General features: G+C 38.2%; 1 protein-coding gene across 6 annotated transcripts; it reads left to right on the top strand.

The window, feature by feature from the left end:
• The first annotated feature begins 60,843 nt into the window (after positions 1-60,843).
• Positions 60,844-131,527, top strand: HEPH (hephaestin). 6 transcript variants are annotated; one of them, XM_088028998.1, is made up of 21 exons: positions 60,844-60,869; positions 61,014-61,193; positions 63,046-63,290; positions 64,857-65,069; positions 65,756-65,938; positions 67,058-67,312; positions 69,325-69,493; positions 71,398-71,534; positions 82,600-82,731; positions 88,383-88,594; positions 89,555-89,705; positions 92,071-92,283; positions 97,586-97,799; positions 99,743-99,882; positions 100,785-100,916; positions 120,393-120,499; positions 121,461-121,686; positions 124,475-124,614; positions 125,506-125,668; positions 128,683-128,727; positions 131,098-131,527. In XM_088028998.1, the coding sequence occupies exons 1-21, from the start codon at positions 60,844-60,846 to the stop codon at positions 131,328-131,330; spliced, it is 3,516 nt and encodes a 1,171-aa protein (XP_087885124.1). In that variant the 3' UTR covers positions 131,331-131,527. The 6 variants fall into 6 exon arrangements, with proteins under 6 accessions (XP_087885124.1, XP_027982386.2, XP_027982387.2 ...); XM_028126585.2 differs by lacking the exon at positions 60,844-60,869 and having other exon boundaries at positions 61,027-61,193; positions 82,606-82,731; XM_028126586.2 differs by lacking the exons at positions 60,844-60,869; positions 92,071-92,283 and having other exon boundaries at positions 61,027-61,193.
• Positions 131,528-144,179: the final 12,652 nt, after the last annotated feature.

The raw sequence follows: 144,179 nt of genomic DNA, 5'->3' as shown, positions 1-144,179 counted from the left end.
TTTTTTAAGTTTTAAGTTAGATTTGTAAGTCAATTATGCACCACCATTACCAAATTACTATAGAATCTAACTTGATTATGTATTTACCATTACTGGTGAGTTTTACACTACTTTTTAATGTTTTTATTATGTTAATTAGTGCACCTTTACTTCCACTCACAGAACTCCCTTTAACACTTCTTACAAGGCAGGTGTAATTGTAATGAACTCCCTCTGATTTTGTTTGTTTGGTAAAGTCCTTATTCCTTCATTTTTGAAGGACAACTTCACTGGTATAGTATTCCTGGTTGATAGTTGATTTTTTCTTTTAATATATTGAAATGTCACCCCATTTTCTCTGGCCTACACTTTTTCTGTTGAGGAATCCACTCGTAGTCCTGTAGGAGTTCCCTTTTTGTAATTCTTTTTTTTTCTTCTATGACCGGGTAATTTCTAGTGACCTAAACTTCAGGTAGCTGATTATTTTGTATGGTCAAGTCTTCTTTTGTAACTCTATTGAATTCTTCAGTTCAGTTATTGTATTTTTCAATTCTAAGATTTCTGTTTGTATTTTGTCATTGTTTCTATTGCTTTATCAAACTTCTCATTTTGTTCATGCATTGTTTTCCTAATTTTATTGTTAACTGTTTCTGTGTCTTTGTAGTTTGTTAATCTTTAGGATGATGATTCTGAATTCTTCGACAATTTATATATCTCCATTTCTTGAAGATCAGTTATTAGAGCTTTATTAGTTTCCTTTGCTGGTATCATATTTACATGGTTTTTTCCATGATCTTTAATTCCTTACATTGGTATGTATTTGGTATTTTTTCCATGACCTTTAATTCCCCCATTTAAGTAATCAGGTTTGTCTTCCAGACTTTAGAGATTTTCTTTGGAAGATTTAGATCTTCACCAGTCAGCTCAGTTTAGGTTTCTGTGGATGCCTGTTAATAATGTGCACATGAAGCCTGCTATTATGGTTTATTTCTGGGTGAGGTGACTGTTCTAGCTCTGAGGTAGGGGTGGATAGATGTGCCACTGGCTGAGAACATTTGGATTAGGACTACTGCCTTGCTTCCCTTTGCATGTGAACTGGTATGATGAGCCCCATAGTTGTCTGCATTTTCTGGTCAAGCTTATTAGATGGTTGGGACTGGGTACTACATTCAGTAATTGATGGTGTTATGAATTAGAGTTTCTGTCCTGGCAATACAGCAGTGTGGGACCCAGGCCCTGTAAAACTTCTTGTTTGGGGACCCAAACCTGTCTAGAATATGTGCTAAATATCCTGATCAGGTGAAGCCTACCAGTTTTGCTTTGTAGATAAGGAAAGACACAGGATGTGGTCTGAGTTCAAGTGCCACTGTAAGCAGGGTTGTTGGATAGCAACACAGCTTCCAGTGTGCTCTGGCTAGGTTCCCTGGTTGGGCATGCTGGAGGCTAAATTCAGTAATGAAGAAGCTATAAATTAGTTTCCCTGCCCGGGTGCAGTGGGGGAAGTAGCTTTAAAGCCAGTAGAGCTCTTTTTTTGGTCTTAAGTCAACCCATGCCCCAAATTCCCTTGTCAAACAGGTCTACTGTCTTTGCTCTGCAAATAATATTATCTGCTTGTCTTTTTCTTAATTCTAGCACTGCTGGACTGTGCAACTTCCAGATGTTATCACCAGTGCTTCTGGGTAGATGAAGTCAGGAGCCACAACAATAGGGCTGAGACACAGGGTGGGGAGGCATCACTCCAGACAACTCTCAACTCTCTGGTTTGGAGGGGCCAGAAACTACCCTCAACCTTGGCTATGAATTGACCCCTTATTTGTGTGTGCACAGAGTGTGCACAGAAACATTCCATGATCAGTACTGGCTTTGCTGTGGGATCAATCAGCTCAGCCTGAACCGATCTCTTTTTTGGAGGACCACTGGGCCACACAGCTTCCAGGTGTTCTGATCATCCCTTCAGGTCAGATGGGACTGGGAGCCATAACCACTGGGACTATGTCTCAGCTCCTTTGCATAGATGGGAAGGGGATTGGTCACTCAAAACAACTCTCAATTTTCCAGACAGGCTCTCACCTTTGGAAAGAGCAAAGAGTTACCCTCAATCCTGGCTATTAATTAATTCCTCTGTTTATTTTTTAAAGATTTTATTTATTTATTTGAGAGAGAATGAGAGATAGAGAGCACGAGAGGGAAGAGGGTCAGAGGGAGAAGCAGACTCCCTGCTGAGCAGGGAGCCCGATGTGGGACTCGATCCCGGGACTCCAGGATCATGACCAGAGCCGAAGGCAGTCGCTTAACCAACTGAGCCACCCAGGTGCCCAATTCCTCTGTTTATGAATAACAGAGTAACTTTCCACACCCTGCAGTGCCTTTGCTCTGGGGATGATGAGTTTTGCCCACCCACCTCTTAGCTTGATTGGACTACACAACATCCAGCTATTCCTACTAGCCCTTCTGGTCAGATGCATTTGGGAGACACTCCCCAAAGCACATGGAACTGTGACTCAGCTCATTTTCTGGGTGTGGGTAAACCAGGATCTAGGGCTAGAAAAAAATCTTTATTTGAGGATCTGAATCAGGCAGATCCACACCTGTTATGCTCTCTGCTCAGTGTGTCCCAACTTGATATTGTAGATGAGCAAAGCTGCTGGTTGTGATTACTACTTGGGCACTGCAGGTATGAACTCAGTTTGCTAAGATCCATGTGCTGGTTGTTGCAAGGCCCCCCCTTTTCTATCACAGATTTCCAGTGTTTGAGCCCCACAGATTCCCCTTCAATCCCTGTGGCATGAGATAAAGCAACCCACAATGCTGGAGAGTGCTGCTTATCCCCCCAGGTTTTCTTTTCCCACTGGAGGGACCAGAAACTCAGGAAATTTCTCCACTTGGTGTTCCACTGACCTAGAGGAGCAGCAATGTGGTCAGCATGTGGCTGCTTCTCTTATCTTCTAATGCAATTTGTCTTTGTCTCAGTGATGCATGGGGGTGCTTCAGCCATCCCCATGATCTAGGATTGTCAGTTGTGTCCTGTTCTTGAACATTTGTTAGTTCTTCTTTTATAAAAAATATTTTATTTATTTATTTGAGAGAGTGAGAGAGAGAGTACAAGCTGTGGGGAAGGGTAGAGAGAGAGGGAGAAGTAGGGTCCCCACTGAGGAGGGAGCCTGACACAAGACTCGATCCCAGGACCCCAGGATCATGACCTGAGCTGAAGGCAGCCACTTAACTGACTGAGCCACCCAGACGCCCCAACAGTTGTTAGTTCTTCTTATGAGAAGAAGCAGTCAGGAGTCACCTATGTTGCCATCTTGATGGGAGACCACAAAGAGTGGTCTTTACTCAAGCTGACTTGCTCCCCAAGTTCCCGGCCAAATGATGCCACTGGATTTGCTCTGCAGATTATCAACTCTGCCTGCCATATTTTTGCTCAGACATTGCTGGGCTACACAGCTTGCAGATGTTCTGGCCAGATTTCTTGGTCTGGTGGGGCTGGCAGCTACACTCAGCTGTGGGATGGGTTATGACTCAGCTATCCTACTTGCGTGTGTGGTGGGGGCAAGCCAAGGTCCAGGGTGGCAATGCTTCTTGTTTGAGGACCCAAATTAAGTAGCCCTGCACTTCACTGAGATCCCTGGTCAGACACCTTCTTGAATCTGCAGATGAGCAAAACTTTTGGCTGGGACTACTACTTGGACTCTGCAGTTAAGAACTTGGTCGGCTGAGATCTGAGCACTGGTTGTTGTGAACCCTTCCCCCTTTATCTATCACAATCAAATTCCCAGAGTAGTCAAGCCCTGCAAATTCCTTACAATCCCTGTGAGGTGAGACCAAAGTGAGGACTTCCCAAAAGTGATTCACAATACTGGGGAGCTGTATGTCCACCCTGGGCTCTCTTTTCCCACTGGAGGAACGATAACCTCAGGAGAGACCTTTCATTCTGGTGTTTCACTGATTCAGGGGAGGTTCAATTCACTCACGTAGCTGCTCCTCTTACCCTTCTAATGTGGTCTATCTTGGTTCTTGTGATGTAAGAGGGTGCATCAGCCTCACTCCCATGTTCTAGGATTTCCTCAGTGGTTTCTTACCCGTGTATAGTTGCTAGTTTTTTTTTTTTCTTGTGATGGGGGTGAAGTTGGGAATGACCTATGCCACCATCTTGGTGATGTCCCTCTCTTTGTGTGATTATCTTGTATACTATTACCTTGCTGAACACTTTCATTATTTGTAAGTGTGTGTGTGTGTGTTTTAATGTGTGAATTTTTTATGTAGACAATGTCAACTTCAAATAAAAATGGCTTTATTTCTTCTCTTTAAACATGTATTAGTTTTACTTATTTTTCTTGCCTAATGCTGACTCTAGAACACCTGGTCTTAGGTTGAATATGAATAATGACAGCAGGTGTCCATTCCTTGCTTCTGATCTCAGTCTTTCACTGTTAAGTCTGATGTTAGCTGTAGGCTTTTTAAAGAGATTGTTTGTCAAGTTGAGGCACTTACTCTGAAAATTTTCCTATTTCACTGAGAGTTGTTATCACAAATGGAGGTTGGATTTTGTTAAATATGTTTTTAATGTCAATCAGGATAATTGTATGATTTTTATTTTTAACCTGTTGACACGGTGAATAACACTGATTTTTTTTTTTAATATTGAACCAGACTTGCATACCCACTTCATTATGGATCCCACTTATCATGCTGTAAAATTATTTTTATATATAGCTGAATATTATTTGCTAATATTTCGACTCTTGAGAACATGGAAGATTGCTCTATAGTATTCTTTCTTTTTTTCCCTTCTTTCTCTCTCTCTCTCTCCCTTCCTTCCTTCCTCCCTTCTTCCCTTCCTTTTTCTTGCTCTCACTTCAGCTTTCACTCTTTTGCTTTCCTTCTGTATTGTTTTCACCTTGTTTAGCATCAAGGTAATACTAAGATACTAGGATACAATGAGTTGGGAAGTGTTCCCTCCTTTCCTATTTTGTGAAAGATTTTATAAAGTTTGTGTTAATTACTCTTTAATCATCTTGTAAAATTCATCAGTGAAATAATCTGAGCCTGGAGATCTGATTCAAGGAAAATTTTAATGACAAATTCAGTTTCCTTAATGAGTACAAGACTATTCAAGTCTTTATTTCTCGATTGAGTTTTAGTAGTTTGTATTTATCAATAACTCAGTTCATTTAGTCTAGGTTGTCAAATATACATGTACAGAGTTGTTTGTAGTATTCCCTTATTATCATTTTTATGTCTGTAAGATTTGTAGAATTATCCTATTTTACTTGTCATGCAGCTGATCTGTATCTTCTTTCTTTTAATCTTTGCCACTCTTGCTAAAGGTATACCGTTTTATCAATTTTTTGAACAACCAGCTCTTTATTTAACTAATTTTCTCTATTATTTTTTTGTTTTAAATTGCATTTAGTTTTGCTCTTACTCTTATGATTTCTGTCCTTCTGTTTACTTTGTGTTTATTTTGCCTTTTTCTAGTCTCATAAGGTAAGAACTTAGCTTAATGATTTGAAACATTTCTTTTTTTTTCTAATGTAAGCATTGATTCAATAAATTTATCTCTGAGCATTGCCTCAGGTATATATTCCACATATTTTGATAAAGTGATTTTCGTTTTCATTTACTTCAAAGTATTTTAACTTTTTAAATAACACCTTTATTGATATATAATTTAAACATATAACCCACCATTTAGAGTGCACAATTCAAGGTTTTTTAGTATATTCATAGAGATATGTGAATATCATAACAATTTTACAACATTTTCATTACCACAAAAATGAATCCTGTATCCATTAGCATTTACTCCAACCCACAAGGCCTAAGCAACCACTAATCTACTTGCTATCTCCATGAATTCCCTATTCCGGACATTTCACATAAGTGGAATCAAACAATATGATATGGTCCTTTAACTTTTGGATTCTTTCACTTAACATATGCTTTCAAGATTCTTCCATGTTGTAACATGTATCAGCACTTCTTTCTTTTTTATAGCTGAGTCATTTTCCATTGTATGATAGACCGCATCGTTTTTACTAATTTATCACCTGATGCACATTCAGGTAGTTTTTTTTGGGGGGTTGGTGGGTATTAATAATGATATGCTACTATAAATAGTCATGTACAAGTTTTGTGTGGACATGTGTTTTCTCTTCTCTTGGGTATATATCTAGGAATGGAATAGCTGGATTATTTGTAACTTGATGTTTCACTCTTTTAATAACTCCCAAACTGTTATCTACAGTGGCTGCACTAGCTAACATTACCACCAGCCGTGTATGAGTGTTCCAGTTTCTCCACATCCTGCCAACACTTGCTATGTTGTTGTTGTTGTTGCTTTGTTATCATCCTAGAGAGTGTGAAGTAGTAGCTCATTGCATTGTGATTTTGACTTGCATTTTCCTGATGTCTAATGATGTTGAACATTTTTTCATGTGCTTATTGGCTTGCTTCCTTGGAAAAATGCCTATCCAGATCATCATTCATTCTTTTGCATTTGAATATCTAGTTGTTCAAGCACCTTTTATTGTAAATGTTATTCTTTCCCCATTGAATCTTCTTGGTAGCCAGTTGAAAGTCAAGTGGTTTTATATATATATATATATATATATATATATATATATATATATATAGAGAGAGAGAGAGAGAGAGAGAGAGAGAGAGAGAGATAAACCCATATATATATGAATTTATCTCTGCACTCTTAATTCTATTCCATTGCTCTATCCTTACACTAGTATGTCCGAATCTTGATTATTGTAGTTTAGTAGTAAATTTTGGAATGGGTAAGCATAACTTCATCAACTTTGTTCTTCTCTTTCAAGACTGTTTTGTTTTGGGGGAGTTCCTTAAATTTCCATATAAGTTTTAAAATCAGCTTTCAGGAACTGTAAAGAAGCCAGCTCAGATTTTGATAGAGGTCAGTCTGAGGAACTATTGCCATTGTAACATATTAAATATTGTGATCCAAAACCATTGGATGTCTTTCCATTTATTTAGGCCTTCTTAATTTTTTTAAATAATTTTTTTGGGGGTGCCTGGGTGGCTCAGTCATTAAGTGTCTGCCTTCGGTTCAGGTCATGATCCCAGGGTCCTGGAATCGAACCCCACATCGGGCTCTCTGCTCAGTGGGAAGCCTGCTTCTCCCTCTCCCACTCCCCCTGCTTGTGTTGCCTCTCTCACTGTCTCTCTCTCTCTCTGTCAAATAAATAAATAAAATCTTAAAAAATAGAATAAAATATTTCATTTTATTTATTTATTTGACAGAAAGAGAGAGAGCACAAGCAGGCAGAGTGGCAGGCAGAGGGAGAGGGAGAAGCAGGCTCTGGGCTGAGCAGAGAGTCTGACATGGAGCTCAATCCCAGGACCCTGGGATCATGACCCGAGCTGAGGGCAGACACTTAACTGACTGAGCCACCCAGGCACCCCTGTTTTGCTCTTCTTTTGTTAAATTTATTCCTATTTTTTTTCTTTTCAGTCATATTATAAATGGAATTACTTTCTAATTCATTTTCAGCTTGTTTATTGCTATCCAACCCTCCACCATCTTATTGTGCCTCCTCACTGCTATCTAGGAGTGCAGATTCAGGTCCCCACTGGGTTTCACTGGGATTGGAAGGAAAAAAGAGTGCTTACTAGCCCCAGTATGTACTCCTTTGTTCTGCTTTGTTGATGTTGGGTGGGTGTGGAGGCTCAGCTTCCCTCCTCTGGGGTTGGGCTGAGGGTAAAGTCTAATGATGACCTCATTAAGTCTTATTGCTTCTGGGTAGAAGTGGAGGTTCACTTCATCACTGCATGCTTTCATTTAGCTAACAGTTTCTGGCTGGACCCACTGACACTACACTGGGGAAAAAATAGGGGCACTGTCTGTTTGCTGCCTTCAGTCAGGGGTGGAAGATCAATTCCCTTCTGTGTCCCTCCTGTACCACCAAGTAAGGGAATCTCAGCACCTCTGCCACTGCCAGGTAGGAGACTGAATATTAGCTCCATGTTTAGGGGATGAAAGATGAACTTCCTGATTGGCCCTGCTGACATCACCCAGTGGGATATAGTGTCCTTTGTTTCCATGTGATGGGGATGGAGGGAATGCAGTAGGTTTAAAGATCAGATGGTGGATATGGCTGTAGCTTTTTTTTTCATTGACGTTGGACTAGAATAGAGTGGGAATTGCCAGAAATAATATCTGTTGTCAGTCTACACTTTCTTAGATCCTTTAGCTATGAAAAACAAATTTTCCTTGAAGTTTTTGTTTGTTTGTTTTGCTTTTGTCTCCCTGTTGTTGGTTCTATGTAAAAGGTTTCTTTCTGAAGGGCTTTATGTAAGATGTGTGGGGAGCAATCAGCAAACTCAGGAAATAAACCATCATGTCCTGTGGTGTTGCTCAAGTCCCATGGTTCTTAGGAAACTTTCTTCCCCCCCCACACTTTTTAGACTCTTCCTATGCTTGTTTGTTGTTATGTCCAGGATTTTATAGCTGTAGGTGGGAACATCTTGAAGGAATGGGGTTAATTGAATTTGGCAGAATAGGAAGGTATCTACAACATTTTCTGGGGAAAAATTATTATAACCTTACTATAGGAAGGCATCAGGATCTGAAAGGGAAATAAAAAAAAAAGTTTAATTAAGATGCCTCATCTGATTAAATCATGGAAATCCAAGACTAAAGGGGGCTTTTAGATATTTTGGCCTCACTTTCTCATCTTATAGTGGGGAAATGAAGGTTCAAAAATATGATAGGAATGACTCTACTTTATGCATCAAATCAAGAATCACTCATCATCAGGGAAATATAAATCAAAGCTAAAATGAGATATCACCTCACATCTGTCAGAATGACTAAAATGAACAACACGAGAAACAACATGTGTTGACAAGGATGAAGAGGAAGGGGAACGCTTCTTCACTGTTAGTGGGAATGCAAACTGGTGCAACCATTCTGGAAAATAATATGGAGTTTCCTCAAAAAGTTAAAAATAGAACTACCCTACAATCCAGCAATTGCTCGATTTTTGGGTATTTACCCAAAGGATACAAAAACACTAATTCAAAGGAATACATGCACCCCATTGTTTATAGCAACATTATCTACAGTAGCCAAATTATGGAAACAGCCCAAGTGTCCATCCAGTGATGAATGGATAAAGAAGTGATATATATGTATATAATGAAATATTACTCAGCCATCAAAAAGAATGAAATTTTACCATTTGCAATAATGTGGGTGGAGCTAGAGAGTATTATGCTAAGTGAAATAAGTCAGTCAGAGAAAGACAAATACCATATCATTTCACTCATATGTGGAATTTAAGAAACAAAACAATCATAGGGGAAAAAAAAGAGAGAGAGAGGTAAACCAAGAAACAGACTCTTAACATAGAGAACAAACTGGTGGTTATCAGAGTGGAGTTGGGTGAGAGGATGGGTTAAATAGGTGGTGGGGATTAAGGAAGATACTTGTGATGAGCACCAGGTGTTGTATGGAAGTGTTGAATCACTGAATTGTATACCCAAAACTAGTATTACACTGTATTAACTAACTGGAATTTAAATAAAAAAAAAGAAAAAAGAATCCTACCAGAACTAGAAACTTAATACCTGAAGTCCTAGTCCTTTTCACTAAGCCATGTTGCCTCTCTCATCTGTTTATTTTTATTTTTATTATTATCATTATTAACTTTTTATTGAGGTATAATTGACATTACATTGTATTAATTTTAAGTGTACAATGTAGTAATTTGATACTTGTATATATTGCAAAATGCTTACCACCATAAGTCCAGTTAATATACATTGCCATACATAGTTACAAATTTTTTTTCTTATGATGAAAATTTTCAAGTTCTACTTTCCTAGCTATTTTCAAATATGCAATATAACATTGTTAACCATGCTGCAAATTACAACCCTGTGACTTATTCACTTTATTTTAAATTTATTATAATTAACATTAAGTATTATATTAGTTTCAGGGTACAATATAATGATAAAACAAATCAACAAGCAAAGAAAAAGGATACCCCCTCCTAAAAAAACCCAAGACTCTTAAATACAGAGAACAAACCAATGGTTTGTAGAATGAGGGGTCAAGGAATGAGTAAAATAGGTAAAGGGAATTAAGAGATCATGTACCTTTTTTTAAGAGTTCACTTATCTTGATGAGCACTGATAAATGTGTAGATTTTTTGAGTCATTATATTGTTCTTTTTTTTTTGAATGCCAATTAAAAAAAACACACACTACTTTGTGCTGTTTGTCTTAGGCTGTAAGTGACCAGAGGGAACTTATATGTGTACCAGGCCTGACATGGAACCAGGAAGAAGAAGGTATATAATCATTGTTGTTTTGATGATGACAACAGAGAAATGGAAAAGAAAAAAACAAAGGGTTATTCCCTTTCCAGTGTCAGTTTAAGGAAGCCATTTGCTAACCATCAGCCAATTCATCAAAGTTAAAGTCATCATAGAAAATTTCAGCATTCCACCCTTGGGTGTGGATTCAGGCTTGGAAGTAACGATCAGTTCAGAATCCTTTCATTCCGTTTTTATGATGGTAAACCTTAACTTTTTAGGTAAGGATCTTAGACCCATACTCAGATGAGTGAGCCATCAGAGAAAATAAGGATATAAACCTTTAAATATGAATCTTTATGCTTTCTTATAACACTTTCCATATCCACTATCTCATTTGATCTTAAGAGTCTGGTTTCCAGGGATTCTTATTCCTCACTTATCAGATGGGGATTGTAAGGCATTTGCTAGTAAGTGAAAGTTCTCTGGTCATAAAAAAATTAAAAAGTTAGTGTACAAACTGAGAATAAGTCCAGGCCACCCAGCTTTCTACTACAGTTAGATGTCATAGAAAAAAAATGAAGCATAACTGTCTAGAATCATAATTTCTTAGTGTTTGCTCAATCCTCTGAAACAGTTTTTTCTGAATGACTTGGTTCAGTCTGGGAAATTATTTCCCATCTTGCTGCTGTGACAAATAAAACAACTCCATTTAAAGTGTCACCATAAGTCCAGTTAATTTTTAATGTTAATTAATGACATTGCCAAAAAGTTATTTTTTTGTTACAGAGAAATTATTCTTTCTAAGTTTTATTTTAATTCCAGTTAGTTAACATACAGTGTTATATTAGTTTCAGGTGTATAATATAGTCATTCAACAATTCTATACATCAGCCACTGCTCATCATGAGAAGTACACTCCTTAATCACACTCCATAATCACCATAATCTATTTCACCCATCCACTCACTCTCCTCTCCTCTGGTAACCATCAGTTTGATCTCTATTAGAGTCGATTTCTTGATTTATCTCTCCTTTTTCCCTTTGCTTGTTTCTTTTATTTCTTAAATTCCATATAGATACACATATAGATACCCATACACACACACACACACAAGCACACAAAATGCCACCTCTTCTTTTTTTTCCAGACAATGATTTAATGTGTTACTGTAACAATAAAGACAACAAAATGCTCATTGTTTTTATACGGTAATAAAACAATATTATCCATAAATAAAATTGTGATAACTCCCCTTAGGAATGTATGCACAATTTTCATTGCACTCCAATCATAAAGGACATCATTGAGGAACTGGTCTAGATTTTAAATAAGCAAAGGATGTAAAATTTTCCACATAAAATCAGTTAAACTTATGATCTACTATATGCTGGCTAACTGAACATAATAATAAAAAAATAAAAATAAAAATAAACCATACTTTTCAAAGTTAGCAAGAATAAGATTTTTTTAAAGAAAAAGATGAGTAAGTTAATCATATATTCCAAATTATAGTGTACTCTAGTGGGTGCTTTGAAAAGTAGTTTACACAGTCATTGGAATATGGAAGTGAAGCATACACAAGGAGTAATAGACTCATAACTGAAGAGGTAGTACTGACTGAAAATAGAAATGGGATCAAAGAAGGTTTTTGTAGAAAATTGATTTGTGGAAAATTGATATATAATGTATTACTAAGGAAATATAATTATGTTCAGGTAGATCAATGCTGTGCCACCTTTTCTTTATCCATTAAAGGACATTAATGGACATTTGGGCTGCTTTCACATCTTGGCTATTGTAAATGATGCTGCTATAAATATAGGAGTGCATGTATCCCTTTTAATTAGTGGATTTTTAAAAATTCTTTGGGTAAATAACCAGTAATGCATTTAGATCATGAGGTAGTTCTATTTTTACTTTTTTGAGGAACCTCCATACTGTTTTCTAGAGTGGTGGCACATTTTGCATCCCCACCAACAGTGCCTGAATGTTTCTTTTCCTCCACATCCTCACCAACACCTGCTGTTGATTTTAGTCATTCTGAGGTGTGATATCTCATTGTACTTTTGATCTGCATTTCCCTGAGTCTGTTGGCCACTGATATGTCTTTTTTGGAGAAATGTCTATTCATGTCTTCTGCCCATTTTTAAGTTGGATTATTTGTTTTGGGGGTTGACTTGTATCAGTCCTTTGCATATGTTGGACACTAACCCTTTATCAGACATGTCATTTGCAAATCTCTTCTCCCATTACCTAGATTGCCTTTTAGTTTTGTTGATTGCTTCACAAGGTAGAAGTTTTTATTTTGATGACATCCCAATGGTTTATTTTTGCTTTTGTTTCCCATGTCTCAGGAGACGTACTTGGAAAATTTTGCTATGGCTGATGACAAGGACATTACTGCTTGTGTTCTCCTCTAGAATTTTTAGGGCTTTAAGTCTCACATTTAGGTCTTTAATCCATTTTGAAGGTATTTTTGTATATGGAATAATAATGTGGTTCAATTTCATTCTTGCATGTTGCTGTCCAGTTTTCCAAGCACCATTTATTGAAGAGACTCTCTTTTTCCCATTGGATATTCTTTCATGCTTTGTTGAAGATTAATTGACCATATAATTCTGCGTTTATTTCTGCATTTTCTATTCTGTTCTATTGAACAATGCATCTATTTTTGAGTCAATACCACACTGTCTTGATTATTACTGTTTTAAAGTATAACTTGAAGTCCAGAATTGTGATGCCTCCAGCTTTGCTTTTCTTTTTCTAGATTTCTTTGGCTATTAAGGGTCTTTGATTGTTCCATACAGATTTTAGATTTATTTTTGTTCTTGTTCCGTGAAAAATGCTGGTGATATTTTGATAAGGATTGCATTAAATGTGTAGATTGCTTTGGGGAGTATAGACATTTTAACAATATTTGTTTTCCTAATCCATCAGCATGAAATGTTTTTCCATTTCTTTGTATCCTCTATAATTTCTTTCATTAGTGTTGTATAGTATTCAGAGTAAAGGTCTTTCACCTCTTTCATTAAATTTATTCCTTATTATAAAATATCTTATTATATAAAATATCTTATTTTTGATGCAATTGTAAATGGAATTGATTTCTTAATTTCTTTTTCTGCTGCTTCATTATTGGTGTATAGAAATGCAACAGATTTCTATACATTGATTTTGTATCCTAAGAATTTACTGAATTCATTCTAGCAGTTCTTTGGTGGAGTCTTTCAAGTTTTCTATATTGAGTATCATGTCATCTGCAAAAAAGTGAAAGTTTTACTTCTTCCTTGACAATTTGGATCCTTTTATTTCTTTTTTGTTGTCTGATTGCTATGGCTGGGACTTCCAGTATCATTGTGAATAACAATGGTGAGAGTGGACATTTCTGTCTTGTTCTTGACCTTTGGGGAAAAGGTCTCAATTATTCTCAATTAAGGATGATGTTAGCTGTGGGTTTTTCATATATGGTCTTTATTGCGTTGAGGTATCTTCTTTCTAAACCTACTTCCTTGAGGGTTTTTATCATAAATGGATGTTGTACTTTGTCATATGTTTTATATGTGTCTATTGAAATGATCATACATTTCTTATCCTTTCTCTGATTGATGTAATGTGTCATGTTGATTGATTTGTGATATTGAACCACCCTTGCAACCCATGAATAAATCCCACTAGTTAAAGGTGAATCATTTTTTAATGCATTTTTGGATTCAGGTTGTTAGTATTTTCTTAAGGATTTTTGCATCTATGTTCATGATGTTGGCCTGTAGTTCTCCTTTTTAGTGGTATCTATCTCATTTTGGTATCAGGGTAATGCTCGCCTCATAGAAAGAATTTGGAAGTCTTCCTTCCTTTACTATCTTTTGAAATAGTTTGAGAAGAATATGCATTAACTCTCCTTTAAATGTTTGGTAGAATTCACTGTGAAGCCATCTGGTCCTGGATTTTGTTTTTTGGGAGATTTTTGATTACTGATTCTATTTCTTTGTTGGTTATCAGTCTGTTCAAATTTTCTATTTCTTCCTGTTTCAGTTCTGGTAGTTTATATGTTTCTACGAATTTATCCATTTCTTCTAAGTTGTCCAATTTGTTGGCACATAGTTTTTCATTATATGCTTTTATGATTATATTTCTGTGGTATTGGTTATTATTTCTCCCCTCTCATTTGTGATTTTATTTGAGTACTTTCTCTTTTTTTGATAAATCAGAGTAGAAGTTGATCAATTTTATTGATTTTTTTCAACGAACCAGCTAGTGTTGCATTGAGTTCTATTGTTTTTGTAGTTTCCATATCATTTATTTCTGATCTAACCTTTATTATTTCCTTCCTTCTGCTGTTTTAGGTTTTATTCATTGTTTTCTTTTATATCTCTTTTAGGTGTAAGGGTAGGGTGTTTGTTTTTTTCTTGCTTCTTGAGGTAGGCCTGTATTGCTCTAAACTGCCATCATGAACCACTTTTGCTGCATCCTAAATGTTGTGGACCATTGTTTTCATTTTCATTTTTTTCCACGTACTTTCAAATTTATTATTTGATTTCCTGGTTGACCTATTCATTATTTAGTAGCATGTTATTTAACCTCCTTGTATTTGTGGACTTTCTAGAATTTTTCTTATAGTTCACTCCTAGTTTCATAGAATTGTGTTCAGAAAAGATGTATGGTATGAGTTTGATCTTGTAGAATTTGTTGAGGTTTGTATGTGAGCTAATATGTGATCTATTTTGGAGAATGTTCCATGCACTTTTGAAAAGAATGGGTATTCTGCTGTTTTAGGGTGGAATTCCTGAAGATATGTGTTAAATCCATCTGGTACAATGTGTCATTCAAATCTCTGTTGATTGTTGTTTCCTTGTTGATTCTCTTTTTAGATGATGCGTCCATTGCTGTAAGTGGGATATTAAAGTCCCCTATTATTATTGTATTTTTATCAATGAGTTCCTTTATGTTTGTTATTAACTGTTTTATGCATTTGGGCACGCCTATACTGGGTGCATAAATATTTATAATTGTTATATTTACTTTTTGGGTTGTCCCCTTTTTTATTATATAGTGTCCTTCTTTGTCTCTTGTTATAGTCTTCATTTTAAAGTCTAATTTTTCTGAAATAAGTATTGCTACTCTGGCTTTTCTTTGACATCAATTCATGTGAGAAATATTTCTCCATGACCTCACTTTCAATCTGTAGGTGTCTTTAGGTCTAAAATGAGGCTCTTTCAGGCAGCATATAGCTGGATCTTGTTTTGTTATCCTTTTTGTTACCCTATGTCTTTTGATTGAAGTGTTTAGTCTATTATCATTCACAGTAATTGTTGATAGATATGTATTTACTGTCATTTTGTTATTTGTTTTGTGGTTATTTCTGAAGGTTTTCTCTGATTCTTTCTTGTCTTTCTCTCTTTCAAAGTTTGCTGTTTTTCTTTAGTGATATATTTGGATTTAATTATCTTTATTTGAATATTTATTAGTCATTTTTGATATATGATTAGCATAATTTTGCATATAACCTCTTCTTCATATAGCAATCTATATTAAGTTGATGGTCATTTAAGTTTGAATCCATTCTTTCCTCCTCTTCTTCCCATGTTTTAGGTTTATGGTGTCGTATTTTATGGTGTCATATTTTACATCTTTTTATTTTGTGAGTTCCTTAACTGATTTTTCACAGAACTATTCATTTTTACTGCTTTTGTGTTTCCATACTGTCAGTTTTGGTCTCTTCTTCCACTCAAAGAGTCCCCTTTAGTTTTTCTTGCAGGGCTTGTTTAGTGGTCATGGAAAACCCTTTATCTCTCCTTCTATTCTGAATGATAGCCTTGCTGGGTAGAGTATTCTTGGCTGCAGATTTTTCCCATTCAGCACTTGGAATATGTCATGTTACTCCCTTCTGGTTTTCAAAGTTCTACTGAAAAATCCCCTGCTGGCCTTATAGGTTTTCCCTTGTAAGTTACTGTCTTCTTTTTTTTTCTTGCTTCTTTTCAATTTTTGTCTTTATTACTATGTTTTGCCAATTTAATTACAATATGTCTTGGTGTGGATCTGCTTCTGTTTTGATTTTGATGGAGGTTCTCTGTGCTTCCTGGATCCGGGTATCTGTTTCCTTCCCCACATAGGGAAAATTATCATCTATTTTTTTCTTCAAATAAATTTTCTGTCCCCTTTTCTCTCTTTTCTTCTTCTGGGACTCCTATAATATGAATATTATTACATTTGATGGAATTGCTGAGTTCCCTAAATATATTCTCATTTTGTGTATTTCTTTTTTTCTCTTTTTTGCTCTGCTTCATTACTTTCCACTACTTGTCTTCTAGGTCACTAATTAGGTCCACTGCTTCTTCTAGCCTGTTGTTCATTCTACCAAGGTGTTTTTCATTTAACTTATTGATCTTTTTATCTCTGCTATGTTATTCCTTCTCTCTGTGTTAAGGGTCTCACTATGTCTTCCACTCTTTTGTCAAGTCCAGTGAATATCCTTATATTCATTACATTAAATTCTCTATCAGGCATGTTACTTATATCTGTTTTGCTTAGATCTTGGCCATGACCTTGTCTTGTTCTTTCATTTGGGATAAATTTCTCTGTCTTCTCATTTTGTCTGTCTCTGTGCCTTCCTCTCTGTGTTAGGAAAGTCAGCTTACCTATCCTGTTCTTGAGAATAATGATCTCATAAAAAGTGCCTTGTCATTTTGTATCTGCTGTCCTTTAGGGTTTGGTACTTCCAGGAATGTTTCCAATGTGTGCTGTGTGTGTTCTGCAGTTTTATTCTGGCCACTTTATCCTCCAGACCAGTCATTTGCAGAGGCTTTCTTTGCCTGTTGTGGGTAGTGTTTGGTCCTTGATCTGAATATGGTGCATTTTAACTAGGTGTGCTCTGATCTGTTTGTGAAATGAGACCTGTTGCCATCATTGTTGGCAATGATGCTCCACAAAACTCCAGTGTTGGGAGATGCAGTGTGAGCAGGGGCTTGGACAGATCTTCCTTGGGAGGGGCCTGCTGCTTTGGGACACTTGCAAGCTTATCTAGGAATGGCCGCTCCACCAGAACATGTGGGGACAGGGCTTGGTGTAAGCAAGGTAAGTAGCTAGTGTGGGTGCTGGGTTGCTTCCCACAGATGGCCTCGTACTTGTGCTGAGGGGTGGTGGAGGGAAATAGTACTGACCAGTTCCTTTGTTCCCAGAGGTGTCTGAGTGTGAATGGCGCCTCTCTGGGATGTGCTCTGAGATGAGCAATCTCGCCACTGTGTGTCCTAGGCACTCTTCAGATTGCTGTTTCCTCACTGCATGTCCCTGGATTATTTGCCTGCCTTTTCTCCAAGAGCAGTGCAATGTCCTAAAGGCTCTCTCACAGCCAAGACTGTTGGCCTTTAAAACTCCAGGTCTTGAGCCCTACTGGTTGTTAGAAGTCATGATATTCAGCTCTTCTCACTTTCCAAGACAATTGCTTTTGGGGTGCGTTTTCCCTGTGCACTCCCCTGTGTGTTAGTCTATCTCTCACTCTTCTCCATGACTGCAACTCCCTTCCTACAGCAGCAGCCATAATCCATTTCTCTCCCATCTGCATCTCTGAACTTCCTACCTTCTCCAGTGTGGCTTCTTCTTTATCTTTATTTGTGGAGTTTGTTATGGCAGTCTTAACGTCAATTGCTAGGGTATTTTGGATGATTTGATATTTATCTATTTGTATTTGTGAGACAAGGCAAACCTAATGTCCTCCTACTCTACCACCATCTTCCAACTTCCCCCAAACAGAAAAATTCTTTAAAATAACCATAAATAACAGCATGTAGCTCTATGAGGAGTGGAGATTCCCATGACACACTGCCAACTGATGAAAAGTGAACGTTAAAAGTTTAGATTAGAGTTCCTAGTGAATAATCTATCATTAGAGAAATTTGAGCTTAGTTGGGGTGTGTTAAAGAAAAAGTCAGCAAAAAGATAGAGTTACAGAGACCGAGAGACAAATAGTGATACAGATAAACAGAGACAAACACACACATGGATGCTGGGGATGAAAGAGAGGAGAGAGTCATGATAGATGTCAAAGAAAGCTGTGACTGAGACAGCAAACAAGGTAAAGTATAGGGAGAAAATGACAATGGGGAGTGAAGAAGAAGAAGAAATATAGAGAGAAAAGAAAAAAGTTGGTAGAGGAGTTACAAAGAAATGAAATTAGTGAAGCAAAAGAATGAGTGAGAAATTAGAGGAGACAGATGGAAAAGGAGGAGGAAAATATTTTTGAAAATGAAGAGATTGGGGCGCCTGGGTGACTCAGTCCATTGAGCATCTGACTCTTCATTTTGGTTCAGGTCATGATCTCAGGGTCCTGGGATTGAGCCCTGTGTTGGCCTCTGTGCTCAGCAGGGAGTCTATTTTTGATTCTCCCTCTCCCTCTGTCCCTCCTCTGATCTCCCTCTCTCTTTCTTTCTGTCTCTCAAATAAATGAATAAAAGAAAAGAGAACTACAAGACATAAAAAAGAGGTCATTTTCATCATTTTATTTTTATTTTTAAATGCATTTCAGACATAGAACTGTGCAGTTAGGCACCAAATTATGGTCATAGCCATGGTATAGAATGGCATATAGGTGACCGGGAGTGGTGAAAAGTGTAATAATACTAACAGAAGTCTCTTGTGTTCCTATATTACTTTAATTTAGCACTTTAAAATTTGCAAAGCCCCTCGAATACATTATTTCATAGAAATGACTTACTTAGGGTCCCCACAATTTATAACATTTTTCCTTTATCTTTTCTGATTGAAGGCACTGAAAGAAAAAGTAAATTGACAGGGGTCTTGTAAGGAAACTGGTATAAAAATGCAAATCGCAGTTACAGGCATTTAAGAATTACGTCACTGCTTTTCTCTCCAGCTCAAAATGGAATGAAGTGTTTGTTTAGTACTAAGTAATTTATTTGACTGATGGGAATTTGTGTTCTGTATTTTACACTGGTAACTTCCTATTTCTGATTGCAGAACAGGGCCCTCCTTTCCAGGAATATTTCTCAGTTGATCAAAATTATCACATAACAGCCTTACTTCTAGAAACTTCCTCTATTGATAAAAAATTATCCTTTTTTCTTACAGATTGTTTTTTAACTTTATTGATGAATAATTGACAGATATGCTTGCATATATTTAAAGTGTGCAAGGTGTTGATTTGATGTACACATACACTGTAGAATTTCAACATTACCAATGTCAATATAATAAGCACATCCAGCCACCACCTCACATAGTTAACATAGTCAACTTTTTTGTGTGTGTCTTAAGTATGCTTAAAGTTTACTCTCAGCAACTTTTAAGTATACAATACTATGTTATCAATTATCGTCACTATACTGTACAGTAGATCTCAGAACTCATTCTTATAACTGAATATATGTAACCATGACCTACATAACCCCATTTCCCTCTTTCCCTAGCCCCTGGAAACCACCATTCTATTCTCTATTTTCATGAAATTGGATTTTTGAAAAAAAGATTCTCCATATAAATGATACCAAATATTATTTTTCTTTTTCTTTTTCTTTCTATAACTGGCTTATTTCACTTAGCAGAAGAAAAGAAAGATTAGAGCAGAAATAAATTAGAGATAGAAAGAAAATAGAAAATATTGGCAAACTAATAATTGGTTTATGAAAAGATAAAGTTGGGAAACTTAGTTACACCTGAAAAAAAAGAGAGATGACTCAAATTAATACACTTACAAATGAAAGAGGAGACATTACAACTGATACCACAGAAATACAAAGAATAATGAGACTACTATGAACAATTATATTCCCAAATTAGATAATTTAGAAAAAAATGAGTAAATTCCTAGAAAAACACAAATTGTCAAGACTTAATGATGAATAAAAAATCTAAACAGGCCAATAATAAGCAAGGAGATTGAACCTGTAATCAAAAATCTCCCAATGAATAAAAGCCCAAGACCAAATAGCTTTGAAAATGAATTCTAACAAAAAGTTATCTCTCTGATCAAGATTTAGCCAGTACAAAGTTATTGTTTTAATAAATTGAAAGAAAATATTTTCTTTCCCTTAAACCATGACTTTTGCCAAAATAACCATTTTAATCTAAATATTCATTAGTTCATTAGGTTTTAGTAGATTCACTTTATACTTTTGTAGTGTGTCAGCATTGCTGTTCCTTGTTGCCTCCATCCAACAGATATTTATTATGTGTGGAACATTATGCCAGGTTCTAAGAGATCCCAGTAATGAACCCAGTAAACCTGCTATTAAACAATCATCATACACTTTCATTTACATTAGGTGTGGCTATCAGACCACATGTGTCTGCAATGCCCACTACATCTCTTTTTATCACTAGGCTGAGTAAGGAAGGTAATATGCCATGTGAGTCATGTGGCTCACTCCTGGTGGTTAAGGAGGTGATATATATTTCATTCTCATACTTAAGACTAAACACTGAATTACTAAAAAGTGATGAGACATTATGGAACTAAAAATTACACTGCTTGGTACCAACTAAAAATGCTCTAGAAATTTGGAAGAGAAAGCAATTAATGAAGGCTACATTCAGGGAAAACTTTCTGGACAAGGTAGAATTTCAACTTGTCCTTGAAAGACAGAACAGATTTGGATTAGTGGAAAGTGAAAGGAAAAGCGTTTCAAGTGAGGTGTGTTTGGGGAAATCTAACATGTTTATACTCCTAAACTAAGCTTTGGTTATAAACTGACTTAGTTTTTCAGCATTCATATTTTTTTTGCCTTACAAAATTTTAAAATCTAACTGTAACCTCAGAAAAAAAATTCCTAAAATTTCTTATAAAATTTGAATGAATCAGAGAAACAGGAATGATAGCTTCCTTTGACTAAAACATAGCAGTCAGAACTATTAGTCAAAATTATGCAGATTTCACAGGTAATACTAGCTAACATTTATTGACAATCTTCTATGTGCTGAGAGCTATTCTACATACTTAACATGTATTTATTCATGTAATCCTCACAATAGCCGGTGAGGTGGTATTATTATTATTATTATTATTATTATTAAATAGATGAGGGAACTAAAAGCATGATGTGGTTTAAGTAACCTACCTAAAGTCCATATTTAGAAAGTGGCAGAGACTTGAAGTCGTGTTGAATGATTCAATTCCAGGTTGGCTGTGTCCAGAGCCTTCACACTTAATCATTTCATAAGCTTGATGAGAGGTTAAAGGGGGAGAAGGCTTTAGTCTTTTGAGAGCTAGAGACAAAATTTTAGGCCCCAGAAAAAGAAAGATCTTTTGGGGAAGGCTTTGTGTTAAGAGCAATAAGTACTCATAGTTCATATTGCCACAGATAGCTTGGATCCTTAATAGGGATATATATATATTTATATTTAATATTATTTATTATATATTAATTTATATTATTATAATATATAAATGTTACTTATATATTAATAGGGATAAATATATATTTATATCTAATATTATTTTTAGTTTTATTTTTAAAGTGATTTCTAGCAACATTATTTTTGTAAAATATTAAAGCATTACAAGATTATGCTAATGTCTCCTTGACCATCACCACCATTCTGGTATACACATGCTGTCCAATACCTCCTAAGGTTACTGCTATTTTATTAGTTTGTCTTTATGAATGTGTTTTAAAAAAATGACTTATCTTCTGTGAGAGTATATGCGATTTACGTAAGTGTATATAAGGTTTTGTAACTGTATAAATGCATACATGTTTTACCTAAAGAAAATGCATAATGTTGTTATATTAGCATATTTTATAACAGAAGTAACATTATCATTCTGTGCCTGCTCAGTATGCCATAAATATACATCTAAGTTCAGCTATACTCAAATAAAAATAAATAAATAAGACAAATATGACTCATTACCATTTGTTGTTGATTTTTTTTGTTTACCTAATTACTAGTGTAGTTTTTCTCCCCTTATTGTTTCATCATGACAATTTTCAAACCTACAGAAAACTCGAATAAATTTTAGAGTTTATCCATATACCTAACAAACTACATTTTACCATTAACATTTTATTATGCTTGCCTGATCATGTCTTATCTATGCATTCTTCTATCCATCTATCAATCCATCTTCATTTTTTTTGCTTCATTTAAACTGCTACATAGACCATACCCTTCCCCTTAGCTCAGAGAAGCATCCTGTTGCCTGAATCTCTGAAATTTCCATGTCTGTGTGGATTCTCTGTATATATGTTATTAAATTTGACTTTCTCCAGTGAAGGGCAGAGGAAATTCTTACCTGACAGATGGTGTAGTTCGTGTAGATACTTTAATTGCTGACTGTCACTCGCTGCAGACACTGTTGCAGCTGAGAGATCTTTGGGAAATCTGACAACAAACTAACAAAAGTGTTTTTCACTTACTTTAAAAAGAAAAGGGGTGCCTGGGTGGTGCAGTTGGTTGAGCATCCAACTCTTGGTTTTGGCTCAGATAGTGATCTCTGGGTCATGAGACTGAGCCCCACATCAGGCTCTGTACTCAGCATGGAGTTGGCTTGAGATTCTCTCTCCCTCTCCTTTTGCCCCTCTCACTCATGCTCTCTCTCCATCTAAAATAAATAAATAAATCTTAAAAAAAGGAAAAAAGAGTCATAATATTTTTTCTTTATTTTTTAAAGATTTTATGTATTTGACAGAGAGAAAGAGAAGAGATAGGCAGGCAGAGGGAGAAGTGGGCTCTCCACTGAGCAGAAAGCCTGAAGTGGGCCTCGATCCTAGGACCCCGGGACCATGATCTGAGCCGAAGGCAGACACTTAACCAACTGAGCCACCCAGGTGCCCTCAATATTTTTTAAAAAACTAAATTTGTGGGGATTGAGGCAAGATGGTGGCAGAGTAGGGGACCTCATTTCATCTGGTCTCTCGAATTTAGCTGGATATCTATCAAACCATTCTGAACACACACGAATTCAACCTGAGATGTAACAAGATTTATCTGGAGTTCCACAAGCAGAAAAATTACTACGTTTTTTGAGGTAAGAGGTGTGGAACCTTGACTCTTCAGGGGAAATATCTGAAGATAAGCAGAATGGGGAGGAAGCCTCCATAAGACAGCTGCCTGAAAGTGATATAACACTGGAACAACAAAAAAAGGGACCCTTGGAAATCTACTCTAATGAGAGGAACCCCCTTCTGAAAGGGCACAGGGGGTGAGTAGGGTAGAATTCTAGGTGGATCCTTGTGGTATCAGGATTCCAGGAGACTCAGAAAGAACAGGGGAGCCTGAACCAATAGAGTGCTCAAGCAGTGGAGTGGGGAGACTGGTTGTGGTCAGTGAGACCAGAGGGGACTTTCAGCTCCGGACACCATAAACTGGGAGCCAAGACGGTAAGGAGACCGCCCTCTGCCTGATCACCCTGAAAAGGACTAGAAGGTACAGCTTATCTAACATCCTAGGGGAGATATAGAACTGCTTGTGCTCAAGACAGGGACAGCTCTCAGGGTGCTGGGGCCCACAAGGAGATGCTGGGGAGGCACCCAGCGTGACCTAGGAGCTGCAGAGGAGGGTGCATGTGTGAGCCCATGGCTGCTGGCAGTTATGGAGTCACAAGGTGCAGAGGCGCTCCTGTATTCCTGTGGTTTCACTGGGAGAGGTGTGGCAGGTGCGAATTGTGCCTGTCTGTAGAGTATGGTATTCACAGATGTGGAAATGGATTGACCTGGAGGATTTGCTGAGCGGTGGGGGGGGGGGGGGCTGCGAAGATGGGGCTCTGGGCTGGAGATTCCTGCATGGCCATGTTTGCTCTTCTCTAAAGAGAAGCTGAAAGATGCCAGGGAACAAAAGCCAAGCAGCCAACCAGCTCACTCTGACAATGGGTGGGGCAAGTCCAACCAGGGAAAAACTCCTGAGAAGCCACGCAGCAGGCCCCTTCCCCAGAAGATAGACTGGAAGAACAGGTGAATGATAAGCTTATTTCCCACAGGATTGTTAAACTCCAGTGCCAGGGAAACATAATATAGGGAGCTCCAGGTGTTCCCTCATGACTCACTTATACTTCATGCTAAAATTTTACATTTCTTTTCTTATTCTTTGTGTCTTTTTTCTTTTTTTTAAAACCCTGCTCCTGTTAAAAATAGATTTCTATTTTACAAACTGTTTTTAAGTCACTTCTTAACTTTTATTTTCTGTTTCACATATATGTCTTATAGATTTATGGCCCATACTGGCCCGTTTTTCACTCTATTCAATTTTATGTTGATATATAAGTTCTGATTTCTTTGCGATTTTGGAAATAGTGTCTTCTAACACAGAACAAAAATCAAGCAAGAACAGGCAGATCACACTGCTGTGTCCACCATGAGAGATTATAATCTCTCTCCCCGCCCCCTTCTTTTTTTTCCACTTTCTTTTTTCTTTCCTTTTTATTGCATTTGGTAATCCTGGCATTGGTGGCCTATGAGTGGTAGCTTTGGACCACTTCAGATTTCTTTGTGGGGGCATTTTCCTTGGATTGTGGTTGATATTTTGGACTCTGTACATTCCCTCAACCACCCCTCAAAAGAATGACTGGGGGGGGGAGTAAGATGGCAGAGGAGTAGATCTGGATTTCGTCTGGTCCCAAGAATTCAGCTAGATAGGGATCAAATCATTCTGAACACCTACGACCTCAACAGGAGATTGAAGAAAAGAATAGCAACAACTCTCTGAACAGAAAAGCGACCACTTTCTGGAAGGTAGGACATGCAGAGAAGTGAATCCGAGGTGATATTTGGGAAGACAGACAGCGGGGGAGGGGGCCTCCGACCGCCGCTTCTGGCAAGTGATAGAGCAGCGGAGCACAAAATCGGAACTTTTAGAAGTCGACTCCGCTGAGGGACGTTGCTCCAGTGGCTAAGCAGGGGGTGGAACCCTCGCGAGACAGTGCGGTCTCAGGACGCTCGGGGTCACAGAGAGACCGGGGGTGCCTGAGTGTGGCAGAGCTCCCAGGTATCAGAGCGGGGAAGCCAGCTGCAGAGATGGAGCAGAGGAGCGGGCTCTCAGCTCAGGGTTGCCATAAACCATGATCTGTGGCACAGTCAGGCCCCTGCTCTTCCAGCAGGGACCCAGCAAGTGGCAGAACCGGGGAGACGTGCCTTCCTCCCCCGGGAGGAGTGGCGCAGGAGCCGCAGGGATCTGCTGGGTTTGGAGACTCCACACCGAATCGGGTGCCAGAGATAGAAATGCTTGGTCACAGGCCAGGTGAGCACGGAGTGGGGCTAGAGACTGGGGAGAAGGGAATGATTGACTGCTTTTCTCTGGGGGCTCACTGAGGAGCGGAGCCCCGAGTTCTCGGCTCCTCTGGGGTGGAGATTGGGAGGCCACCATTTTCACTCTTGTCTCCAAAGCCGTACAGAAAGCTTGCAGGGAAAAAATGCTCCTGAGAGCAAACCCGAGCAGATTACTTAGCCTAGACCTGCAAAGACATTTGGGAACCACGGCAACAGGCCCCTCCCCCAGAAGATCAGCAAGAACTGCCAGCCAAGACCAAGTTTACCGATCAATGAGAACGGCAGAACTGAAGCGCTTAGGGGAATACTGCACATAGAATTCATGGCTTTTTTACCATGATTCTTTAGTCTTTCAAAGTTAAATTTTTGTAACTTTTTTTTAAAATATTTTGTTTATTTGACAGAGAGAGACACAGCAAGACAGGTAACACAAGCAGGGAGAGTGGGATGGGGAGCCTGATGTGGGGCTCGATCCCAGGACCCTGGGATCATGACCTGAGCTTAAGGCAGACACTTAACAACTGAGCCACTCAGGTGCCCCTAACTTTTTTTTTTTAATTTTTCTATCCCCCTTTTTCAACCAACATCTTATCAATCCTTTTTTTAAAAAAAACATTTTTATTTTTCATGTTTAGAGTCATATTCTATCCCTTCATAGTTGCCCTTATTTTTGACATATATGTATATAAGTTGTTCTCTCTTTAAAATTTTGAGATACAGTTTCTTCTAACAGATCAACATATACCCTAAATCTCTAGTGTATGGCTTTATTCTAGTCTCCTGCCTGATCACATTCTCTCTTTTTTTTTTAAATCCTCTTCTTTTTTTTATACAACTTCTTATCTTATCAATTTCTTTTATAAAATCTTTTATAATTTTCATCTTTACAATCATATTCCATCCCGCCATTGTATTAACCCTTATTTTTGTACGTATATAAGTTTTTCTTTCTTTAAAATCTTGGGAGGCACTTTCTTCTAACAGACCAAAATACACCCAAAATTTAGTGTGTGGCACTGAAATATACACCAGCCTGATCATATTTGCTCATATTCTGGTTTTTTTGTTCCATTTTTGTTTGTTTTTATCTTCTGATTTTTCTTTTTTTTTTTCTTTTTTCTTCCTTTCCCTTTGTTTCCCCTGGTTTCAGGTCTTTTCTGATTTGTTTAGAGTATATTTCCTGGGGACGTTGTTACCCTGTTAGCATTTTGTTCTCTCATTCATCTATTCTTCTCTGGACAAAATGACAAGACAGAAAAAATCACCTCAAAAAAAGAAAAAGAGCCAGTACCAACTGCCAGGGACCTACTCAATATGGACATTAGTACGATGTTGGAACTAGAGTTCAGAATGATGATTTTAAAGATACTAGCTGGGCTTGAAAAAAGCATGGAAGTTATTAGAGAAACCCTTTCTGGAGAAATAAAAGAACTAAAATCTAACCAAGTCGAAATCAAAAAGGCTATTAATTAGGTGGAATCAAAACTGGGGGTTCTAACTGCTAGGATAGATGAGGCAGAAGAGAGAATTGGTGCTATAGAAGAACAAATGATGGAAAATAAAGAAGCTGAGAAAAAGAGAAATAAACAACTACTGGATCACAAGGGCAGAATTCGAGAGATAAGTGATACCATAAGATGAAACAATATTAGAAGAATTGGGATCCCAGAAGAAGAAGAAAGAGAGAGGGGGCAGAAGGTATACTGGAGCAAATTATATCAGAGAACTTCCCTAATTTGGGGAAGGAAACAGGCATCAAAATCCAGGAGGCACAGAGAACCCCTCTCAAAATCAATAAAAATAGATCAACACCCTGACAACTAATAGTAAAACTTATGAGTCTCAGAGACAAAGAGAAAATCCTGAAAGCAGCTTGGGAGAAGAGATATGTAACCTACAATGTTAGAAACACTAGATTGGCAACAGATCTATCCACAGAGACCTGGCAGGCCAGAAAGGACTGGCATGATATATTCAGAGCACTAAATGAGAAAAATATGCAGCCAAGAATACTATATCCAGCTAGGTTGTCACTGAAAATAGAAGGAGAGATAAAAACTTCCAGGATAAACAAAAACGAAAGGAATTTGCAAACATGAAACCAGCCCTACAAGAAATATTGAAAGGGGTCCTCTAAGCAAAGAGAGAGCCTAAAAGCAACATAGACCAGAAAGGAACACAGACAATATACAGTAACAGTCACCTTACAGGCAATAAAATGGCACTAAATTCATATTCCTCAATAGGTACCTGGAATGTAAATGGGCTAAATGCCCCAATCAAAAGAAACAGGCTATCAGATTGGATTAAAAAAAACAAGACCCATCGATATGTTATCTGCAAGAAACTTATTTTAGACCCAAAGACACCCCCAGATGAAAGTGAGGGGGTGGAAAACCATTTACCATCCTAATGGACACCAAAAGAGAGCTGGGGTGGCAATCATTATATCAGACAAATTAGGTTTTAAACCAAAGACTGTAATAAGAGATGAAGAAGGACACTATATCGTACATAAAGGGTCTATCCAACAAGAAGATCTAACAATTGAAAACATCTATGCCCCTAAAATGGGAGCAGCCAATTATATAAGGAAATTAATAACAAAAGCAAAGAAACGCATCAACAACAATACAATAATAGTGGGGGACTTTAACACCCCCCTGACTGAAATGGACAGATCATCTAAGCAAAAGATCAACAAGGAAATAAAGACTTTAAATGATACACTGGACCAAATGGACTTCACAGATATATTGAGAACATCCCATCCCAAAGCAACAGAATACACATTCTTCTCTAGTGCTCATGGAACATTCTCCAGAATAGATCACATCCTAGTTCACACACAAATCAGGTCTCAACTGGTACCAAGAGATTGGGATCATTCCCTGCATATTTTCAGAACACAGTGCTTTGAAACTAGAACTCAATCACAAGAGGAAAGTCGGAAAGCACTCAAATACATGGAGGCTAAAGAGCATCCTACTAAAGAATGAATGGGTCAACCAGGAAATTAAAGAAGAATGAAAAAAATTCATAGAAACAAATGACAATGAAAACACAACTGTTCAAAATCTTTGGGATGCAGCAAAGGCAGTCCTAAGAGGAAAGTGTATAGAATACAAGCCTTTCTCAAGAAAGAAGAAAGGTCTCAAATACACAACCTAACCCTACATCTAAGGGAGCTGGAGAGAGAACAGCAAATAAAGCCTAAAACCAGCAGGAGAAGAGAAATAATAAAGATCAGAGCAGAAATCAATGAAATAGAAACCAAAAGAAGAGTAGAACAGATCAACTAAACAAGGAGCTGGTTCTTTGAAAGAATTAACAAGAATGATAAACCCCTGGGCAGACATATCAAAAAGAAAAGAGAAATGTCCCAAATCAACAAAGTCAAGAATGAAAAAGGAGAGATCACAACCAACACCAAAGAAATACAAACAATTATAAGAACATATTATGAACAACTATATGCCAGCAAATTAGACAATCTGGAAGAAATAGATGCATTCCTAGAGATGTATCAACTACCAAAACTGAACCAGGAAGAAATAGAAAACCTGAACAGAACTATTAACCACTAAGGAAATTGAAGCAGTCATCAAAAATTTCGCAAGAACCAGAAGCCCAGGGCCAGATGGCTTCCCAGGGGAATTCTACCAAACATTTCAAGAATTAATACCTATTCTTCTGAAATTGTTCCAAAAAAGAGAAATGGAAAGAAAACTTAGAAACTCGTTTTACGAGGCCACCATTACCTTGATCCCCAAACGAGACAAAGACCCCATCAAAAAGGAAAATTACAGACCAATATCCTTGATGAACATGGATGCAAATATTCTCACCAAAATACTAGCCAATAGGATCCAACAGCACATTAAATGCATTATTCACCACGACCAAGTGAGATTTATCCCTGGGCTGCAAGGTTGATTCAACATCCGCAAATCAATCAATGTGATACAATACATTAATAAAGGAAGAACAAGAACTGTATGATCCTCTCAATAGATGCAGAAAAAGCATTTGACAAAGTACAGCATCCTTTCTTGATCAAAACTCTTCAGAGTATAGGCATAGAGGGTACATACCTTAATATTATAAAACCCATCTTTGAAAAACCCACAGTGAATATCATTCTTAATGGGGAAAAACTGAGGGCTTTCCACCTAAGGTCAGGAACGTGTCAGGGATGTCCACTATCACCACTGTTTTTCAACATAGTATTAGAATTCCTAGCCACAGCAATAAGACAACCAAAAAGAAATAAAAGTCATCCAAATTGGCAAAGAGGAAGTCAAACTCTCACTCTTTGCAGATGATATGATACTTTATGTGGAAAACCCAAAAGACTCCACCCCAAAACTGCTAGAACTCATACAGGAATTCAGTAAAGTGGCAGGATATAAAATCAATGCACAGAAATCAGTGGCATTCCTATACACCAACAACAAGACAGAAGAAAGAGAAATTAATGAGTCGATCCCATTTACAATTGCACCCCAAAACATAAGATACCTAGGAATAAATCTAACCAAAGAGGCAAAGAATCTGTATTCAGCAAACTATAAAATACTCATGAAAGAAATTGAGGAAGACAGAAAGAAATGGAAAAATATTCCCTGCTCATGGATTGGAAGAACAAATATTGTGAAGAAGTCAATGTTACCTAGAGCAATCTACACATTCAATGCAATCCCCATCAAAATACCATCCACTTTTTTTCAAAGAAATGCAACAAATAATCCTAAAATTTGTATGGAACCAGAAAAGACCTCGAATAGCCAGAGGAAAGTTGAAAAATTAAATCAAGCTGGCAGCATCAGAATTCTGGACTTCAAGCTCTATTACAAAGCTGTCGTCATCAAGACAGTATGGTACTGGCACAAAAACAGACACATAGATCCATGGAACAGAATAGACAGCCCAGAATTGGACCCTCAACTCTCTGGTCAACTAATCTTCGACAAAGCAGGAAAGAATGTCCAATGGAAAAAAGACAGTCTCTTCAACAAATGATGTTGTGAAAATTGGACAGCCACATGCAGAAGCATGAAACTGGACCATTTCTTTACACCACACACAAAAATAGACTCCAAGTGGTTGGAAGACCTAAATGTGAGACAGGAGTCCATCAACATCCTAAAGGAGAACACAGGCAGCAACCTCTTCAACCTCAACTGCAGCAACTTCTCCCTAGAAACATTGCCAAAGGCAAGGGAAGCAAGGGCAAAATTGAAGTATTGGGACTTCATCCAGATAAAAAGCTTCTGCACAGCAAAAGAAACAGTCAACAAAACCAAAAGACAACTGACAGAATGGGAGAGGATATTTGCAAATGACATATCAGATAAAGGGCTAGTATCCAAAATCTCTATAGAACTTCTTAAACTCAACACCCGAAGAACAAATGATCCAATCAAGAAATGGGCAGAAGACATGAACAGACATTTTTCCAAAGAAGTCATCCAAATGGCCAACAGACAGATGAAAAAGTGCTCAACATCTCTCGGCATCAGGGAAATCCAAATCAAATCCTCAATGAGACATCACCTCACAGCAGTCAGAATGGCTAAAATTAACAAGTCAAGAAATGACAGATGTTGGCGGGGATGCGGAGAAAGGGGAACCCTCCTACACTCTTTGTGGGAATGCAACCTGGTGCAGCCACTCTGGGAGACAGTATGGAAGTTCTTCAAAAAGTTGAAAATAGAGCTACCATACGATCCAGCAATTGCACTAGTGGGTATTTACCCCAAAGATAGAAATGTAGGGATCCGAACGGGTATGTGCACCCCTATGTTTATAGCAGCGATGTCCACAATAGCCAAACTGTGGAAAGAGCCAAGATGTCCATCGACAAATGAATGGATAAAGAAGATGTGGTATATGTACACAGTGGAATCTTATGCAGCCATCAAAAAGAATGAAATCTTGCCATTTGCAATGACGTGGATGGCACTGGATCATATCATGCTGAGCAAAATAAGTCAATCAGAGAAAGACATGTATCATATGACCTCACTGATATGAGGAATTCTTAATCTCAGGAAAGAGACTGAAGGTTGCTGGAGTGTTGGGGGGTGGGAGGGATGGGGTGGCTGGTTGATAGACATTGGGGAGGGTATTTGCTATGGTGAGTGCTGTGAAGTGTGCAAGACTGTTGAATCACAGATCTGTACCTCTGAAACAAATAATACATTATTTTTCAAAAAAAAAAAAGAAGAAAAAGATAGCAGGAGGGGAAGAATGAAGGGGGGAAAGTTGGAGGGGACACAAACCATGAGAGACTATGGCCTCTGAGAAACAAACTGAGGGTTCTGGGGGGGGGTGGAAGGATGGGTTACCCTGGTGATGGCTATTAAAGTGGGCACGTTCTGCATGGAGCACTGGATGTTATATGCAAACAATGAATCATGGAACACTACATCAAAAACTAATGATGTAATGTATGGTGATTAACATAATATAAAATAAACTAATGACTTGGAGGAGGAACACCCAAGAAATAAAAGAATCACAGACAATGTCCTCTGCCACAGATCTAATGGATAGGGATATATTCAAGCCTTCAGTTATAGACTTCAGGGTGGCAATCATAGAGTTAATAGCTAGGCTTTAGAAAAGCATTAGTGACAATATAGAATCTCTAAGGGCAAAAATGAGATCGAATCAGGCCAAAATTAAAAATGCTATGAATGAGATACAGTCTAAAGTGGATACTCTAACAGCCAGAGTAAAGGAGGCAGAAGAACGAATTAGTGATCTAGAAGATAAGCTGATGGAAAAGAAGGAAGCAGAGGAGGATTGGGATAAACATCTAGAAGCCCATTAGAACAGACGTAGAGAGATCAGTGATGCCATGAAAAGTTCCAATGTCGGAATTATTGGGATCCCTGAGGGGGTGGAGAGAGAGAGAGAGGACTAGAAGGTATATTTGTGCAAATCATAGCTAAGAACATCCCTAATCTGGGGAAGGAAACATGCATTCATGTTCAAGAGGCAGAGAGAACTCCTCCCCAAATCAATAAAAATAGATCAAAACACCTGCATACAATAATGAAATGTACAAATCTGAGAGCCAATGAAGCTATCCTGAGGGGAGCTGGGGGGAAGATATATCTCATGTAAAGAGGGAGGAACATCAAAATAACATCAGACCTGTCCAGAGACCTGGCAAGCTAGAAAGTTCTGGACGACATATTCAGGGTACTAAAAGAGAAGAACATGCAGCCAAGAATACTTTATCCGGCAAGGTTGTCACTCAGAATGGACTGAGACACAAAGAGCTTCCAGGACCGGCAGAAAGTGAAAGAATATGTGACCACCAAGCCAGCCCTGCAAGAAATATTAAGGGGGATTCTATAAAAGAAGAAAGACCCCAAGAGTAATATAGACCAGAAATTTAAGAGACAATCTACAGAAATAGGGACTTTATAGGAAATATGATGGCACTAAATTCATGTATTTCAGTATTTACTCTCAAAGTGAATGGGCTGAATGCTCCCATCAAAAGGCACAGGGTTTCAGATTGGAAAAAAAAAAAAGCAGGAACATCCATATGCTGTCTACAAGAGATTCATTTTGAACCTAAAGACACCTCCAGATTGAAAGTTAGAGGATAGAGAACAATTTATCATGCCAACAGACCTCAAAAGAAAGCTGAGGTTCCAATTCTCATATCAGACAAATTAGATTTTAAACCAAAGACTGTAGTAAGCTATATAGAGGGACACTATATCATACTTAAAAGGTCTACACAACAAGAAGATCTAACAATTGTAAATATGCCCCCAACATGGGAGCAGACAATTATATAAAACAAGTATTAACCAAAAAAAGAGTCATATTGATAATAATTCATTAATAGTAGGAGACCTCAACACTCCACTCACAGCAATAGACAGAACTAAGCAGAAGATCAAAAAGAAAGATTAACGTTGAATGACACTTTGGACAAGATGGACTTCATAGATATATACAGAACATTCCACCCTGAAACAACAGAATACTCACTTTTCCCAAATATACAGGGAACTTTCTCTGGAATAGACACATACTGGGACACAAATCAGGTCTCAACAGAAAACAAAAGACTGAGATATTTCCCTTCATGTTATCAGACAACAAGGCCTTAAAACTGGAATTCAATCACAAGAAAACAATTGTAAGGAATTCAAACACTTGGAAGTTAAAGAGCATCCTCCTAAAGAATGGTTGGGTCAACCAAGAAATGAAAGAACTTAAACAATTCATGGAAACTAATGAGACTGAGAACACATCGGTCCAAAACCTATTGGATACTGCAAAGACAGTCCTAAGGGGGAAATACATAGCTATCCAAGCTCACTCAGAAAAGCAGAGAAATCCCAGATGCACAAGCTAAACTTACACCTAAAGAAGCTGGAGAAAGAACAGCAAATAAAACCTAAATCAAGCTGGAGAAGAGAAATGATAAAGATTAGAGTAGAAATCAATGAATTAGAAACCAGAAACACAGTAGATCAGATCAATGAAACTAGAAGCTGGTTCTTTGAAAGAATAAGATCGATAAACCTCTGGCCAGACTTATCCAAAAGTCAAGAAAAAGGACCCAGATTAATAAAATCATGAATGAAAAGAGAGAGATCACAACTAACACCAATGAAATAGAAACAATTATTAGAAATTATTATCAGCGACTATATGTCAACAAGTTAAGAAATGGATGTCTTCTGGAAACTTAAAAACTACCGAGACTGAAACAGGAAGAAATAGACAATCTTAACAGATAAAAAACCAGTAATGAAATTGAAGTAGTAATCAAAACCATTGCAAAAAACAAACGTCCGGGGCAGATGGCTTCCCAGGGGAATTCTACCCACATTTAAAGAAGAAATCATACTTCTTCTGAAACTGTTTCCAAAAAAAAAAAAAAAATGTAGAAAGAGAAGGAAAACTTCCAAACTTGTTCAATGAGGCCAGCATTACCCTGATCCCAAAACCGGGCAAAGACTGGAACAAAAAGGAGAATTACAGACCAATATTCCTGATGAACATGAATGCCAAAATACTCAACAAGATCCTAGCCCACAGGATCCAACAGTACATTAAAAGGATTATCCATCACGACCAGGTGGGGTTTATTTCTAGGATGCAAGGGTGGTTCAACATTTGCAAAACAATCAGTGTGATAGAGCACGTTAATAAAAGAAAAGACAAAAACCATATGATCCTCTCAACTGATGTAGAAAAAGCATTTGACAAAATAACCTAAACTTTCTTGATTAAAACTCTTCAGAGTGTATGGATAGAGGGAGCATTCTCAATATCATAAAAACCATCTATGAAAAGCCCACAGCGAATATCATTATCAGTGTGGAAAAGCTGAGAGATTTCCCCTTAAGGTCAGGAACATGACAGGGATGTCCACTCTCACCATTATTGTTCAACGTAGTACTAGAAGTCCTAGCCTCAGCAATCAGACAACAAAATGAAATAAAAGGCATTCAAATTAGCAAAGAAGTCAAACTCTCTCTTTTCACCAATGACATGATACTTTATGTGGAAAACCCAAAAGACTCCACCCCCAAGTTACTAGAACTCATACTGCAATGCAGCAAGTGGGCAGGATACAAAATCAATGCACAGAAATCTGTTGATTTTCTATACACTAACAATATAACTGTACAAAGAGAAATTAGGGAATCGATTCCACTTACAATAGCACCAAAAACCATAAGATACCTAGGAATAAACCTAACCAAAGAGGTAAAGGATAGAAACTACAGAACACTTATGAAAGGAATAGAGGAAGACTCAAAGAGATGGAAAAACATTCCATGCTGACGGATTGGATATTGTTAAAATGTCTATACTTCCCAGAGCAATCTATACAATCAACGCTATCCCTATCAAACTACCATTGACATTTTTCACAGAGCTGGAACAAACAATCCTAAAATTTGTATGGAACCAGAAAATACTCCAAATCACTAAGGGAATGTTTAAAAAGAAAAACAAAGCTGGGGGCATCACAATGCCTGATTTCAAGCTATATTACAAAGCTGTGATCACCAAGACAGCTTGGTATTGACACAAAAACAGGCCCATAGATCAATGGAACAGAATAGACAGACCAGATATGGACCCTCTACTCTATGGTCAACTAATCTTTGACAAAGCACGAAAAAATATGCAATGGAAAAATACAGTCTCTTCAATAAATGGTACTGGGAAAATTGGACAGCTATATACAGAAGAATGAAACCCAACCATTCTCATACACCATACACAAAGATGAACTCTAAATGGTTGAAAGACCTCAATGTGAGACAGGAATCCATCAAAATCCTAGATGAGAACATAGGCAGTAATCTCTTTGACATCACCCACAGCAACTTCTTTCAAGATACATCTCCAAAGGCAGGGGAAACAAAAGGAAAAATGAACTTTTGGGACTTCATCAAGATAAAAAGCTTCTGCACAGCAAAGGAAACAGTCAACAAAACTAAGAGGCAACCCACAGAATGGGAGAAGATATTTGCAAATGACCTATCAGATAAAGTGTTGGTATCTGAGATCTATAAAGAACTTCTCAAACTCCACACCCAAAAAACAAGTAATTCAGTCAAAAAGTGGGCAGAATACATGAACAGACATAAAGAAGAAAGACATATGAATGGCTAACACACACATGAAGAAATGTTCATCATCATTAGCCATCAGGGAAATTCAAATCAAAACCACATTGAGACACTACCTTACACCAGTTAGAATGGCAAAAATTAACAAGGCAGGAAACAACAAATGTTGGCAAGGATGTGGAGAAAGGGGAACGCTCTTACACTGTTGGTGGTAATGCAAGCGGTATAGCCACTCTGGAAAATGGTATGGAGGTTCCTCAGGAAGTTGAATATACAGCTACCCTATGACCCAGCAATTGCACTACTGGGTATTTAGCTCAATGATACAGATGTGCAGTGAAAAGAAGGGGCACATGTTACCACAGTGTTCATAGCAGCAATGTCCACAACAACCAACCTGCAGAAGGAGCCGAGATGCCCTTCAACCATCAGAAAGGATGAATACCCACCATTTGCATTGACATGGATGGAACTGGAGGGGATTATGCTAAGTGAAACAAGTTAAGCAGAGAAAGACAATTATCATATGGATTCACACATATGTGGAACATAAGGAATAGCATGGAGGACAATAGTGGAAGGAAGGGAAAAGAACAGGTGGAATCAGTGGGGGAGAGGAACCATGAAAGACTCTGGACTCCAAGAATCAAATTGAGGGTTTTGAAGGGGAGATGGGTAGGGGGATCAGGTAGCCGGGTGTTGGGTATTAAGGAGGGTATGTGTTATGATGAGCATTTGGTGTTATAGCAACTAATGAATCATTGAACACTTCATCAGAAACTGATGATGTACTGTATGGTGGCTAACTTAACATAATAAAAATAGATAAATATATAAATAAATAAATAAATAAAAATAAAGCTGACTTACTCAGTAAAAAAAATAAAGAATAAATTTGACTTATTAAAAGAAAAAGAAGAAGCAGGCTCCCCACTGAGCAGGGAGCCCAATGTGGGATTCCATCCTAGTACCCTGGGATCAGGACCCAAGCCAAAGGTAGGCTCTTAACTGACTGAACCACCCAGGTGCCTGATAATCAGCTGACTTTAAAATGATATTATTGTAGATTATTTGATTGAGTCCAATATTATCACAAAAGTCCTTTAAATTGGAAGAGGAAGACAGAGGACGATGCCAGAGTGATGAAGTGTGAAAAGGACTCAATCCACACTTGTTGGGTTGGAAGATGGAGAAAACGATCCATAAGGCATGTCTTGAGAAGTTGGAAAAAGCAAGTAAATAGATTGTCTTATAGAACCTCCCAAAGAATGTAGCACTGTTGACATCTTGATTTTAGCCCAGTGGGACACATCTCAGACTTCTAATCTATTAGAATTTTAAAATAATAAATATGTGTTATTTTAAGCAAACAAGATTTGCTAATTCGTTACAATAGCAATAGGAAACTAATAGAGGGATCAATAGACTTAACTCTGCATCCTGCTATTGCCACATACTAGCTGTGTAATACCAGCATATTTTTATATCTCTCTAAGATTTAGAGCCCTGATTTGTAAAATGAGGAAAACACCTTGCTGGTTAATATCACAAGTAGTCTTGGAGATCAAATAAAGTAAAAGTGCCATATAAATGTAAGATGGAATAGTTCTGCACAATGAAAACCTCATGAAGAAATAGGAAATATGAGCAATATACCAGGGAAATTTCTCCCACATATGTAACAACATATAAAAATAATAAATTACTATCCAGAAAAATATGTATATATATGGCAAAATACACGAATAAAAAAGAAAACCCAAATAAAAAAGTAAACACATGAAAAGATGCTCAATCTCATTAATAATCAGGGAAATGAAAACTGAAAATCAAAGTAACAAATGATACCATTTCTCACCAACCAACTATAATGGTTAACAGTCTTAAAGCATTTCAAATATTCATAAATGTGCGTGCAAATGTGTGAAAAAACAAACCCTTTTTTATTTTATTTACTTATTTATTTATTTATTTATTTTTGAGAAAGAGAGAATGAGAGAAAGAGCATGAGAGGGGGGAGGGTCAGAGGGAGAAGCAGGCTCCCCGCCGAGCAGGGAGCCTGATGTGGGACTGGATCCCAGGACTCCAGGATCATGACCCGAGCCAAAGGCAGTTGCCCAACCAACTGAGCCACCCAAGGACCCAACCCTCTCTTACTTTAATGTGGACTGTATATTGAAATGACCTTGAAGAGTAATTGGTTTATATCTGCTAATATTTAAAATGAATGTATCTTCTACCACAGCAACACTTGCTCATATTCACCAAAATGGACATAAATGGACAAGAATATTCATTGCATCATGCTATATACAATGACCTGGGACAAATAAATTTGGTTATCACAATACATGAATTTCTATTAACCGCTTTTTTTTTAGTTTTATTTTTAATTATTTATTTTAATTCCAGTTAGATAGCATACAGTGTTATATTAGTTTCAGGTGTACAATATAGTGATTCAATACTTTCATATATCAAACTGTGCTCATCACAAGTGCATGCCACAATCTCCATCAGCTATTTAAGTCATTCCACCCACGGCCCCTCCTAGTAACCTTCAGTTTGTTCTTGAAAATAAAGAGTCAGTTTTTTGGTTTACCTTGCTCCCTGTCTCTTTTTTTCCCCATTTGCTTTGTTTCTTAAATTCCACATAGATGTGAAATTATGTTTTTTTTTATTATGTGCAGTTAACCAACGTATAATTAGTTTTTGATGTAGTGTTCAACGATTCATTAGTTGTGTAAAACACCCAGGGCTCATCACAAAATGTGCCCTCCTTAATACCCATCACCCAGTTACCCCATCCGCCATCCCCCTCCCTGCTGTAATCCTCAGTTTGTTTCCTGGAGCCCATAGTCTCTCATGGTTTGTCTCCTCTGATTTCTTCCCATTCAGTTTTCCCTACATTTCCCTGTATCCCTCCATACTTTGCATTATGTACCACATATGAGTGAAACTATATGATAATTGTCTTTCTCTGCTTGACTTATTTCACTTAGCATATTCCCCTCCAGTTCCATCCGTATCGATGCAAATGGTAGGTATTCACCCTTTCTGATGGCTGAGTATATGCAAAACACATCTTCTTTATCCATTCATCTGTTGAAGGGCATCTCAGCTCCTTCCACTTTGGCTATTGCAGACATTGCTACTATGAACAGAGAGGGGTATTTGCCCCTTCTTTTCACTACATCTGTATCTTTGGGGTAAATACCAAGTACTGCAATTGCTGGGTTGTAGGGTAGCTATATTTTTAACATTTTGAGGAACTTCCATACTGTTTTCCAGAGTGGCTGTAACAGATTGCATTCCTACCAACAGTCTAAGAGGGTTCCCCTTTCTCCACATCTTCTCCAACATTTGTTGTTTCCTGCCTTGTTAATTTTTGTCATTCTAATTGGTATAAGATGGTATCTCACTGAGGTTTTGATTTGTATTTTCCTGATGGCTAGTGATGTTAAACATCTTTTCATGTCTGTGTTAGCCATTCATATGTCTTCTTTGGAGAAGTGTCTGTTCATGTCTCCTGCCTATTTTTTGACTGAATTAATTGTTTTTTGTGTGTTGAGTTTGATAACTTCTTTATACATCTTGGACACCAGGCCTTATCAGATATGTCATATGCAAATATCATCTCCCATTGCGTGGGTTGCCTCTTAGTTTTGTTGACTGTTTCCTTTGCTGTGCAGATGCTTTTTATCTTGATGAAGTTCCAAAATTTCATTTTTGCTTTTTTTTCCCTTCCTTTAGAGACATGTCTTGAAAGAAGTTGCTGTGGCCGATGTCAAAGATGTTACTGCCTAAGTTTTACTCTAGTATTTTGAAGGATTCCTGTCTCACATTGAGGTCCTTCATCCATTTAAAGTTTATATTTGTGTATGGTGTTAGAGAATGGTCCAGTTTCATTCTTCTGCATGAGGCTGTCCAATTTACCCAGGACAATTTATTGAAGAGACTGTCTTTTTTCCATTGGATATTCTTTCTTGCTTTGTGGAATATTAGTTGACCATAGAGTAGAAGGTCCATATCTGGGCTCTCTATTCTGTTAGATTGATCTATGGGTCTCTTTTTGTGACAGTACCATGCTGTCTCGGTGATCACAGCTTTGTAATATAGCTTGAAGTCGGGCAACATGATGTCCCCAGCTTTGTTTTTCTTTTTCAACATTTCCTTGGAGATTCAGGGTCTTTTCTGATTCCATAGAAATTTTAGGACTGTTTGTTCCAGCACTTTGAAAAATGTCATTGGAATTTTGATTGGGATGGCATTGAACGTATAGATTGCTCTGGGCAGCATAGATGTTTTAACAATGCTTATTCTTCCGATCCATGAGCATAGATTGTTTTTCCATCTTTTTGTGTCTTCAATTTCTTTCATGAGTGTTCTGTAGTTCCTAGAGTATAGATCCTTTACCTCTTTGGTTAGGTTTATTCCAAGATATCTTATGGCTTTTTGGTCCTATTCTAAATGGAATCAATTCTCTAATTTCTCTTACTATAGTTACATTGTTAGTGTATAAAAAAGCAACTGAGTTCTGTGCATTGATTTTTTATCCTGCCACAGTACTGAATTGCTGTATGATTTCTTTTAATTTGGAGGTGGAGTCTTTTGGATTTTCCACATAAAGTATCATGTCATCTGTGGAGAGAGTTGGACTTCTTCTTGAATACATTTTATTTCTTTTTGTTTTCTGATTGTTGTTGCTAGGACTTCTTGTACTATGTTGAAGAATAGTGGCAAGAGTGGGCATCCTTGTCATGTTCCTGATCTTGATGAAAAGGCTCTTAGCTTTTCCCCATTGAGGATGATATTTGCTGTGGGTTTTTCATAAATGGATTTATGAACTTGAGGAATGTTCCCTCTATCCCTATACTCTGAAGAGTTTTAATCAGGAAAGGATGCTGTATTTTGTCAAAAGTTTTTCTGCATCAATTGAGTGGACCGTATGGTTCTCCCTCCTCTTATTAATATGTTCTATCACATTGATTGATTTGTGAATGTTGAACCACCCTTGCATCCCAGCTTGGTCATGGTGGATGACTCTTTTAATGTAATGTTGGATCTTATTAGCTAGGATTTTGTTGAGAATTTTGGAGTCCATATTCATTAGGGATATTGGTCTGAAATTCTCCTTTTTGATGGGGTATTTGACTGGTTTGGGGATTAAGTTAATGCTGGCCTCATAGAAAGAGTTTGGAAGGTTTCCTTCTGTTTCTATTTTTGAAACAGCTTCAGGAAAATAGGTATTATTTCTTCTTTGAATGTTTGGTTGAATTCCCCAGGGAGTCCAACCAGCCCTGGACTCTTGTTTTTGGGGAGGTTTTTATCACTGCTTCAATCTCGTTACTTGTTATTGGCCTATTCAGCTTGTCAGTTTCTTCCTGTTTCAATCTTGGTAGTTTATAGGTTTCCAGGAAGACATCTATTTCTTCCAGGTTGCTTAATTTATTGGCATACAGTTGCTGAGAATATTTTCTAATAATTGTTTCTATTTCCTTGGTGTTAGTCATGATCTCTCCCCTTTGGTTCATAATTTTATTAATTTAGGTCATTTCCATTTTCTTTTGGATAAGTCTGGCCAGTGGTTTATCGATCTTATTGGTTCTTTCAAAGAACCAACTTCTAGTTTTGTTGATTGGATCTACTGTGTTTCTGGTTTCTAATTCATTGATCTCTGCTCTAATCTTTATTTCTCTTCTAATGCGTGGCTTAGGCATTGTTTGTTGCTTTTTCTCTAGTTCTTTTAGGTGTAAAGTTAGTTGGTGAATTTGGGATTTTTCTATTTTTTTGAGTGAGGATTGGATGACAATGTATTTCCCCCTTAGGACAGCCTTTGCAATATCCTAAAGGTTTGGGCCGATGTGTTGTCATTCTCATAGGTTTCCATGAATTATTTAAGTTCTTCTTTCATTTCCTGGTTGACCCAAATATTCTTGAGCAGAGTGGTCTTTAGCTTCCAAGTGTTTGAATTTCTGCCAATTTTTTTCTTGTGATCGTGTTCCAGTTTTAAAGTATTATGGTCTGAGAAAATGCAGGGAATAATCTCAGTCTTTTGGTATCAGTTGAGACCTGTATTGTGACCCAGTATGTGCTGTATTCTGGAGAATGTTCTGTGTGCACTCGAGAAGAATGAGTATTCTGTTGTTTTAGTGTGGAATGTTCTGTATATATCTATGAGGTCCATCTGGTCCAGTGTGTCATTCAAAGCTCTTGTTTCTTTGTTGATTTCCTGCTTAGATGATCTGTCTATTGCTGAGAGTGGAGTATTGAGGTCTCCTACAGTTAATGTTTTATTATCAACATGACTCTTTATTTTGGTTAACCTTTGTCTTATGTGGTTGGCTGCTCCCATATCGGGGGGTGTAGATATTTACAATTGTTAGATCTTCTTGTTGGATAGACCCTTTAAGAATGATATAGTGTTCTTCTGTGTCTCTAACTACACTCTTTAGCTTAAAATCTAATTTGTCTGATATAAGAATTGCTACCCCAGGTTTCTTTTGAGGTCCATTAGCATGGAAGATGGATCTCCATCCCTTCACTTTCAGTCTGGATGTATCTTTAGGTTAAAATGAGTCTCTTGTAGACAGCATTTGGATGGGTCCTGTCTTTTTATCCAATCTGCAACCCTGTGCCATTTTATGGGGGCATTTAGGCCTTTCACATTGAGAATGATTATTTAAAGATATGAATTTATTTTCATCATATTGCCTGTGAAGTCCTTTTTTTATAGATTGTCTGTAAATTTCTGTTCTATATCACTTTTGGGGTTTTTCACCTTTTATAGAACCCCCTTTAATATTTTTTTGCAGGGCTGGCTTAGTGGTCACATATTCTTTCAGTTTATGCCGGTCTTGGTAGCTCTGTATCTCTCCATCCATTTTATATGACAGCCTTGCTGGATAAAATACTCTTGGCTTCACATTCTTCTCTTTTAGTATCCTTAATATGTCTTGCTAGCCTTCTCTGGCTTGCCAGGTCTCTGTGGACAGGTATGACATTATTCTGATATTCTTCCCTCCATATGTAAGAAATCTCTCCCCCTTCTTGTTCTCAGGATAGCTTCCTTGGCTCAAAGATTTGTACATTTTACTATTTATGCATGGGTGTTGTTCTTTTCTTTTCTTTTTTGATTTTGGGATGGGTCCTCTCTGTCTCTTGGACATGAATGTTTCTTTTCTTCCCCAGATTAAGGAAGTTCTCAGCTATGTTTTGCTCAAATATACCTTCTAGTCCTCTCTCTCTCCTCCCCCTCAGGAATTCCCATAATTCTGACATTGGAACCTTTCATGGCATCACTGATCTCTCTAAGTCTGTTCTTATGGACTTCTAGCGGTTTATCCCCATCCTCCTCAGCTTCCTTCCTTTCCATTAGCTTATCTTCTAGATCACTAATTCGTTCTTCTGCCTCCTTTACCCTGGCTGTTAAGAGTATCCAGTTTAGACTGTATCTCATTCATAGCATTTTTAATTTTGGCCTGATTGATCTCATTTTTGCCCTTATAAATTCTATATTGTCACTAATGCTTTTCTCAAGCTTAGCTATTGACTTTATGATTGCTACCCTGAAGTATCTCTGACATCTTGCATATATCTATATCCATTAGATCTGTTGCTGAGGCCATTGTCTCTGATTCTTTTCTTAGTTGGGAGTTCCTCTTCTTAGTCATTCTTTTGAGGGGTGGTTGAGGGAATGTACAGAGTCCAAAGTATTAACCACAACCCAAGCAAGATGCACCTGTTTTATGGGGAACCTAGGGTTGTTGTCCTCTTGTTCTTCCTGCCTCGTTCTGGGGGAGGGGCCTGCTGCACTCTTTCTTGGGTGTCCCTGCTTTGGCAGAGTTGCCCTGCCCTCTGTTGAGAGGCTGGGCTCAGTGGAAACTGGGTTTTTGAGCTTTTGTTCTCTGGCAGCTTTCTGCCCCTCTTCCAAGGTTCAGAGCAAAAATAGCTGCACCCAAACCTCTGTCTCAGAGCATTGAAATAGCAGTCTGCTCTTCACTGAGCCTTCCAAGACACACAGTTTCAATTTCTGTATGTGCTTCTGAAAACCGCAGCCTCCCATGGTGGTAGGAGCCCACAGCAACTCTCCTAGAGTGTGGCTTCAGCCCCGGGCATGTCTCTGCCCTTTGTACTTCTAAAACCAAGAGCTGCCTCAGGCCTGGGTCCTGTTTGAGGGCTGCTCTAAAGCCCTTTCCCAGGTACTACTGCTCTGCGAGTTTTTGCCTGGTCCCCAGCAGAGGATGGTTTTGGGCTCACATGTTATATCACTTTCCAGGAGCCAGCTTATGGTGGCTCCCTCTCCCTTCCGTTTATCTTCTGATATCTGCCCACAGATTCACAACTCCACCCTTCCTACCTCCCAACAGATGGCGTTTTTCTCCTCGTAGAGATCCAGATATATAGTCTTACATCTCAGGCTGATTTCATCTGTGTGCAATATGGTTTGGTAGATATCCAGCTAGATTCAGGGAACCAGTTGAAACAAGGTCCCCTACTCTTCTGCCATCTTTTTTTTCCCCTGGGGAGCCTGCTTCTCCCTCTGCTCTCCACTGTTCTTTCTGTCACTATCTCTGTCTCAAAAATAAATAAATAAATAAAGTCAGCTGATTATCAACCTTAATTCCATCTATAACTTTAATTCCTCTTTGTCATGTAATTTAACATATTCTCAAGTTCTGGAGATTAGGATATGTACATCTTTGGGGGAGACATTATTCAGTCTACCTCATCCCCCAAACAAGTGTCTTTTCCACTGTAACAGAATTAACAGGGAACCAAAGATGAAGATCAATAGATTTGGAAAGCAAGGCTGAGAAAGGACCAATCTGGGCTGGGCTATGCCTTGAGTTTTGATTGTGTTCATCTTTCCTGAAACTGTTGCTTTGTGAGAATGCCTGTGTTTTCTGCATGTGAATAGAGATCCAGATTTTGAAACTGCATACTTCTTTTTTCCAAATGGTTAACTTGCCATAAGTCACTTATGCAAATTAAGGAGGCCTATAAGTTGTTTACAGATCCCCACGCATGCTTTCTGTATGCTAGTATATTCTAATCCAAAATCCTGAATCATAGTGCAAATGGGAAGACTGAGGCCAAAGAAGAAAGGACAAGCAATGAACTAGAAAGATTAGGAGGGACAGATGGCATCATGGACTCTTCCACCACAGTTTGAAGAATGTACTGGCATGAGAACAGAGACAAGATAGGATTTGGGAGCCAGCACTGCATTGTAGGTGCCCGAGAGGATAAACACTGTCCACAAGAGAACAGGTTCCTTTGTTGTTAAAAAATAGCAAGTGACACTGACTAAATTTTTTGCTCAGGAGTCCTGAATTGAATAGAAAAAGGAACCAATGAACAAAAAGTAGAAGAAGAAATATGTTTGGCTATTTTATATAAGGAAAAGTAATCCAGAAGTTGACTGAATTTTCTTAGGAGATTGTAAGCTTTCAATTATTGGAGGCATCCAAGCAGAGTTTGTGTAGCCATTTGGAAAGAATTCTGTATTGGGAGTTTCAGATTTATCTCATTAAGAATTCTTTCTTTGAGTGGTGCCTGCAAGGCACAGTTGGTTAAGTGTCTGACTCTTCGTTTCAACTCAGGTTGTGAGATCAGCCCTGAGTCAGACTCTGTGCTCTGTGCAAAGTCTGCTTAAGACTCTCTTTTCCTCTCCCCTTGCCCTCCCCCCCTCTTTCTCTCAAATAAATAAATAAATAAATAAATATTTTTTATAAAATAATTATTTATTTGAATGAGAGGCTACATGGTTACTTAAACCAGAATATAAAACAGGTTAATTCAGCTCTTTTAAGAGCACTGTGAAGGCAGCCTAATCTAGAAGCAAACACCCTCCATTTCTTCTGATGCCTCTTTTTGATAACTATTCTAACCCAAGATACCCTGGAAGAATGGAGTCAGATGCTTGAAAAAACAAAGTTGGAGCAGTTACAGTGGGTAAATTATAATAGCAGAGGGACTGGCAGTGACATGCCACAGGTATTTTGGGAATAGGCTTTTTGACTAAACAATGAAACATCAGGTACATCTAAGTCAACCCCAAAGCTCGAAAAGTCTCACCTAAGTCATCTTCCTAAACATGAAGCTTACAAATGCAGTCATTTTCTAGAATTTTGCTGACTATGAAGCCCAGCTCAAAGGCTATCTTATTATTAATGTTTTTAGTCATCACACATTTATTCATCTAGCATATTGAGCACCAGTCTTTATCAAATTCTGTACTAGGCTCTAAGGCTAGAGTGGGAAGCATGAAAGAAATCCCTGACCTCACAGAGCTTCCATTATAAGCTTTAAAGACAGGCAGTTAAACAAGAAATTTGAATAAACTGTGCTTAAATATACAGGGTGCATTGGGAGTATATGACAGGAGCATCTAACAGAGAAACATAGGAAGTCAAGGAAGACTTCTTGGAAGAAGGAAATTCTAAACTGAGACCCAAAAGGTAAGTGGGAAAATGAATAAGGCGAAGCATGATTGAGCCAAATAGAACAACACATAAGATCTGGAGGTAAGAGAAAGAACATAGTACCTTGGAAAAAATGGGAAACTGACAGAACTTTGGCATGGGTGGAACATAGCATACGAGGTGAAGAAGGCCAAAATGGTGAGCTAGAAACATTAGGAAGGGACAGATCACAAAGGGCCATATAGGCCATGTCAAAGAGTTTGACCTTAATCCTAGTGAAAATGCAGTCATTAGTTTTCTTAATATACAGTTATAAGTTTCTTTCTCATGCATGGAAATACAAAGAAAGAAACAAAAGTGAGTTTATATTCACTTTCCAGAAAACTTTTTAAAAATTAATGTATAAAGTTTTAAAATTCAAACAGTTCAACATGAAAAATGCAAAGCACCCTCCTCCCCAACCAGGTCACTCTCCCTAAAGGAAACCACTATTTAAAAAATGTATATTTTTGTGATGACTTGCAGAAGAAAAATTCCTTATCTTACTATATTAGTATACACATGCACATAGATGTGTGCATGGGTGTATCTATAAAGCAACCTCAAGGGGTGCTTGGGTGGCTCAATCATTTAAGTGTCTGACTCTTGACTTCAGCTCAGGTCATGATCTCAGGGTTGTGAAATAGAACCCTGAGTCAGGCTCCATGTTGGGTCTGAACCTGCTTAAGATTCTCTTTCCCTTTGTCCCCCTCCCCAAAATGGGCAAATACAAAATGCTCCCTCTTTTGTACCCCGCATTGTACTTAATGGTATATCTTAGAGATATTTCCATATATACACATACACACACATTTTACCAGTTTGAATGTCATCCCTCCCTAGGGGCCCTGCTAAACTCCGTATTATTCCAATTTCAGTCAATACAGCAAACACTGTTGGAGGGTGTTAAGGGGAAATACAATCACCTTTGTGGTTTGGGAAAAGTAGTTTTGGCTGTTATTTGAATAGAACATGCAGGGCAGGAATTAAAGCAAAAAGAACAGTGAGGAGGTTATTACGGTGATCCAATTAAGAATTGAGCATGGCTCAAACTAAGGTTATGGCAGTGGAGAAGCAGAGAAGTAGGTGGATTTAAAAGGTATTTAGGGGGCGTCTGGGTGACTCAGTCAGGTAGGCATCCAACTCTTGATTTTGGCTCAGGTCATGATCTCAGGGTCATGAGATTGAGCCCTGTGTCAGGTTCCATGCTGGGCATGGAGCCTGCTTACAATTCTCTCTCTCCCTCTCCCTCTCACCCCTTGCACTCTCTCTCTCTAATAAAAAAATGATATTTAGGGGTGCTTGGCAGGGCTCAGTGGGTTAAGTATCTGCCTTCAGCTCAGGTCATGATCCTGGAGTTCTGGAATCAAGCCCCACACCGGGCTCCCTGCTCAGCAGGGAGTCTGCTTCTCCCTCTGCCCCTCACCCAGCTCATGTTTTCTGTCTCAAATAAATTAATAAAATCTTAAAAAATACTTAGAATATAAATATGTCAGGATTTGTCAATGGAATGGGTGTGGAGGATGGGAGAGAAACTAGGGATCTTGGATGACATTCAGGTTTCTAGCTGGAGAAATGGAAGTGGGAGGGAAGATGCTATCACCTTCTTGAAGCTTATCCTGATGTCCATACTTTGAAAATGATCTTTCCCTTCTCTTAAATGATATATCACTTTGTATGGGACTCCCTTCTCTCACTTACCATGTTCTTTTATAATAATGAAAGACTTTATTCCTGCATTTTTCAATCCTTATTTACTGCCAGCTTCTTAGTAGTGAGGGATGGACAGGCAGGTATAAGGAAAGCAGAAGGAGTAAATAAAAAGAGGCTAGTATTAACTGATAACTGACTTTGTGAACGGTGTTGTACTAGGCCCTTTTATAGAAATTCTTCCATTTTATTTTCACAACCTAATTTTACAGATGACAAATTGAGACTCAGAGAATTCAAATGACTTTATCAAGATCACACACTTCAGGAAGAAGCAGAGCCAAGATTCAAACTAGAATAGTCCATGCCCAAAACCCACAATCAGGAAGCCATATGATAATGTAAAGAAAAGTAAAGTAGGAGCTGATGCCATTCATGGAGCTTTTCAAGGAAGGCAGCCAGAAAGGAAGAAATGTTAACTGAGCATGAAGGGGAAAGAGAGGCAGGCAGGAGGGGTCTGGGGCAAAGGAAATGGGCAAATAAGTGTTGAGAGGATGCTCAGGGAGACACTATATGAATAATGTAACAGGAAGCTGAAGGAAATATACCTTTGGTTGGGGACATAGATGGATACCTGAAGACCAGGAGTGTCAGGAGCCCAAGGATCAATCTGCATATTCAATTTAGCTGGCAGGGAGTGAGTTTCAAAGCAAGAGTCCCTTAGATTTGAGCAGTGGTTCTCAAAGTGTGGTCCTCAGTCCAGCAGCATCAGCATCACCTGCCAACTTGTGGAAAATGCAGATTGTCAGGCCTCACCCCAGATTTACTGAAGTAGACACTCAGTTCCTTAATAAACCCTCCAAGGAAGTCTGGTGCATACTCAAGTGTGAGACCCATTGTTTTGGAGGACAGAGAAATCAGCACATAGAATTCAAGAACCAGAGTTCAAGAACCAGATAGTGAAAAACAAACAAACAAAAGAACCAGATAGTGTTCTCTGAGAGAGCCCAGGACAGTTACACATTACAGCAGTGCAGATCAATCCTTTCAAAGCATGATGGAGCCTGCTGGTCAGAAGCTGTGGTAGGGATGTAAAGGAAGGGCAGTGGTTTCAGAGGTGTGGTGTCTAGGGGACAACCCCTTCCTCCTTGCACCTTTCTACTCTTTCCCATAGGTCTTTTTTTTTTTTTTTAAAGAACTATCAAGGGCAAGCTCATCAAATGACTCTGAGATAAAGCAGGCAGACTTGCTATGCCAGGGCACTGCCCATGGCTTTTTATTCTCACTAAGTACCTTATGTTGCCACTAAATTTCACTGTAGGGAAGATGGGAAGGAAAAATAAAACATTTGTTGAAGGTCCCTAAGGCATTGAGCACTGTGCTCAAGGTTCATGCAAATGCAAGCTTATTTAATCCTCACAATGTTTCAGTCATGGAAGTTTCATTGTTCCTATTTTATAGATGAGGAACCAATGGCTCAGAAAGGTTAAGTAAATAGTTGGGAAGAAACCAGACAGGATACAAACCCTAGTTCTTTCTGACTTCAAACACTATGCTTTCACACTAGATAGTGAGGGACCCTGTGAAACTCTCATCTAGCCATCCCAGGGCCATGCCCTTATGATTGTCCATACACAGTTATAACCTGGAAATATTGATTAGGTGAGTAAATAACAGTATGAGTTAGTGACATAATCTGAAACTAGAAGGATTCTTTTTTTTCTTTTTTTTTTGTTATTGAAGTGTAATTAACATACAGTGTTATATTAGTTTCAGGTATGTACTGTAGTGATTCAACAATTCTATACATTGTTCAGTGCTCCTCACAATAAGTGTACTCTTGATCCCCTTTATTTATTTCATCGCTTCCTTCACCCACCTCCCCTCTGGCAACCACCAGTTTGTTTTCTGTATTTAAGAGTCTATTTTTAATCTTTTTTCTTTGTTTTGTTTTTTAAATTCCGCATATGAAAGAAAAAATGTGGTATTTATCTTGATGGATACTTAGGTTGCTTTCATATCTTAGCTATCATAAATAATGCCACAGTAAACATAGGGGTGAATGTATCTTTTCAAATTAGTGTTTTCAATTTCTTTGGGTAAATACCCAGTAGTGAAATTGCCATTATATAGTAATTTTATTCTTATTTTTTTGAGGAAACTCCATACTGTTTTCCACAGTGGCTGCACCAATTTTCATTCCCACCAAGAGTACATGAAGCTTCTTTTTTCTACACATCCCCTCCAACACTTGTTATTTTTTGTGTTATTTTAGCTATTCTGACAGGTGTGAGGTGATATCTCATTGTGGTTTTGATTTGCATTTCCCTTATGTTAGTGATGTTGAGCATATTTCCATGTGTCTTTGGCCATCTAAATGTCTTCTTTGGAAAAATGTCAATTCAGGTGCTCTGACCATTTTTAAATTAGATTATTTGTTTGATTTTGGGCTTTAGTTTTGAGTTGTATTTTTTTTTTAAAGATTCACTTATTTATTTTACAGAGAGAAAGAGAAAGAGAGAGAAAGCATGATCAGAGGGAGGGGCAGAGGGAGAGGAAGAGAGAGAATCTCTAGCAGACTCAATGCCGAGCACAGAGCCCAACACAGGGCTTGATCTCAGAACCCTGAGATCATGACCCGAGCAGAAATCAAGAGTCAGATGCTTAACTGAGCCACCCAGGTGCCTGTGAGTTGTATAAATTCTTTACATATTTTGGATATTAACCTCTTATTGGATATATCATTTGTAAATATCTTCTCCCTTTCAGCAGGTTGTCTTTTTGTTTTGAGACTTAAAGGACTTTTAAGTGCATTCTGGTCTTGTGTTTCTCAAATGTGCTTTTATCTTATTTATTTTTTTATTTTTTTAAATGTTTTATTTATTTATTCATGAGAGTCAGAGAGAGAGAGAGGCAGAGGCAGAGGAAGGAGCAGGCTCCCCACCTAGCAGGGAGCCCCATGCGGGGTTCGATCCCAGGACCCCAGGACCACGACCTGAGCTGAAGGCAGACGCTTAACCATCTGAGCCACCCAGACGCCCCTCTCAAATGTGCTTTTAGAGCCATCAGGATTCCTTGCTGGTGCTCCAGGGCTAACCACATTGTCTGAGTGGGCAGCCATACAAATGGGAAGGTCCTAAAGAAAATTAGCCGTGCTCATTTTCTTTCTCTCTCCTAACCCCACCAGGAAATCTCCACTTTCATCTTCCATAGATAGTGAGGGTTTACTATAATATTCTGTTTGGGGAAATAGTTTTGGTCCCAAAAATAATTTTGAAAAATGATAAATTATAGATCACCTTTTTCATTTTATAGGTGAAGTAATCGAGTCCCATAAAGGCAAAATGACTTGTCCTAGATTATCTCTGTTTTCTTTAGTAATATAACTAGAACTTAAAACCAAGATTCCTGAAATATTCTTTTTTTTATCATGAATTAGTACAACTTGTTTTCTAAGCATGAGAAAGGAGAATTTAGATTAATTTATTTATTGAAAAATTTTAAATGCAACTTATTTTCTGGAATTTACTTTTTGCCAGACACTGTGCTAAGTAGTTCATACATATAATTTTATTTTGGTTTTCATAAAAGCTCTATTAACAAGTACTATAATTATTCTCAATTTTACAGAGGTAAAACTGAGGTGTAGAAGGATTTAATGATTTTCCCAAGGTCACACACTCAGGAAATTGTAGAGCTGGGATTTGTATCCAGGATGTCTGATTCTAGTTTCTGTGCTCTTAATAAGTTGCCATGTTGCAAGTGTTTATATTAAAAAACAGTCTATAGCAGGGGTATTCAACTATAGCTTGTGGGGCAAATCTGTCCTGTTTCTTGTTTTTAAAATTAACTTTTATTAGTTCATAGATATACCTAATATGCTGCAATGGCCTATTTTAGTAGTTATGACAGAGCGAGGTTATATGTTCTTCAAATAAAATATTTACTAACTGGTCCTTTACTGAAATATTTTACCAACTGCTGTTCTATAGGTATTGACTTAAACATCTTTTAGGTAACCCCTGAGGAAAGGAGCCAGAAATGTGCCCAGGATTTGTAGAAGAGGTAGGCATTGTGTGCCCTCACAGAGAATTGCTGAATGAATAATACAAGCTCAGAAAGCTAGTCTCACTGGCCTCCTGCAGCCTTCACTGTGTTGACTTAAGTGTGTCTGTATGACCTGTTTCTTGTTTTCTTTTATGAGTCAGAACAGAGACCTTATCCCCTCCACTCCCTGTCATAAATGCCTTAGAGCCTGGACTTGGATCTCAGCTTAATGGGTTTGATCCCCACCTTCCCCCTGTAACTTCAAGGTCTACATCTGTGCCAAGTAGGGGAAGAGGCAGATAACCCCAAGGGTTGCTATGGCCTGATCCAGCTTCCTTTGATCACTAAGCATTTCTAAGGGAACTGTAGCTTGTGACTCCTCCCTTCTTCCTGCTGGTTGCTTCTACTTGCCTAAGCCTGGGGTGCAGTCTGTGGGGGCAACTCCTAAGTGTCTAGGCACCCTTAAGTACCTCCACTGGTTTATGACCCAGACTTTGCCCCACCAGCTCAGTCTTTGAAAGTTCTCCTCCCTGGATCCTGCTCCAGACACTTTAAATCCAGGAGAGAAAAATGTGTCCAGCCTGCCTAGAGAAGAGCATTTGCTTCTAGCCAAGATCTCATCACAAAGTAAGGATATCAGGCGGTGGAACCGCCATCATACCTGTCTCCTTCCTATAACCTGGGTCTGGTGGGTAGATGCAGTCCTTTCCCAAGAGGTATGGAGTTCTCTAACTTTTCTTCACAAATCACTCTGTACCCATTCTTTCCTTATACTTTGCTTTTTTGAAACCTCTTTCTCTTCTATTCTTAATGTAAAGAATATGCTGTCTTCATGGAATCCCAGATATGTAAATTTATAGAGCTGGGAGGGTTCATATCTAGTTCAAGGTCCTCAATGTACAAATGGAGAAACTGAGACCAGGAGAAAAGAAGAGTCTGGGCCAAGGCCACATGGTTGATTACTGCCAGAGCAAACCGTGGCTGGAACCTAGGTCATTTGACTCAGGATAGTCATTTTTCACTACCCTCTCTTTCTGGCAGGAACAAGAATGACCTTTGATTTAAAAAAAAAAATCCAGGGGCGCCTGGGTGGGTCAGTCGTTAAGCGTCTGCCTTCGGCTCAGGTCCTGAACCCAGGGTCCTGGGATCAAGCCCCGCATCAGGCTCCCTGCTCTGCGGGAAGTCTGCTTCTCCCTCTCCCACTCCCCCTGCTTGTGTTCCTGCTCTCGCTGTCTCTCTCTGTCAAGTAAATAAAATCTTTAAAAAAAAATTAAAAATAAAATAAAAAAAAAATCCAGATTCCAGTTTTACTCAAGAATTTTAGGGCCCATTTGCTTTCTTTCAGTGTATTTTTTTTTAATTTAATATTTCCAATTCTTCTGGGTCTCTTAGGTTTTAGGATATTGATCTATGTTAATCCAGACTATCTTTTAGCTACATTTGGTCTCCTTGTTGGAAAATGTTGATAATACAGTCCTGGGTTATCACTCTAGGAGTTGCTAGAAATGATAGAGGTAGAGTTAATGTACATCAAAAAAAATCTAGCAGTGACTAGTGCACAGCAGGCACATAATTTTGAAGTCACTTTCCTCATCTCAAAAAGGTTCTCTGTTTCTCCCCTTAGTAGCACAGTATGGCAATGTGGTGGCTAAAAGTCTAGATGGACCCCGTAAAACTCCCCCTTCCCTTTTACTTCCTAACAGTGCGTCCTTGAACAAGTTACCTTCTCTCTCAGAGCCTGGTTTTCTTTAGCTGTAAAATAAGAAGAATTAGAGTAGCTGTTTCACAAGATGATCATGAGACTTAAAGAATGCATGTAAAGTGGTTAGCATAGGGCCTGACATGTAGAAAGTTCTTCATTTTATTACCAGTTTCATTTTTTCTCTATTACCAAGCAACCATGGCCTTAGAATAACAGGCAGGGCTGATAACTGTGCTTCACAGAAAGAAGGAAAAAAGTTGGTGGGGGTGGGGGCCCTTCCCACATCTAATAACTCTTGCAAAGGGCCCCATTTCTTAAATAGGGCTGCTGGAATCTGTCTGTGAGATTTGACTGGCCACACTGACAATGCATTCTCCTCCCCCTTTCAGCAAAGACCAGCTATCAAGCTTTGATAACAAAAATGCAGCCCCCCCTCCCCCGTAATTCCTCCTGAAATCCTAACCGGGATTTGAAAAACACCCGGATATGGTTAAAGAACCATCCCGGGTTTTGTACCAAACCAGGCCAAACAAGACATTCCAAAAGTTTAGTTTTTGGGGAAAAAGAAGGCACCCAGCATTGCCCTCTCTTCTGTTCGCTCCACTCCCGTAACACCAGCCAAATTGGAACCTTGGGCTTATTTATGAGAAGGGCTCTGTAACTCCGGATACTAACTGAGCAGGGCTGACCAACTCACGCTGTGGTCTGCAGTTCAGCGTCACTGGGCCGCTGACATAAATACGGAAGGGTTTACCCTAGCAAAGGTAAGTTTTGTTTCCTCTCTTTCCAAACCCTACCCCACCTTCCTTTCTTTAAAAAAAAAACAAAAAACAAAAAACCTTTATTTGGCTGGGTTTAGAGGAGTCCTAGGCCACTGGGAAAGTCAGTGTCAGAGAGGTTGGGGGAAGACTGGCTGGGTGGGCAGGGAAGTTAAAGTGAACAATAGGCCCCTTTCATTCCTCTCGCCAAAATGACCAGGACCACACTGGCTTGACCATTTCAAGGATAGCCATGGAGTTGTATACAGTAGTTAATTTTCTTTGTTGAAATAATGTGCTCATTTTCTGGGTCACAAATTGAGGAGTTTATTGAGGTGATGGATCTGAGGGCTACGTAAGTGGGAACCACAAACACTTAAAAACAACCACTTGGTTTTATGTTTTGAGATCCAAATTGGCATAGAATAAGCCAATAAATGATAGCTGAACCAAACTATCAGCTTAAAATCAAAATTATTTCTCATGCTTAGTGTCTAAATAGCAGAAATATTTTAGAAAACATGGGTTCATATTCTGGCTTTGCCAGTAACTGGCTGCCTGACTTTGAGCAAATACCTTTACCTCTCTGGCCTCAGTTTTCTGTATGTCACATCAAGGGGTTAAAAAAAATTGGTTTCTAAAAGTCTTATGGATGTATGAATCTGTAACACATTTGATCCATTGTATTCCAAGCTCTTTGCTAGGCGCTCAAATCCATCATTTTGTTTGAACTTCAAAACAATCCTATAAGATAAATATTCCCATTTTTGGATGAGAAAACTGAGGCTCAGGTAGGTAAAAGTAATTTGTTGAAAGGTCACATAGCTATTACAGGCAAGAGGAAGGATTTGAATCCAGGTCATCTAATTTAAAATCAGTTTGCTTTCTATGATACCACAACTGAGGTATGAAAATAAAGCAGTCTTATTACCACAAATGCCAATATATAGTGGAATCATATTGTCCCTGGAATGGTATGGTGGTGATAAGGACATTATTGCCAGGCTGGGGAATCAGGAATCTTAGGGTCTAGTACTGGCTCTCAGGACTTCAGGTGAGTCCCTTCCTTTCTGGGCTTCAATTTTCCCACCTCTGCCATGCTAGGATACAGTAATAATGATTAAATAATAATATAAATTGTACTTGTACTATCTGGAACCCTTTGGGGCTTTTAACACTCTCCATTTTCCCTCCCTGAAAAGAAAGGCCTATACCTACAGAAGGTGAGAAAATCTCTATATGGAATCTATTTTTTTAAAGTTTTTATTCAAATTCCTGTTAGTTAACATAAAGTGTAATATTAGTTTCAGGTGTACAATATAGTGATTCAACACTTCCATACAACACCTAGTGCTCATCACAAGTACATTCCTTAATCCCCATCACCTATTTAACCCATCCCCCACCCACCTCCCCTTTGGTAACCATTAGTTTGTTCTCTGTAGTTAAGAGTGTGTTTCTTGATTAGCTCCCCCCTTTTCTTTCCCCTTTGCTTGTTTGTTTTGTTTTGAGTCACAGAGTGAAGAAAGAACATTAAAGCATTAAGAAAACAGAGAACCAAAAGGTCAATCTTGATGGAGGGTTCTATTAGAAAAGCTGCCAGGATTAGAGACAGGCCCCCAAGATTAGCTCAGCATTCCTGTGTTCAGATGAGTGATCTTTTGTCTAGAATGAGCCTGTCCAGCCCAGTGTAGCCCAACACAGAGACATGGAGGGAGAGAAAATAGCATTGTGGCATTAAAGGAACAACTTGCAAATCCTAGGGAAAACAGTAATGCAAATTGTTAGGGGTAATGGGGACCAGGTCCATGTGGCATTTTGATGACAGGAAGATGAGGTAAAGGAAGGAGAGGCTTGACTTGCTGCTGAGTTTCTCCCTAAGGCTATTTTCAAGTGTACATTAATTAAACTATGTCTAATTCCAAGTAGTCCAAAAATTAGTTCACCATTTTTCTCTCTCTTTTTCCATCTCCATCTCTCCCTCTCTCTGTTTCCTCCTCTCCTCCTTTGGGCACCTCTTCATTCTGCCTTTCTTTGCTTTTCTTTCTTCTCTTTTCTTCTTTCTCCCTTTCCTTTCCCTTTCCTTTCCTTTCCTTTCCTTTCCTTTCCTTTTTCTCCCCTCCTTTTCTTTCTTTCTTTCTTTCTTTCTTTCTTTCTTTCTTTCTTTCTTTCTTTCTTTCTTTCTTTCTTTCTTTCTTTTCTTTCTTTCTTTCTTTCTTTCTTTCTTTCTTTCTTTCTTTCTTTCTTTCTTTCTTTCTTTCTTTCTTTCTTTCTTTCTTTCTTTTCTTTCTTTCTTTCCTTTTTCTTTTTCTTTCTTTCTTTCTTTCTTTCTTTCTTTCTTTCTTTCTTTCTTTCTTTCTTTCTTTCTTTCTTTCTTTCTTTCTTTCTTTCTTTCTTTCTTTCTTTTCTTTCTTTCTTTCTTCTTTCTTTCTTTCTCCCAGGACTCTTGCTTACCTTACCTATTTCATTTCATTTTTTTTTAACCTTCCCCTTGATTTTTCCTCCTCAGTCTGGCCTTTCTTTAAGACTTCCTTCTATGGACTCAGCTGAGAGAAAACAGCCCTGTCCAAATGAAAAGTTTACATAAGGATTTACATTCTTTATCTCATCAAATTTCCATTGCAAACTAATGAGGAACCCAAAGCAGAGATTATCTCCATTTAAGAGATCATCACCATGTATGGCTCAGGAATTAGGTGATACAACTAATACATGATGTCATACAACTAATACATTAGGATTCCAGAATTAGAACCTGTGAAACTCCTACCCAAGGTAGTTTTCTCTCTAGGTAAGTGAGTTTAAGGCACAATAACTTAGCTGGCATCTTTATGAAATGGAAGTTTAAATGAGGCCTATGTTATATCCAGACTTTTATTGAACTAAGGACACCCCCTTCCTGTCAGGGGTTACCTTATGTGGGACTATATTTAAACACATATAAATGCACCTGTGTTTTGTCAGTGAAGGTGAGTATCAGCGGAGTGTGAGAGCCTAAAATAATTCTTTGAGAGCTCTTTATGTAAAACATTTTTTGTAGTTCTGCATTTTTGCATTTCATTATATTCTCAAACATTCATGACCCCAAAAATGTAAGAACTATATAGGGCTGCTCCATTATATTATAGGTAGGAAAACTCAGGCTTACTAAGGTGAATTGCTGAAAGTCACTCTTTGAAATCAGTGGCAAACTTGAACCAGAGTCAACTGGTGGGAAAATGCATGTTTGTGTCACTTTTATGGCACTCTAGCGGTAGCTGTTTATGGTATAACTACAGAACCCCCATAACCGTTTTTGGCAATAGATACACAAAGACTTCTAACACATGACATCCACCTTCAAAGAGTTTTAATAGTCCAAACTGGGAAATAAAGACAGTTCATGAACCCGCTCACAGAAAGGTAACAAAGCAGTTGGGAGTTATAGAGAGTAGTTTTTCAGATGACACTGATATGGAGAGCCTACAAGGGGCCTTCTGGGGAAGTTAAGATTTAAGTTAGCCCTTAGAGTAAAAATATAGAACATATGGTGTGTCAGGATACAGTAAAGATAAATAAACTGTAGCCAGGTGGGAGAAGGAGAAGTAAACCAGCAGTTACTTTCTGTTATGTTCTAAACACAAATTGTACTGGGACCTTTTCATGTAAGTTTTCTAATTTATTTCTCTAAGGTTGACATTATTATAAATATTTTATAAGTAAGAAAACAAGTTTAGGGTGGTTAAGTATTACCCAAGTCTACACAACTGGTCAGTGGGAGACCCAGGTTTTGGAAAGAAAAACCCAGGAACTGGTCCTCCTCTATATCAAAAGCTTTCTGAGAAATGTCATATGGAGACTGGGAATTAATACTTGGGCCACTGTTGTGTGTTGAGGGCCTGAGATTTTGTAGGGGTGTCTATTGTTCTGTTTATTAACCAAGGTAAATATCTAGGCCTAGCCAGGGTAAACATCCAGGAATTTCCTATCCATATGTGAGTCTATGCATACCTTTGATTTTCTATTTTTGATTAATAGTCCCTATCTCATGTGTTTAGGACTAGAATTTAGTGAAATAATTTATATAAACCACTGAACATGGTGTTTAGTATACAGTAATCTCTCAGTGAATGGTAGCTTCCATAATTATTATCCTCATCATGAATGATATCAATTAGGTGTATCTCTTCCTATATGAGTATGTATGTCTGTTTCTAGAAGTGATTATAACAACATCTGGTTGCATATTTCAGAGTGTATGGGGCTTTCCCAGATATAGCTATGGCTATGGGCATGTGCATATTCTCTGTGTATATATGTATGTGAGTGTGCAAGTCTATTTTGTGGAAGGTGGTATAGTATAGTGATCAAGAACATAGACATTAAAATCATAACTTCTGGGCTCACAAACCAATTCTACTGATTGCTAATGAGGTGACCTTGAGCAAATTACTTTATACTTCTGTAGTTTCTTCTTCTGTAATATAGGGATAGTAATGGCATATGCTTCATAGTGTGGTTGTGATGATTAAATTATTTAATCTATATAAAACACGTAGAATTAGTGTCTGGCTTGCCATGCACACACAATAATATTGATTTATTATTATTGTTATTATTGTTATTATTATTTTAAGATTTTATTTATTTATTTGACAGAGACACAGTGAGAGAAGGAACACAAGCAGGGGGAGTATGAGAGGGAGAAGCAAGCTCCCCACTCAGCAGGGAGCCCGACCCTGGGATCATGACCTGAGTTGAGGCAGATGCTTAACTACTGAGCCACCCCTGTTGTTGTTGTTATTATTATTATGATGATGATGATGATGATGGTGATGTTGATGATGAAAGTAATAAAGCTCTGTGTGACAGTGTGGTTTTATGTGTGGATGCAAGTGTGTGCATTTCTGGTTTTAATTGAGACTACATGCACTTATGTCTGCTTTTAGATAAGACTGCATGTACTTATGTATATGTGTATTTATATTATTGTCTGTGTTTCTGGGTTTGACTGTAGCTGTGTATAATTTGACTTTGGCTTCATCCCATCCCCAAGAAGTCTAGCCTTTTGGCTGATGTACCGGAATGAGAGGCTAGAGACTCAGTTCTGACTCTGACTTGGGATTGGTCTAATGAAATGGGTTTGTGCATAGCAGAGAACCAGCAGAGAATATTTCTTCTGAGAAGTTAATATTTGCCTCACATATTTTCACTTGTTTTCTTTCATTATTCACTTTTTGAGGCATAACACACATGCAGAAAAGTGCACAAATGTTAAATTTATAGCTTAATATATTTCCACAAACTGAATACACCCATATAACCAAGTATGTAGATCAAGAAACATAACATTACCTTCTGCATGGAGCACTGGGTGTTATGAACAAACAATGAATCATGGAACACTGCACCAAAAACTAATGATGTAATATATGGTGATTAACATAACAATAAAAAAATTAAAAAAAAAAGAAACATAACATTACCTAGAAGCCTTTATCCTCTTCTTTTCTCAGCCACTTATCCCTTCCTAAAGGGCAAACACTATTCTGGCTTCTAACAGCATAGATTAGTTTTGCCTTATTTTGTACTTTACATAAATTAAATCATAAAGTATGTATTCTTTTCTCTGGTTTCTGGTGTCTTTTTTCTTTCTGCAACATTACATTTGTGAGAGACATCTATATTTTTATTTGTAGTTGTAGTTTGTTCATCATCATTGTTATATAGAATTCCATTGTATGAATAAAATGCAATTTAGTCATTCATTCTAGGGTTCATGGATATTTTGGCTATTTCCATTTTTAGGTCTATGAACATTCTAGTAAATGTTTTTTTGGTAAATTATCATTTGTTTTTAAACAATTCATGGAGGATGGAAAGTGGCAACAAAGGAAAAAGAGGCATAAGGAGAATTGGTGACTTGATTTTGGTAACAAGTGAGTCAGTGGCCCACTCAGGTTTCTGGTGCCTGTTTCCTGATTCTTGGGCCAGAGTACAGTCTTCCTTTTACACTTCTAAAGGGACAGTATCCAGGCTTCTAATCTGAAAGAAGTGATGCATAATTATCACTATAAGTGAGTTTTCAACTTTGCTCTCCAAAGTCCAATGTACACAGATCATTGAATGTTTCTTGAACTGAAACATATCAGGTAAGGGAGAGATTCTGGGCTAATTGGTTTTTGCTTTCTCAGGCACTTGGTTTGGCTTTTGCCTCCTTAGTTTTCCAGACACATGCAAAGCCCTTCTGTTTTCTTTCTTTCATACCAGCAGCTATTCATTTGCCAGTTTCCCAGAGTAATGTGGGTCATGGAAGCAGGCCATCTCATCTGGGCTCTGTTGTTGATGCAAACTTTGTGGCCCCATCTGACTGAAGGGGCCACTAGAGTCTACTACTTGGGCATCCAGGACGTGCAGTGGAACTATGCTCCCAAGGGAAGGAACGTCATCATGAACCAGACTCTGGACAATGACACGTATGTTTAATCATTTGTGGAATTATAGCTGGAGTTGGTGGGGGGGCACCCTTGAGGTCAGGAAGTAGCCTTTTGAAGATCTTTTCTCAGGGTGTGTCAGCTCCTGATCTCCATGGCCATATACCCAGTGGCACATTTGCTGGTAAGAGTGTTAGTTGACTCAGGAGACAGCAACCTACATGGAGTCTGCTTTTCCACACTGAGGTGCCTCAGCATTTTTAGGGTCCTAAAGGTAATTCCATATTCTCTTGATTTGAAAATGATATCTATAACACTTTCAAAAAAGAAAAAAAAACATGAAATATATACAGTATTTATAAGATGTGTGTGATGGAACTATGCTCCTATAGTTGAGTAGAACTACATTGATTTTGGATATGTGAAAATGTGAAAAAATATGGTAAGCTTCAGAATCAAGGAAATAATAGTAATAGCTATCACTTATGTAACAGTCTCTCTGTGACAGTCACCATACTAGGAGTTTACATACTTTCTCTCACCTAATTCTCACAAAAGCTCTAGGAGGTGAGTATGAATGTCCTCATCTTACAGATGAGAAAACTGAGATTCGAGGAGATTAAGTGACCTGCCCATGTCCTACAGCTAGTAAATGGAAGAGCTAGAATTCAAGCCTGGGTAATGTGGATGCAAAGCTAGTACTCTTCTCACCATTCTGCCTTTCACAGATTCCATAAGATTAACCTTTCTTAATCTTAGAGCCTTGCTGATGTTCCACAAATATCTGTTAAAAGAAAAAGAATATATTAAAGAATCTTTTGTGATCTTGAATCACTTTGCCTCCCCAAAGCGTCAGAATTTTCCAAAGTTGACTGTATTATCTCAGAGCTCTCTAGGATGTATTAAAGTAAGTAAAGCAGCTTTTTTTTTTTTTTTTTTTTTTTTTAACAAACCACCTTCTGGTCCATCTAGTTTTGGAGTAACAGAGTCTTTTTATCAGAGGTGTCCTTGAGGGATAACTTCATTATCTTCCATCCCCAATACTTTGAAATAATAGCTAGCATTTATTAAGCTTTTACTATTTTCCAGGCACTGTCCTAAGCTCTTTATGTATTTTAATTTTTTTAGTCACCAGTATTGACTGTCTGAACTTGGTACCCTGATTATGTCCATTTTACAGATGGGGAAATTGTGCATAAAGTAGTTAAGTAACTGGCTCAAAGTCCCACAGATTTGGAAATGGTAATATGGGCATTTAATCAACTCATCCTGGCTCCAGAACTTGTGATCTTAACAACTATGCTATAAGATCTCTCATATATAGCAAGATGATGCAAGGTCAGGCCATATGGATTGGGAGTTGATCACTTAAAAAGAGTCAGTCCATATTTGATTGTCTCCCCATTACTATATATTAAGTGGAACTATGTGAAATTGCCTTTTTTGGAGGTTAAAAGTGGTCAAATATCAGCAATTTTATATGCTTTAATTTTTAAAGATTTTTTTGTTTATTTATTTGAGATAGAGAGAGGGAGAGAGAGAGCATGAGTAGGGGGAGGGACAGAGGGATAGGGAGAAGCAGACTCCCCACTGAGCAGGGACCCCCCCCCAAAGCAGGGCTCGATCCCAGGACCCTGGGATCATGACCCAAGCTGAAGGCAGACGCTTAACTGACTGAGCCACTCAGGTGCCCCAATTTTATATGCTTTAATTTAATGCTTCCCATTGTCTAAAAGTTAGACTCTAACCTGTGTTTTGATCAGTACAATCTCATTTTCCCTTGTTTTGCCCTAAACAAAAATAGACATTTTTGGTCAGCTTCATCTGGAAAAGAACTCTCCAGAGTTTTGAAGACTGTGGCAAAATTCTGAGTCTTTCTCTTCTTCCTTCCCAGAGTAGCTTCCAGCTTCCTAAAATCTGACAAGAACCGGATAGGGAGCAGTTACAAGAAAACCATTTATAAGGAATACAGAGATGGTTCATACATGGATGAAATGGTCCAGCCTGCTTGGTTGGGCTTCTTGGGGCCAGTGTTGCAGGCTGAGGTGGGAGATGTCATCCTTATCCACCTGAAGAATTTTGCCACTCGTCCCTACACCATACACCCCCATGGCGTTTTCTATGAAAAGGACTCAGAAGGTAAATCAGACCAACCTTTTTTTCTCCTGTCCACAACAAATTTTCTTTTACTAATATTTGAGAGAGAGGAGCTAGGAATGAGAATAGACTTTTTTCTCCTTATTGATCTGAGGTGGCAGAGGCACTCCCAGAAAAACTGGTAACTAATGTTATCACTTCTGCTATTCATATGCTGTGACTTTGGGCAAGCCACTTCCCCTCTCTGGGCCTCATATTCTTCATTATGTATATGGAGATTCAATCTGCCTTTTCTCACAAAGAATTACTTGAAGGACATTTCCATAAAGTATTTGGCTGTGCTTTGGAAAGAGAAAAGTGTGCTGTGAATGTAAGGGAACGCTATTCTAGGGTCATGGTCTTCTGAAAGGTCCATTTTTTTTTCTTAAGAGGAAGTTCAGTTACTAATCTGTATCCCCCATCTAATGGCCTATAATGACACAACAGTGAGTGACAGTAGTAGAAAGGGAACCCAGGTTTTGACTGGGCCACTAACTCCTGTATAGCCTCGGACAAGTTATTTTTCCTGTTTTCTCCTCCATAAAAAGGGTAAGTGGACCAACTGATCATTAAGTTGGCTTCATTTATAAAATTTTAATTCCAATATAGTTAACATACAGAGTTATATTAGTTTTAGATGTACAATATAGTGATTCAACAATTCCATACCTCTACCAGTGCTTATGACAAGTGCCCTCCTTAATCTTCATCACCTATTTCACCCATCTCCCCACCCACTTCCCCTCTGGTAACCATCAATTTGTTCTCTATAGCTAAGAGTCTATTTCTTGGTTTGTCTCTTTTTTTCCCCTTTGCTCATTTGTTTTATTTTTTAAATTCTACATATGAGTGAAATTATATGGTATTTGTCTTTCTCTGACTGACTTATTTTGCTTAGCATAATGCTCTCTAGCTCCACTCATGTCATTGAAAATGGCAAGATTTCATTCTTTTTTATGGTTGATATATATATATATATATATATATATGTATATATATATATATATACATATATATATATATCACATCCTTATCCATTAATGGATAGACACTTGGGTTGCTTCCATAATTTGGCTATTGTAAATAATGTTGCTATAAACATAGGGGTGTATGTACCATTTAGAATTAGTATTTTTGTATTTTGGGGGGTAGATACCCAGTGGTGTGATTATTGGATCATAGCATAGTTCGATTTTTAATGTTCAGAGGAACTTAAGTTGGCTTTAGATTGAAATTCTGTAATTGTCTGCTTTCTGTTTTCCAAAGTGAGTTCTTGAAGGGGGGAATTCTGTCTTCTTTCTCACTTCTATGCCACTGGTTTTGTACTAGGATACTATTAGATCAGGCTGTGAAGCACTTTCCATGGCCACAGCTCCTTTTCTGATGGCTGTCATCTCTCCACCCATAGCTGATGTGAGGTCTGGGATTCTTTGGCTGGATATTACCTGAATATGTATCCTCAGGTTGTGAGGAACACTGTCCCATATGTCAGCCCTCTCTTGGCTTCTATATCTGCCAGGCTCCCTCTCACTCACCTTGAGACTGGGCATGTGCAATTTTATTTTCTAGGCTCCTTATACCCAGATGGCTCCTCTGGTCAGCTAAAAGCTGATGATTCTGTTCCTCCGGGAGGCAGCCACATTTACAACTGGACCATTCCAGAAGGCCATGCACCCACTGATGCTGACCCAGCATGCCTCACCTGGATCTACCATTCTCATGTAGATGCTCCACGAGACATTGCAACTGGCCTCATTGGACCCCTAATCACATGTAAAAAAGGTACAGGCCCCATGGGGAGCTACTGAGATGCAGTGTGGGATATCTACAGGAAGCAGTGATGTAGCTGAATCACCTACATATTAAACAGCAACCTGAAGGGGTGTTAATTCAACACCCTTGTTTATTAGCAGGAATAAACCCTGCTAAACTTTTTTTCCACTATTTTTCCCTATTTCATTACCTTTAAAAACTTTAATATTTTCTTATTTCATTTTAAAACCTTGAATTAGTAATGATGGGAGTCAAACCACCTAAAAGTAAGGCATGTGTTAAGAGTTTAAGTGTGGTTAGGATCAAAAGTGTAGCCATCGGTATTTGGGGAAAATTGGGGAACTTTGTTGGAAATATGGTATGTTTAAATATTGTCAGACCTGGAAGACCTGGGTGTTGCAAGAGAATTGTCAGATTAAGGCCCTGGGTTGAAGGTACATGCAGGGATGGTGGGAGGGAATTATTCTAGGTCCTGTATGTCCAGTCTTCAAGTCCTAGGCTCACCTGAATTGAGTTTAACTGGGGAAATAGAAATTTGGAAATAGAAATTAAGAGCAGAAGGCCTTATCTGCTTTTCTGTTGCCAAAAGACTCTTAAGGCACCCTCTCTTCCTATTAATTTTTATGAGTACCCCTTGCAGGTTACTGTTGCTAAGGAGAGAAAGTTCTCAAGGGCACATTTCTTACTTACTCTAGGTACCTTGGATGGGAATTCCCCTCCTCAGCGGAAGGATGTGGATAATGATTTCTTCCTGCTCTTCAGTGTGGTAGATGAGAACCTTAGCTGGCATATCGATGAAAACATTGTCACTTACTGCTCAGATCCTACCTCAGTAGACAAAGAAGATGAGGCCTTTCAGGAAAGCAATAGGATGCATGGTGAGCTGGGAGAGGGTGGCCACACCATGACAGTAAAGACTGATGGAGAGTTTACATTGGGCCTAGCATCTGGTGGATACTTCCATATATCTCACAAGAACTAAAAGTAATAGGTACATTTTCCCTGTTTTTACTCCTCACAGGAACTAAGAGTAATAGGTACCTTTTCCCTCTTTCACCTATGAGGAAATTGAGGCTCCGGAATTACACAATAGAAAATCTGCACGCTAAAATTCCAATACTGATCTGTCTGATTGCACAGGCTGTGCTCTTGCCATTAGGTACCTTGCCTCTTAATGTGTAATAGCCTAGGTTATTGATTCCAAAGTCATGTACTTTATTCTAAGTCTCTCAAGGTGAGGGTTGTCCACTGATGTAATTAGTCAACATTTCTTTGTCCTAAAAAGTTTGGAAGAATTACCTACTTTGTGAGGAAAAATGATTGGCTGTAAGGAAGTTGATCACCTTAATTACATTTAAAACAAACTAAAGACACAAGAACCCTGAGGCATGGGTAAATAACTGATTTTAGTAACAAAAACAAGTTGATTTTATTTTTGTTTAATTAAGAAAAAGATTTATGTCCCTTTGGTGCCAGAGATGGTCTCAAAGCCTGATAGTCCCAAGGGAAAGTGAAAACTCAGGGGGAAAATTTAAGAGATGGCTTGGGCAGCTCAAATTTCTCTTGGGTTTTACACAAATTACCTTTGATAACCATGGTAATTAGCTAACTTGAAAATTCTCCTGTGGAAATTTCAGAAGGAAATTGGCCTGGAAGGGAAAAATAGCTTGCAAAATGAACCCCATTCATTAGAAAGCTTCCTCAGATTGCTGGGTTGGAATCTTGGTTCTACTACTTAACAGCTCTGTGGCCTTGGGAGAGAAGTAACTTCACTTCTCTGGGCCTTGGTTATCTCATTGCTTGAGATCAATGATATCTGTTTATTTTCCCAGGCTGTTTATGAGATTTTAAATTAAATAAAGTATATGGTTAGCACAGTGTGCTTTTTAAAAATTCATCTAAATGTGGTCTATTATTATTGTCAGATGGCAAATCTCTCATCAGGCTGTTCTTTCCTAAGATATTTTCTGATATTTTCTTTGGATTTTTCTTTGCAGCAATCAATGGCTTTGTCTTTGGGAACTTACCAGATCTAAGCATGTGTGCACAGAAGCGTGTGGCCTGGCACTTATTTGGCATGGGCAATGAAGTAGATGTCCACACAGCTTTCTTCCATGGACAGATACTGACCATCCGGGGCCACCGCACTGATGTGGCTCACATCTTTCCAGCCACCTTTGTGACTGCTGAGATGGTGCCTTGGGAACCTGGCACCTGGTTGATTAGCTGTCAAGTGAATAGTCACTTGCGAGGTGAGATCCGACATCTTTGACCCTTGAGGTATGGAAGGGAGATGGCATTAATGATCATCAGGAGCCTGGAGCCATAAGATAGGTCTTTCAGATGAGACAGCTAGGTATAAAGGATGAAATATTAGATTGGAATTTGGGGATCTAGCCAGATTTTTCCCTGGATCAGCCATTAACTTGCAGGGTGACCTCAGGGACGTTTCTCTGGGTTTTATCTTCCCCATCTCTAACATAAGATGGTATAGAGATGGATAAGCAGTTATTCAAGCTGTTCTTCTTTGCTCAGAATTCTAAGGAATTAATACCTGGAGGTATTTGCAGCTTATTGAAGAGGGAGTGAAGGAGAGATTAAAGAAAACAAAGGCTTCTTTGGGAGATCATAGAGTATTGTGGGCAAGTAGTGACACTCTAGTTGGGACCCAATAGTAATAGGAGTAGAAGGTTTGGTTTTTAGAGAGAAAATTGTTGAAGTAATGGCATAGTGCATCCAGGAGCATCAGAGAAGAGGAATATATGAGACAATGAAAAGAGCACTAGACAAGTGATTAGAAGGTTTGAGTTATTGTCTCAGTTCTGTGAGAAACTCACTGTATGACTTTGGAAAAGTCCCTTCCCATGTATAGGCCTCATTTGCCACATCTCCAAAATGAGGGGTTTGGTCTAAATAATCTCTAAGATCTTTATTATCTCTTACTTTCTAGAATTATTTGATATATGATAAATTAGGTAGGTGTTAGGAGAGTAATATGAGTATGTGAAAGTAGATTTGAGCAGATGAAGAGTTACAGACTGGTAGGATAATGAGTCTGTGGTGGTAGGTTTGATGAACAGAGGCCACTTACCCATGCTCCATCATCCAGGGCCCACCCTTGGTCCCAAAGGTACCCGGGTAAGAGAGTATGAATGAATATGAATGGAGGTTAGGGATGCAGCACAATAGTGAAGCAAGTATGGACCTTAGGGCCAGGCAGATAAGCCTGAATTCAAATCTTGGTTCTACAAATTGTTTAATTAACTTTGGTAATTCATATAACTTCTCTGAAAGAAGAGAATGAGCATTTAAATTTGCAGTTAAAAGATAGGAGATTAAGTCTCAGCTTCACTACTGACTAGCCGTTTAATCTTGGGCAAGTTACTTAACCTCTCTGATCCTTAGTTTTCTTCATCTGCAGAAAGGGACATTAAAAGTCTGTTTCACATGAGGGTTATGAGGACTGAAGGATGTAACAAATGTAAAGCACCTGGCACAAGGCTTGGCATGTAATTCATATTCAACAAAAATTAATATTATTTTCTCCTTTTTCTTACCTCCAATTTCTAATTTACAAATTTCAAATTTCCTTGGGAATGATGTGAGACTCAAATGTGATAGTATACTTGAATGACCTCTGTAAGTTGCCAAGCAAATATAAGCAGTATCATCCATTATCACTATGCCTCAAAGTAAATTTTTCCACATTTGGAGATAATATTTAGAATTCAAATTTTCCTGGTATTCCCAAGTCTGAAGCTTCACCTCCATGTATAGAAGATGTTCCATTATTTTAGGAGCTTCCTACTTTACATGTAACTTACTCCCTTTTTTTTCTTACTCCCTCTTTTTAAAATGTGATGCTTCCACCAGCCCAGTGTGATAGACATCCCTATTCTCCTCATTTACAAAACAACGTTTAAAGTTCAAATCTAGGAAGTGACTGGCCAAAGGTCCTACAGAGATTGATAAGAATTAGAATGGAACACAAGTATTCTGACTTCAAATTCTGTGATCTTGCTACAATGTAAGCCTTTTGCAGAAGCAGGAATGAGGATCTGGTAAAATGAGTCAGTTGTGGTTAGCAGGTGAAGGTACTTGAATTCCCATATAGGCTCCCTTTCTCCCAGCCGGGTTCTTGAGGAGTGAGAGAAAGTGGTCTGATGAAAGGTGGGAGGGAAAAACATTAGAAGGAGAAAGGTGGGTCATCTAGCTACAGGACCTGTTGGGTGGAATGGAGCCAGCCATGATGTTCTTCCTCCAGGTGGCATGCAAGCACTCTACAAGGTCAAGTCTTGCTCCATGACCCCTCCTATGAACCAACTCACAGGCAAAGTTCGGCAGTACTTCATTGAGGCGCATGAGATTCAATGGGACTATGGCCCGATGGGGCATGATGGGAGTACTGGGAAGAATTTGAGGGAACCAGGCAGGTAAGAGGCAATGAGTTTCCTCCCCCAGCTTCTGGGCCCAGCCCAACTCCTATTACTCCCTTTCAGAAATCTCTCACTTCACTTGAGGGTTACAATCATTGTCTGGCTGGAATTACATGATAATGGTTAGCCAAATTCTTGTGGTCCCCTGGAGAACGTGCTCTTGGGAAGCTATAAAACTTTTTGTAGGGTTATGTCACATCCTTAACAAAGGGTTCAAGCAGAGTTTGAGATTGCTTCTGTTATGATCCCAGGCTGCATTAAGAAAATAAGACCCCCCAAAAAACCAGAACAGTTGAAATGGCACTTATCCAACTCTTCTTTATTTTTCTTTTGTTTACCTCATTGTCCCTTCCTCTCTTTTCTATAATCTGAAGGAGGCACTTGGAGAAATATAGGAAGAGCAGGAGCAACCTACCTTGTAGCCATTCCATTTTCATCCTTTTGGAGGGATTTCTCCAAATTCTCCTACCTCATCCACTACTCAGATGTAGACAAAATAGGGCAGAAGGTTATTTCCCTATTCAGATGCTAGGCCTTAAGTTATATTGACTCACTGGGCTATCAGTGATTCCAGGTCTTTTACAGAAGAGGTACTTAGTAAATGATTAGGAGAGTTTTGGGAGGAATATTTTAGGGCACCATTATATTTATTCTCCCAGTAAGAAATAATGGAATGATGGGCGCCTGGGTGACTCAGTTGGTTAAGCGACTGCCTTCGGCTCAGGTCATGATCCTGGAGTCCCAGGATCGAGTCCCACATCGGGCTCCCTGCTCAGCAGGGAGTCTGCTTCTCCCTCTGAACCTCTTCCCTCTTATGCTCTCTATCTCTCATTCTCTCTCTCTCAAATAAATAAATAAAATCTAAAAAAAAATGGAATGAATCTGCAGAAACCATAAGAAAATAGGAACTTGGGTCTCAGCATAGCTTCCAGAATCTCCCAACTGTGCTTGTTAAATTAGTGGAATTTCATTTTGGAATGAAGAATATTTTTTAAAAGATTTTATTTCCTGTAGTCCATAGTCTCTCATGGTTCATCTCCCCCTCTGATCCCCCCCTTCATTTTTCCTTTCCTTCTCCTAATGTCCTCCATGAGGGGGGTGGGGGGGGTGGGTTAGCCTGGTGATGGGTATTAAGGAGGGCACTTATTGCATGGAGCACTGGGTGTTATATGCAAACAATGAATCATGGAACACTCCATCAAAAACTAACAATGTACTTACTGTATGGTGACTAACATAACATAATAAAAAATAAAAAAATAAAAAATAAATAAAACAATTAAAAAATTTTTAAAGATTTTATTTATTTATTTGAGAGGGAGAGAGAAAGAGAGCATAAGCAGGAGGAGGGACAGAGGGAGAGGGAGAAGCAGACTCCCTGCTGAGTACAGAGCCTGACATGGGACTCAATCCCAGGACCCTGAGATCATGACCTGAGCTGAAGTCAGTTGCTTAATTGACTGAACCACCCAGGTGCCCCAAAATGAAGAATATTTTTTATTAAGGTGAGAAAGGATTTTGAGTATCTGAGGATGATTAGGACAGATGTAAGGCTATTTAACTTCAGAGGGCAGAACTGGTCCCATTGTCTGAAACTTACAAGAGAAGATTTTAGCCTACTATAAAAAAGAATTCCAACCATTAAAACTACCCAACAGTAAGAGGGATTGCTATCTCTGAAAATAAGTCCCTTGACTTTTGAAAGACTCAAGTGGGCAGAAGCCGTATATTACTTATTAGTGGTGTCATCAAAGGGGATACATTTATTGGGTGGAACTTAACCTGGATGATCTCTGAGGTTCTTCCTAAACACAAGTATCCATAACTTGATGAGACCAAGGGTGAGATGGGGATCTATTTGATACATAAGTCAGGTGACATTTACCTTTTTTATATGCCAGTAGCTCAGATAAATTCTTCCAGAAGAGTTCCAGTCGGATTGGGGGCACTTACTGGAAAGTCCGGTATGAAGCTTTCCAAGATGAGACGTTCCAGGAAAAGGTGCAGCTGGAGGAAAATAAGCATCTTGGAATTCTAGGTGAGAAATACTGTACTTATGAAATTCATTGACTGGAACTTGAGAACTGGAGCCTGGGGGGTACCTCAGAGGTACACTCAAAACAAGCATCTCTCAAACTGAGTTCCAAGGGATAAATGTTTGGTGAAAAAATAAAACGCTATGAGTCTGAATGTGTTTGCCAAACACTAGGTTAAATGTGGTCAAATAGTATTCTTTGTTACAGGGCTTCTCAGAGCCTTTTATTTATTTTTGTTCATCAAAAATATCCAAGATGGGAATAGAGTATGTAAAATTTATCATACTTAATTACTGAACCTTTTATTAGTAAACATCTTTTGGTAGCACTGTTATACAGATCACACTTTTAGAAGTGTTTCTCTAAGTGTATTTCTGAAGAGTTATTTAATGCAGTAAGAGTGTCCAGGTTCTTGGCAATATGAGGCCAGGAACAGATTGACATTACAGGCAGACATGCTTGCTATGGTGAGGGATGCAGTACAAGGCTTAAAGCCTGGTCTTGGATAAGGTATCCAGCAGCACAGATTTGTGTAAAGCACAGTATTGAAATGACATAGCAAAGTTCAGTGTGGTTTAGCCACTTGGTAGAGCCAGGAAGTAAAATAGATTAGATGGAAGAAAATTTTGGTAATGAAAGTAATATAATTGACCATGTTCTGGGGATAAGTGTGTCACAGTTGATTCTAGGAGATCTGAACATGGACAATAGACCTTACATCTGCTAGACAGGAAGATATAAAGAGCAGAAAATCACTTTGGGAAAGACGGTGGACAGTATTAAAGCTATCATTAGCTGGTGTTCAGTATGAGTCTCAGTCTTTTTTATTCTTCAATATTTTAAAATATTGGGGTAAAATACACATAACATAAAATTTACCATCTTAACCATTTTAAGTGTACACTCCAGTGGTATTAAATGCATTCATAATGTTGTGTAACTATCATCACCATCCATCTTCATAACTCTTTCCATCTTACAAAACTGAAACTCTATACCCATTAAACAATAACTTCTCATTCTTCCCTCCCCCTCACCCCTGGCAACAACCATTCAACTTTCTATCTCCATGATCTTGACTACTCTAAGTACGTTATATAAGAGGAATCATACAGTATTTGTCTTTCTGTGACCAGCTGAGGTTTCATCCATATTGCTGTGTATACAGAATTTCTTTTTTTTCTCCTTGACATCTATCATTCCCATGCCCTTCTTTATTTTTTATTAAGCTTTTAAATTTTAATTCCAATATAGTTAACATACAGTGTTATATTAGTTTCAGGTGTACAATAGTGATTCAACAATTCCATACATCACCTGGTGCTCATCAAGACAAGTGCCCTCCTCAATCCCCATCACTTATTTACCCCAACCACCCATCCCCTCCACTCTGGTAACCATCAGCTTTTCCTCTATTGTTAAGAGTCTATTTCTTGTTTTTTTTTTTTTTTTCTCTCTCTCTTTCCTTTGTTCCTTTGTTTTTTTTCTTAAATTCCACATATGGGGGAAATCATATGGTATTTGTCTTTCTCTTATTGGCTTATTTCATTTTGCATTATACTCTCTAGCTCCATCCATGTTGATACAAATCACAAGGTTTCATTCTTTTTCATGGGTGAATAATATTCCACTGTATGTATATAATATTTTGCTTATCCACTCATCCACTAGTGGACACTTGGGTTGCTTCCACATTTTAGCTATGGGGATTAATGCTGCTATGAATATGAGTGTACAATATGTCTTTGACACATGCTTTGGTTACTTTTCAGTATATGCATAGAAATGGAAACTCTGGGTCATGTGGTAATCCTATTTTAATTTTTTAAGGAACCACCATACTGTTTTTCATGGTGCCTGTACCATTTTATATTTCCCAACAGTGCAGAAGGGTGACGATTTCTCCACATTCTTGCCAATTCTTGTTTTCTGTTTTGTTTTGTTTGATAGTGGCCATCCTAATAGGTGTGAAAAGGTATCTCATTGTATTTTTGATTTTCATTTATTTAATAATTACTGATGTTGGACATTCTTCCATGTACCAATTGGTCATTTGTGTATTCTTTGGAGAAATGTCTATTTAAGTCATTTGCCCATCTTTAATTGAGTTGTATAATTTTTTAAAAGATTTTATTTATTTATTTGACAGGGAGAGACAGTGAGAGAGGGAACACAAGCAGGGGGAGTGGGAGAGGGAGAAGCAGGCTTCCCGTGGAGCAGGGAGCCTGACACGGGGCTCGATCCCAGGACCCTGGGATCAGGACCTGAGCCGAAGGCAGACGCTTAATGACTGAGCCATCCAGGCGCCCCTGAGCTGTATAATTTTTGTTGTTAAGTTTTAGGAGTTCTCTATATATTCAGGATATTAATCCCTTATCAGACTTATGAATTGCAAATATTTTCTCCCATTCTGTGGGTGGCCTTTTAACTTTATGGTGTATTTTGATGCACAATTAGAAAGTAATGAAGTCCATTATGTCTATATTTTTCTCTTATTACCTGTGTGTCTGGTGTCATATCCAAGAAATCACTGCCAAAGAAAATGTTGGGAAAATTATGCCATATGTGTTCTTATCAGAGTTGTATAGCTTTAGGTCTTAAATTTAGGTCTTTAATCTATTTTTAAAATGTTTTATTTAAATTCAGTTTAATTAACATATATACCATATTATTAGTTTCAGAGGTAGAATTTAGTGATTCATCAATTGCATACAACATCAAGTGTTCATTACTTCAAGTGCCCGCCCTAATGCCCATCACCCAATCATCCCAATCCCCCACCCACCTCCCCTCCAGCAAACCTCAGTTTCTTTCCTCAAGTTGAGTCTCTTATGGTTTGCCTCCCTCTCTGTTCTTGTCTTACTTTAAGTTCTTCCCTTTCCACTATGTTCATCTGTTTTGTTTCTTAAATTGCACATATGATGGAAATCATATGGTATTTGTCTTTCTCTAACTGAATTATGTCGCTTAGCATAATGCTATGGAAGCATTCCCTCTAGTCCCACCCACATCGTTGCAAATGGCAAGATTTCATTCTTTCTGATAGCTGAGTAATATTTCATTACACATATACTGCTTCTTCTTTCTCCACTCGTCTGTTGATGAACACCTGGGCTCTTTACATATTTTGGCTATTGTGGACATTGTTGCTGTAAACATTAGGGTTCATGCACTCCTTCAAATCACTATGTCTGTATCTTTTGGATAAGTACCTAGTAGTGCAATTGCTGGGTTGCAGGGTAGCTCTATTTTTAACTTCTTGAGGAACCTCCATACTGTTTTCCAGAGTGGCTATATCAGCTTGCATTCCCACCAACAGTGTAAGAGGGTTCCCCTTTCTCCACATCCTCACCAACATTTATTGTTTCCTGTTTTGTTAATTTTTGCCATTCTAACTGGTGTAATGTGGTATCTCATTGTGGATTTGATTTGTATTTCCCTGATGACAAGTGATGAGCATTTTTTCATGTGTCTGTTGGCCATTTGTACATATTTTTTGAAGAAGTGTCTGTTCATGTCTTCTGCCCATTTTGTGACTGGATTTTTTATTTTTTGGGGTTGAGTTTGAGAAGCTCTTTATATATCTTGGATACCAGCCTTTTACCTGTTATGTCATTTGCAAATATCTTCTCCCATTCTGTAAGTTGCCTTTTAGTTTTGTTGACTGTTTCCTTTGCCATGAGGAAGATTTTATCTTGATGAAGTCTAATTCATCTTTGCTTTTGTTTCTCTTGTCTTTGGAAACCTGTTTTGAAAGAAGTTGCTGTGATTGAAGTCAAAGAGGGTGCTGCCTGTGTTCTCCTCTAGAATTTTGATGGATTCCTAGCTTACATTTTGATCTTTCATCCATTTTGAGTTTATTTTTGTGTATGGCATAAGAAAGTGGTCCAGTTTCGTTCTTCTGCATATGGCTGTCCAATTTTCCCAACATTTGTTGAGGAGACTGTCTTTTTCCCATTGCATATTCTTTCCTACTTTGTCAAATATTAGTTGACCATAGAGTTGAGGGTCCTTTTCTGGGTTCTCCATTCTGTTCCATTGATCTATGTGTCTGTTTTTGTGCCATTACCATGCCTTTGCTGCATCCCAATGGTTCTGAACTATTGCGTTTTCATTTTCATTTGCTTCCATGTACTTTTTAATTTTTTTTTTAATTTCCTTGTTGACCCATCCATTCTTTAGTAGGATGCTCTTTAACCTCCATGTATTTGGGTTCCTTCCAAATTTCTTCTTGTGGCTAACTTCAAGTTTTAAAGCATTGTGGTCTGAAAGTATGCACAGTATAATCTCAATCTTTTTGTACTGGTTGAGACCTGATTTCTGACCCAGTATATGATGTTTTCTGGAGAATTTTCTGTGTGCACTCAAGAAGAATGTGTATTCTGCTGCTTTAGGATGAAATGCTCTGAATATATTTGTTAAGTCCATCTTGTCCAGTGTGTCAATCAAAGCCCTTGTTTCCTTGTTGATTTTCTGCTTAGATGATCTATCCATTGATGTAAGTGGGTATTCAAGTCCCCTACTATTATTGTATTATAATCAATGAGCTCCTTTATGTTTCTTATTGTTTTATGTATTTGGGTGTTCCCAATTTGGGGGTATCAATATTTATAATTGTTAGATCTTCTTGTTGAGTAGACCCTTTTATTATGATATAGTGTCTTCCTTCATCTCTTATTACAGTCTTTGGTTTAAAATCTAGTTTGTCTGATACAGGGATTGCTACTCCAGATTTCTTTTGATGTCTATTAGCATGATAAGTGTTTCTCTACCCCCTCACTTTCAATCTGGAGATGTCTTTGGGTCTAAAATGAGTCTCTTGTAGCCAGTATATTGATGGTTCTTCTTTTTTTAAATCCAGTCTGATACCCTATGTCTTTTTTTAAAGATTATTTATTTGAGAGAGAGTAAGAGAGAGAGAAAGAGAGAAAAAATGTGCATGAGCAGGGGTAGGGGCAGAGGGAGAGGGAGAAGCAGACTCCCCACTGAGCAGGGAGTCCGACATGGCGCTCAATCCCAGGACCCTGAGATCATGACCTGAGCTGAAGGCAGACGCTTAACCAATTGAGCCACCCAGGTGCCCCACCCTGTGTCTTTTGATTGGAGCATTCAGTCCATTTATATTCAGAGTAATTATTGAAAAATATGAATGTAGTGCTCTTGTATTACCTATAAAGTTGCTGTTTCTGTAGATTGTCTCTGTTCCTTTCTGGTCTTTGTTACTTTTTGCTCTCTCTTTGCTCAAAATATCCCATTTAATATTTCTTCCAGGGCTGGTTTAGTGTTCACAGATTTCTTTAGTTCCCAACCCCCTGGAAACTCTTTATCTCTCCTTCTATTCTGAATGACAGCCTTTCTGGATAAAGTGTTATTGGCTGCATTTTTTTCCCATTTAATATGTTGAATATATCATGCTGGTCTTTCTGGCCTGGCAGGTCTCTCTGGACTCGTTTGCTGCCAGTCTTATGTGTCTACCCTTGTAGATTAAGGATCTCTTGTCCTGAGCTGCTTTCCGGATTTTCTCTTTATCTCTGATGTTTGCAAGCTTCACTATTATATATCGAGGTGTTAACTTATTTTTATTGATTTTGAGGGGGGTTCTCTGTGTCTCCTGGGCTTGAATGCCTATTTCCTTCTACAGATTAGGGAAGTTCTCAGCTATAATTTGTCCAAGTAAACCTTCTCCCCCCTCTCTCTGTTTATCTTCTGGGACCCCTATTAACTGGGTATTATTTCACTTTATGGAATCACTGAGTTCTTGCAGTCTTCCTTTGTGATCCAGCAGTTGTCTTTTTCTCTTCTTTTCAGCATTTTCAAATTTTCCATCATTTTATCTTCTATATCACTGTCTATCTCTTCTGCCTTGTTCTTCCTTTCTGTTAGGGCCTCCTTTGTGACTGCATCTCAGTAATAGCATTTTTAATTTTATAGCATTTTAATCAGCCTGATTAGATTTAATTCTTTTATTTCTGCAATAAAGAATTCTCAAGTGTCTTCTATGCTTTTTTTTAAGCCCAGCTAGTGCATTTTTAATCATTTATTTTTAATAGATTTAATTTATTTATTTGAGAGAGAGAGAGCATGAGCAGAGTGGGAAGGGACAGAGGGAGAGGGAGAAGCAGACTCTCTGCTGAGCAGTTAGCCTGACATGGGGCCCAATCCCAGGACCCTGAGATCATGACCTGAGCCAAAGGCAGATGCTTAACCAACTGAACCACTGAGGCACCCCTATAATCATTGTTTTAAATTCTAGTTCAAACATATTACTTATATCTGTATTGATTAAGTCCCTTTAGTGAGTACTACCTCTTGTTCTTCCTTTTGGGGTGAATTTCTTCATCTCATCATTATGTCCAGAAAAGAATAGAAGAGAGAGAGAAAAGACAGCAGTAGCAACAACAACTGAGATTTAAAAAAAAAAGGAGAAAATAAAAACAAAACAAAGTAAGATAAGATAAAATAAAACAAGAAACAAAATAGAACAAAACAAAAAACTAGATCTTCGGTGTATTTTGATCTGCTTGATAAAAGAAACTAGATCCCAAAATAGGAAAGAAAGAAAAACATATATATACAAAAATAAAATAAAATAAAATACAATGAACAAAAACCAAAACTCATATATAGAAAAAAAGAATTGAAAAAATAAGACAACAGTTCAAAAAATAAAACTGAAAGACTAAAGAATTTTTTCTTTATTATATTGTTAATCACCATACATTGCATCATCAATTTTTTTAAAGATTTTATTTATTTATTTGAGAGAGAGAGAATGAGAGATAGAGAGCACGAGAGGGAAGAGGGTCAGAGGGAGAAGCAGACTCCCCACCGAGCAGGGAGCCTGATGCGGGACTTGATCCCGGGACTTCAGGATCATGACCTGAGCTGAAAGCAGTCGCTTAACCAACTGAGTCACCCAGGCTCCCTGCATCATCAGTTTTTGATGCAGTGTTCCATGATTCATTGCCTATGCATAACACCCAGTGCTCCATTCAGTACATGCCCTCCTTAACACCCATCACCAGGTCAACACATCCCCCCATCCCACTCCCCTCTAGAACCCTCAGTTTGTTTCTCAAAGTCCATAGTCTCTCATGGTTCGTCTCCCCCACCAATTTTCCTCCTTCATTTTTCTCTTCCTACTATCTTCTTTTTTTTTTAACATATAGTGTATTATTTGTTTCAGAGGTACAGGTCTGTGATTGATCAGTCTTACACCATTCACAGCACTCACCATAGCACATACCCTCCCCAATGTCTATCACCCAGCCACCCCATCCCTCCCACCCCCCACCATTCCAGCAACCCTCAGTTTGTTTCCTGAGATTAAGACTAAAGAATTAAAAAAAAATGAATGTTTTATACTGTTTTATACTGTTTTCCCCAAGAGCTGAAGTTCTTAGTTCTCTATGATCTGTAAACTTGGTTCTAGCCAGTTGTTTCTGCTGGTCTTCTGGGGGGAAGTGCCTGTTGAGCTGATTCTCAGGTGCCCTTGTAGTTGTGGAAGTGTGCTTCCTTTGCCAGGGCGCTGGGCTCAGTGTAAGAGGCACTGGATTCCTCTATGTTGTGCTGTTTTGCTCCCTGAAGGCTTTCAGTACAGATGGGCAGGATGAAAATGCTGGCACCCCACTCTTTAGCCCCAGAGCTGAAGGTCTGTGCCCCTCCAATCTTCAGTGAGCACTCACAAAGATGCAATCATCTTGTCTCCCTGGTTTCCATCTGAACTCTGTGTTCACCCAGCCTCTGTCTGAGTGTTTTCATCTGAGGCATGCAACTAAGATTTAAGTATCCAAATTTTGTGGACTCTTGCTGTGCAGATCCACGCTGTTCCTCCCAGGGGAGGGAGGGCGTCTCGCCTCACTTCTGCCTTTTCCTGGGCCCCTGCCAGGAGAGGAGTTGTGGCCCCATGCGGCAGTTCACAGTTTATGGCAACACCGAGCAAAAAGCCGGTGCCAAGACTTGCTGTTTTCAGCCAGCTTCCCCACTCTGATGCCTGGGAATTCTGCTGCATTCAAGCACCCCCATTCTTCTTGTGACCCTGGGGATCCAGAGACCACGCTGTCCCACCTAGGATTCCACCCCACTTTGCCACTTGAGCACCTTTAATCCAGAGATGTCCCCCATTATAGTAGACTTTTAAAGTTCCAATTTTGTACTCTGCTGCTTATAATTCTTTGGTTTAGCCTCTTTAAGCTGGCTCCCTCCCTGCTGCCATCTCCTTCAATATATTGCCCCAGATTCACATCCCCACACTTCCTACCTTCCCAAAAGTGGTTGCTGTTCTATTAGTAGAATTGCAGCATTTCTTTTCTCAGATCTCTGATTGATTTTGCAGGTGTTCAGAATGATTTGATAACTATCTAGCTGAATTCCAGGGACCAGACAAACTTAAGGTCCCCTACTCCTCTGCCATGTTAACTCCTCCTCTCTCCAGCTCTTTAATGTATTTTGAGTTAATTTTTATATATGGTATTAAATAGGAGCCTTGATTCATTATTTTGCATGTGGGAATCCAGTTTTCACAGCACCGTTTAAAAGACTGTCCCCATTGAAAAACATAGTCTCTTCAACAAATGGTGTTAGCAAAACTGGTCAGCTGCATGCAAAAGAATGCAACCAGACCACTTTCTTACACCATACACAAAAATAAACTCAAACTGGATTAAAGACTTAAATGTGAGACCTAAAATCATAAAAATCCTAGAGGAGAGCACAGGAAGTAACCTCTTTGACATTGCCAGTAGCAACTTCTTTCTAGCTATGGCTCCTCAGGCAAGAAAGATAAAAACAAAATAAACTATTGGGACTATATCAAAATAAAAAGCTTCTGCACAGTGAAGCAAACAGTCAACAAAACTAAAAGGCAACCTACAGAATGGGAGAAGATATTTGCAAATAACTTATCTAATAAAGAGTTAGTATCCAAACTATATAAAGAACTTACACAAATCAACACTCAAAAAACAAATAATTCAAAAAAAAATGGGTAGAAGAAATGAGCAGACATTTCTCCAAGGAGATCCAGATGACCAACAGACACATGGAAAGATGCTCAATATCACTCATCATTAGGCAAATGAAATTAAAACTACAATGAGGTAACACCTCACACCTGTCAGAATGGCTGAAATCAACAACACAAGAAGCAACAAGTGTTGGTGAGGATTTGGAAAGAAGGGACCCCTTTCACACTGTTGGTGCGAATGCAAAGTGGTGCAGCCACTGTGAAAGACAGTTTTGATATTCCTCAAAAAGTTATAAATAGAACTACCCAACAATCCAGTAATCCCACTACTGAGTATCTACCAAAAAAATACAACACTAATTCAAAAGGATACACATACCCGTAAGTTTATAGCAGCAAAATATATAGAAGTGCTCAAGTGTCCATCAGTTGAAGAGGTGGGGTAAATATATACAATGGAATACTATTCAGCCAGAAAAAAGAATGAAATCTTGCCATTTACAGCTACATGGTTAGAACTGGAGTGAATAATGCTAAATGAAAAATGTCAGTCAAAGAAAGACAAATACCATATGGTTTCACTCATATGTGGAATTTAAGAAATAAATGAGCAAAGGAAAAGTAAAAGATAGAGAGAGAGAGGCAAACCACAAGACAGACTCTTAACTATAGAAAACAAACTGACAGTTACCAGACAGGGGGTTGGTGGGGGATGAGTGAAATAAGTGATGGGGATTAAGGAGAGCACTCCTTGTGATGAGCTTCAGATGTTGTATGGAAGTGTTGAATCACTATATTGTACACCTGAAACTAATATAACACTGTATGTTAACTACACTGTAATAAAGTAAAAATAATAGTAAAGAAAAAAATCTCTTTGCTAGTTACAATAAGATTCAGATTTTCTTAAAAAAAGATTCAGATTTTCTATTTCTTTATGCTTTAGTCTTGGTATGTTTTCTGTTCTAGGACTCTGTCCATTTCATCTAGTTTATCCAATTTGTTGGTGTACAATTTTTCATAATACTACCTTATATATATTTTTTATTTCTGATTTTAGTAATTTCAGTCTTCTCTCTTTTTTCTTAGTCCATCTCACTGAAAGTTCATCAATTTTGTTGATCTTTTCAGAGAACCAACTTTTGGTTTCATTGATTTTCTTTATTGTTTTTCTATTCTATGTTTTATTTATCTCTGCTCTAGTCTTTATTATTTCCTTCCTTCTTCTATTTTTGGATTTAGTTTGTATTTCTTTTCTTAATTCCTTAAGTCCTAAAGTTAGGTTGTTAATTTGAGATCTTTTTTAATGTTAATTTGAAATAAAAATATATAAATTTTTCCCTTAGCCCATTTTCCATGGCATCTCATGTTTTGCTATGCTTTGTTTTCATTTTCATTTGCTTCTTGGATCACAGGTGTTGCATTAGGTGTAGAAATCTAGTAGAAAACAAGCCAGAAACACTGAACTAGGGTTTGAGCCAGCATAAATGCTCAGGGTATTGTCTTGGTATTTCTGGTTAATATCAAAGGTGACCGAAGCTAGGTCAGAGGTGGTGGGTCGTGGAACAAAGAAAACTCCAGGAATCATGGCTCAGCTACCTAGTTCAGGACCTGTACATAGATATGATAATTTTATTGCTCAGAAATGGTTTAGGATTGAGGCAAGATCAGATATTGAGATGAACCCTACCAGGAAATGGAGCTATGGGAAGAGGGACAATAAACGTAGGGGAAATGGGATTGAACCTGATGGGGAGGTGGGAGAAAGCCCTGGCTTTAAGTCCTGATTCTGTTCCTAATCAGTTATTTGAATTTGGGAAGATCAATTCCACCTCTCTGAGCTGTAGTTTCCTTATCTATAAAATGAAAATATCCCCTGTCCTGCATATGATGTTTGAAGACCAAATGAGATAATGGATTTTAAAATGCTTTTTATAACTGTAAGTTGTAATAAACTTGGAAGGGATTATTCTTATTATTGCAAATAGAGGATTTTAAAAATCTTTTTCACTTGCTCTTTCTTTCCCTCCTTCTTATTTTATTTCCATCCCCCCTGGTCATCTCTGTTTTTATTCCCATTGTCTCTCCTTCCCATCTTCCAGGGCCAGTGATCCGGGCTGAGGTGGGTGACACCATCCAGGTGGTCTTTTACAACCGTGCTTCCCAGCCATTCAGTATACAGCCTCATGGAGTCTTCTATGAGAAAGACTACGAGGGAACTGTGTACAATGATGGTGAGCAAGCAGGGTTTCCAACTAATATGAGCTGCAGGTAATAGCAGATAGCTCTAGAGGAAAAATAAATAGGAGAGGGAATGAGGGAGGAGACAGAATTGATTGTCCTTGCATGGATGTTCTTAAATGAATCCATGATATTATAGTGAAGCAGAACTGAGTTCAATAAGAGACATGTTCTTTTAAATATATTTAAATATATTCTGATTGACATTTTATTTTATTTTTTAAAATCTTTTAAAAGATTTTATTTATTTGAGAGAGGGGAGAGAGAGAGAGCATGAGCGGGGAGTGGCAGAGGGACAAGCAGACTCCCCACTGAGCACAGAGCTTTATGTGGGACTCAATCCGAGGACCCTGAGATCATGACCTGAGCCAAAGTCAGATGCTTCACCGACTGAGCCACCCAAGCACCCCTGATTGACATTTTAATGATATTTGTTCTTTCAATCCATGAGCATGGAATGTCTTTCTATTTCTTTGTGTCATCTTCAATTTTTTTCATTTGTGTTTTATAGTTTTCAGAGTACAGTTCTTTCACCTCTTGGGTTAGGTTTATTTCTAAGTTCTTATTATTTTTGGTGCAATTGTAAATGGGATTATTTTCTTAATTTCTGTTTCTACTGCTTCATTATTAGTATATAGAAATGCACCAGATTTCTACACATTGATTTCTATGACTTTACTGAATTCATTTATCAGTTCTAGTAGCTTTTTGGTGTAGTCTTTAGAGTTTTCTTTATATAGTATCATGTCATCTGCAAATAGTGAAAGTTTTACTTCTTCCTTACAAATTCACATGCCTTTTATTTCTTTTTGTAGTCTAATTGTTGTGGCTAGGACTTTCAGTACTATGTTGAATAAAAGTACTGAGAGTGGACATGCTTGTCTTCTTTCTGACCTTAGGTGTAAAGCTTTCAGTTTTTCCCCAGAGTATGATGTTCACTATGGGTTTTTTCATATAGGGCCTTTAGGGTTAGTATCCCAAATATGTAAAGAATTTATACAACTCAACACCCCAAAAATAAATAATCCAATTAAAAAATGGGCAGAAGACAGACATTTCTCCAAATAAGACATCTGGATGGCCAACAGACACATGAAAAGATGCTCAACATCACTTTTCATCAGGGAGTACAAATCAAACTACAATGAGATATCACCTCATATCTGTCAGAATGGCTAAAATTAACAACAGAAGAAATAAGTGGTGGCAAGGATGTGGAGAAAGTGGAACCCTCTATCCCTCTGGTGGGAATGCAAACTGGTGCAGGCATTATGGAAAACAGTATGGAGGTTCCTCAAAAAGTTAGAAGTAGAACTACCCCTATGATCTAGTAATTGCATTACTGGGTATGTACCCCCCAAATACAAAAACACTATATAGAGTATCATGCCATCTGCAAATAGTGAAGGTTTTTCTTCTTCATTGCTGATTTGGATGTTTTTGCTGTCTGATTGCTGTGGTTAGGATTTCCAGTACTATGCTAAGTAACTGGTAAGAGTGAACATCCCTGTCTTGTTCCTGACCATAGACAAAAAGACCAAATTGATGGTTGCCAGAGGGAAAGTGGGTGGCAGGATGGGGGAAATAAGCAATGGGGACTAAGGGGTGCAATTGTTGTGATGAGCCCTGGGTATGGTATGTAAGTGTTGAATCTTCAAATTGTACAACTAAAACTAATATTATATTGTATGTTAACTAACTGGAATTTAAATACAAACTTTTATTATTATTATAATAAAAACAATAAAAATTTAAAAATAAGTAAGTAAATAAATAAAGGCTTCTAAAAATTCTAAAAGCACTAATTCAAAGGGATACATACACCCCTATGTTTATAGCAACATTATTTACAATAGCCAAATTATGGAAGAAGCCCAAGTGCCTATTGATAGATGAATGGATAAAGAAGTGGTGTGTGTGTGTGTGTGTGTGTGTGTGTGTGTGTGTGTGTGTGTGTGTTTGTGATGGGATATCATTCAGCCATGAAAAATAATGAAATCTTGTGATTTGCTACCAACGTGGATGGAGCTAGAGAGTGTAATGCTAAGTGAAATAAGTCAAAGAAAGACAAATACCACATGATTTCACTCATATGTGTAATTTAGGAAATGAAGCAAAGGGAAAAAAGAGAGAGAGAGAAACTATGAAATGGATTAACTATTGAGAACAGAATGATGGGTACCAGAGAGGAGGAGGGTGGAGGGATGGGTGAAATAGGTGACGGAAGTTAAGGAGTCCACTTGTCATGATGAGCACTAGGTGTTATATGAAACTGTCAAATTACTATCTTGGACACCTGAATTTAATATGACACTGTATGTTAACTATACTGGAATTAAAACAAAATTAAAAAAATAAAAATATCTGATTATAAAAGTAACATATATTTTATGGAATTTTGAAAAAAAATGGAAAATTATAAAATAAATACCATTCATAGATAAGTCACCATTACTTTTTTGATATACCTTCTAATATTTTCCTGTGCTTATAAAATCATATCTATTGACATTTTTGTGATCATGTGGTTTTTGCAGGTTTGTATCATACTGTTTTTACTTACCATTATATCAATTTTCTCATGCCATTGTAAAGTTATAAACTTGCTACCTATTATAAAATACTCTATTACATGGATTTGTCATAATTTATTTATCTTATCTTCTATTGTTTGAACATTTAGTTTTCATTATTTTTAAATGTTGTAAATCATGTTGCAATGAATAAATGCTTATATTTTATTTGGATTACCATCTCAGGAGACAATCCTAGAAGTTGGATTATTGGGTATTAATTTCCTGTTTTCTCTGAGAATATTAATGCATGCTAATCCCAAGTCAAAAATATAAAAAAAAAAAATACCAAAAGCATTAAGGGCAATGTCACAGACAAATCTAGAACAAAAGAACATTCTACAAGGTCTAGTCTCTTCAAAAAGTCAATGCTATAGGGAAAAAAATAGGGATAACACAAAAAGCAAACCTTGTCTGATCCAGGTTATTAAAAAATAAATAGACTTAAAAGAGACATTTTTGGGCCTCTGAGTGGCTAAGTCTGCTTGTCCCTCTGTCTCCCCCTCTGCCCCTCCTCTCTCTCGCTCTCAAAATTAGTATGTAAAATCTTCTTTAAAAAGAGACATTCTGGAGATGATTGGAAAATTTCTGATATAAACTACATGTTAGATGATATTAGGATATTTTCTCAGATGTAGTAATATTATTGTGGCAATATAGAACAAAGTTACTGATGTATTTAGAAGTAAGACGCCATCATGCTTCCAAATGATTTAGCAAAAGCAAACAATCAAAAATTCATGTGTGTGTGTATGTGTGTGTAGATATACATAGACATAGATGTAGATAAATTAAAGATGGAAAAATGTTAACAAACAACTCCAGTTGGTAGGATGATTATTGTACTATCTATCCTTTAAAGTTTACTGTACGTTTGAAAATTTTAAAAGTTGGGAATAATAAATGAATAAGAAAGGATGTTAAAACCATCTTAAATTATACCACTTGTCATAAGTTCTTACTACAAATATCCTTGTGTATGCTTCTTTTCACCCTTTAATGAATATTTCCTCAGAATATATTTTTAACATGTGGAATTGCTGTGTCTGAGGGTATACACATTAAAAATTTTGATACCTACATCCAAGTTGCTATCTGGAAAAATTTGCAGTCCCATAAACTCCGACTTGCATCAACAGTAACAGCACAGGGCAGCCATTTTCATCTTTGTCAAATGTCGATCTTGTAGGCAAACAACACAATAACCAAAATCACCATTGTTTCGATTTGTATTAGGTTGGACATTCTTTTCAGTATTTATTGTATATCTTACTTTTTTGTGGGCCTGAACCTTCTTCAGGCTTTTGATACATTTTGTCAACGTTTTTTCCTAAAGGTCTATTCTCATTTACACTTACCGTTGCTATAGTTGGGCAAGAGGTGTAGGTGCCATTTAAGCCACTTCTCAACAGCATGGATTATTATAATATATAAAATCTTGCTAAACTGACAGGCAAAAAAGTTATGTAGCTATTTTTTTTCAGAGAGAGCTCTTGTACATTTATTTCATCTCAAATTCACCACAGTTTGTACTTTTGTGTTTTCATTTTTTAATTTATTTTTTATTATGTTCAGTATGTAGCCATTTTCATTTGTACTTCTTTGATTACAAATAGGTTTAAAATGTTATTTTATTTTTTAAGTTTTTATTTAAGTTGCAGTTGGTTAACATACTGTGTAATACTAGTTTCAGGTGTGCAGTATAGTGATTCAACAATTCCATACAATACCGGGTGCTCATCATGACAGGTGCACTCCTTAATACTCATCACTTATTTCACCCATCCCATCCCCCACTTCCTCTTGTAACTATCAGTTTGTTCTCTACAGTTAAGAGTTTATTTCTTGGTTTGCCTCTCTCTCTTTCTTCCCCCTTTGCTCATTTATTTTGTTTCTTAAATTATTTTGTTTCTTAAATTACACATATGAGTGAAATCATGTGGTATATGTCTTTCTCTGGATGACAGATTTCACTTAACATAATACTCTCTAACTCCACATCATTGCAAATGGCAAGATTTCATTCTTTTTATGGCTGAGTAATATTCCATTGTGTGTATATATATATATATGCACCCCATCTTCCTTATCCATTCATCAGTCGATGGACACAGGCAATTTCCATAATTTGGCTATTATAAATAATACTGCTATAAACATCAGTGTAGATATATCCCTTTGATTCAGTATTCATGAATAGACAATTTTCCAAAGAACCCATCCAGATGGCCAGTAGACACATGAAGAGATGCTCAACATCACTGATTGTCAGGGAAACACAAATGAAAGCTATAATGAGATATTACCTTACGCCTGTCAGAATGGCTAAAAATCAACAACACAAGAAACAACAGGTGTTAGCGACGATGTGGAGAAAGGGGAACCTTGCACTATTGATGAGAATGCAAAATGGCGCAGCCACTCTGGAAAACAGTATGGAGGTTCCTCAAAAAGTGAAAAATAGAACGACCCTATGGCCCAGCAATTGCACTACTAGGCTTAAAATTTTTAAATAAAATTTCTATGCATCATTTGACCATAACTTGTGTCCATTTAAGGAATTACAGCCTTAGTGCTTGTGTTTTTTGTATATATACACATAGATACGTATTTGCATCCACTCATATATATATATATACATACAGAAAGAAGAATGTGTTCGTTAATCAGAACCATTCAAAGATGAAACAAACTATGAAGGTACGTAGTGAATTGCCTGTCTGGAGATTTTTAAACAATGGTAAGGATACAAGAACAGATGAATATATGTTTTCAAGTGAGGAGTATTCCAAATAAGTTTTAAAGACCCTTTTAATCCTTAGGTCCTTTGAGCTTAGAAAACTGAAACCTGGGAAGTTTAAATTTCCCCAGTTTATATAACAACTATTGTCAGAACCAGAAACTAACTATAGTCTCTTCACTCCTATCTAGGATCCTTTTTAATATTCTATATTGCATATTGCTGTTGCTCCAAAATGCCTTGTAGTTTATAATATTTACCCCACTGTTTGGAGCTGATGATTTTCACTCTAGCTAATGTGATAATGAGTCCTATTTTTTTCCCCCTGCAGGCTCATCCTACCCTGGCTTGGTGGCCAAGCCCTTTGAGAAAGTAACATACCGTTGGACAGTCCCCTCCCATGCTGGCCCTACTGCTCAGGATCCTGCCTGTCTCACCTGGATGTACTTCTCTGCTGCAGATCCCATAAGAGATACAAATTCTGGTCTGGTGGGCCCTCTGTTGGTGTGCAAGACTGGTGCCTTGGGTGCAGATGGCAAACAGGTATTACCAAGGTTTTTGGCTGGAAAGCCTGCTGGGAGGAAGATAATGCTGTATTGCTAAATAGGAGTTGAAAGTGGAACTGGGTTCTAGAGATGTGGAAATAGAAAAAAAATAAGCTATTTAATCAGAAATTAATAGTTGGTGACCTCATGCTATTTTGCATGCTATTCTTTCACTCACACATATCTCTTAGTCTCTATTCCTTTCTATTTTGTATCCTCTCATCATCTTTTCATTTTTTTAAACCTCAGTGTTCCCTAACCCCTGATCCCAATTCTTAAATCTCTTTTAGTATTTGCTTGTGTTCTCTCATGTCCCGCTCACCATTCTAGCTGTATATTACTTAACCTCTCTTTGCCTCAGTTTCTTCATCTGTAGTAAGGGGTTAACAATGAAATAATATATCTTGGGTTTCTGTGAGGATTAATTAAAATAATCCATATGAAGTGCTTATCACAGTGTCTGGATTACATAGTAAACACTCAGTAAATGTTAGAAGTAATAATAATAATAGTGATAATAATAAATGATAATTAAAATAACAGTACATTAATAGCAATTTTATATCCTTTTATTTTCTAATCCCCTCTGACTAGAGTCCTTTCCTGATATGCTAACCACCTTTCCCCACTCTTTTACCCCACTCCAAGCTCTCTTTTATCAGTCTGTACTTGTCCATAATCCCCATCTTGTGCTACTTCCCTGTCCCCTTTCATACATTTGTCCCCTCCGGTCTTGTCACCTTGTTCTAACCTGTTTCACCCACCTTCAATTTGAAATTATCTGAAGAAAAACTGCCTAGCAGCAACTATAGCTCTAGGCAGGAAGTACGGGCTTGTCTCTGTGTCTGGGGAAAAAAAAATGGGAAAGAATCAGGGCTCATTGGATCTGGAGCTGCACAACATACAACTGCTGAAACCATTGTCATTCTTTCCTATGTTCTCTTCCATGGGCCTATAGAAAGGGGTGGATAAGGAGTTTTTTCTCCTTTTTACTGTGTTGGATGAAAACAAGAGCTGGTACAGCAATACCAATCAAGCAGCTGCTATGTTGGATTCCCGACTGCTCTCAGAGGACGTCAAGGGTTTCCAAGACTCCAATCGGATGCATGGTATGGGGAGTGCTTTTGCCCTGAGCTACAATTGAGAGGTTACAAGTAAAAATCTAACCTAAACTTAATCATGTCCCATCCTTGAAAGCTGATTGGTCAGCTCTATCCCAAGACATGAGCTAGACTGAAGAATTAAACCTAAGGCAACAGATCTTATATTTAACACTTGGTTGTGCTCTGTCCTGTGTTAAACAGTATGGGGAACACTGGAAAAATGTGTTGTGAAATGAGGATTGCAAACAAGGAATCCACTAGAGAGTGAGGAGAGAAAGCTGGAATGATGCCTTTCCAGTCTTATCTTATTCTCCTTTATTGACCACTACGCATGCTCCTCAACTCCATACTCCAGCCAAATGGCACTATTTTTTCTCTATATAGACATACCTTGTACTTTTCTGACTTCATGCCTTTTACAGTGCTTTGCTCTCCAGTTGAAATGCCTCTCTTTACATTTTTGCCCTTAGCCTGTGGAAATTATTTCCATTCTCTAAGGTCCTACTCGAAAGCTACTTCATCCATGTAACCATTTTTTTATCACCAAATCCCAGGATGATGACATCCTTTTCTGAACCACTATTGCATTTTTATCAGAATATTTTAATAGCATGTTCTATATAGTTATTTGTTACACGGTTTTTCACCTGCTAGAGTAGTCTCCTTAAATGTGAGTATTGTTTGTTGCTTATCTTTGTATTATCTATGCTTTCTAATACATAGTAAATGTTTATTGAACAAGTGAACTACCAAATTAATGAGTAGGTATGTAGGTGGGTAAGTGAGTGAATGGGAAGACATGGTCCCAATTTGCAAAGAGCTCCCAGCATTTGCAATGAAATGATACTAATAACACACATGAAATAATTATAGAACAATCCAAGATCAACTATAATTAAATCCTAAATTATGTAAAAGAGGTTTCAAGTGACATGGAGTTCACAGGAGAATATTAATAAAGGACAATCCAATTAAAGGATTCCTGGAAAAAAGGAGTGCTTGAGCTGGGGTTCAAAGGCTAAATAGGTTTGCAATTAGACATTACAGGAAAAGGAAGCAGAATCAGGAGATTAGCAATGTTATCATCAGCCTCTAGGGGAATTACCAAGTAGGGTTACTTATTAAAGGTGGTTCCAGTGGATGTGGGGACATTGAAAAGGGATCAGCTTTAAGCAGGCCTCCCTGTATTTTCAAGAGGAATATGGAAGATGGGAGGGAGTCATGAATGAGTGTGTTGTCTTATGACTCCATCTCTTGGTTCTCATCACCAGTTAGTTATATCAGCTGGAAAAAGTAAACCAATCCTGGGAACAAAGTTCATTTCAATTTGAACTTATGGAGCACCTGAGTAGTACCAGGCAACATGCAAGGCAACTGGGCAATCACACTTATACAGAAAAAAAATGTGATTCCTGCTAGGTCAATCTAGTGTGGGAGATAGATTTGTAAGTAAATCATTGGACTGTGTGCTCTGTAGTAAGTGATATGGAAGAAATTTTTTTGGGGGGGAGTTTAATGGAAATGAGAGAGAGAGAAAGAGAGAGGAGGTGACATTTGAACTTCACAGGGGAGGTGATATTTGAACTGGGGCATGATGTATGAGTAATAGTTTTCTGTAGAGGGACCAGAGGGGAAAATTTATTCCAGGCAGAGGAAACAACATGTGAAAACTCAATATGTGTTTTGTAAACACCTAACATGTTTAAGGCCTTGGGGACGTAGAGACAAATAGAACTCACAGCAATGGTGTCTACCTGTTTATGACGGGGTTGGGAGGATAGACTGCAGGCAGGGGTGCCAGGGAGAGGGCTTTTGCAGAAGTTCAAGCCAAAAATGATGAGGGCTAGAACAGGCAGTAACTGCGAAGTGAAAAAAGAGAGAGAGAGACAGATTGAAAGATAAATATGGAAACTTGGGGGAACCCCAGTACTTTATGGAAGGATGGAGAACAAGAACAAGATGAAGGAGGAACAATCAGAAAGGAGATAAGAGAACCAGGAATGTGTGGTGCTATAGAAGCCAAGGGAGGAGAATTTCAAGAGAGTGGAAATAGTAGAGGCTGGTACCCTTGTGTATGCATACGTGTAAGGAGTTCTGGTAGTGGAAAAAAGTTCAGTTTTGCAAGAATTTGAAGTGTGGTAGAGGAGGGACAGGAGGTGAGGTCAGAAAGGCGAGTTGGACCCTCATCTCAAAGACGCAGATCTTCGTAAGTACAACTAAAGTGGCTTAGGGAAGAAGGCAGAAGAGTTAATGATGACTCAGAAATTTCAAGTTGTGGGAAACCCTAGTACAGAGCTGATGCTATGCTGCTGGCCAGTGCCTGAATATTCTGGTCTCATCTTCTTGTTCTATGTTTTTTTTTTTTCTCCAGCCATTAATGGGTTTCTGTTCTCTAACCTGCCCAGCCTGGATATGTGCAAGGGAGACACAGTGGCCTGGCACCTGCTTGGCCTGGGCACAGAGACTGATGTGCATGGGGTCATGTTCCAGGGCAACACTGTGAAGCTTCAGGGCATGAGGAAGAGTGCAGCCATGCTCTTTCCTCATACCTTTGTCATGGCCATCATGCAGCCTGACAATGCTGGTAAGTGCCTTAACAGCTGGCTGTAGGCTGAGAGGCTCTGTTGGGCATGGATGAGGGGGGCTGGTGAAAAGAAAAGAAATGTTGAGGGTATATGGGAAGTTTTCAAAACACTTTTGTTTTCTTTCTCTTCAGTGTGCACTCTGTGTTCTGGTTATTTGGATTTTTCTCTTAGCTGCAGACAGAAAGTAAAGAGCTGAGAAAACTCCTTTCTGGAACAATGGGGAAGAAGTAGGGATGTTGCCCAGCATCAGGGCAATTCTCATATAGGTAGAAGGTGGTCTTGCCTGTGTAGTCCCATGGCTATGTAGGAATTTTATAGATACAGTCCTTGCTCTGGGAGGGAGGTCCAAGAGATATACCTATAAGTGGTTTCAACTCTGATATTCTGTGAGAATTTCTACCAACTTCTGGTGGGAATGGGGTGCAGTGTGCTGTGACAGTTTCAGCCCTGGAATCAGAGCATAAAAACTTTTAGTCCAAGCACATTCATTAATTTGCTATTTAATTTTGGCCTAACCAACCCCCAGTCTGTGGTTGCATTTCTTCCTTCTTTTCTTTCTCTATCCCACTCCCCTCCCTCCCTCCCTCGCCTTCCTTTACTACTTTCCCCTTTCCTCCCTCCTTTCTTTCATTTTTCTCCCTGCCTTTCTCCCCCACCCTCTCTCCCTCTCCCATTCCTCCTCTTTCTCTCTCCCTTCCCCTCATTTCCCTATCTTTCTTTTGTGAAAAACCAAAATTGAGTAGAATGTTTCTTTAGATTCCATCTATGTCTGACATTTTATCATGTAACAGTTACTTTGGTGAATACACATATGTAATTAAGCAGCTTTGCAGATGACTTAAAAACATCACCATGAATATTCAACATTTTGTGTACTGGATGCTTACAGTTATGTTTAGCAAACTAGAAAAACAAATGCCCAGAAAAAATGCAGCAAAGTGTTAAGAATGTTTGAGTCCTATGGGTTTATTGGTGATTTTTTTATCCTCTTTTTGCTTTGCTTTACATTTTAATAAGTTTATATTACATTTAATAGAAATTAACAATTGTATTTAAAAATATTATCTTACATACCTCAGCTCTTCCAATAAAACTAATGATACTAGAACTTTAATAGATAGGAAAATTGGCAGATAAAAAGCTAGGGCTTGTAATGTGTTATTTTCCACCAAATTCATGGTAGAGTTCTCAACAGCAAAGAGAAGAATTTATTATTTATAATTGCCCTAGTCCTTCAGGGTGTCTTTCCTTTCTTTCACCATTGGAGCTTTCTTTATTCATTATTCCCCTCTTCCCCACTCCCTTTTTAATCTTCTTTTCTTTCCACTGCTCCTTTTCCCTGCCCTCTCTCATTTTTCCTCTTCCTCTTTCATCATCTTTTTCTTTTTCTTATCTCTTTTTATCTCTCATTTCTTATTCCTCTTCTCATTCATTGTTTCCTTCCTTTACTTTCATCTATTTTTTCTCCATCTTACTTTTTGTCTTTTCTTCTTTTCATTTTCTTCTTCCATTCTTTCTTCTCTCCCTTTTTTTCTCTTTCTCTTTTTCCTTCCCTCCCTCTCTTTTCTCCTTTATCCCTTTTTTCTTCCTTTGATTTTTCCCTCTTTTTTTGGCTTCCCTTCTCTCCATTTCCCTCCTTTCTTTATTTCTCTTTCTTTGTCTCCCTTTCTCTCTTTTTAAATTTATTTTCTTTTTCCTTATCTCCTGTTTTCTTTTTTTCCCTTTTCCTTCAATCTGTATATTTTCTTCCCTCCTCTGTCTTCCTGTTTTTCCTTCTTTTTTATTCCTTACTTCTTTTTATTTTCCCTTTATTTTACAATAACATTTTCACAAAACATAGTAAATATCTGTTGTCTTCCACTTACTGGTCTAGATACTAGGGATGTGAGGATGAATTAGGCAGCTCACAGTTAGTGTGAAAGGGAGATGATGGTATCATCTTGCCAAGAGCTATAGTAACACATAAGAAACTATAACAAATTCTGCCTGACTTGTGTAGTAAAGCTTTCCTATAGAAACAGGCATTCAAACTGATCATTTGAGGAAGAGTGAACTGTCACCATGCACAGAAAGGGGATGGTTGGTGAAGAGGGTGTTGTTATAAGCAGTAGGAAACTTATGGGCAGTGACTTGGAAGCAGCATCTGCCTAAAGAAGAGGGCATTAAAATAGGTAGTAGGAAGCTTATGGGCAGTGACTTGGAAGCAGCATCTGCCTGAAGAACTTACACAAACTGTTTTTATTCAGTGACCCTCAACTCAAGGTGGTATGCTAAAAGGTATTTGAAATGTGTGGAGGTAATTTTAGTTGTCACAATGACTGGGGATATGGAGGGGATGATACTATTATTTAGATAGTGGGAGTCAGAAATGATAAAACTTTCATCAATATGTAGGGCAGTCTTAAACAGTGAAGAATAATCCCACGCAAAATGCTAATAGCAGCCCTGTGAAGGAATAATGAGAAATAAGGTGTAAGAGGAGACAAAGTAGGAGGCTATTGCAAGAGGTGATAAGAGCCTGCCAATGGGTGGAAGCAATAAGGATGAGCAGAAGGGGTAGAGTTAAGGGATATTTGAGAAAGAAATTATGGAACTTTGCTGAGGGGCTGAGCAAGAAGAAAAGATGCCTGAAGTTTCTGGCTTGTGCACTATATATATGGTGACAACCATTAACTAAATGAGCAAGTACAGAAACAAGGGCAAGATAGTAAGGTTTGGGTAGAAAGTGTTCATTTTAGGGCATGTCAAGTTTTAAGTTCCTGGTGAAATCCAGGTGGTGTGGATTTTACAGTAGGTAGTTACAGGTAGAAATGTAAAGGTTGGAGAAGTCTAGGCTAGTGAGTTTGAGTGTTCTCATAGTTCAAGTCCATAAGTTGTGGAGTGATAGGAAAGAAAACTTAAAGCAGAAATCAACATTTAAGAGGTACAAGGGAGAAGAGAAGCCAAAATAAGGAAACAGAAAAGAATTTGTCAAAGAGTTAAGAGGAAACTCAGATTTCAAAAACAGAAGAGTATTGAAAGAGTGGCTTGGATAATATTATCCATATGAGAAAATTTAGATGATGTACTAACTAGTCCAAAGGCACATGACTTCCCAGAATGCCTTCTTTTTTGTTCTCATCCCCTTCAGTGATCATCAGATTTTCTTCTCCACATCAATTCCTGAGCTATGAGTTTTGGGCAGCTTTTACAATCACTCATTTGCACACACATTCATTCACTCAAAACATATTTATTGCATACCTTCAATGTGCTAAAACTGGGGAAGAAAGGTGAAAAAATAGAATGATTCTTACTCTCTGGGAAGATCCGCAATAAGAACACCAAAACACATACATAAAACAATAAGATAATTTTAGATTGTGATATAGATCACAAAGGAAATAAAATGTAGTGTTGTGATAAAATGATAGGGGCATTTTAGAGGATGTTCAGGGAAGACCTCTCCAAGAATGTGATATTTACACTGAGACCTAAATAATGAGGAGGAGGGAGTGATATAAAGATTTCTGAGCAGAACATTTCAAACAGAGGGACCAACAAGCACAAATGTCCAAAGGTGGGAACAAGCATGGCTTTTCAAGGGTCAGAGTGAAAGATCAGTAGTGTTGGACTGTAGTAAGCTAAGAAAAAGATCGACATAAAATGAGGTTGGCAGGATTCATATGTGGGGTCTTATAGACCATAGTTAGGAGCTTGGTTTGCATTCTGAGTATGAATGAAGCATTCGAAGCAAAGGAGCAATGTGCTCTGGATCATATTTGTTAAAGAGGGCCTTGAATCCTGTGTGGGAAATGGTTGAAAAGGGAAGGGGAAGAAGCAGAGAAGACAGTTGGGAGACTGTTAAAGTTTTCCATGTGAGAGGCAACGATGGTTTTGACTAGGGGAGGGAGAGTGAAAATGGGAGGATAATTTGGAAGGAAAAGCCAATAGGATTTATTGATGGAATAGATGTGGAAAGGTAGGAGAAATAGAAGAGTTGGGAAGTAGTTGTGGAAATAAAAGAGTAGATTCTTTCAAGAAGTCTATAAGCTAGTGGAAAAGACTGTTTTGTAAAGAGAGGAGTACTTAGTCTTTAATCATGTGGTTTAGGTGTAAAGTGTGTCAAGAGTGGGGAGGCCAAGAATGTAGAGGTCAATGTGAGCCAGAATAGTCATGGAGAGGTTTCTGGAAGAGATGAAACGTGAATTTGATCTTGGAGAATGAGTGAGCCCTTGTAGATATTTGTGGGAGGGTTGGACAGGTACATTCCAGGAAGGGAGAAACAACATGAGTGAAAATTCCAATATATAAATGAGATATGTGATAAGGGATGTCTGGGACAAATTTAGTTGGATCACTGGTTGAATTTGGGACTGAGTCATAGTTTGGAGCTAGTTCATAGAGGCCTTTACAAGCCAAGAAAAAAGTTTGTAGTGATGGGATAGGCAGTGGGCAGCAAGTGAAGGAATGATGAAAATAAATGTTCTAAGAAAGTCAACTTCTCCTGATCAACATTCTATGAGCCTTAATGTCCTTGACATAGAAACCCGAGGCTCTAGGCAGTTCTAGGCAGCTCCACAACCCTGATATTTAAGACTGATATCCAAACATTTTATTGTAAAAACTGAAGGAAAGCCACTCCAAAGCCCTCTGATATAAGCATCCCGATAGTCAAGAAGTTTTCTTTTTTTAATCTATTTAACCACACCTTTATTTCTTTGGTACTTGGTAAGAAAGAGAGAAAACTGGTCAATGCATTTTTTTGGAATAATAATTATTACAGATCCATTTACTTATTTATAAATTTATTAAAATTTTCTATGCAATATGCTAAGCAATGTGTACATATTATTGTGTTTAATTCTAAAACAACCCAGTGAAATAAATAAAATGATACCCATTGTACCATGAGGGAACTAAAACATACAGAGGCTTAAAAATTACTTCAAGGTCATATAGCTAACAAGTTGTCAGGTAGGGTGACCAACTATCCCAGTTTGCTCAGAACTGAGCAGTTTCCACAGGTATATGGAAAGACTTCCAGTGATAAAACTGGGAAAGCCTTGGGTTAACAGGGAGGAGTTGGCCTTTCTAATGGCAGAGTTTAGTTTTCAACCTAAACAATGTAGCTTTGGAGCGAGAGCTGTTAACCTCTGTGCTCACTGCTCTCAATAAACTTGCAATAATCTTTTATCCAAAGCATAGAACCTTATCTGAAACTACCCACTCTCTACAGTATGCCTAGAAAAAGGCAGGAAATCCCCCAGGTGCTACACAGGGATATTCAGATTCAGGTTTTGCTCTCTGTTCCTTCCTTAGGGATATTTGAAATTTACTGCCAGGCAGGCAGCCATAGAGAATCAGGGATGAAAGCAGTCTATAATGTCTCCCAGTGTCCTGGCCGTCAAGCCGATGATCACCAACGATACCAAGCTGCAAGAATCTACTACATCATGGCAGAAGAGGTGGAGTGGGACTATTGCCCTGACAGGAGCTGGGAACTGGAATGGCACAACCAGTCTGAGAAGGACAGGTAAGGTTTCAGAAAATAAAAGATCACACTTTCAGAGACTCTGGACCATTTTGCAGATGAGGAAAATACTGAAATACTGAGAAAAGGAGACACTTGTCTAAAGTAACCTAATAAGATACCAGCAAATCTGGAACAGGTGCCAGGATGCAGATAAGCTGGAACTCAGTGCTTCTTCTATATTACTATACTGTGGGTCTGAAGTAAAAGACCTTACCCATAACTTGATGCTCTTAATCTTTGCCTCTTTTCCTCTGGTTGCCAGTAGCATCTACAGCAAAATTTAGATTTTATAGAGGTCTTACTCAAAAGACTGAACACCCCAAGCTTACCCGTCACTTGACAAAATGTCACTAAGGTACAGGCTAAGCTGTATAGCAGAAAAAATCCAACATAGAGTAGTTTGAGTGAGTTAGAATTTTATTTCTTGCTCAAATAATAGTATAAATATGAGCTGCCCAGGGCCAGTAGGTAAACTAATCATCCATAATACTTTCTTTCATCTCTGAAACTAAGATGCCTATGCTAGTTGTAGTCATTCCCAGCAATCACAAAAGGGGAAAGCAGTCCAGGGCAAGCAGCAGTATCTGTAAGGTAATGACCTAAAAGTTATATACATCACTTTCTTTCATAACCCATCACCCTAAACTTATTAATGTGGCCGTACCTAGCTGCAAGAAAGTCTAGGACTTGGAGAGGTTGGAGGGTGGGGCAGAATGAATGAAGTGGAGTGGGATATACAAGCTTCCAGTTATGCAATAAATAAGTCATGGAAATAAGGCACAGCATAAGGAATGTAGTCAATAATTTTGTAATAAAGAGGTATTGGGGCAGATGGTAGCTACACTTGTGGTGAACATAGCACAAATGTATACATTTATCAAATCATTGTGTTGTACATATGAAGCTAATGTAACATTGTATGTCAACCATACTAAAAAATAAAGCCTGGAAAATATAATCTATAATCCATGGTTACGTGGTCATGTACTCAGCTAAAATCTAGGTGATTCTATTACTACAAAGGAAGGGGAGGAGACTGGAAACTGAAGTACAGTTTAGCAATTTCCACTACAATTTATTTTTGGTACTCTCACAACTCTTTAGCAATTCCCGTCTTTTATGTTGGTTGTTGAATGTTGAAGTCTTCTTGCTAACTTCTTCTGAAACTTAGAGAAAGTGAATTTTCTTCCCTGGGACTTAGTTTGCTCATCATTAAAGTGATGTGGTATATGATGAATTATTGAACTCTACATCTGAAACTAAGGATGTACTATATGTTGGCTGATTGAATTTAAATAAAAAATAAATAAAGTGAGGTGGCATAGTTGAAAGAACTTGACTAGAAGGAAATAAAGAAGCAGCAGCAGAGTTGTATCCAAGTGCTAGCTCCCTTTCTGGCTGACAGTATCGATGAAGATAAGTCCTGTCACTTCTGGACCACTGATTCTCCTTCTACCTATCTCATTAGCCTATTGGAAATGTCAAATGATAAAACAAATAATACGGTTCTTTGTAAACAGGAAAGTATCCCATAAGGGGGAATCTGTAAAATTCCATTTCCTCCTTACCTCTTCCTATTCCTTGCTCCCCATCGTCAGCAGCAGTTAGTGCTCTCCTTCCATCCTGTACCTTGTCCTTTTGTCAAAATAATTCCATCTGAGACATCACTAAGAATAGAGCTAAAGCCCAGAGTTTCTGATTCTTCTTCCAGTGTTCTTGTCATTGTAATTGTTTTGCAAATTACAATCTGGATTATGATAAACAAGGAAACATAAATAGATATTTAAATCTGGCATCTTTATTGCAGTTATACAGCCAATGTGGAAAATCTGACATTAGAAGGAACATGTCTTCTCTTCTATCTGTGATATGATGTTGGGTCTAACTTAGCTTTGTCATGGGGTCAAGCCCAGGTGCTGATACCACTCTTTGGATTCCTCTAGTTATGGTCACATCTTCCTGAGCAACCAGAATGGGCTCCTGGGTTCCAGATACAAGAAAGCTGTATTCAGAGAATACACTGATGGTACATTCAAGATCCCTCGGCCAAGGACTGGACCAGAAGAACACTTGGGAATATTAGGTAAGTGAGTTCTTCCTAAGGTCTAGAGGTTTATGCTGCTCTTAGGAAGGTTATGTCATATCAGGAAGTCTTTTTCATTTCTTTCTACTAGTTTTTACTTATGATATAATGGAATTATAGTCATAACTTAAAAATTGGCCATAAAAATAAGCAATCAAAGTGGGGGGACTTATGAATTTTGCTGCAACATGAGCCATATTTTTCCAGAAATCTCTCTAGGGATCTCTGACAGTGACAGATTTTTTAAAAATACTAAAGGCAGGGGAACTTAAGAACATCAAAGAGTAAGAAAAACACTGTACAGGGAATCAGTATTACCCTTGCACCCCAGTTTAATTGTTGATGCAGTTTCTTCACTTTTGTAGGGGCCAATGAGTTTCCTCATTCTTGTCCTCACACAGAAGAAACCCATTGACCCTTGCAGGGACCCATCAGTTTTTTTTTCTTTTTTTACTCTGTGCCAAACTCTCAGTCCTTACTGACAGTGATTCCACAGAGTCTTAATTATCTAGATCCTTGTGATACTAGATTAGATAGATAGATAGATAGATGATAGATAGATAGATGATAGAGAGATAGAAAGACAGATGATAGGTAGATAGATGATAGATAGACAGACAGATAGATAGATAGATAATAGATATATGATAGGGATTTGGTGTGGGAAAATAGGGATAATTGGAGGTAGAATCTTCTTGTTGAAGTATCCTCATCCTGTAGGTACCAGTATCAGTTTATGGGCTTCTGAATTAAAAAAAAATGGAACTAGTCATGATTTTAATTTTAATGACCGAAACCCCTAATTCTAGGGCATTCCTATATATGTCCTTTTCTTCAATGCCTTTAGTATCCTTGTTCCACTACTCCACTAATGAGACTTTCCCTTCTTTTGCATATATTAGGTCCACTTCTCAGAGGAGAGGTTGGTGATATCCTAACTGTGGTGTTCAAGAATAATGCCAGCCGCCCCTACTCTGTGCATGCCCATGGAGTGCTAGAATCAAGTACTGGTTGGCCACTGGCTGCTGCACCTGGTAAGTGAGAACACAAAGTTGAAGGGACAAAGGTTGTGTAGCACTTCGGCTTCAGTCCCCTGGCTTGCTCCTTTTTCTTTCTTTTTAATTGCTCTTTGAGAACTTAAATAAGAGTATTAACCAGGACAAAGTCACAGCCTGAATTTGTCTCTATGAAATACTCATTTTAAATCTCAGAACAGGGTACATATCTTAGGTCTTTAGTTTGACCAGACATCCTTAACACTGGCCACACGTGGAGCCTTGTACTAGAAATGTTGATACCACAAAATATAAAAGATATTGTAAATGCACATAGTATATTCTATACATGCCAGATTTCTTTTTTAAAGATTTTATTTATTTTATTAGACTGAGAAAGAGAGCACAAGCAGGGGGAGCAGCAGGCAGAGGCAGAGGGAGAAGCAGACAAACCACTGAGCGGAGAGTCTGATGTGGGGCTTGATCCCAGAACCATGGGATCTTGACCTGAGCCAAAGGCAGACGCTTCACTAACAGCAACCCAGGCACCCCAGGTTTACTTTTTTAAGTTTTTATTTAAATTCCAGTTAATTGGGATGCCTCGGTGGCTCAGTCTGTTAACTGGCTACCTTTGGCTCCGGTCATGATCCCAGGGTCCTGGGACAGAGTCCCGCATTGGGCTCCTTGCTCCATGGGGAGCCTGCTTCTCCCTCTGCCTGCCGCTCTCCCTGCTTGTGCTCTCTCTCTGATAAATAAATAAATAAATAAATAAATAAATAAATAAATAAATAAAATCTTAAATAAAATCTTAAAAAAATTATTCCAGTTAGTTAACATGCCGTGTAATGTTAGTTTCAGGTGTACATTATAGTGATTCAGCACTTCCATATATCACCCCGTGCTCATCATGACAAGTACACTCATAAACCCCATCACCTTTTTAACCCGCCTCCCCACACACCTCCCCTCTGGGAGCCATCACTTTGTTTTCCATAGTTAAGAGTCTGTTTCACGGTTTGCCTCTCTTTTTGTCCCTTTGCTAATTTGTTTCTAAATTCCACATGAGTGAAATAATATACTATTTGTCTTTCTTTGGATGACTTATTTCATGTACCATAATGCTCTCTAGCTCCATTCATGACTTTGCAAATGACAAGATTTCACTCTTTTTTATGGCTGAGTAATATTCTCTCTCTCTCTCTCTCTGTGTGTGTGTGTGTGTGTGTGTGTGTGAGTGTGTGTGTGTGTGTACATCTTCTTTATCCATTCATCAGGTGATACACATTTGGGCTACTTCCATAATCTGGCTATTGTAGATAATACTGCTATAAACATCAGAGTGCATGTATCCCGTTGAATTAGTGTTTTTGTATTCTTTGGGTAAATACATAATAGAGCAATTGCAGGATCATAGGGTAGATCGATTTTTAACTTTTTAAATTTTGTTTTGTTTTAAAGAGGGAGGGAGGGACAGAAGGAGAGATAGATAGAGAATCTTAAGCAGGCTCCATGTCCAACACAGAGCCCAACATGGGGCTGGATCTCACAACCCTGAGATCATGACCAGGGCGAAAATCAAGAGTTGGATGCTTAACCAACTGAGCCACCCATGTGCCCCCTATTAACTTTTTGAGGAACCTCCATACTGTTTTCCAGTTTTCCAGACTGACTGCACCAGTTAGGATTCCCACCAACAGTGTAAGAGGATTCCAGATTCTTCACATCCTTGCTAACAGCTGCTGCTTCTTCTGTTGTTGAATTTAGCCAATCTGACTGGTGTGAAGTGCTATCTCATTTTAGACTTGACTTGTATTTCCCTGAAAAATGATAATGAGGATCTCTTCATGTGTCTGTTGGCTATCTAGATATCTTCTTTGGAAAAATGCCTATTCATGACTTCTGCCCATTTTTATTTTTATTTTTTTATTTAATTTTATTATGTTACATTAGTAACCATACAGTACATCATTAGATTTTGACAGAGTGTTCCATGATTTATTATTTTTGAATAACAACCAGTGATGGACCAACACCCTTGGTGATCACGGCTCCATGGAATACATGCCCTTCTTAATACCCATCACCCGGCTAACCCATCCCCCGACCCCCTTCCCCTCTAAAACCCTCAGTTTGTTTCTCAGAGTCCATAGCCTCTCATGTTTGTCTACCCCTCCGATTCCCCCCCTTCATTTTTCCCTTCCTTCTCCTAATGTCCTCCATACTATTCCTTATGTTTCACAAATAAGTGAAACCCTATGATAATTTACTTTCTCTGCATGACTTATTTCACTTAGCATAATCTCCTCCAGTCCCATCCATGTTGATGTAAAAGTTGGGTATTCATCCGTTCTGATGGCTGAGTAATATTTCATTGTATATATGGACCACATCTTCTTTATCCATTCATCTGTTGAAGGGCATCTTGGCTCTTTCCAGTTTGGCTATTGCGGACATTTCTGCTATGAAAATTGGGGTGCATATGACCTTTCTTTTTACTACATCTGTGTCTTTGGGGTAAATACCCAGTAGTGCAATTCCTGGGTCATAGGGTAGCTCTGTTTTTAGTTTTTTGAGGCACCTCCACACTGTTTTCCAAAGTGGCTGTACTAACTTGCATTCCCACCACCAGTGTAAGAGGGTTCCCCTTTCTCCACAACCTCTCCAAAATTTGTTGTTTCTTGCCATGTCAATTTTTGCCCTTCTAATTGCTGTAAGGTGGTATCTCAATGTGGTTTTGATTTGAATTTCCCTGATGGCTAATGATGATGAACATGTTTTCATGTGTCTGTTAGCCATTTGTATGTCTTCTTTTGCAAAGTGTCTGTTCATGTCTTCTGCCCATTTTTTGACTTGATTACTTGTTTTTTGGGTGTTGAGTTTGAGAAGTTCCCTATAGATCTTGGATATCAGCCCTTCATCTGTAGTGTCATTTGCAAAAATCTTCTCCCATTCTGTGTGTTGCCTCTTTGTTTTGTTGACTGTTTCCTTTGTTGTGCAGAAGCTTTTTATCTTGATTAAGTCCCAAAAGTTCATTTTCCCTTTTGTTTCCCTTGCCTTTGGAGATGTATCTTGAAAGAAGTTGCTCTGGCCGATGTCAAAGAGGTTACTGCCTATGTTCTCCTCTAGGATTTTGATGGATTCCTGTCTCACATTGAGATCTTTCATCCATTTTGAGTTTATCTTTGTGTATGGAGTAAAAGAATGGTCGAGTTTCATTCTTCTGTATATAACTGTCCAATTTTCCCAGCACCATTTATTGAAGAGACAGTCTTTCTTCCATTGAATATTTTCTCCTGCTTTGTTGAAGATTATTTGACCATAGAGGTGAAGGTCCATATCTGGGTTCTCTATTCTGTTCCATTGGTCTATATGTCTGTTTTTGTGCCAGTACCATGCTGTCTTGGTGATCACGGCTTTGTAATATAGCTTGAATTCAGGCAACGTGGTGCCCTCAGCTTTGTTTTTCTTTTTCAACATTTCCTTGGCAATTTGGGGTCTTTTTTGATTCCATACAAATTTTAAGATTGTTTGTTCCAGCACTTTGAAAAATGTCATTGGAATTTTGATCGGGATGGCGTTGAAGGTATAGATTGCTCTGGACAGCATAGACATTGTAACAATGTTTCTACTTCTGATCCATGACAATAGATTGTTTTTCCATCTTTTTGTGTTTTCTTCAATTTCTTTCCTGAGTGTTCTGTAGTTCCTAGAGTATAGGGGTATAGATCCTTTACCTCTTTGGTTAGTTTTCTTCCAAGGTATCTTATGGTTTTTGGTGCTATTGTAAATGGAATCGATTCTCTAATTTCTCTTTCTACAGTTACATTGTCAGTGTATAAGAAAGCAACTGATTTCTGTGCATTGGTTTTGTATCCTGCCACATTACTGAATTGCTGTATGAGTCCTAGTGGTTTGGGGGAGGAGTCTTTTGGGTTTTCCACATAAAGTATGTCACCTGCAAAGAGAGAGTTTGACTTCCTCTTTGTCAGTTTGAATATTTATTTCTTTTTGTTGTCTGATTGCTGTTGCTAGGACTTCTACTACTATGTTGAAGAATAGTGGCACGAGTGGGTATCCTTGTCGTGTTCTTGATCTTAAGGGAAAGGCTCTCAGCTTTTTCCCATTGAGAATTATTTTCACTGTGGGTTTTCTATAGATGGATTTTATGAAATTGAGGAATGTTCCCTCTATCCCTATACTCTGAAGAGTTTTAATCAGGAAAGGATTCTGTATTTTGTCAAATGCTTTTTCTGCAATTGAGAGGCCCATATCATTCTTCTCTCTCCTATAATCAGTGTATTCTATCACATTGATTGATTTGTGAATGTTGAACTAACCTTGCATCCCAGGGAAAAATCCCACTTGGTCGTGGTGGATGATCCTTTTAATGTACTGTTGGATGCTATTAGCTAGGATTTTGTTGAGGATTTTGGAATCCATATTCATCAGGGATATCATTCTGAGATTCTCCTTTTTGATGGGATCTTTGCCTGGTTTGGGGATCAAGGTAGTGCTGGCATCACAGAATGAGTCTGGAAACTTTCCTTCTGTTTCTATTTTTTGAAACAGCTTCAGGAGAATAGGCATTATTTCTTCTTTGAATGTTTGGTAGAATTCCCCAGGGAATCCATCAGGCCCTGGACTCTTGTTTTTTGGGAGGTTTTGCTCACTGATTCAATCTTGTAACTGGTTATTGGTCTATTCAGGTTCTCAATTTCTTCCTGTTTCAGTCTTGGTAGTTTATAGCTTTCCTGGAAGGCATCCATTTCTTCTAGGTTGTTCAGTTTATCGGCATATAGTTGTTGATAATAATTTCTAATAATTGTTTCTCTTTCCTTGGTGTTAGTTGTGATCTCTCCCCTTTCATTCATAATTTTATTAATTTGGGTCCTTTCTGTTTTCTTTTGGATAAGTCTGGCCAGTGGTTTATCGATCTTATTAATTCTTTCAAAGAACCAGCTTCTGGTTTCCTTGATCTGATCTACTGTTTTTCTGGTTTTTAATTCATTGGTCTATGCTCTATTATTAATTACTTATCTTCTAATGCGTGGCTTAGGCATCACTTGTTGCTTTTTCTCTAGTTCTTTAAGATAGAGTTAGTTGGTGAATTCAGAATTTTTCTATTTTTTTTTTTTTTTGAGTGAGGCTTGGATGGCTATGTATTTCCCCCTTAGGACCGCCTTTGCAGTATCCCATAGGTTTTGGATCGATGTGTTTTCTTTCTCATTGGTTTCCATGAATTGTGTAACTTCTTTGATTTCTTGGTTGACAGAAACATTCTTAAGCAGAGTGGCATTCAGCTTCCAAGTGTTTGAATTTCTGCCAAATTTTTTCTTCTGATTGAGTTCCAGTTTTAAAGCATTATGGTCTGAGAAAATGCAGGGAATAAACTCAGTCTTTTGGTATCGTTTGAGACCTGTATTGTGACCCAGCATGTGGTCTATTCTGGAGAAAGTTCCATGTGAGCTCGAGAAAAATGAGTATTCTGTTGTTTTAGGGTGGAATATTTTGTATATATCTATGAGGTCGATCTGGTCCAGTGTGTCATTCAAAGCTCTTGTTTCTTTGTTGATTTTTTGCTTAGATGATCTGTCTATTGCTGAGAGTGCAGTATTGAGATCTCCGACATTTAACGTATTATTATCAACATGACTCTTTATTTTCATTAAGAGTTGGCTTATGTAGTTGGCTTCTCCCATGTTGGGGGCATATTTACAATTGTTAGGTCTTCTTGTTGGATAGACACTTTAAGAATGATGTAATGTCCTTCTGTGTGTCTAACTACAGTCTTTGGCTTAAAATCTAATTTGTCTGATATGAAAATTGCTACCCCAGCTTTCTTTTGATATCCATTGGTATGGACGATGGATCTCCATCCCTTCACTTTCATCCTGGATGTATCTTTGGGTTCAAAATGTGTCTCTTATAGACAGTATATGGATGGGTCCTGTCTTTTTATCCAGTCTGCAACCCTGTGTCATTTTATGGGAGCATTAGGCCATTCATGTTGAAAGTGATTATTGAAAGATATGAATTTATTCTCATCATGTTGCCTGTGAAGTACTTGTTTCTACAGATTGTAAATTTCCTTTCTATATCACTCTTGGGGTCTTTCTCCTTTTATAGAACCCCCCTTAATATTTCTTGCAGGGCTGGCTTAGTGGTCACATATTATTTCAGCTTCTGCAAGTCCTGGAAGCTCTGTACCTCTCCATCTATTCTAAATGACAGCCCCCAGATAAAGTATTCTTGGCTGCATGTTCTTCTCATTTAGTACCCTGAATATGTCTTGCCAGCCCTTTCTGGCTTGCCAGGTCTCTATGGATAGGTCTGACGTTATTCCGATGTTCCTCCCTCTGTACGTAAGGAATCTCTTCCCCCTAACTGCCCTTAAGATGGTTTTCTTGGTTCTAAGGTTTGTGAGTTTTACTATTACATGCTGGGTGTTTTCCTTGATCTTGGGAGGGGTCCTCTCTGCCTCTAGGACACGAATGTTTGTTTCATTCCCCAGATTAAGGAAGTTCTCAGCTACGATTTGCTCAAATCTATCTTCTAGTCCTCTCTCTCTCTCCACCCCCTCAGGGATTCCAATAATTCTGACATTGGAACGTTTCATGGTGTCATTTACTTCTCTCATTCTGTTTTCATGGATTTTAAACTGTTTTTCCTAGGCCTCCTTGTTTTCCTTCTTTTCTATCAGTTTGTGTTCTAGATCACTATTTTGTTCTTCTGCCTCGTTTACCCTCACTGTTAAGAGTGTCTAGATTAGATTGGATCTCATTGATTAAGTTTTGCCAGTTCAGCTTAATTTCTGCCCTTAGAAACTCTATGTTGCCATTAATCTATTTCTCCATTCTAACTATCATCTTCATAACTATTAACTTGAAGTCTATTTCTGACATCTTGCTTATATAGATATCTATTAGTTCTGAGGGAGAGGCCATAGTCTGGGTCTTTTGTTGGAGTTCCTCCTCCTAGTCATTTTGTTGAGTTGTGGTTGAGGTGATTTACAGTTGAAAATATTAACCACAATCCAGGCAAGGTGTACCCTGGGAATATTTGGAGCAATCGGAAGCCACCACCAAAAAACCCCAACCAAAATGAAACCCAATAATAAGATTTATAAAGTACAAAAAACAAACAAACAAACAAACATAACCCCCAAAAAAAGCTGACAAAAAAAGGAGAAAGTAAAAGCAGGGTGCAGGGAAGGTGGCTATAATTCCTCTATGCAGGCAAGTAGAGTGTTTCAGCTCTTCCTGGGTGTACTTTGTTCTCTTTGTTAGAGAACCGTACTTCCCAGAGATACAGGGAAATTAAAACTGGTATATATTATACAGGTAGTATTGAGTAGGGAAAAAAGGACTACATCTATATCATCTATCTATCTATCTATCTATCTATCTATCTATCTATCTATCTATCATCTACCTATCTATATGTATATATATAAAGAAAAAAGTAATGTGTGGAAAAGTTCAAGTTAAAAAGTTACTATGGAATATGTTGTATTAAACATCTGGTTGAAATGATAAGGAAAAAAAAGAAAACAGAAGAAGCCTAAAAAAGGATTAAAAAAAGAGAGAGAGAATAGTTGTATCTAAAAAATACACAGGCTGTGAGGCAACATCAGGAGCTTAATATACTAATTTTCCCCTGGTGTTGGGGTTTTACAATTTTATGGGGACCTTGGGGATGTTGTCCTCTTGTTTTTCCAGCTTGTCTTCTGGGGGAGGGGCCTGCCACATTTTTCCGTCAATCCTGCTTGGGCAGAGTTGCCCTGCCCCCTATCAAGGGCCTGGGCTCTGTGGAAACCGGGTTTTTGGGCTTTTGTTCTTTGGCGGCTTTTTGCAACTTTTCAAAGGGTGAGAGCAAAGGAAAATGTCTGCACCCAAACCTCTCCCCAGAGGAGAGAAGCCACAGTCTGCTCCTCTCTGAATCTTCCAGAACACAGTCTCCTGCTCTCTAAGTGCTGCTGAAAACCACAGCCTCTGACAGGCAGTGCGCACCCCCAGTGATCACCTCAGCTGTGGACCTCAGCCCCACTTGTCTCTGCCCCCTGTGCCACCAACATCGCAAGCGAGCCCGGACTGGGCGGGCCCAGGCCACAGCGGGAGCTGTGGCTGGCCCCCGGGTCTGTGGGCACAATTCCAAACTAGGTCCTCTTGAGCATGGGCAGCGAGCGATGGCGGCAGTAGCGGCGCTGGCGGCGGCTGCTTCCAGCCCCGTTTCCGCGGGCTCAGGTCCTTGTCGGGTCCTCCCAGACACTTGTGGTGGCGGTGGCACTCCAGTCAGCCCCGGGTTCTCTCTGGCATGGGTTTGGGCTCAGGCAGTGGCTGGCAGCACTGTGACTGCCCGGTCCCAGCGTTTGCCCCTTAAGCCCCTGTGTCCTGTTTGAGCGCTGTTATCAGTCCCTTCCTGTCCCTCGGCCACAGCTCTCCAAGCTATCGCTGGTCCCCAGGCCACAGGCCGCTTTTGCACTGGGGTATTACTTAGCAAAGGCTAGCTTCTGGCGGTCCCCTCCCCCTTCTGTTTATCCTCTGACATCTGTCCAAGCAATCCCAACTTCGTCTTTTCTACCTCTAAACTGATGATCTTCTGCCCCTGTAGAGATCCAGACCTATAATCTTGTATCTCGGACTTATTTCATGGGTGTTCAGAGTGGCTTGGTAGATATCTAGCTAAATTCAAGGGACTGTTGAAATGGAGTCCCCCACTCCTCCGCCATCTTGTGAGTACTCTCCTACTCATTTTTAATTGGATTATTTGGTTTTTGGGTGTTGAGTTTTATAAGTTCTCTATATATTTTGGAAACTAGCCACTTATCAGTTGTCATTTGCCAATATCTTATCCCATTCAGTAAGTTGCCTTTTAGTTTTGTTGATTATTTTCTTTGCTGTGCAGAAGTTTTTTATTTTGATGAAGTCCTACAAGTTTATTTTTCCTTTTGCTTTCCTTGTCTGAAAAGATATATCTAGAAAGAAGTTGCTACAGCCAATATTGAAGAAGTTACTTGCTCTGCTCTATTCTAGAATTTTTATGGTTTTAGCTCTCACATTAAGGTCTTTAATCTATTTTGAATTTATTTTTGTGTATGGTGTAAGTGGTCCAATTTCATTCTTTTTCATGTTATTGTCCAGTTTTCCCATTTGTGGAAAAGACATTCTTTATGCCACTGTATATTCTTTCCTACTTTGTCAAAGGTTAATTGCCCAAACAGTTATGGCTTCATTTCTGGGTTTTCTAGTTTGTTCTAATGAACAATGTGCCTAATTTTGTACCAGTACCATACTGTTTGAATTACTGCAGCTTTGTAATATAACTTGAATTCTGGCATTGTGATGCCTCCAGCCTTGCTATTCTTTTTCAAGGTTGCTTTGGCTGTTTGGGGTCTGTGGTGGTTCCATACAAATTTTAGGATTGGTTGTTTTAGCTCTGTAAAAAACACTGGTGATATTTTGATAGGGATTGCATAAAATGTGTAGATTGTTTTGGGTAGTGATATTTTAACAATATTTATTCTTGCAACACATGAGCATATATTGTCTTTCCATTCCTTTGTGTCATCTTCAATTTCTTTCATCAGTGTTCTATAGTGTTCAGAGTAATGGACTTTTACCTCTTTGGTTAGATTTATTCCTAGGTATCTTATGGGGTTTGGTGCAATTGGAAATGGGATTGATTCCTTAATTTCTCTTTCTGCTGTTTCATTGTGCAACAGATTTCTGTACCTTGATTTTGAATCCTGTGAGTTTACCAAATATATCAGTTCTAGACATTTTTTTGGTGGAGTCTTGGGTTTTCTATATATAGTTATCATGCAGTCTGCAACTAGTGGAACTTTTATTTCTTCATTACTGATTTGGGTGTCTGTTATTACTCTTTGTTGTCTGATTGCTGAGGCTAGGAGTTTTAGTACTATGTTAAATAACGGTGGTGAGAGTGGACATCCCTATCTTGTTCCTAACTGTAGAGGAAAAATTCTCAGTTTTTCCACAATGAGGATGATATTAGCTGTGGGTTTTTCATATATGGCCTTTATTATATTGAGGTATGTTCCCTCTAACCCTACTTTGCTGAGGGTCTTTATCATGAATGGATACTGTACTTTGTCAAATGCCTTTTCTTCATTTAGTGAAATGATCATATGGCTCTTATCATTTCTTTTATTAATGTGATGAATCATATTGATTGATTTGTAAATATTGAACCACACTTGTAACCCAGGAGTAATTCCAGTTGATTGTGTTGAATGATTTTTTTAATGTATTATTGGATTTAGTTTGCTAGTATTTTATTGAGGATTTTTGCATCTGTGGTCATCAGGGATATTGGCCTGTAGTTCTCTTTTTTAGTAGTGTCTTTATCTGGTTTGGTATCAGGGTAATGCTGGCATCTTAGAATTAATTTGGAAGTTTTCCTTCCATTCCTAGTTTTTGGAATAGTTTCAGAAGAGTATATATTAACTCTTCTTTACATGTTCAGTAGAATTTACCTGTGAAGCCATCTGGTCTTTGACTTTTGTTTGTTGGGAGTTGTTTTCTTTTTAAGATTTTATTTTTAAGTAATCTCTACACCCAATGTGGTACTCTAATGTACAACCCTGAGATCAACAGTTGCATGCTCTACCAACTGAGTCAGCCAGGAGCCCCCTGTTAGGTGTTTTTTGATTATGGATTCAATTTATTTGTTGGTAATCAGTCTGTTTAGGTTTTCTATTTCTTTCTGTTTCAGTATTTGTAATTTATATATTTCTAGGAATTTATCTAATTCTTCCAGGTTGTCCAATTTGTTGGTATATGATCTTTCATAATATTTTCCTATATTTATTTGTATTTCTGTGGTGTTGGTTTTTATTTTTTCTCTCCTTTGTGATTTTAAATATTTGGTTCTTTTGTCTTTTATTTTTGGTAAGTCTGGATAGTGGTTTATAATTTTTTTTTAATTTTTTCAAAGAACCACTGCCTGGTTTCATTCATCTGTTTTATTGTTTGTTTTTTTTTTTAGCTTCTATATCATTTATTTCTGCTCTAATCTTTATTATATCCTACTGGCTTTAGGCTTTGTTTATTCTTCTTCTAGTTCTTTTAGGTGCAAAGTCAGGTTGTTTATTTGAAAATTTTCTTGCTTTTTGAGGTAGTCTTGTGTTGTTACAGCCCTCTTAGGACCTCTTAGGTCCCTCTTCGGACCACTTTTGCTGCATCCCAAAGTTTTTGGACTGTCATGTTTTCATTTTCATTTGTTACCATGTATCTTTTTTAAAATTTATTCTTTGATTTCCTGGTTTACACATTCATTGTTTAGTAACATGTTATTTAGCCTCCATGTAGTTGTGGTCTTTGCAGATTTTTTCTTCCTTATTTTTTAAAGATTTTATTTATTTATTTGACAGAGAGATAGAGAGAGAGCACAAGTAGGCAGAGTGGCAGGCAGAGGGAGAGGGAGAAGCAGGCTCTCCACCGAGCAGGGAGCTGGACATGGGGCTCGATCCCAGGACCCCAGGATCATGACCCGAGCCAAAGGCAGCCGCCCAACCAACTGAGCCACCCAGGTGCCCCTGCAGGTTTTTTCTTGTGGTTGACTTCTAGTTTCATAGCATTATGGTCAGAAAAGTTGCATTGTATGACTTCAATCTTTTTGTATTTGTTGAGGCCTTATTTGTGATCTAATATGTGATCTTTCCTGGAGAATGTTCCATGTGTACTTGAAAGTAATGTGTATTCTGCTGTTTTAGGATAGAATGTTTCGAGTATATCTATTATGTCCATTTGATCCAGAGTGTCCTTCAGATCCATTGTTTCCTTGTTCATTTTCTGTTTAGATGATCTCTCCACTGGTGTAAGTGAGGTGTTAAAATCCCCTACTGTTACTGTATTATTATCAATTAGTTCCTTTATTTTTGTTATTGTTTTATACATTTGGATGCTCCCATGATGGGTGCCTAAATACTTACAATTGTTATATATTCTTGTTGGATTATCCCCTTTATTATGATATACTGCCCTTCTTCATCTCTTGTTACAATCTTTGCTTTCAAGTTTAGTTTGTCCAATAGAAGTATTGATACCCCTGGTTTCTTTTACTATTCATTTGTATGATAAGTGTTTCTCCATCCCCTCCCTTTCAATCTCTAGGTGTCTTTATAACTAAAATGAATTTCTTGTAGGCAGCATATAGATGGGTGTGTTTTTTATCCATTCTGACACCCTATATGCTTAGATTGGAATCTTTAAGGCATTTACATTCAAAGTAATTATTGATAGATATGTACTTATTGTCATTTTATTACTTCTTTTGTTGTTTCTGGAGATGTTCTCTGATCCTTTTTTGTCTTTATCTTTTTTGTGTTTTGCTGTTTTTATTTAGTGATATTTTTGGATTTTTTCTCTTTATTCTTTGCATGTTTATTAGTGGTTTTTGATATATGGTTACCATTATGTTGTATATAACCTCTTCTGGAAATAGTCTATATTAAGTTGATGGTCATTCAAGTTTGAACCCATTCTTTACTCGTCTCCTCCATACATTTCAGGTGTATGCTATTATATTCTATATCCTTTTTGTGTGTGTCAGTTCCTTGACTGATTTTTTACAGAAATATTCATTTTTACTGCTTTTGTGTTTCCTGCCTTTATGCTGTCACTTTGGGTTTCTCCTTTGCATTCAAGGCATCCCCTTTAATATTTCTTCCAGGGGTGATTTAGTGATCATAAACTTCTTTAGTTTTTGTTTGTCTGGGAAACTCTCTCTCCTTCTTTTTTTATTTTTTGCATTTAATTTTATTTTTCAAATTTTTTATAATTTAAATCTAATTTAATTAACATTACTGTATTTTTAGTTTCAGAGGTAAAATTTAGTGATTTATCAGTTGCATATAACACCCAGTGCTCATTACTTCAAGTGTCCTCCTTAATGTCCATCACCCAATTACTCCATCCCCAGCCACCTCCCCTCCAGCAACCCTCAGTTTGTTTCCTATAGTTAAGAGTTTTTTATGGTTTGCCTCCCTCTCTGTTTTCATCTATTTTATTTTCCTTCCTTTCCCCTATGTTCATCTGTTTTTTTTTAAGATTTTATTTATTTATTTGACAGAGAGAGAGACAGTGAGAGAGGGAACACAAGCAGAGGGAGTGGGAGAGGGAGAAGGAGGCTTCCCGTGGAGCAGGGAGCCTGACACGGGGCTCGATCCCAGGTCTCTGGGATCATGACCTGAGCTGAAAGCAGATGCTTAATGACTGAGCCACCCAGGCGCCCCTCATCTGTTTTGTTTCTTAAATTCCACATATGAGTGAAATCATATGGTATTTTTCTTTCTCTGACTTATTTCACTTAGTGTAATACACTCTAGTTCCATCCACATCATTGCAAATGGCAAGATTTCATTCTTTGTGATGGCTGAGTAATACTCCATTGTATATATATACCACATCTTCTTTATCCATTCATCTGTCAATACACATCTGGGCTCTTTCCATAATTTGGCTGTTATAGATAATTCTGCTACAAACATCAAGGTGCATGTTTCCCTTCAAATTAGTATTTTTGCATTCTTTGGGTAAATACCTAGTAGTGTGATTGCTGGATCATAGGATATTTCTACTTTTAACTTTTTGAGGAACTTCCATACTGTTTTCCAGAGTGGCTGCACCAGTTTGCATTCCCACCAACAGTGTAAGAGGGTTCCCCTTTCTCTGCATCCTTGCCAACATCTGTTGTTTCCTGAGTTGTTCATTTTAGACATTCTGACTGGTGTGAGGTGGTATCTCATTGTGGTTTTGATTTGTATTTCCCTGATGCTGAATGATGTTGAGCATTTCATGAACAGACATTTCTCCAAGGAAGACATACAAATCTCCTTCTCTTCTGAATGATAGCCTTGCTGGATAAAATATTCCTGGCTGAAGATTTTCCCCATTCATCACTTTGAATATATCATGCCACTTCTTCTGGCTTGCCAGGATTCTGTTGAAAAATCTCTGGCTTTCCTTATGAGTTTTCCCTTGTAAGTTAAGGACTTCTTTTGTCTTGCTGCTTTTAAAATTTTTATTTATCACTGTATTTTGCCAAGTTAATTACAGTATGTCTTGGTGTTGTCCTGCTTTAGTTGATTTTGATGGGCATTCTCTACACCTCTTGGATTTAGATGTTGTTTCTTTCCCCCAGATAAGGGAAGTTTTCAGCCATTGTTTCTTCAAATAAATTTTTTGCCCCCTTTTCTCTCTTCTCCTTGTGGGACTCCTGTAATATGAATATTATCACATTAGATGGAGTCATTGAGTTCCCTAAGTTTATTCTCCTGTTGCATAATCCTTTCTCTCTTTTGTTCAGCTTCATTACTTTCCATTATTTTGTCTCCTAGGTCACAAATTCATTCCTCTGCTTTTTCTAGCCTGCTGTTCATTGCATCAAACGTGTTTCTAATCTTGTTTATTGTACTCTTTATCTCTGATGGATTTTTTTTAACTCCTATCTCTGTGGTAAGGGTCTCACTGATGTCTTCTATTCTTTTCTCATGCCCAGTGAGTACCCTTATAAACATTGCTTTAAATTCTTTATCAGGTATGTTACTTATATCTGTTTTGCTTAGATCTCTGGCTGTGGCCTATCTTTCTCTTTCATATGGGATAAATTCCTCTTTCTTCATGTTTTGTCTAAGTGTCTGCCTTCTTCTATGTTTTCAAAAAACCTGTTACGTCTCCTGCCTCTGAAAGTAATGTCCCTGTGAAGAAGATGTTATGTACTGCCTGGTGCTACAGGGAGTGTCTCTGGTGTGTGCTTTATGCACCCTGCTGTTGTGCTTTGGCTGTTCTTTCCTTCAGGCCAGTCTGTAGAGGTTTTCCTTGCCTGCTGTGAGTAGTGTTTGGTTCTGGCCTGAATGTGGTGAGTTTTAATTAGGTGTTTTCTGATCTGCTTGTGAAATGAGTCCTGTCACCACCTTGACAGGAAGTGAGGCCCTGCAAACTCTCTGGTCAGGAGACATGGTGTGGGCAGGTGTTTGTGCTGGTCTTCTTGGGGAAGAATACAGGTGGCGAGCCTTGGTGTAAACAAGTTAGACAGCTAGTATTGATGCTGTGTTGCTTCCCACAGGTGTCTCTGTGTTTATACTGAGGGGTAGGGGAGGAAGATGGTGCTGGCCAGCTCCTTTGTTCCTGGAGAGGTGTCTCCCTGAACATTGACTCTCAGGGACACATTCTGAGAAGACCAAATTATCTCCCCACTCTGTGCCCCAGGCCTTTTACAGATAGCTGGTTCCATGCTGTCTGCCCCAGAATTGTTTGCCTGCTTTCTCTCCAGGAACAACGCAGTGCCCTCCAGACTCTATCCCAGCCAAACCCACTGACCTTTAAAGCTTTAAGGTCTGGTGATTGTTAGAACTCTCAAAATTCAGCCCCTCTCATTTTCCAAGTCAATGGCTTTGGGGAAATATTCTTGTGAATTCTCTACATGCTCCTCTCTCTCTCACTCTTCTTCCTCCCCTCCATAGCAGCTGTGGTCCAATTTCCCCTTAACCATGTTTCCACACTTCCCACCTTCTTTGATGTAGCCTCTCCTCTCCCTTTAGTTGTGAATTCTGTTCTGTCAGACTTTAGGTCAGTGTCTGGGGTATTTAGGTTGATTTCATAGTTATTGTATTCATGGGACAAAGTGAGCCTAGGATTCTCCTACTCTGCCACCATCTTCCTGCTCCTTAGAATTCAAAATAGTGAAATATCATTTCAAAAATGTTCCCATTTTGAATGGGGTTTTTGTTTTCATATTGTTGAATCGAGAATTCTTTGTGTATTCTGGATACAGAGGTGAAAGCTTGGCTACTATGGTCAGAACAGGCCCTTGTGAGAAAGTGATGTTTGGACTGATACTTGAATGATAAATAGGAATGAGCCATATTAAGAAAATTTCAGAACAGCTTGAATCACAAATGTAAATAGCTTGAAACAGGAATAATCTCAGTGTGTTTGAGAAGTAAAAAGGAGGCAGCATAGCTATAGCATACTGAGCATTATGGATAAGAGTAGGAAATGAATTTGGAGAGATGAACAAAAATCAGAGATATTATGTCATGTCTTGCAATTCATAGTAAGGAGTTTTTATTTCATTGTAATTGTAATGGAAAGCTGTTGCAAGGGTGTAGCATTGTCTACTTTATGTTTTAAAAGATTTCATTTGTGTTTATGTGGGACATGTGTTACGGGAGGGACCATTTAGCTATCTATTATGGTTGTACAGGTGACAGAAGATGATGGTCTATACTAGGGTAGTAGCTGAGGAGACAAATTGAAGTGGATGGATGGGGATATATTTCTTAGGTAGATCCCTCAGAACATGCTGATGGATATGAGATATGGGGGGAAAGAATAAAAAATAACTCCTGATTTTTTTCTTGAACAACTGGTTTCACTACTGAGATAGGAGGAGTAGATTTGAGAGAGAAGTCAAAGATGTATTTTTGATATGTTGAGTTTGAGATAAAAATTAAACAACTTAGTGTCAAGTAGGCAGTTGAAAAAAGAGCCTAAAACTCAGTGGAGAGGTTGAAGGATGGATTAGGTAAAGAGAATAACATCATCAAAGCACCGAGCTGTGAAAGTATGGGATATATGCTCAGAGGTAAATAATTAAGTTTGGCCAGTGTCCTTTGTGCAGAAGTAGGAAGAGTAAGAAGTAGGCTACAAGATAAACTAGGGCTGAGTTAGAAAGGGCTTAGATGTTTAGATGAAGTGTTTAGACTTCATTCTTTGGGTATAAGGGAGCCATTAAAATTTTGAACAGAAAGTGACTTGAAAAAGAGAGGTTTGGAAAGAATTAATATCACATAGCAAAAACAATCTTCAAAAAGAGTAACAAAGTTGGAGAAGTTACACTTACCAGTTTCAAAACTTACTATAAAGCTATAATAATCAAGACTTTTGGTAATGGCATAAAGATATATAGATTAATGGAATAGGATTGAGAGTACAGAAATAAACCCTCATATTTATGGTCAATTAATTTTTAACAAGGGTGCCAAGACTATTTAATTGAGAAATAATAGTTTTTTCAAGACTATTTAATTGAGAAATAATAGTTTTTTCAACAAATGATGCTGAGACATAGTAGATATCAACATGCAAAACAATGGAATTGGACTCCCTACCTCTCACCATAAAGAAAAACTAACTCAAAATGGATCAAACACCTAAATATAAGAGCCAAAGCTACAAAACTTTTAAAAGAAAACATAAAAATTTGTGACCTTGAGTTAGAAAATGATTCTTAGGTACAACACTAAAAGCACACATGACTAAATAATAAGTAAATAAACTGGACTTCCTCAAAATTAAGTTTTTGTGCTTCACAGTATACCATCAAGAAAGTGAAAAGTGGCAGCTACTTCTGGGTGGAGTGGAGCAGCAATGGTTCCTTCTGAGTAAGGGAGCCATAGAAGAGCTGGCTACTTTGGGGGGCTCAACAATAGCAGCTCCTTGTGTTGAGGATCAGTGCAGTAGTGGCTTCTACTTTGGGAGAACAGTGAAGTGGTGGCTCCTTGTGGGGGGACAGAATGTCTGTGGCTCTTTGGGTGGGGAGTTAAAGCAGCTTCTTCTTGGTGGGGTATGTGGAGCACTAGCAGCTCCTCCTGGGGTAATGCAGAGAAACAATGGCTCCTTCTTCTGGAAAATGCAACATTGAAGGTTCTTTCCTCAGAGGGAATAAGCAGAATGGCAGCAGTTTTTTTCTGGGTGTGGAGCATGGAATGGTAGCAGCTTCTTCTTGGGAGGATGCCGTGGTGGTATCTCCTTCTAAGGGAGTATAGCAGTAGCAACTCCTTCTCTGAGGAAATACAGCAACAATGACTCCTTGTGGAGCTGGAAGCAAATAACCTGTGACTCACTGGGGGAGGGAAGATGGGAAGTGGCTCCTTAGGGGCTCCCCCTTGGGGCACAAGGTAAGCTTTGAGGGGGCATATAAGCTATAACTTCTTGGGTTGGGGCAGAGTGGTAACGATTCTTGCTTGAAGAAGTGGCAGAGGGTCATGGATTCAAGGCAGCTCAGTCAGCTGGGACCAGTGCCAAGAAAGAATCCCTGGCGGTGGTGGTGAGGGCTGCTGGGGTCCACCTTCTTTTCATTTCTCCCATGAGTGTTCCCCCTTGGTACCAACTACACCAGACAGGGATGATGTAGGTAAGATACTTCCTACACTTTTTTTATATGGCCATGTTCAGGTTTTTGCCCTGCTGGGCTGTTACAATTTCTTCATTATATTCTGAAGCCTTCTTAGAGCTATTTTTGTGGGTATATAGTTGTTTATTCTTTATTTTCCTTATTTTTGTTGTTATTGTGGGAAGAAATTAGCATTAAGACCTCCTTAGTCTATCACTTTGCTGACATCCATCCTGTATAATTGAATTTGTATAAAATACTAAAAAAATGGGCAAATCTATAGAGACATAAAGTGGGTTAGTGGTTGTCCAGGGCTTGCATGAGTGGGTGAGTAGAGAATGATGGCTAAAGAGTGAAGAGATTTTTTTTTTAGTGGTAATGATCTTTTAAAAATTGATTGTGGTGATGTTACAAAATCCTGTGAATATACTAAAAACCTTTAAATGGGTGAGTTGTATGATATGCAAATTATATCTCAATAAAACTGTTATAAAAATTAATATGGCATTAGTTAGAAAATGGATTGGAGAGGACAAAACTTGGAGGCAGAGAAACATGTTAGAGGCGTTTGTAATAGTCCATTTGAGAAAATAAGGGTCTATACTATGGCAGTAGTATTGGGAATTGGAAGAATATTAGCATAGCAATACAATGTATTGTAGAGGTATAATCAATAGAACTTACTATTTGGTTGCATATGGAGTGTGTAAAGGTGGGAAGACAAAGAAAACTAAAGTTTTGAGTCTGGGTAAGGAGAAGGGTTTTGATGTCATTATTAGATACTGGGAACACAGATTAAATTAACAGGTTATGTTTTCAAAGGAGGGAGGTGAATTCAGAACAATTTTAGTTTTTGATGTGTTGTCAGGACAATCTTCAAAAGATGCCCAGTATCTAATTAAAAAAAATTCAGATGGGAGCTTAATGGCAAGGGAGGTCTGGTTAAGTATTTATGAGTCACCAATACATAGATCATAATTGATCTTCCATAGAGAGAGTATGGAGAAAGGAAGAAGGGGACTAGAGACAGAGCCTTGAGGAAACAGCTGAATATAGGAAGCAGCAGCAGGAAAAGAAGAAAAAAGCAGAGCCAAAAAAGGAAGGAGGGAAGACATCTTAGCAGAGAGAACAGTATCAGAACTCCTTTACCAGAGGATTGGACCTGGGCTTTTAAAGATAGTGATAGTAGAAGAGAGGCTGGAGGTGTCTCAGGAGGGAGAAAAGCAGAGTCACAAAAATAAAATGGAGACTGGTATGGAAATAATGGGAAAAGATCTTAAAGGTCTTGAGACTCACCCATCACAGTATTTTGGGGCACCTGAGAATTGGGAAAAAAATTTACATGGCCCAACTGGTAATCCCTATTACCCTTCCTAGGTGAGGTTCTCACTTACCAATGGAACATCCCAGAAAGATCTGGCCCAGGGCCCAATGATTCTGCTTGTGTTTCCTGGATCTATTATTCTGCAGTGGATCCCATCAAGGTAAAGACAATATTGGTTTCCTGGAGGTGAGTCCCGTAAATGGACAGAGCCCAGCCCTGAAATACTGGAGCCCAGAGTTTGGGGAAAATTCCTCAAATATGGGGTTTATTTTAATAGGCAGAAGAAGGAATGAAAGGAATAGGTAGCACCACATATTTGTCCCTAAGGGTTTTCTTCTTTGTTTCTTTGTCTTGGATCCTATAAGTCAATATGCTCTCATTTAAAAAGCCTAGGATTGGTTGTCAAGAAATTCGAGTTTTAGCCCCAAATTTGGTTCACTCTTGTCTTTGGAGTGACTTTAGATGAGTCATTATCTCCCTGTTTCCTCATCTGGAAAATGAGTTTATCTTGGCAACCATTCAGTCAGCTGTCAGCAATCATTTATTGAAAGACTACTACATTTTAGGCATTTTACTTGGTGCTTTGGATGATAAAAATGTAAAGATACATATATCTTGAAGGATCCTTGAAAACCATATGATAGAAAGTGCTATGGGGGGGTCCATGAGAGAGTGATTACTTCTGCTTGGAGGAGATGCTTAAAGGGAACCTGGAGAAGGCACCACAATGGAAGTTGCATGTACTTTAAACCTTGAAATCTAAATAGCAGTATACCATAAGATAAGGTATATGGCAGAGGAAAAGGCATTACAGGAAGAAAAAAAAAAGCATGAGGAAAAGTACTGGGTAGTGAAAGTGCCTTGTGGGTTTGGTGATCAATGGATAGGCCAGCCTAGCTAAAGTAATAAGTTGGATAGTACATCTAACCTGTGTCCCAAGATGGTTATGAGAATGAATTCAGATAACATAGTGGAGGTAAATATATACCTTATAAATGTAAGACATTATGATAAAGTGCTGAACACAGTAGACTTGGATGTCAGCCTTGCACCCTGTAGAGCACTGCTACCCAGGAACAACTCCATTTTTTTTACTATATCCTCCTTTTCCCCATTCTCAGGACATGTATAGTGGCCTGATTGGACCCTTGACCATCTGCCGAAAGGGCACCCTGGAGCCCTATGGAGGACGTAATGACATGGACCGAGAATTTGCCTTGTTATTCTTGATCTTTGATGAGAACCAGTCTTGGTATCTGGAGGAGAATGTAGCAGCCCATGGGCCCCAAGAGCCAGGCCGTGTTAACCTACAAGATGAGACTTTTCTGGAGAGCAATAAAATGCATGGTCTGTAGAAAAGAACATATCCCTTTTCCAAAGAACTCCCCACTAGTTGCATGGGGGTATATGATAGGCCCATCACTACCTAAGGGAGCATAGTTCTTGAAAGGATGGGAAGGAAGGTAGGAAGGTGGTAAGTGAATAAATTAGAACTGTCTCTTACTATTGTACATTTATATACACAAAGCAGATAAGCAGTCCACATTAGATCAGGTGCCCATAAAGCAAGAGGCTGACTCTGTAAAGTTGTAGTGACACCAACATATTTTAACACACTAGGAAAGGAATATGGAGATTTATGACCCTCAATGTTATCTGGTGAGTTGGCTGCTTATGGCCCCTCTGCTTCAAAATCCTAAGTTTAGTCTCTCAATATCATCTTATTTCTTTACCACTACGGATCTGGGATCTACTTTCTCAATAGATTCCAATATAGACAGATGAAAGACAGCTTGTCTTTTAGTATATTTTCTTTTTTTTAAAGATTTCATTTATTTATTTGAGAGACAGAGAGCACGAGAGGGAAGAGGGTCAGAGGGAGAAGCAGACTCCCTGCTGAGCAGGGAGCCCGATGTGGGACTCGATCCCGGGACTCCAGGATCATGACCTGAGCCGAAGGCAGTCGCTTAACCAACTGAGCCACCCAGGCACCCGTCTTTTAGTGTATTTTCAAAACAAAGTTTCAATTTACAGATAGAAGCATTGGAGGAGAGAGCCTCAGAGTATAGAATGCTGGATTTATATTACATACAATGAAGAGCTTTTTGATGCTGGGATGAATTTTGGAAGGAAATTGTACATCCAAGCCATCCTTTGTTTCAGAGATCTGTGTATCATTTCACAAACAAGAGAAAATCTGAGTGAGAACTTAAATATACTGAAATGTATGAAGTGATTTCTCACCATCCTTTCTAGTGCAATATTTCTTTGACCTGACCTGAGGATGAGGTGTAGCTTTGATAGTGACTCCAATGGAACTCAAAATTAGTATTTCATTGTCACATAGATTTTAGCTATTTCCCCTTGATGGAGATATAAGTGATTCACATTGGAATAGAAGATTCACAAAATGAACAATGTGAACTTTTTAGTTCCCGTCAAATCAGAGAAATAATTTGCCCAGGAGAAAAGGGGAATTGGGGCACAGTTAGACCTTGTTAGTGCCCAGTTGTTTGGTTAATGCCCATTTCTATCTGTTTATGTGTTCATTCATCTAAACCCTTCAGGTATCAGTTCATCTACTTATTTATCAGGTATTTGTTGAGTTCTTTCTGAATGGTATTACTGTAGATAGGTAATGTTGGGGTCTGAGGGAAAATAAATAATATATTTTCCCTTCTCTTCCAGATTCCTGAACCAATTAAAATTGTAAAAAAGATAGAGATTCTTAAGATCAAGTGTGAGCTTATTAAGAAAGCTAATCGGAAAACTGAATTTATTTCTGAAACTAAATGGACTTGCTAATATTACCCCTGCAGTGGATGGATTTTCTACCCTGACATTGACATAAATAAACAATAGCCCTCTCCTTTGCAGGGGTAGAATCTTCTCTGTAATGGCATAGTAAATCCATTTGCATTCCTTTATGTGGTCAGACTGATTCAAGAGACAGAAGATTCAGAGGGGGTGGAGTTGACCATTTTTAGTTTTTTTTTTTCAAATTCACAATTAGTTGGGGTAAATACAGAGAGAGGCTATAAATTTTCCTTCCATTATTTCCCCTCTTGGAGTGTAGAGTAAAAATTACTTCCCCTCCATGAGAACATGTGGGGTACAAGAATGTATCCTGGAATAGTCCTGATGATGTGAATTAACATGGCTTATGGGTAATTTGTTGTCTTTAGAGCATAGGATGTGGCCTGGGAAGAAACAGATAACGAGGCCCATGCATTAATATCATTATTAAGCCCAAGAACATGACAAATTCTTTTTATTTAGCATATATTGTAAGCTCATGTGTCTGCTGGGTGCTCTGAAGAATACAAGGAAACTATATTAGTATAGTACATACATTCATTTCCTGCTTACTAGGAACCTATAGTCTAGTTGGGGATATGAGCTTCCACAAATTAAAAGATAAGTAAGTGTAGAAGGGAGTTTCTGGTGAGTTCCAAATAGTGGTACAAACAATCTTGGAGGGGCTCAGAGGTAGAAGGAAGTGAAGGGAATGAGAGGTACTAAGAGGAGCTAGATCAAGGAAGTGTTCTTGGATAAGGGGAAGTTCTGACTGGGCTTTGAAAAGATGGATAAAAGAAGGCAGGATATAGGGGTAAAGATCAGAAGCATGAGCATGGACACAAAGAACATGCATATGGGGACATATGAGGGATGATGAATAAAACACCCTAATTGGAATAAATATTTTAGATAATGAGAGATGAACACGGGAAGGTGGTTTGGGATTTTATTTTGAAGGCCCTTGTTGGGTGAACTAGGGAGCCGTGGTCTTGATATTTTATGCAGCAGAGAGCTATTACAATATTTTAAACAGTAGAATGACATGGTCAGATTAGTTATTTAGAAAGACCACTCTGATAATACCAGTATGTAAGATAGACTGAAGGGAGGCAAATGGAATAGAGATTAAAGAAGTTAAGAAGCTATTGCACAGGGTGTTATATGAAAATAATGAATCATGAAACACTACAAAAAAACCTAATGATGTACTGTATGGTGACTAACATAACAAAAAAAAAAGAAGTTATTGCTATCATCAGACATGATAGGAATTATCTTTAAGAAAGTGGCAATGGTAAGTCAAAATGAGAGAAATGAGACTTTTTCTTTTTTACAGCCATTAATGGAAAGCTCTACAGCAACCTCGGGGGTCTTACCATGTACCAAGGAGAACGAGTGGCCTGGTACATGCTGGGCATGGGCCAAGATATTGACCTCCACACTGTCCACTTCCATGCAGAGAGCTTCCTATATCGGGTGAGTAAGAAAAGGGCTGAGTACCTCAAGAATGATTAGAGGAATGCTTTGAGAGTCATTAAGGAAGAAGAGAACAACTTCTTAAGGAAGAAGATGTTAGTTAAAAGGGGAGAGGTCTTGTACATGGAGAATTGAGCTGGAAATTCTAGTTGGGCTGTGTATTCCAGCGTCAGTCACTTCCCTCTAGTCCTTAGCTTTTCCTTCTAGTATAGAAGAAATGAGTAGCTCATTTATGGTGTAAGTAGGTTAAAGAAATCAATGTAATTGGATACCAGACAAGGACTGGAGAGATAGTGAACAGTGATCCTAAGAGCAAGAAATTTCAGAGCGATATCTCAGAATCTATGAAAGTTCTTAATCAGTTATAAAAGGAACTTCAATTCAGGAGCTACATGGAACAACATGCAGATTTTGAAAAAGAAGATTTAGTCTTAGGGAAAGGGAGCAGAGTTGAAGGCATTAATATAGAAATAAAGTTATAGAAATGTGATAAAAGTGATAGCATGGAGAGGAAACTAAATTGAGTTCAATTTCTAAAGGAAATATGTGGTTCCTTCCTAGGAGTCAAGGCTTAAGCCAGATTCCCCAGATGTCAGCCTGCTGAAAAGTATGGTGATATTAGTTTTATCCCCCAAAGGAAGATGGAATGTCTTTTACTTTGGGACACTTTAAGAAAAAGTAGGAAGAAAGGGTCTCCTCTGTTGATTCAGTTTGTGTGGGTGGGTTTATAGGGAAGATGGATAAGGTGGGCTCTTTAAGCTGCTCTCTGATCTATGAATCTTGGAGTCCCATGTCCCTGATTGAGACATCCAAGCTTTTTAGCCCCTATAAGCTCTGAGATTATCTCTTTACCCTTTATTTCCTCTCCCCTATTCCCAATATTGATTACAGAATGGAGAGAGCTACCGGGCAGATGTGGTGGATCTGTTCCCAGGAACCTTTGAGGTTGTGGAGATGGTAGCCAGCAACCCTGGGACATGGTTGATGCACTGCCATGTTTCTGATCATGTCCATGCTGGTATGGAGACCCTCTTTACTGTTTTATCCCAAAGAGGTAAGGTCTAATTTCTCAAGACTGGAAATCTTCAAACACTTTATGTAGCCTACAGGAACCAGTTAATCCCTAGAAATCCCTTGCACCTGTCTTTCTCCCAGAAGAACCAGGATTTAAGACAGAACAGGCCCCACCCAGGTGTTCTCCCAACTAATATTTCTCATTCTCCATTGCCCCCTTGTTCCTGCCCCTTCCTAATTACTTTGACACCTATTGATTTCACATTGGTTGACCCAGCCTGAAACTCGCTAAGCTCTATACATTGATGCTTACCATAGATATGCTTCCTTTGAAATATATTTCATTTGAATATAAATTTATTATTTTATGATTCATTAGAGGTGCTATTTCAAGAAATTTTGCAAATAAGTCCTTTCTTTTAAAAAAAGAATAAATATAATTCTAATAGTCACCTCTTAATTGATTTGTGAAAAAGTTCTTTCTGTCTTGGAACAAGTTGGTCTAAAGCTAGATGGAGATATTGGCCTTCAATTATAGCTTATCCCAGAAATATGTGAAGGGTGAAAAAAAAGGGTTTGTCTTATATTTTTGTATGGATAGTGAATTGCTGGGCTAATTTCTTTACCACTCAGTTGTTGTTCATCACCAAGAACATAGAAGATTAGGCTGCCATGAACTTTGTGTCTTTGGGTCATTAATTGTTTAAGAGCCTCTTGACCTGAGTCTAGGATTTCCAGTCATTGGCACTCTATCAGCAGAAATAGAAAGTTTGAAAATGTCTTTGGGTATTCAAATAGCTTAGTAAGCCAGGGTAGAGAATACAACTCTGCTATTTACCCCCAGGGAAAGAGAAATCGTCCATTATGATATCCTGCATCTTTGAAAAGCTTTGTTCTCTAGTAACCCATAGTGCTAAATTGTGGCTTCAACTCTAGTACTACTACTTCTACTACTACTCTAGTACTATTCCTTACTACCCAGATAGGTCCACAGAATTCTTTGTGGTATTTTCTCAGTCTTTAGAACCAAAGTCAAGTGATGAATTGATGTGTCATCAAGATGCTATAGATTCGGGGTGCCTGGGTGTCTCAGTTGGTTAAGCATCTCCTTTGGCTCAGGTCGTGATCCCAAGGACCTGGGATCGAGCTCCATGTTGGGCCCCCTGCTCACTGGGAAGTCTGCTTCTCCCTCTCCCTCTGCCTCCCCGCACCCACTCATTCTCTCTCTCTCTCAAATGAATAAATAAAAGCTTTAAAAAATGTGCTATAGATGGAAGACAACAGGTTTTATCTGTCTATGATGAGTCATCCAAAATCTGGACCATTTAATAAACAACAGACTATCACAATACATATGATCAGAGAACTTCCATGACTAAGGATAGCCCATATCTCTGACAAGGAGCCAGCCCATAAAGCTCACCTATTTGCTTTTTGGTTTGTTTATACATCACAATAGTCTAATTCAATATTGCTCCAACTACATATGTGCTAACTGGCAAACCAGAGGAAATAGTTGAAGACAGATAGGGAAGAAAGGACTAATTGTTGAAACAAGGTTCCTGATGAGGAAACAGGGAATGAAAACTGGAGCTAAAATGAAAAATTAGACTGGAGTAAGTTTTTGTTTGTTTATTCACTAAAAAGGTAGAAAAGACAGAAAAGAAAATGATCAATGTGTAAGTTTGGGTGAGGGTCTTGTCAGAAAGAATATTTCTGTTTTATAGTCTCTGCTTCATTTGTGAGAGAGGAGACAGAGTCATCTACTGAGAGTGAAGGATAGTTGGTAGGATAAGGAATTGAAGAGAATGGGCTAAGGTTTGAAATAACCACTCCAGGAGATGGGAAAACAAAATTTACTCTGAATGATGGAAAATAAATTAATTATTGGCAGGCAACACTGAGGGCCTAAAGTTTGACACAAAGAATACTGATATTTACAACATGATTTTTCTCCACCAATATTCAACAAATCAGACAAAACACGGGGAAAACATAGTTACTATGGTTTTCGATGGATGATTATAACACTTCTGGTAAGTTAGTAGTTGAAGTGATAGACCATAGAGTCTAGCCAGACCAGGAAAGGGGTGGGGGGAAGAGAGGACGAAGCTAATAGTTTGGGAAAAATGGGAGGATCCAGGAACTGGAGATCTTTATGAAGTGAGGATAACAGGTTAAATGGAATAAATAGCATTAAAGCATTGAAGGAATAGGAGGATGTTGTTAGATTTTATATTTCTGAGATGGAGCAGTTCTGAATAATAAGTCCAATGTGACCATGGGAGGTGTTGATAGAATAAGAGTAGATGTAAAAGTTGTTGGAGTTAAAAGTTCTAGAAACTGTGAAGCTTGAGGGGTGAATGGTGGGAATTGAGGAAGAAGAAGACTGTGCCAGGTACCAAATTCATTCCATGAATGAAAATAACTACCAGGTGACAGTGACACAAAATGGTTGTGGGTTTTTTAGCCAAATAATATAAGCCTTAAATGAGATAGATATATACCACAAAAAAGGGGGAGGAATAATTATCTCAAACCAGTATTGAGAGGATATAAAGGAAACACAGTGCTCAGAGAAGAGCTCAGCCTCATTAAAGCAAGAAGAAGAAGAAGAAGAAGAAGAAGAAGAAGAAGAAGAAGAAGAAGAAGAAGAAGAAGAAGAAGAAAGAAGAAGAAGAAGTGTTTGAGAAGAGTTTGAATATGTAGGGATGTCGTTTTGAAAAGGAACAGAAATTTCCTGAAGGGAAAGTAGGAAAGGGTGACAAAGAAAACAAGAATGTGGATAGGAAGTACCCATAAATATGTACATAATGGCAGAGGGGTGACTTACCTTTTGGACTCCGAAGCCTATGTTTTTGCTTATATTTTTATCAGTACGCAAAATCAAATCCATATACCAATATTGACTTTGACAATAAGGTAGTTAATTCTAGGTACCTTCATTTGCTTAGGATACCACGGAGAAATTCCTCTAACCAATGCCAATACCCACAACAAACCTGTGGATTGGTAAGAATAATAACAAAGCTAACTAACTTTTTTTTTTTCCAGAACACCTAAGCACTATCACCACCATCACCAAAGAGATTGGAAAGGGTAAGGAGAATAATGCACAAACTGGGTAGTTGTATGTAGTATGTACTTGGTGGGGGGAGGTGTAGTGCCTCTAGAAGATGAAATTCACTGACCAAAAGGTGGACTATAATACTAGCAGGAAGCATTCTGAGATTTCTGTAAGACTTCAAAAGCCAGGAACCCAAGGTTCAACTTCTCTAAGCAGGTTTAGTCTCTGCCCCCCACTCCCAACCTCCTAAGTTGAGGAAAATAGCCCCATCCCCAGTTGAAGGTTACATTCTTAGCTTCCCACCTAATGTGTGAGGGGGAAGAAAATTCAGAGTTTCACTGGGTTGGACATAAAGGAGCTGTAACACAGACATAAACTACTCACAGAGAGTATGAAACTAGTACAAATACCATACATACAGTCTGCATCAGCTATTTTTATTCTTGTATCTTTGGAATACCAAATAGTTGACTCTTTGGAACCAGCCATTTCTGCCCTTCAAAAAAGTAGAAATTCTTGTCCTACCTAAACTAGGTCCAAATAGTGCTTTCACTCTCCCCCACACCATTTGTACCTGGACTGAGAAAGACTCAGAAAGTTATGAGAGCTAGAAGGGATGTTAGAGATCATCAGTTGAATCTGGTGATTTTTTTCAGTTATGTTTGAAAAAGTCCTAATGATCTCCCTAAGAAACTTATAAACTGTCAATCAGGGGACTAGGGTATGTCCTGGAAGGATTGGGGTAAGGTAAAGTGAGGCTGAGAGAGTGTATGTGTGTGTGTGTGTGTGTGTGTGTATTTGTATATATAGAAAGAAGGTCACTTACTCTGGGAAACAAAGAATGAGTTATTGTGACTAAAGAGTAGAAGATAAAACCAAAAAAGGCAGGTTAGAGCCTGATTGTGAGAGTTGGAATTTGTATATATACACACATATATATTGGTGTGTATATACATATTTTGTGTGTATATTTGGATATACATAATACATACTTCTATGTATATACATACTCATAAGCTCTTACTTATAAGAAAGGTTCCACAATGGGGAAAAAAACCTCAAAAACTGTGGTCTAATAAAACCCAATATTTTTGTACGTGAGAAATAGAGATAGAAGGAAATTTGTCCAAGGTTACAAAAGGAGTTAAGTGGTAGAATGTAAACTCAGAACTAAGATGTTTTCCAGCTTCCATTTGAACTCATTATATTTCATCTTCTCTCTGTTCTTTTAAGAATGTTCATTCATTTATATATTTATCAAATATGTGCTAAGTTCCAGGGACACTAAAACAAGTAAGAAACATACTACTCTCCAGGAGTTTTGTGTCTAGATATGGAATGAGACACAAAAATAATAATTGCACTGCTAGTATACATTGTAAAAAAGGGGAGGTGCAAAAAATAACAGCTATCAGTTATTGTGCATTTGTTATCTTCCAGGTGCTATGCTAAATATCATAAATATTAACTCACTTAAATCTCACAAGAAACCTCTAAGCTAAGTTTGGTTCTTATCACCATTTTATAAAACAGGAGACTGTAAGGATACTTTAGGGACACAAGAAAGGACCATTAACTGCCCAGCTAAATTGAAGAAGGCCTTGCAGAGACCTGTAACATTTCAGATGGGTATAGAAATGTGAAGAGGGAGAAACGGTGTTCAGAAAGTCTTGGGAGCCTGAAAGAAGGTCACTTACTCTGGGAAACAAAGAATGAGTTGTGACTAAAGAGTAGAAGATAAAACTATAAAAGGCAGGTTAGAGTCTGATTGTGAAAGTTGGAATGCCTGGCTTGATTCTGAGTTTTACTCTGTGGGTTAATTGGAGATCAGCAAAAGTCTATATGCCAAGAACTAAGACAATCAGATTATTTCACCTGGAAAGATCAGTGTGACATCAGTATTATCATGACCCAAAAAAGTGAGAGACCAGACAGCACAGTGGCAGGCAGTTGTCATGGTCCAATAGTCAAATTGAGCATTGATAAGCTAGATGATTTAGTCATACTGTCTCCCTTAAGATTCTACTCATTGCTCTCAATTCTATCATCTGGAAACATGCAAACCAAATCCAATTATTTTTATTATTATTATTTTTACATCACAAGCCTTTATATATTTGAAGAAATATATCAAGGCCCTTTCTACTCTGAGTTTTAGCTCTTTCCATGGGGGAATTAGGACCTCAGTGATTCCTAAGGGCTTTCTCAGCTGTGACATCTGGTTACACAAATTCTTTGTAACCTATAAATCTGTCTTCATCAGCTGGTCTTTTTAGGGATAGCAGTTCCTCTGTTCAGTTTTGATGGGGTTATTTCTTCTTTCCCAGGAGTTGACTGCAAATCGTGCCCCATTAGAGTACTTTCCACCTCAGGGTTCCCATTTTTCTCTTATTCCATTTCAGCAACAATCCTCAGAGACTTTGGAGAAGGAAATGTGAGGATGCTGGGCTTGCAGATCCCTGTGAAGAATATTGAGATGCTGGCTTCTGTTTTAATTGCTATGAGTGTCATTCTCCTGCTCATTGCTCTGGCTCTTAGTGGTGTGGTCTGGTACCAGCATCGGCAGAGAAAGCTACGACGCAACAGGAGGTCCATCCTGGATGACAGCTTCAAGCTTCTGTCCCTCAAGCAGTAACAGCTGAATCCTGCAACTGCACACCTTGAATGCAGTCCCAGAAGGTCATGCTCTACTAACTGACCCCACTGTCAAAAGCACATGGATGGTAGAGAGGCAGAGGAGGGAATCAGACTCATCTGAGCATTTATTCATTTATTTATTTACATGGAAATTATGTACTTTCTTTCTCTTTATTTTTTTTTCTCCACTTGGGCAGCTGGGGCAAGAAAGTCCCCTCGTATCCTATATTACAAATTTCAGCAGCTGGATTATATCAACCACTGACACTTGGAAGATCTGGAAATTCCTAATAACTGATTCTTCTTGCAAAGTAGATACCAAGGGTAAAACTCATTGATTAGGTTTCTGTTGCTTTTCAGGACATAGGCAAGTTCACTCCGAACCAAGGTTAAGTGAGCTGTGAAAATAATCCACATCTAAACTAAGGACTAAGAAAATGGGCGTGATGGAGAATGGATGGGGGGGGATTTGAAGATCAAAAATTTATTTTGATTCTCCTTAGGAATAAACTATCTTGGAGAAGTGGGTAGATGGAATATTGTTGCTATGAGTACCTGCAACCCCTGGAGCCAGAAGCTCCTCAGGAAGTTAATCCTCCATGTTTCTGGCACAGTTTCACTAAAGGGAATGTTGGGTGTCCTTTCCATATTTCAGGCAACAAATCCTATACATTCAACTACTTGGTAGAAGACCATAAGTGTGAACATGGTGTTTTTAATGATCCCTGTGGCCTCTGGGAGTTTGTGCCCATTATTGAAACAAAGAGCACTCACTGGGGAGAGTGTAATATGGGTCTGTTTATCCTATTTGTGGAGCCTGTGTGTTTGTGTTTTAGAAGTGGAAAAGGTGTCTTAGAGTGGTGGCTATCATCTTTTAACCCATAGGTGCCAAAATATTTTGAATTCTAAGAAAATTTTCTAGATGGAAATAGAGGGCTGAGACAAGGCTTAAACCTGTCCACTGGGCAAGGAGAGGTGGGCACAAATCTCATGGGGTCCTTGGCATTTGGGGGTATAAGAGGTATTTTTGAAATTTGGGGAGCTTTTTAATAGGACAGAATCCTTCTCTCAGGTACCCTAAAGCAATATTCCTTGTCACCTGTAAGTTCATGCCTCTCTGAAACCTTGGTCAGAGACCACAGGCAAGATATAAAAGCAGGGGGCACCTGGGTGGCTCAGTTGGTTAAGCGACTGCCTTCAGCTCAGGTCATGATCCTGGAATCTCGGGCCCCCTGCTCAGCAGGGAGTCTGCTTCTCCCTCTGACTCTCTTCCCTCTTGTGCTCTCTATCTCTCATTCTCTCTCTCTCAAATAAATAAATAAAATCTTTTAAAAAAAGATATAAAAGCAGGGATGAAATAAGATGACCCACCCTCACTATAATATCCGTAATACTATTTTACATGGCAAGAGGAGAACAGAAGACATAGAGGCAGAATGAAGATAATAACTGAAATATGCTTTATACTTTAAAAAGCATCTAATATCTGATTGCATTTGACTTGTTTTAGTTCTATCAGGGTGATACTTTGTTTTATATTTGAATAAACAAAGGATCAGATAGAGTAATTTTACCCAAGGCCGTTCAGCTAGAAGTTGAGCAAGGATTCATGTCTTAATCTGTTTGACTCCAAATACCTGTTTTCATTCTGGTATATCATGGAAACTTCCATTGACTGCAATTTTCCTGTCTTCTTAGACAACCTGTCTCCCTACTTAGGTATCCTTTGCAGATCAAATGTAGAAACCCCCCAGGATGGTATTCAGTTGCCATATAATGTTGAAGGTTGAAGGAGAAAACACAGTCCAGAGCTTATTATTTATCTTGGCTTACAGCGGTCAGTGAGTGATTTCTGGACACCTTTACTGGAAATCACAGACACATAACAGAGGAAGAAAATGATGGAAAGTTTAAATTGCTAGTTATAAAATCAAATGATAGCGTATTTAAGCCATTGCATAATCAATACCCCTTAACAGCAAAACTTTTTGTCCTATTGTTAAATGTGGAGGATATTGAAAACCCAGTGCACACTGGGGACTCTATAGTTAATAGCTATGATTTGCATGCAACTGGGAGGTTGTTTGCTTGGTCATGGTCATGAATATGAGACAAGGAAGAAGTAGGTGGAATGGGGTTACATTTCTTCTGAGTGTGTAACCCTGCTTCAGATCAGGAAATGTAAACCTAAGCCCATGTATTTCAAAAAGGGATGTATTTTTATGGTGGGTTTGCTCCCAGTGGGGATGTAGGAGATGTTTTTGACAATTAAGTGACACTTCCATTCATTCAGTTGATCAAGCCAGAAAACCCCAAAGTCAACATATTGGTGAGTCTTGCCTATTTTGTCTCCTAAATTGCTGTAACTGATTAATTTGTTCTATCTTTACTACTACCACCCAGTATAAAAAAAACAACCATCATTTACCTGGACTAGAGTGGTAGACTCCTGATCACGCTCCTCGCATCTAATTTAGCCCCTTACATTTTGTTCTTCATGCAGAAAAATGATGTTTAAAAATATGTTAGGCTTACAGTTCAGATGAGATGCCACAAACTTATCTCTCTTTAGAGATAAGCACTGTAAATAATAAAAGAGACAATAGAAGGAATAAAAAAGATGAAAAGGAGAAGGCAATCTGGAAAAGAACAGAGCAACAAAGCAACTGGGCATCTTCCTAACACCCAACCTAGCAGAACACAGCCCAAGATCAAAGAGGAATCCTAATGAAAACCCCAGATGGACCTAGAGGCACAAAGAGAGATTGAGGTGGATCCCTGCTGACATCGAGTAGCCAGGAAAGCCGGTCATCATCTCTTTTGGCCAGAGACCCCCCTTTCTTATTTAGGCATTGGGAAGAACGCAAGGGGAATCTCAACATAACAAGCTGCCCAGCCCAGGAAGCACTCTTTTGCTGCAAGCTGGAGAATCCCTTTCACTACCCAGAGAAAATAAGTGGCTCTGTCAGTGATCAACAGAAGCACCAGAGAAACCAAACAAAACAAAATACCACAACAAAGTCTCTGAAAATTACATTGTTACTGGAACATAAAATTATGCCAGGACCCCACATTGGCCTAGAGCCTACTTAAAAAAAGGAATGATAAAAAGAGCAGTTTCATTTTGCCCATATCGCAACTAGGCCAGTCTGGCACAGTGTCCCATGGAGAGGACCTCTCTGGGCCTATGTTTTTTCCAGTGGAAGAAAAGAGTGCAAAGTGAACATTTAGTTATCCCAGAGTTGTGATGTTTCCTGGGGGGCCCACTCAGGTCCCACCTCATGAGGATTACTGGGAGATCTTCAGGGATGAAACACTGGGGATCAGATACAGACATAGAATTGGTGTTGGATTTGTAGTAACCAGTACTTAGACATCAGTGGACCCTATTCCTACTTGTAGCAGTACTCAAGCAGAGATTCTATCCAACAGCTCTACTCATCTGAAGAGCCAAGCGGTGGCCCTGTCTGTCCAGTGAGCTAAGTTGGCAGTTCAGCTTGAATTGGGTGTCTAGCATACTGACTATGGAACTTATTCTAATGCCCCACCTGAGCAAGAAAGCAAACTTACAGCCCTACCCAACTGCTGAGCATAGCCCCCAGTTCATGCCAGAGAACCTGGGAAGTTGAGGAATCAATTCTAACACCCCATTCAGGCAGGGAAACAAGACAGCAGCCCTGCACATTTGGTTTTTATTTTATTTTTTTTAATTTTAATTTTAATTCAAGTACAGTTGACATAGTGTTTTATTAGTTTCAAGTGTACAATAATGATTCAGCAATTCAATACATCACTCAGTGCTCATCATGACAAACGCACTCCTTAATCCCCATCACTTATTTCACCTATCCCACCCACCCCACCTCTGGTAACCATCAGTTTGTTCTCAATAGGGAAGAGTCTGTTTCTGCATTTGTCTCTCTTCCTTTTTTTTTCTTTGCTCCTTTGTTTTGTTTCTTAAATTCCATAAATGAGTGAAATCATATGATATTTCTCTCTCTCTCACTGACATATTTTAATTAGCATTATACTTTCAAGTTCCATCCATGTTGTTGCAAATGATAAGATTTTATTATTTTCTTTGGCTGAATAATATTCATATATCTATCCATGGACACATGGCCTGCTTCCATAATTTGGCCATTGTAAATAATGCTGCTATAACCATAATGGTTCATGTAAATCTTTGAATGAGTGTTTTTGTAATTTTGGGGGTAAATAACTAATATGATTACTGCATCATAGGATAGTTCTATTTTTAGCTTTTTGAGGAACCTCCATACTGTTCTGCACAGTGACTGCACCAGTTTACATTCCCACCATGAGTGCATGAGGGTCCATTTTTCTCCACATCCTTACCAACACCTGTTTATTGTGTTGTTGATTTTAGTCATTTTTATAGGTGCAAGGTGATATCAAATTATAGTTTTGATTTGCATTTCCCTAATGATGAGTGATGTTGAGCATTCTTTCATGTGTCTGTTGGCCATCTAGGTGTTTTCCTTGGAGAAATGTCCGATCACGTCTTCTGCCCCTTTTTAAATTGGATTATTTGTATTTCGATGTTAATTTGAGTAAGTTCTTTATATATTTTGGATATTAACCTTTTATCAGATATATCATTTGTGAATGTCTTCTTCTATTCAATAGGTTGCCTTTTTTTATTGTTTCCTTCATTGTGCAGAAAATTTGTGTCTTGAAGTAGGCTCAATAGTTTATTTTTTTTTGTTTCCCTTGCCTCAAGAGACATATCTAGAAAGAAGTTGCCACAGCTGGTGTCAGAGACATTCCTGCATATGCTCTCTTCTAAGATTTTTATGGTTTCAGTTTCACATTTGGGTCTTTAATACATTTTGAATTTATTTTTGTGTATAGTGTAAGAAATTGGTCCAGTTTCTTTCTTTTGCATGTAGCTGACAAGTTTTCTCAATACCATTTGTTGTAGAGAGTGTGTTAACTCTCGTTGGATATTCTTTCCTGCTTTGCCAAAGATTATATGGCCATACAATGGTGGACTTATTTCTGGGTTTTCTATTCTGTTCCATTGATCTGTCTATTTTTGTGCCAGTACCACACTGTTTTGATTACTACAGCTTTGTAATATAACTTGAAGTCTGGAATTGTGATGCCTACAGCTTTTTTTCTTTTTCAAAACTGCTTTGGCTATTTAGGATCTTTTGTGGTTCCATACATATTATAGGATTGTTTGTTCTAGCTCTGTGAAAAATGCTGGTGGCATTTTGATAAGAATTGCATTAAATGTGTCGATTGCTTTGGGTAGTATAAACATTATAACAATATTTGTTCTTCCAATTCATGAGCATGGAATGTCTTTCCATGTCTTTGTGTAGTTTTCAATTTCTTTCATCAATGTTTTATAGTTTTCAGAATACAGATCTTTTTACCTCTTTGGTTAGGTTTATTTCTAGGTATCTTATTATTTTTGGTGCAATTGTAAATGGGATTGTTTTCTCATTTTTTCTTTCTGCTGTTTCATTATTAGCATATAGAAATACAATAGATTTCTTTTTTAAAAATTTTATTTATTTATTTGAGGGAGAGAAAGAGAGAGAGAGAGCACAGAGGGAGAGTGAGAGGGAGAAGCAGACTCCCCCCTGAGCAAAAAGCTGGACATGGGGCTCAATCTTAGAATGGTGAGATCATGACCTGAGCTGAAGGCAGACACTTAACCAACTGAGCCACCCAGGCTCCCCTAAAACAGATTTCTGCACATTGATTTTATACCCTACAACTTTACTGAGTTCATTTATCAGTTCTAGTAGGTTTTGTGTGGGGGGAGATTTTTAGGGTTTTCTATATAAAGCATCATGTCATCTGCAAATAGTGAAAGTTTTACTTCCTCCTTACTGATTTGGTTGCCTTTTTAAAAAATCTAATTGCTGTGGTTAGGACTTCCAGTACTATGTTAAATAAAAGTGGTAAAAATAGATATCCTTGTCTTGTTCCTGACCTTAGGGAAAAAGCTCTCAATTTTTCTCACTGAGTATGATGTTGGCTATGGATTTTTTCATATATGCTCTTTATTATGTTGAGGTATGTTTCCTCTAAACCTACTTTGTTGAGAGCTTTTAGAATGCATGTATGTTGTACTTTGTAAAATGCTTTTTCTGCATCTATTGAAATGATCATTTGATTTTCATTAGTTCTCTTATTGATATGATGTATCTTATTGAGTGATTTGCAAATATTGAGCCACCCTTGCATACCAGCAATAAATCCCACTTGATCATGGTGAATGATTTTTTTAAATGTATTGTTGGATTATTCTGCCCAGTTGTTGAGCATAGTCTCTAAACCTGTGTAGTTAGGGAGCCTACATAGTGACCCTGTGAGCACTGTTATTAGCCTTGCCGAGCCATGTAGCCCAACCAACAGCAATGCCTGATTACTGAACACAGCCTTCAACATCACTCACACAAAGGTAACTACAGAGCCCAGCTAGTGTCCCCACTTGACTACAAAACCAAACAAGCCTGAAACCAAGAAACCCACCCAGTGCCCATGCTTCAGTGTTGAGCTCAGCCAGCAGACCTACCCAACTGTAGAGCCCAGTCCTGCCTCCAAAGCTGGCCTCACCCAACTACAAACACTGATAATAAACACTGACTGCCGATGGATGCTACCAACTGACTCATTCAGTACCTCAAGCAAAGCTTACTTGTGAAGGCCTTTCCTTGCTGAAGTTAACCTGTAAGTTCTGGAAGAGGAGACTGCTTATTCAAATGAGAAAATAACAATGCAAGGATACAGGGATTATGAAGAATCAAGTAAAAATTGAGCCACTAAAAGAAATTAATAAAGCTTCTATAACTGAGCCTTAAAAAATGGAGATCTAAAAACTAACTGACAGCTCAGAATAATCCTCTTAAAGAGTCCAACAAACTGCAAAAGTTAACAACTAAACAAATCTTGAAAAAATAATACATGAACAAAATAATAAGTTAAAGAAATATAAACAAAAAACAAACACAAAGAATTCATAGACCTGAAAAATAAAGTGACTACACTGAGGAATTCAATAGAGAGCATAAGAACAGACTCAACCAAGCAGAAGTCAGACTCAATTAACTTGAAGATAGGTCATTTGAAATTTTTTAGGAAGAGGAGCACAAAGAAAAAAAGAAGATGAAAAAAAATGAGTTAAGAAAGCCTGTGGGGCTTGTGGGATATTATTAAGAAAAACAAAATACACATCATAGCATCCCAAGAAGGAGAGGAAAAAATGAAAGGACATAGTGCTAATTTAAAGCAATAAGTGGCTGGGGCGCCTGGGTGGCTCAGTCGTTAAGCGTCTGCCTTCAGCTCAGGTCGTGATCCTAGGGTCCTGGGATCGAGCCCCATGTTGGGCTTCCTGCTCCGTGGGAAGCCTGCTTCTCCCTCCCCTGCTCCCCCTGCTTGTGTCCCCTCTCTCGCTGTGTCTCCCTCTGTCAAATAAATAAATAAAATCTTAAAAGAAAAAAGCAATAAGTGGCTGAAAAATTCCCAAACATGAAGAAACAAATGGACATCTAAATTCATGAGGCCTAAAAAACTGCAAATAAGAACTGGGAAAGGGTTACACCGAGACATATTGTAATGAAATTGTCATATGTCAAAAACAGAGGATTTGAAAGCAGCAAGAGAAAAGTGACTTGTCAAATATCACATAAAAGGGAGCCCCATAAGACTATTAGTGAATTTCTTTTCAGAAACTTTGTAGGCCAGGAGAGTGTGATGATATATTCAAAATGTTAAAAGAAAAAAAAAAAAAACATCAACTAAGAATATTATACATGGCAAAGCTCTCCATGAAGGAGAGATAGACTTTTCCAAACAAATAAACTGAGGGAGTACAACACCAGTAGACTTTCCTTATAAGAAATGCTAAAGGATGTTCTTCAAGTTGAAATGAAATGATGATAATTCACACATAAAAACATATTAATGTGTAAAACTCACTGGTAAAAGTAAATACATAGTCAAGGCCAGAATCTCTAATATTGTAATAGTGGTGTGTAAATTACTTACAACCTCAGTTTAAAAGTTTGACAAAAAGCATATTTAAAGTAACTATAACTGCAATAATTTTTATTGGATACATGTTATTAGAAATGCATATTGTAACATCAAAAACAAATATAAAAGGAAAGAAGTAAAAATATAAAGTTTCTATAAGCTATTGAAGTTAATTTGTAAGCTTAAAATAGTCTGATATTTCATGTAAGCCTTATAATCACAAAAAAAGCCTGTAGTATGTAACAAAAGATTATGTTAAGGAGTTAAAGTATACCACCACAAAAAAGTCATCAAGTTAAAATGGAAGACAGCATGAGAGGAATCAAGGAACAAAAGATCTACAGCTGTTGAGAAATATAATTAACAATATGGTACTAGCCTTTATCTAACATTAATAGTTACTTTAAATGCAAATGGATTAAATTCTCCAGTCCAAAGACATAGAATGACTGAATTGATAAAAAAAAAAAAAATCCAATGATTTGCTGCCTAAAAGAGACTCACTTTACATTTAAGGACACACAAAGGTTGAAAATAAAGGGATGAAAAAAAGATATTTTGAGTTAATGATTACCAAAATAAAAATCAGGGATTGCTTTACTTAGACAAAAAGGACTTTAAGTGAAAAATGGTCACAAATGACAAAAAGATATATAATGCATATGTGTATGTAATGATATAGGGGTCAATTAATCAAGAAAATATAGGGGTCAATTTGTTCCATAACAAATGAAGAGTTAAAATGACGGAGGTTTAGGGGGACCCTAAGTTTGTCTAATCCCTGGAATACAGCTAGATAGTTATCAAATCATTCTGAACACCTGAGAAATCAATTGGAAATTGGCGAGAATACTGCAAGGCTACAAGTAGAAAAGCAACCATCTTTTGGAAAGTGGGCAGCGTGGAGACTTGAATCCAGTGTGATATAGCTGTGGGTATAGCAGAAGGGAGGGAGCCTGCTTAAGGAGGCTACCACAAAGTATTATAAGGAGTGGAGTGCAAAATTGGAACTTTTAGAAGTCGGGAGACGTGTCTAGCTTAAGGTGCTCAGGTGGAAAAGTAGGTGGAATCCCAATCCCAGGTGTGACACAGTGGTCTGAGGCTCCCCTGGGTCACAAGAAGAGCAGGTGGGGCCTAACTGCTGCACTGTTCCCAGGCATAGGCGTGCGGAAGCCGGCTGAGAACAGCAAATCTAGGTACCGGCTTTCGGCTCTGTATTGCCATAAACTGCAAACCACTATGTGGTTGTGCAGTCACTTTCCTGGGATGAGTCAGGCAAAATGCAGAAGCCTGACAAGACCCGGGGAGGAACAGTGTGGGTCCGTGCCACAAGAGTCCCTAAAAGTTGTAGTTTTGAAATTCAGTCACGTGCCTGAGATTAAAAAACAAAAAATCCTCAGACACAGGCAGGATGAACACAGGGTTCTTACAGAAACCAGGGAGACAAGAGCTATTGATTGCTCTTTTGTAAGGGCTCACTGAAGAGCAAGGGGCGCGACGGACTAGAGAGCGGGGCTCCGCCATTTTCATCCCACCCATCTGTGCTGAAAGCCTTCAGGGAGCACAACAGCGCCACCTAGTGTAGTCCAGAGTCGCTTACACCGAGCCCTGCCTCACTGGGCACTGAAGGCACATTTCCACCAGGGCAAGCCCACCTGACAATCAGTGCAACAAACCCCTCACCCAGAAGACCAGCATAAACAACTTGTTCCCATCAGGTTTACTGATCAAGGGGGCTGCAAAGCTTCAGCTCTTTTACTTTTATTCTTCATTTATTATTATTATTTTTTTAAATTATTTTTTAATTTTTATTTTTATATACACTTTATATATTTTTTCTGTTCATTGTATTTCATTCTATTTTATATATTTTTCTTTCTTTATCTTCAGATCTAGTTTCTTTTAATAAGCAGACCAAAACACAGACAAGATCTAGGTTTTTTTTTCTTTTTGTTGTTGTCATTACTGTTTTTTTTTTTTTCTTTTCTTTCTTATTTTCCTTTCTGGACAAAATGACAAGATGGAGAAATTCACCCCAAAAGAAAGAACAGGAGGTAGTACTCACAATCAGGGATTTAAATCAATACAGATATAAGTAAGATGTCTGAACTAGAATTTAAAATAATGGTTATAGGGCGCCTGGGTGGCTCAGTTGGTTAGGCGACTGCCTTTGGCTCAGTTCATGATCCTGGGGTCCCGGGATCGAGTCCCGCATCGGGCTCCCTGCTCAGCGGGGAGTCTGCTTCTTCCTCTGACCCTCTTCCCTCTCGTGCTCTCTGTCCCTCATTCTCTCTCAAATAAATAAATAAAATCTTTAAAAAAATAAAATAAAATAAAATAATGGTTATAAAATACTACCAGGGCTTGAAAAAAAGCATAGAAGACACTAGAGAATCTCTTACTGTAGAGATAAAAGAACTAAAATATAGCGAGGCCGAAATTTAAAATGCTATAACTAAGATGCAGTCCCAAGTGGAGGTTGTAAAAATGAGGACAGAAAAGCAGAAGAGCAAATCAGTGATACAGAAGATAAAATTATGGAAAATAAGCAAGCTGAAAAGAGGGACAAAAAACAATTAGATCACAAAAGTAGACTTAGGCAACTCAGCAATTCCATACAGTGAAATAATATCAATATCATAGGAGTCCCAGAAGAAGAAGAACAGGAAAAAAAGGGCAGAAGTTTTATTTGAACAAATTATACCTGAGAACTTCCCTAATCTGGGGAAGGAAGCAGGCATTCAAGTCCAAAAAGCACAGAAAACTCCCCTCAAAATCATAAAGAACAGTCCAACTCCACAACGTATCATAGTGAAACTTGCAAAATACAAAGATAAAGAGAGAATTCTGAAAGCAGGTTGGGAGAAGAAGTTGTTAAACTTCCAGAGTAAACAAATAAGGCTGGCAGCAGACCTGTCCACAGAAACCTGGCAAGCCAGAAAAAAACTGGCATGATATAATCAATGTGCTAAATGGGAAAAAATATGCAGCAAGAATACTTTATCCAGCAAAGCTGTCATTCAGAATAGGAGATATAAAGAATTTCTGAGACAAAAATTAAAGGAATTAGTGAACACTAAACCAGCCTGAAAGAAATATTAAATGGGGCCTTTTGAGCAGAAAGAGAGACCAAAAGTAACAAAGACCATAAAGGAACAGAGACAATCTACAGGAACAGTGACCTTACAGTAATACAATAGCACTAAATTCATATCTTTCAATAGTTACTCTGAATGAAGGTAGACTGAATGCTCCAATCAAAAGACATAGAGTGTCAGAATGGGAGGAGGGAAGACCAATTGATATGCTGCTTACAAGAGACTCATTTTAGATCTCAAGACACCTTCAGATTGAGGGTGAGGGGGTGGGGAGCAATTTATCATACAAATGGACATAAAAAGTAAGCTGGAGTAGCCATACTTTTATCAGACATGCAAGATTTTAAACCAAAGTCTGTAATAAGAAATGAAGGACACTATATCATAATAAAGGGGTCTACCCAACAAAAAAGATCTAACAATTGTAAATGTTTATGCCCCTAATTTGGGAGCAGCCAAATATATAAATCAATTAATAACAAACTTAAAGAAACTCATTGATAATAATACAATAATAGTAGGGGACTTTAACATTCAACTCACAGCAATAGACATATTATCTAAGCGGAAGGTCAACAAGGACACAAAGGATTTGAATGACCAACTGGACTAGATGGACTTAACAGATATATTCAGAGCATTTCATCCTAAAGCAGCAGAATACACATTCTTTTCAAGTGCACATGGAACATTCTCCAGAATAGATCATATACTGAGTCACAAATCAGGCCTCAAATGGTACAAAAAGATATAGATCATATCATGCACACTTTCAGACCACAATACTATGAAACTTGAAGTCAACTACAAGAAGAAATTTGGAAGGACCACAAATACATGGAGGTTAAAGAACATCCTCCTAAAGAATCATGGTTCAGTCAGGAAATTAAAGAAGAATTAAAAAATATACATGGAAGGAAATGAAAATGAAAACACAACAGTTCAGAACCTTTGGGATGCAGCAAAGGCAGCCCAAAGAGGGAAGTATATAGTAATATGGGCCTTCCTCAAGAAGCAAGAAAAGTCTCAAATACACAACCTAACCCTACACCTAAAGGAGCTGGAGAAAAAAAAAAAAAAACAGCAAATAAAGCCTAAATCTAGCAGGAGAAGAGAAAGAATAAAGATTAGAGCAGAAATCAATGATATAGAAATTTTTAAAAAGACAGTAAAATAGATCAACAAAACTAGGAACTGGTTCTTTGAAAGAATTAACAAGATGATAAACCCCTAACCAGTCATATACAAAAGAAAAGAGAAATAACCCAAATAAATAAAATCATAAATGAAAGAGGAGAGATCACAACCAACACCAAAGAAATACAATTATAAGAGAATAGTATGAGCAATTATATGCCAACAAATTAGGCAATATGGAAGAAATGGGTAATTTCCTAGAAACATATTAACTACCAAAACTGAAACAGGAAGAAATAAAAAATCCGAACAGACCCATAACCAGCAAAGAAGTTGAATCAGAACTCAAAATTCTCCCAACAAACAAGAGTACAGGGCCGATGGATTCCCGGGGGAACTTTACATTTAAAGAAGAATTAATACCTATCCTTCTGAAAAAGCTCCAAAAAAATAGAAATGGAAGGAAAACATCCAAACTCATTCTATGAGGCCAGCATTACCTTGATCCCAAAACCAGACAAAGACCCCACTAAAAAGGAAAATCACAGACTCATATCCCTGATGAATATAGATGCAAAAATTCTCAACAAGATACG

The sequence above is a fragment of the Eumetopias jubatus genome, unplaced genomic scaffold (genome assembly GCF_037043125.1).
Source record: "Eumetopias jubatus isolate StellerSeaLion01/CBP00866 unplaced genomic scaffold, mEumJub1_p1.0 scaffold_11, whole genome shotgun sequence".
NCBI classification, from domain to species: domain Eukaryota; kingdom Metazoa; phylum Chordata; class Mammalia; order Carnivora; family Otariidae; genus Eumetopias; species Eumetopias jubatus.
The sequence above is the reverse complement of the archived record's forward strand: the minus strand, read 5'-3'. Positions and strand labels throughout refer to the sequence as shown.

Coding starts and splice junctions, on each gene's coding strand:
- HEPH (XM_088028998.1), top strand. CDS start 60,844: ATGTTTCTTGAACTGAAACATATCAG. Junction 88,595..89,554: donor TGGGTGCAGATGGCAAACAG/GTATTACCAAGG, acceptor ATGGGCCTATAG/AAAGGGGTGGATAAGGAGTT. Junction 128,728..131,097: donor CACCAAAGAGATTGGAAAGG/GTAAGGAGAATA, acceptor ATTCCATTTCAG/CAACAATCCTCAGAGACTTT.